The 129,849-nt window shown below is 49.3% G+C and overlaps 2 protein-coding genes across 4 annotated transcripts; one reads left to right on the forward strand and one right to left on the reverse strand.

Annotated features, from left to right (window-relative positions):
* The first annotated feature begins 37,833 nt into the window (after positions 1-37,833).
* Positions 37,834-116,255, forward strand: RHBDF2 (rhomboid 5 homolog 2). Of its 3 annotated transcripts, none has more exons than XM_032792827.1 (19): positions 37,834-37,923; positions 45,048-45,221; positions 90,522-90,680; positions 91,397-91,524; positions 96,123-96,315; positions 97,891-98,103; positions 99,690-99,818; positions 101,026-101,153; positions 101,456-101,659; positions 102,268-102,379; positions 103,390-103,464; positions 104,063-104,224; positions 105,768-105,874; positions 106,637-106,700; positions 107,026-107,120; positions 107,770-107,845; positions 108,530-108,630; positions 109,085-109,238; positions 112,677-116,255. In XM_032792827.1, the coding sequence occupies exons 3-19, from the start codon at positions 90,549-90,551 to the stop codon at positions 113,094-113,096; spliced, it is 2,493 nt and encodes an 830-aa protein (XP_032648718.1). In that variant the 5' UTR covers positions 37,834-37,923; positions 45,048-45,221; positions 90,522-90,548; the 3' UTR covers positions 113,097-116,255. The 3 variants fall into 3 exon arrangements, with proteins under 3 accessions (XP_032648718.1, XP_032648717.1, XP_032648719.1); XM_032792826.2 differs by lacking the exon at positions 37,834-37,923 and adding an exon at positions 38,972-39,056; XM_032792828.1 differs by lacking the exons at positions 37,834-37,923; positions 45,048-45,221 and adding an exon at positions 38,972-39,056.
* Positions 116,256-119,767: 3,512 nt separating this feature from the next.
* Positions 119,768-125,145, reverse strand: AANAT (aralkylamine N-acetyltransferase). The gene is made up of 3 exons (XM_032792973.2): positions 124,879-125,145; positions 121,994-122,148; positions 119,768-120,595 (listed from the first exon to the last, which is right to left on the reverse strand). The coding sequence occupies exons 1-3, from the start codon at positions 125,033-125,035 to the stop codon at positions 120,290-120,292; spliced, it is 618 nt and encodes a 205-aa protein (XP_032648864.1). The 5' UTR covers positions 125,036-125,145; the 3' UTR covers positions 119,768-120,289.
* Between the last annotated feature and the right edge of the window lie 4,704 nt (positions 125,146-129,849).

Here is a 129,849-nt window from a genome sequence, read left to right on the forward strand (position 1 = left end):
GCACTGCGCACACGAACGCTTGTGTTGGTGTCACGTATGTTGCTCAAGGGGGTGGAATATTCACACCACTGAGCGACACAAGTTTTGCCAACATAGGTGCAGTGTAGACACAGCCTTAGTAAGAAGCCCAAAAAGCAACACGCACACATTGCAGTCTTCCCAACCAAACACAGTATCAGCAGCCTCTGCGTTTGCACAGCCCAGAAGACCTTGAGTGTAAAAGGGGCAGGGCTGCAAATGAGTCTCTCCACAGGGTTTTCATTAGGCACTTTCAGGGGCATCCCTGCCTCTCTTGGCACTAATGGGGGTAAAGATTTTAAATCGGATTCTCTACCTTGTTCACTATCCAGATGTGGGGCCCATTCAAGGTCACCCCACTCTGAGCCTACCAGATAGGAAATGGATTCTGCCACGGGCTGAGTGCCTTGCCACTGAATTCTATTAAACAGAGCTGGTTGCTTTCTCCTTCCATTCTTTTCACCTACAATCATCTTTTTCCCTCTCTGCTGCCTAAGACACTGAGAACCGCACAAGACTCCTAGGATCGCCCAGGAAAGGAATGTGAGCTGACACAACGTCCAGACGCAGAGACCAGCCCCGGGGCCGGGGCCCAGTTAAAACAAGATAGAAATGGAAACGTTATGAAAAAGTGTCTTTACCCCTCACACACCCTTTTTGACCACTGGATTTTAGCCAGGGTTTGGGCTTATATAGACCACAGACCATTGCATCAGCCCCCAACTGGACTCTGCAGACTGGTGTGAACTAGCATTTGTGACACATTATAAATCACCTGGCCTCTTTACCCAGCCATTTCTGTAGCACCCAATCATCCCCACTCTCCTGGATTAGCCTCATTTTGCCACATATGGCTCTGCTTGCTGACAGCAGCACCAATAGGGAACACCCAGAACAGGGATCTTCAGACCTTTCAGGAAAGGTAGAGATTTAACAACCAGGAACGCAGAATACAGATTCGTCCAGGAAAGGAACAAAGGCTACTTTTACAGTCAAATAGCTAGAAGCTCACCAAATCTGATCCATCCCAGAGCGTTGGGGAAGTTAGAGCCGGATCTCAAACAATACTGGACCATGTCAGGTCATTAGGTCGGAAGCCCCAGGCGTGAGATGCTCTGGATTAATATCCCCTCTGGAGCTCAACTTTGTGACTCAAACCCATGCTTAGAATGAACACAGCCCCGTGAGTCATTTCGCTTGGTGCCTCTCTCATGGACAACGCAAAGCTGCAACCACTCTGCTTTGCAGCTCTTTCCTCCACAGCACACAGGCAGAACGGATACATGAAGAGATACCCTTCCAGACAGTATGTGTCTAACCATTAATGACCCTAGCAGAGGGTATTTCCTGGGGATAAATGACCAGTTGGATAGAAATGACCATCTGACCTGCCTACCCTTCTTTCCAGGTACTTGTCTGATCTCTGTCACTGGAGTATCTGAACCCCAGATGGTCATAAATCCCCAGTGCTAAGGCTGTTGTAAGATGAAAGGGATTTAAACAAACAAAAAAAAGCCCACAGGAACATGGATTTATAATTAGAGACAATGCAGGGTTGCTTGGAACGGAATGGGCTTGTTTTAAAGAATCATTACCTTGTATGTACAGCCAATCAGATTGTGCACAAACATCTCAACAGCTAACATCCGAATATCTATTCAGCTACTAGCCAGTTGTATGAACTTTAGGCAGGGCCCGCACTTCCATTTAGGCGACCTAGGCAGTTGCCTAGGGCACCAGGATTTGAGGGGGCGGCATTTTGCCACCCTCGGTGGTAATTCGGCGGCGGGGGGTCCTTCCGCGCTCCGGGTCTTAGGCGGCAATTCTGCAGCGGGCCCTTTACTCGCTCCGGGACCTGCCGTTGAAGTGCCCCGAAGACCGGGAGTGCAGAAGGACCCCCCCTGCCGCCAAATTGCCATCGACCGGGAACACGGACGGATCCCCATCTAGGGCACCAAAAACCCTGGCACCGCTCCTGACTTCAGGGACATGTTCCACCTGTCAGCTAAATTTGTAGCCGGGTCATTTCATAGCTCGGCCCATATTAATTACAAATGGGAAAAGAGTTGTTAATTCATTGAGGTTATTCCCCGGCAAGGACAAGGATAGGCATCTAACAGAGGGGATTTCAGATGTCTTCTACCTAGCCTCCAGGAGCATAGTGTGGGTTAATTCATTAATTTTTGCAAAGCCCTTTGCAATCCTTGCCTGGAAGGTGTTCGAGAAGCTGAATCCGCTATCAATTAGTTCATGTTATCCAAGTGTTGTGTAGACAGTGGACCAGATCCTCAGGTGGTGTAAATCAGCATAGAGTCACATACTTCTACGGGGCAATGCTGATTTACAGCTGCCCATTATGTGCTAGGCATTGTTACAGCCTGTGAGTAAGGTGAGTGAGTAAATATGCATGCTCAATCATTGTCTCTATGAGGGAATTACTTTCCCCCATCAGACCTTTTCTCTCCCTAAGACATAATGGACCAAATTCCCCCTTGGTGTAATTGGGTGCAACTCCACTGACTTTAATACAGTCAGGGTCACTTACTCCAAGGCTAGATCTGGGGCTAGGACTTTGGTCCTGACACAACTGCCACTGAAATCAACAGAAAGCCTAGTCAGTGGGAGTGAGATTAGCTATGAAAGGCCTGAAGGCTTGAGTGTGGAGGTTTCTGAATTCATTGCAAAAGTCTGGCATGGGAGACAGACACAGGCCACTAGCTTCAAGCGCCCACTCAGGCTGGGGGCCTCGGTTTCTTGGTGCCCAACGGGAGACACTCAGGGCTGATTTTCAAAAGTGCTGAGCACCTTCAACTCCAGCTGAAGTCAAGTTAGGCCTTAGTGTGTTTCGAGCTCCTCCCCGCCCCCAAGGAAACTGTGGCACCCAGAATTAGTGGACACTCAAAAATGTTGGTATTTTGTGTCCCGAGCGGATTGGCTGTAGAGTTTTGGAACTCAGAGCAGCAATCACACTAGAAAGACACAACACAACTTAGTGTATTTTTAAGATATATTTTTCTAAATACCATCCAGCTGTGCACAGCTGCTGTCCCTGAAGGATCCACCCAATAAGCCAAATCGCAGGCCAGTCAAATACATGCAAACAAAAACATGTTTATTTTTACCAGCTCTGTAGGAAGTAGAATGAATGAGGCTGTGCCAGAGAATAGACACAGATAAAGTCAACACCCCCTCTCCTCCCCCGAAACAGAACAGGGCTTGCTTAGATCAGGAAAATCTCAGCAGAGAAGAGACAAAACCAAGTTGAACGTTGGAAGGGAAATAATTCCTGAACAAGACAGGAATGAGAAATGCTGTGACGGAGAGCAGAAGGGAAGAACTGGTCTTGGCTCTGAGCATGGTTTTCTCTTGCATGCACAAACATATACACACACACAGCTGCTGCATGTTCCAGACAGCTCTGTTTCATATCCCAAATGGTCTCCTCTCACAACCATCCAAAATTCTGAAATGGAGATTCTCGGAAACTGGACTTCATTTATCTCCGGCTCCATCTTCCCCTGCCCAGTGGCTGTGCAGTACATTGCCTCTTGGCTTGTCTACAAGCCGCCTGTTACAGAGGCATGTTCCAAAGCAAATATTCGCTGAATATACTTTGATTTGAATTAATGATGAAGTTGCCTAAGCCCACATAGGCCCGGATTCTGCTACCCCTACTTATGACAAAGACTATCTCACTCAGATTAGTCCATAGAAATCCAGGAGGCTACTTGCTCAGTAAGGTACTATTCATTGTAAGGGTAGCCAACTTGGGATCTTACGGCCTGCTCCAAACCCCACAGAAGTCAACAGAAAGGATCCCATTGAACTTGGGGTCAGATCTACTTTGCATTCCTCTGCTGTCCCCCATCTGAGTCTTCCTGTCCCTTCACAGCAGGGCCGTATCTACCAGACCCAGGACACTACCTGTTCTTCTGGTATACCAGGTCTCTGGAGTCCTTCCCTTCCCCTCAAATCCTCACCACTACCCTCTGCTCCACTAATATTGCTTCACTAAATGCTCTTTAGTTCAACTTTAAAACCGCTGATTGGCACGACAAACTGTACCAGGGAGCAGATGCCTGGAAAGGATTAAAGGATCCCTGCCTTGGCTGGGCATATAGGGAAGAAGCAGCTGAGCCCCAGAGGGGAAGGGCGTGTGCGCTTTTCCCTTGGCTGGGGGAGGTAGGGAATCTTTAACCCTTTCCACATGGCTCCCTCACTTTCTCACAGTGGCCAAGGGTATAAAAAAGAAAAACACAGGGTATCAAGCACATGCCCGGCACATCGTTCACATTACATTTTGGGTTATATCCCCGTGTGTCCAATTGTCATATCTATCCATTTCTGGTTCAGTGGTGGGCTGTTCCACAGTGCAGTGCCATCTCAGCTGTCCCTTACATCTCAGCGATACAGTTTTCTGCCCCACTTTTCAGTGGAAAGGCTTCGATAATTCTTTGAAGAACAGTTTTCCTCATCTCCCTTCCTATTTAGTCTCATCTCTCCTCTCACGTCGGTTGCACAGCTGTTACTCCCTGTGCTTGCACTTCTGCCTTGGGCCTTCCGGTTCCCACCTCTAGCACAGCTCGGGTTCTGTATTTGGTAAGAGTCTACCACAGTTTGGCATGTTTTGCTGCAGGGGGATAGTCTTTCAGGATGAAGGATCTGTACAGGAGATGCTGCAGTGTAGGCAGTTACTCTTTTTAACCCGTTCTCCCGCTCCTCTGGAGTGGTTTGAGATTTGGGGCTGGCGGTTTAGACACTGTTCTAGGGTGGATGAGGTTCAGGCTCCTCTGAACTGACTTTGACACACTGAAAGTTTTTTCTTAGGACTCTGCAGTGCATGTAACCTTGACTCCATGGAGTGAGCATGCCCTGACTAACAAAACCCAGCACATGAGTGACACTGGTAGAGAGAGTGGCTGAGCAGTTTAACCCTCAGGTTTGAAACATCTCCCCTGCCTTGAAGAGAACTTTCCACCATGTGCACTGCTCAAGGTACACACACCAGCCACCTGTTCCGGGAGGGCTGTGTCCGTGATGGCCCTGTATATCCTAGCTCAATATAGGCAGTTCATGCTCCTTTTATCATCTCAAAACTGCCTGTCCCTCCTGCTGCACTGTACAAGCCCTGGCAATGGCCTTCAGTTCTTCTCCTTCATGAATCAGTGTTGTTATCAGAAAACTGAGCCACCAGCCTCATCCCTCATTCTGTGGTTATTGAAGAAAGAAGCTAGAGGAGCAGAGAATCCTTAACAGGGATGGGTTCTGCAGGATGAGAGCAATGATCAAACACAGATAGCCACCTATGGATGCCATATGTATTTGGTTGCAGCCTATATACATATATTTTTTATACTACAGAGGAGTTGCTGAATGAAAGCTAAATAGAATACCCTTCATGTGAACGTCAGCATTTACACATGCTTATGGGCGAGCACAGAGATATAGGAATATGTAATACCTGTGTAGCAGAAATATAAACACAAACATTGTGGTGACATTTTTAAACCTGCCGAAGCAATTTGGGTGCAAACAAGGGAGCAACCAGTGCCCACTGTAAAGGTGGTATCTCGCACAGGAAGTCCTGTCCACTCTGAATGGAGCCAATACCACCCATTCCTTTTGCACAGGCTGCCAAAGAACCTTCAGAGTGAGTCTAGCTCACTTCAGTACAAACTGGGGATCTGGACATAAAAGGTTTTGCAGCCTATGGTCTATCCCAGGATGAATGAAATTAGGTGCCAGGGTGGGGGGAATGCAGCATAGGAAGTGGACAAGGCAAAGGTCCCATCTACCCTGTCTTCCCACCCTATGAGATTTGCTTTTGAACACACACACACACGCACACACACACACACACTTCAGAGCCAGCTAAGACCAGAACACCAAATCCCTTAGGGATCTTACAAAAATCTCAGCCCTACTCTACAGGCTATATTCAAAGTCCAAAGCCTGCAGCTTACAATAGCAATATGGTTGCAGACTGTTACAGTAGAATCCTGCTGTAGTTCGGTTTTATTATTTTTGATAAAGGAGATCTTAGTTTCATTTAAATCTATGGTGGAGTTCCCATCGACTCAAATGGGACCTGAATTTGCCCTCCAGAGCATGTCCTCCCTACTCATTGCTGTAGAGAAGTTGTGCTGTTGTGTTGGTATCAGTGCAGGGATTGCCATGGTCAACACAGGCGATGTCAGAAAAAGGTTGGATGCTCAAAAGAGAGAGTGCAAAAAAGAAAAGAAAAAGAAGCTTGAACCAACTTTCAAAAGAAAGCGTGGGATAAATAAGCGTGGGTCTGAAATATTTAACAAACTGTAACAATACTGTTTTCCATAGCTAAAGTTGTCTGTTAGTATGTCCTTATCCGGTCCCACAGTGGCCCGCACTTGTGAATCAATTTGGTCGGACATAATTCTGTGTCTTCAGTGTTAAGAATACTATAATGGGTACTGTTCATGTGTGTGTTTTCGGAGCTCATGTGCTTTTTTTCTACATGCCGTTTAGTGTACTATGGATGTAATTTTTCTTTTTGTAGGTTTTTAGTATGTTTGTAACAGGACAAAATTGTGTAAACAAACTGAACTTGTACCTTCCATCGATAAACCAGTCAAACCCATTATCATCAGTCTCTTCCTGGTTTCTTTCATACCGGTGATAAATATAAGGTGGCTGCTAGATTTAAGGAGTCTTGGTCTAAATTTACCTAGCACAGCTGCCCTGTTGTGCTCCTCTCCAATCCTCAACCCTGCTAGTTCAGAATATAATACTGCAAGGCTCTGCCGCTCCTTCAGGTATCTTCATCCCTTGGCACCTTGTCCAGCTCCCATTGAAATAAATGAAAGTCATTAGCTCACTTCAATGGGAATTGAACCAGTCCCTTACAGCACGTCCCTTTTGGACGACTGAACCCCTTTTCAGGAGTCTGATTCACTTGCATACCCCAAGTGTCTCCTCACTTAAAAACTACTTGCTTACAAAATCAGATATAAGAAATACAAGTATCCCCACATTATTGACTCTCATTTTTACCATTACAAAATACATCAACTGGAATATAAATATTGTACTTACATTTCAGTGTATAATCTATAGAGCAGTATAAACAAGTCAGTGTCTGTATGAAATTTTAGTTTATACTGACTTCGCTGTTGTAAAACTAGGCAAATAGCTAGATGAGTTGAGGTACCCCCGGAAGACCTCCGCACACTCTCATTGCTACCAGGAGAAAGACTCGCCCCAGGCCACACGGCAAATCAGTGGCAGGGAAAGAATGAGAACCCAAGAGCTCCAGTATCTTAGGGCTTGTCTATGCTTGAAACACTAGAGCAGGTAGACACACATTACAGCGATGGGAGGGGTTTGCCCACAGCTGTCTTTAATCCACCTCCCCAAGAGGTGGTAGCTAGGTTGATGCAAGAATTCTTCTGTCAACCTAGTGCTGTCTGCACCAGAGCTTAGGTCAGTTTAACTACATCACTCAAGCAAGGTTGGACTTTTCCATTTCCCTGAGCAATGCAGCTGGGTCAACTTAACTTCTGAGTTTAGGTCTGGCCTTAGTCTGATAGATCACACTTCCTTTCCAATATCTGAAGCACACAAGCCCTATCCCAAACAATAGTCTAGCAGAGTGACCAAATGTGAGCTTTGGCTCAGTGTGGAGGCTAGGCTAACCTGTTCATTCCTATAGGGGCTTCCTCCCAGACAGGGTTAGAGACACCATGGTGGGGTGGCAGCATGGTGGAAGCTTGCACTGCGGTTGCATCGGCTCCATAGACAAAGATCGATTCAGTCTGTGGAGCTGATGGACTGGCACCAGCAGGGCATTTACTGAAATAAACTGTTGGGAAATTTGAAACAAAATGAAAGGCACCGGGATCAATGGCAGCCTGGAAAGCTGTGGGGTTAACATCCAAAGAACCCACCACTGCCCTACACAAGGTTTACACTAAGGTAACTTAATGGAGTTGCACCAGTTTGCTGTTGTAAGAGTGGAGAACCAAGCCCAGTTCCCAAAGTCACTAACCTACTACACCACAAGAAGAAGGATAACAGGAAGTGTGGGATGAGGAGGGTGTTAGGGACATTAGGGACTGCTGAGTGGGAAGTTATTTTTTCCTAAAGGACCCCTTATAGTATCATACCACAACCGTCCTTTTGTTCATTTCTAGAGCTAACATACAGGGCTCTCCCCAACACTCTCCTGCAAATAACGCCTGCCACCACTCAGCCTCCCACAAGTAACACACAGGCCCCTAATCTCCAGCCAGAGATAGAGGGCCCAAGCCAGGCACTCTACAATCATACCCTGAAACTAGACCAGTGCCCCTTCCTTTGCGTGCCAAACTGAGCTCTCCTTAATGAGATCTCCCCAGTGGCGAGGATAGGATCAACCTGCAGCCGCATTGTCCCCTCCCAGCTCAACCCTGCAGATGGGGCATGCTGTGGGTATAAGTGCAGGTTAAAGAGTGACAAGCAGGAAAAGGAGCACAGGGGAATACTAGGCTGCCACGTTACAGAGGCCTAGTAGCTGGAGTGCAGCCTAAATGCATAGCTGAATATCCTCCTTGCAGGCAAAAGCTTGGTGTACTTGAGTGCAAGTGAGGGAGAATGTAGGAGGCCTGGGACTTGCAACCCTGCCTTGGTGCAGAAGCGACACCAGGGGTTTAAACTTTCTTGGGCCCACACAGCACCTCTGGCAAGCAACAACTTTGCTCTCCCTGCCATGCATTGCGCAAGGACTGGGAGGGAAACCACTTGTTTCAACAGATCATGGGACCCTGTTGCCATGGGCATAATCTGCCCAAGGGCAATTTGAATGCATTCCGGAAGTAGTGACCTCAGTGGCCATGGTGGTGTTTGAGAGCCTGTAAAAGAAAAAGGGCACAGACTTCTCCTCTGCAGCCACAGTGCAGAACCTGTCTCTCGCTAGGCTGGTGGTGCATCCGTTCCTCCTGCCTGTGCCTGCATGGAGAGATGAGGCCACATGCCACTCAGCTCAGAGCTGCTAGGGCTACTTCCAAGTTCCATGCTTAATAGCCACCACCAGCTCAGTAAGCCCCAAAATCCAGTTCCAATGAATTCTGAGCCCTTCAGAGTTTGGTGCAGAAAGGGAGGCAGACTACCTTGCAGACTGTCAGTGAATTTCAGCTCCCTGCCTGGGTCCTAGTGCCTCCCCCCATCACGGATTCAAGAAAGACTATTGTGAAAAAGTGAAGGGAGGAAACTATACAGAGAGGAGAATAACAATGGGAACACAAGAGGGAAACATTTGCAAATGGAATGAGATTAAAAAAAAAAAAAAGACTGAGAAATAAGACAGAAAAAGATTTGGACCAGAGAGACCTTTCCCCCCACTGTAAAATTGGGAGAATAATCGCATTTGTTATTGTTTTATCACAGTCGCACCTGGAGGCCCTAGTGTGCCAGGCCCTGTGCAAACATGCAGGAAGAAATGGCCGTAAAGAGAGTCTTGTGTAGCCCCTCATTTGGAAAGCACTTGGGATGAAAACCCCGACAGAGGCAATTATTATTACTGGAACAGGCAAGCAACAATCTTCTTGAAAGTACTTGTGAGAGCTTGGAGTGGAGCTCTCCTCTTCCAGCAGAGAAATGCTCACTGCAGAGTCTTCAGACTAGGGCCCAATGGCTGGCAGCTCGGCCTCACCAGAACTCATCAGCAGGGGGTTTGCACATCCCCTAGTCCTGCGCAGCAACGCCTGTTTAGGTTGGGTCAATTTTCATGAACATATGTGCCATTCTCCAGGCCTACCCCTGACTTACAGTTAGTGGTTACAATCAACCACCTATTTCTTGCAAAATAACATCATATAGAGGCGATTTCTTGGTGTTCTCTGTGTGAAGGTGGCTCCTGACTTAATGGGCTATTCCAAAGAGTGGGGGGAAGGATGGCCTACTGGGCAGAGTGCTAGCCTGGTACTTTAGACCTGGGGTCAGCTTCCTGCTCCACTACACGCTTCCTTGGGCAAGTCATTGAGTCTCTCTGCGGCTCGGCAGATAGATAACTATTCCGCATCTGTTGTCACTGGAAAATGGACCCCCTGCATCATTGCTCAGAGAGTTCACCTAGCTGGAAGAATGGGCATGGGTTTGTAGTGAGCTGTGACCAATATTGTGGACAGCTTGCACGTTTCTCATTCCCACCACACTCTGTGGTTAGCCCACTGAGGCTATGTCTATACTGCAAAGAAAAATGCACAGTACCGAGGCTCAGATCCGGGGTCAGCTGGCTTGGGCTGGGGGGCTAAGGAGAACAGGATGGGCACTCTCACATGGGCTGTAGTGCAGGCACGGAGACTCTCCTCTCTCATCGGACATCAGAACCTGGGCTCCAGCCCAAGCAGGAACATCTACACCTACTTTTAGCCTCGCAGCCTGAGCCAACTGACCCAGGTGCTGAAATGCAGTGCCAGGGGGGTTTCTTTGCAGTCTAGACTTAACTGGAGACCCTTCAATTAGAACCCAGTGTCTTCTCTGCTCTAATGAGGAAGGACAATGCCAAGAGGAGGGATTCTGCTGCCAAAAGTGAATGGAAATAAGGCATTTTTTTAAACAGTGCGTAATTAACCATTAGAACAATTTACTGAGGGTCATGGTGGATTCTCCATCCCAGACCATTTAAAAAGCAAGATTGGATTTTTTCCCCCTAAAACACCTGTTCTAGGAATTATTTGGGGGAAGTTTGGCCTGTGTTATACAGGAGATCAGACTTGATGATCATGATGGTCCATTCTGGCCTTAGAATCCATAAATTTCAGCAACTTCTACCTAGCTTCTGTTTCCTCCTTCTCTACCCTTTTATTTCTGTATTTTTCCAGCTCTCTCTCTCTCTTTCTCTTCTCTACTATCATTTCCCTCTAAGGTCTTTATACTGCCGCCCATCACTGTAGTACTTGAGCTTCTGCCATGGTCCCCCTCCTTTTGTCTTTTCACCATTTCCCTTCTACCATGGCTTCTATCCTTTTCCTTCCAGCAGCACACAAGGACAGAGAGATGGACCAGTAACATCTGGTCCTTCCATTGGGACCCCTGGCAATGCCCTCAACTACTACTAATTTAGTGCTGAGCCCTGCACACGACAAAGACAGATGCTTCCCAAAGGAGGTTACAATCTAAGGCCCCAACTCAGGGAAGCCACCCGTTAAGGGAGCATGGACCAGAGCTGTGGTTTAAGAAGTGCTATCAGACTGACTCCAAGGCATGGCTATTGCATTCAGCCTTCCAGGCCTGATTCTGAGCCCTCGTACACTGGTGCAAGTTAGGAGTCGCTCTGAAAACACTGGAATTACACCAGTGTCAAACCAGCACCTGGGAGATCACAGCCAGGCCATCCGGTACCTTAAACGCTATGGCCAAGATTTTAAAAACTAAGTGTCTAAGTTAGGCTCCACAGTCCACACTGAATTGCCTAAATAAGATGCCCAATTTTCAATTGACTGCCGGGAGCGGGGAGGGGCAGGGAGATGCTAGGAGCTCTTTTGAAAGTCAGGCCACATGTTAGCTTCCAACATACAAACTTGGAGCCTAAATCTTAGCCTTCGGCTATGCACACCAGCAACAACCATCTGATAGTGTAGCAGGGACAGACACTAATTGGACCATTCTTTTAGACTAATATTTAAGCATGGAAAAGTGTGTTTGGCACATTGCAGAATGGAAGGAACCGACCAAAGCTCCTGATGTGAAGTTCTTATCGTGTGCCTGCAACAGGGGTCTTGGGCCAAACATCTTCCAATCACCAATGAGTGCCAGGAGTTTCAAGCCCCCATTATATTACAGTAGCACCTGGAGGTCTCAACAGAAGTTGTCAGCCCATTATGTTAGATGCTGCACAGATACAGCGAGAGACTGTCTCTGCCCAAAGAGCTTGCAATTCAAAAAGAGAAACAGAGGCTCAGAGAGGTGAAGAGATTTGGCCAAGGTCATCCAGCAAGTCAATGGCAGAGCTAGGAATAGAACCCAGATGGCTTAACTCCCAGTCTACCCCTTAGCCATTGGATCACATATCTGCAAGAGGTGGGATTTTTAGATGCTCTTAAGTCAGTTAGGAAAATGAGTCCTACTGACTTGAAAGACTTTTGAAAATCTCACCTGTTAGAGTTCACAACTTCTTTTCCTCCTCCAATTTACTCCCAGGCTGATCCAAGTCACCCCTTCTAACCACAATGGGGCAGAGCCTCAGCTGGCATAACTGATCATAGATCCAGCAATATAGCTGTGACAGTTTACAGCCTGCTGAGAATCTGTGCCTGTGCCCCATGTTTTTTTCATGGGAGGGACTCGCTCTGTATTAAGGGTGCAGGGATACCCCTTCACCCCACCTCCCTTGCAGTCCACCCAGTATAAGTGGGTGTCCATCCCATGTTGGCACATTATGCTAAGTTGAAATAGTGTCTGTTCGTGATACTTATTGTGTGTGAGGGGGAGAGGATAAATTCTTTTCTCCAGTGTCTTTCACTCTCCCTGTCAGCTGGCCCATTTTTTTAAACCATATCTCCCTATAGAAGTGTGGGCTCACCATCCCATGGCACAGCTCGTGGCTGGGCATGGTGTAGCAGCTCTTTTCTTTCTAGCAACCTCTGGTCCTGCAGCTGTATGCCCAGCTCTCCAGCCAGGTCACACGCCAGTCCCATTCTTCCCAAAGCAGCAAAGTCCAACAAACAAGAGTCCAAAGTCCTTATGCCAGGTCTTCACTGCTCAACTCTGGGCCCCTGGGTTTCTACACCCCTTTGTCCAGGGCTTTCAGTCCTCCACCTCCCCATCTCAGGGGCCTCATACCACCTTCCCCAGCGGCTGGTGGGGAACCCAGGTCCTCTCACCATACTGAGTTCACCAGACTCCTTGGAGTTTCCTCCCCACACTTCTTCCCCCCATTCACTTTTCTCAGGCCTTCTCTGTAGCCCCTTTCCAAGCTCCTCTAGTGAGCTATGCCTCCCAGGGCTTCCCCACAGTTCCGGCCCTGGGCCATGTTCCCAATCCATCACACCCCTCATGTCAGGGCAAGCAGGTCTACTGCCTAGGCCCTGGTGAGTCCTATCCCTCTCACACTCCAAGGTCACACACCTGCTCTTGGCTGCCTCGGTGAGCTGCTTCTCCCCCTTTATCTCACAGTCCCACATAAGCCATCTGCCCTGCAGGGTACGCCAGCCCTAACTAACTCTACCACAGCCTTCCCTATACTATCTCTTATATCACCTTCCTGTTCCCCCACTCTCTACTACCAACTGAGGGACTAGCAAGTTCTTCCCTCTCTGCCCACTCCTTCCTTTATAAAGGCCTACTCCCTTCCCAGCTGAGTCTGATCACCAATCATGCCTAACACCCTGGACCAGGTGCTGTCTGGCTTAATTGGGTTCTGGCTCCTGCTAATGCCTGGCTAATCAGGGTGGGGTTTGTACACCCCATCACATTCCCCTTCACTGGATTTTTTTCTCCTTCCCTCCCACTCAATAAACCCAGAGTCAATTCTTTAAACCTAGGATGCTCCACAGGGTTTGACACCAGCTGGGTTCCCCCAGCCAGAAGCCTAGCAAATAGGTATAGCTAGGTGGCTAGAATGAGATGGATCCGAACTTCTGCCTAAACCGTTCACACAGCTCTCACCGATTTGCCTGGCCTCCTTGTCCTATTAAAGTTATCATTAAGGTGCCTTTATTTTTCTTTTAGCTCTTATGGCTCTCAGCCGCACTGCCCTGAAAGGAGGCTGTAATATGACCCAAGGCAGGCTCTGGAGACAGGATAAATATATCACACCATGCTCAGACACTCAGCGAGTCATCTCCCACCCGGAGCAGCTTTCACTTCCAGAACTCAGAGGAGAATTTTTGACTCTCTCCTGCCCCAAAGGAGAACATGAATGGAAAAGTCCAGTTTAATGAATAGTTAAGACAAAGTCCTGGGCAGCTCTGCACCGATCCTCAACCCTTGCAGCTGTCCCAGTGCAAATTCCTCACACCAGTCTGCCATTGTGCCAGAATAGTTATCCAGCCAGCAACATGCCACTGCCCCTCTTAGGGTGACCAGATGCCCCAATGTTATAGGGACAGTCCTGATTTTTGGGTCTTTTTCTTATACAGGTTCCTATTACCCCCCCACCCCCGCCCCAGTTTTTCACATTCGCTGTCTGGTCACCTGACATCCAGTCCTGCACCCTGGTCATTGCGAATCAGAGCTGGTCCAGGCAAATCTAGCCCTCTCTGCAGTGTCCTTTATTTGGGATCTCGGCAAAGACCAAGAATCACTGTGCAAATTTCTTCTTCCCTCCACCCCAGTAGGTCAATGGAAGATCATTTGAAACAGCTAACATGCCAGCCAATACAAATGCAGATAGAATCAATATTTCATTATTAATGCAACATGGATAGATAAATCCTGCAACCTCAAAGGAACTCTATCCCCGTTTCTTCATCTCCTCCTTTATTTGCATTGGGCCAGGCCCCCCATGGTGCTAGGAGCTGTACAAACACAACAAAAAGACAGCCCCAGCCCCAAAGAGCGTACTTGCCTGATCTCTAGCCCTCATCGTTAATGGCATCATGCAGTGTTTTGGATGCTGATTAAATTCTACTACACTTTACGGGCCAGGGCCCTGATCCTCAAAAGTATTTAGGTGCCTAACTCCCATTGATTTCAGATGCCGAGCTGGCGTAAACTGAGACAAGTCAATCGATTTCATTGGAGCGGCACTGACTCACCCCAGCTGAGGATCTGGTCCTGTTTTCCCCCTCGGAGCTTTGCTAAAAAGAAAAGGAAAGAAAGAGAAATAAAAGGAAAGAAAGAGAAACCCTCCTAGCAATGATACTAACCAGGAATCCATCTCTTCCTTTCCCATTCCCTGCCTCCTCTTCATCTGTGCTGGGTGATATGGTTTATCTGAGCAGCACTTAATGTAAACTCTGTCAGTCCAGACTAAGATTAATTCTCTGGAGTTTGGCAGCAAAGAGATTAAATAACAAGGGAGAGAAAATACACATCTGAAATTGAAAAATTCTTCAGGGCTAATTTACAACCAGGTTCCTTTTCTCCTCCCACACTTTCAAATGCTAACACAGGAGAGGGGAGGAAAGGCAGGGAAGGAAACTGGAGGGTGTGGGGGGACGACTCTCTTTTGGTTGTACCCCCCAGTGACATGGGAAAACAGGGTAATGACCAGAACTTACACAGCACCAGGCTGCTGGTTTCACAGGCGAGACGAAGTGTGGAAAATTCCACTTCTCCTCTACGCACAAACTCTGTCAATGGTCCCACAGGGGCCATGGAATCTCTCACTATAATACATTCACCAGCTTGGAGCTCTCAGTTTGGCTTGAAGGATTGGAGTCCCCACCCTCAATTTATAGAAATATTCAGATTGCACCGTCTGGTTAGTAATAAATCCATCAGGCCCACTTGCCCCCAGTAAAGGAATTTATAACGCACTAAGGAACATATGGTCCATCTAATGGCTCGATTGGCTGGCTCCCTTGGCCTTGTCGTTTTGAATAGACAATGCTCTGTGCAGCCTGGGAGTTCAGTGTCACTCTCACTGGCACTGGTGTAAATCTGGACTAGCTCTGCTGCCGTCAGTGGAGTTACTCCAGATCTGTATTGATAAAATGCCAAGCAGAATCCAGCCCCCTGTCTATAACCGTGAACGGTTCCATTGGGCCGTCACAGAGGCCTGTTTCAGGGATACAGAGAGGGGAGAGTATTGGCTTTATTTAGGGCACAGATTGGGCCAAAACATAAATGCCACATCTGAGCACCCTCCGACTTTGAGCAATTGGGAATCCAGATAGAGCTGCCACCTCTGAGAGGCTGAAAAAAATAACCACTGGCTCCCCTACCTCCCTCCCACCAGCCTGACCCTTTTCTTCTGCTCCCAGGCACCCACCCCACAACCAGCCTGACCCTCCCCTTCCCCTCCCAGGTGCCCCCACTGCAACCAGCCTGACCCTCCTCTTCCCCTTCCATGCCCCCCCCACCAGCCTGACCCTCCTCTTCTCCTCCCGGGCACCCCGCTCCCAACCAGCCTGACCTCCTCTTCCCCTCCCAGGCACCCACCCCCCAACCAGCCTGACCCTCCCCTTCCCCTCCCAGGTGCCCCCCCTGCAACCAGCCTGACACTCCTCTTCCCCTCCCTTCCCCCTCTCACCAGCCTGACCCTCCTCTTCTCCTCCTGGGCACCCCCCTCCCCTTCCCGCAACCAGCCTGACCCTCCTCTTCTCCTCCCAGGCACCCCACCCTCTGCAATCAGCCTGACTCTCCTCTTCCCCTCCCAGGCACACACACTCCCCCAACCAGTCCGGCCCTCCCCTTCCTCTCCCAGTCACTCCCCCCCCCACCAGCCTGACCCTCCTCTTCCCCTCCCAGGTGCTCTCCTCCCCCTAGAATCAGTCTGACCCTCCTCTTCCCCTCCCAGGCGTGCCCCCAACCAGCCTGACCCTCCTCTTCCCCTCCCAGGCACATCCCCCCCCGCAACCAGCCTGACCCTCCTCTTCCCCTCCCAGGCGCCCCCCCACCATGAGCTGGGGAGTCAGGCTGCTGAACCCCTACACCATCCACTCCCCAACCCCAGTCCCCACTCTGTTGCCCTCCCCAATGCTGAGCTTCAGGTCCATCTTACTTTCCAGTGCCATGAGGAGCAGGAGTCTCAGACCCCATACTGGCGTGCTGAGGGCCTGGCACATGGAGCAGCACCCGGGTGCCATGCCAGCAGCTCTCCCAGGTGCCCAAGGACCTGCGTGCTGTAGCGGAAGCAGCCACTGGCACCCCTGTACATGCACACAGCAGTTGTTGCTAGTTGCAGCTTGCCAGGGTATTTTCACTAGTGTGAAGTGAAGAAAACCCCAGCACACTGCAACCAGCAACAGGAGAAAAAACAGCCAGATTGGTTTAAAACCACCCAGTTGGCAATCCTAGGCTCAGTCCTGGTTGGTGGCCCCTGAGATTGGGGGCCTTGTGCAAGCATACAAAGTGCACACTGGCTCATCCAGGCTGGACCGAGAGTCAGGATTCCTGACTCTGCCACTGACTAACTGCAGGACCTCGAGCAAGTCCTTTGTGGCCACATTTTCCAGAGCAGTCACTGCCTTTGGGTGCTTCCATGTATGGCTGCTGAAGTTGGACTTCAGAAAATGTTGGTCCCAGGGGGCTGTATTGTGCTCTGTCTAGCAGGAGGAAACCAAAGGCCCCGGATCTGAACATGCCCAGGCTTTGGGAAGTCCAGAACCAGATCCAGATTTTGCAGCTATTATAATGGGCCAAACCAAAACTCTGAGGAAAATCTAGATCTAAACTGTGCAGATTAGGACCATCTCTACCTAAGAGCCCACCCAGAGAGTGGGAGCTGGAATGAGCCACCTTGAACCAACTCTTGCCAAGCACAGGGTTAGCTACGGGATGGACACTGTCCACATGTTGGAGCAGTGCACTCTAGCAGTCCCCCAGCAGCAGGATCATCCTTGCAAGCAGAAGAGAAGTTGAGCTAGTTAGTGCTTTTCTGCTCCCCCATGGAGACAGATCTTCAGGACAGAAGATTTAGCCCTTATACTGGGAGGGAGGGGGATTACTAACAATATTTGAGGAGGAAATGAACTAGCAAAATGCCTATTCTGGTTTTTCAGGAGCCCCTGGTGGCAGCAGCAGCAGAGTGACAGAGCCTCCACTGCCAACCTGAAACACTGCTGTCCATGAAGGGCAGCTTGCATTGAACCATAACAGTGCCCAAGAGAACTGCATCTGTCTCATTTAAACTGATCATTCAGTATATGTATATTAGAACGTGGGAGAACTTCAGGGGATTCCTATAACCAGACCAACAATGTTGTACACATGTATCAGCATTTCCCTGACTACAGAGAGTCAATTTCAAATCACTTGTGCTGCAACTGGGAAAAAATAGCTTCCATTTCCTGATATGACCATTAGCAGAATGAGATCATCTGAGTAGCATGAGACCTTCTATAGTTCCTGAGAATTAAGACACCGTCTGCCCTGCAGCGTGCATTGCGTTGAATAAACACTGAGTTCTTTTAAAAAGAAATTCCAGCCTTGAAGAATGGAAAAGACCTTCAGATTTCAGAGCTCCTATCCTACAAATATTTACACAGATAAGTAACTTTATACCCATAAATATTCACATACAAAAAGTTATTCATGACCAGAGTTTTCAGGATCAAGATTGTGTATGCATGATCCATTCTAGCAATGTCCACATGATATAGCTGATCACAGCAAATCTGGCCTATATCTCAAATCTTAACGGTGGACCTAATTCTGCCTTTACTTAATTTCCAAGTCGATTTCTTTTATTTACACTGGATTAGCATAAAGCAGAGTCAGACCCAGATTTTTACATCATTTTCATGTTGTAATTCTTTTCCTTATCATCAGGATTGGAAGGATTTGACTTTTATCTCTAGTGGAACTCAAAAAGAAATTTTGATGTTTATTTCTAAAGCCTTTTCAAATGATTGACTAAAATGTTTGCATTAGTGGGAAATAAAGAAAAAATGTACTAGTTATTCAAAAAATTAATGACTTAGAAGCTCAGATTCAAAACAGATTCAGAAATAAAATCATGATCATATTCCATGATATTAATGTACTTATATTTTATTTTTAAGCAGAGTAGAATAGTGATTTTTTTAATGAACACAAACACTTATTAGTGTTTAAGCACTATTTAAAAATAATTAATTTTCCTTTTTTTATAAATTTTAGTTAGTAACTATACATATTATCTCTCTTCTTCTTCTATTTAGTCATTTATTGGTAGAAGGAAAGATTGACTCTACACAAAGAACAGCCATAAACTTTCAGGCTAAATTGCTTTTATTTTAGATTAAGGGAAACAAAAAAAGAAAGAACAAAAGTAAAGTTTCCCTGGGAGAGCACAGTGAGTACTTCTCTATAACAATCTGTACTAAAGTCTGAGAACGAAATGGCTGTTGTCTCTGCCTGCAGGCTGAGTTCTTAGATATTGTAAGATGCAGGACACAAAACAATGAAACATAGGCTACTTCTACACTAAGGGAGTAATTCCCAGCTCACATACACACATTTGCGCTAGCTCTCAGCAGTGTAGCTGCAGTAGCCCTGGCTGTGGCAGGGGTAGCATGGACTAGTCGCCCTGAATACAAACCCACACACATCCATAGGTAAGTACTGGGGGCAGCTAACCCACAATACCGTTTACACTCCTGTGGCTTCACTGCAATTTTAAGCATGCTCGCTCAATAAGAGCTAGTGCGAGTATGTCAGCTTGTGCTGTGAATCACACCCTGAGCTCTAAGTGTAGACGTCACCATTGCTTAGGGTGACCAGACAGCAAGTGTGAAAAATTGGGACGGGGGTGGGGGGTAATACGCGCCTATTAACACTAAGCCCCAAATATCAGGACTGTCCCTATAAAATAAGGACATCTGGTCACCCTACCATCGTTCCATAGCTACCAGCACCACACCATCTACTCAGCCAAACCTAATCCTTCCAGCCCTGTTCTAACCTGCATAATCCACAACTTGTCTGTCATTTGATTTGTCTTTCAAGTGTCACGTACAACTATGGGGTTGTATAAATAAAAAAGCCATAAATATTATTGTAACGTAACAGTATATTTTATAACAAAGGTGATTTTGGAACGTGTGTGATGCTTCATTTTGGGTATCATTCTCCTAATGAAAACACCCTCATCTTCACTGTCCTACATACTGGTGACCCCAACAGTACTTTTCCTCCCTGTATGATCAGTGTTTGCACCCAGTACGCTGTCTTGTGGTTTTATTTCATCTTCATACATTTGTTCCTTGTTATAAAGTGTCGCAGCCTTGTGTTTGTTGGTGTTCAATACAGCACAGACAATGCCAAGCATTTAAAAATCAGGAGTCTGACCCTGATCCACCAGAGTGGCAAAAAGTCACGAGATTTTAAAACATCATAAATGCTGGTTCTCTTTATTTGCATTCTGGCACATGGGATTTCATTTTGGTTTTGGTTTTGGGGTTTGTTTGAAGTTTTTTAACCTTTAAGGGTCCCCCTTTTAAGATTTCTTTGCAGCCGTGAGGGCTAGAAAGTTACTTTTTAAAAAATAAAAGCTCATAACAACATGACTCCAGCAGCTGGGATTTTACAAAAACCACCATATCTCATAAGATTCACAATGAATCACATGAGCTGACACCACTTGGAATGCCCAGGAACCACTATCACCCAGAGGGGGGAAGGGGAGGAATGTATAAGCAGGGCTTAACTCAGGCCAGATCCTTTGACTACAGGCCTGGCAGTCGGAGGGGACCCAGTACACTGCTGGGTTGGTAAGAAGCCAAAGGCCAGATTGTGGCCTTCACACACCAAAAACACTGAAGTCCAGGAGTCTATTGAGGGGCTGGGGTGTGGGGGAGCAATGCATTTTGGAAGCATATAGGGAGGGAGATGCTAAGATTTGGCAGATCTCGGTCCCATTTTGTATTAAACACCTTTTAACAGGGTGCTCTGCCTCTTAAAGTACTGGGGGGCAGCTGGGCTCTGACAGCCCTGTGCAATTATCAGACCCAGCTGGGAAGGGGTCAGTCAGGTGTTATCTAGAAAAGGGCTGAGAAGGCCCAGTTGGATGGGAGCTGCAGAAGGGAGAGTCGTGTGAAGTAGAGGGATGGGTTGGTCTGGGGAATAGTTTTGTTTTGTGTTACTTTTGATTTAATTAGTAACCTGGGCCCTGAGAAAAGGACATGAAAGAGCCTTTGGGCCTAGTGTCAGTCCTTCCTGGTCTAGGGAGAGGGCCAGTAGCCTACCCCCAAATTGCTAGGTAAAACATCCTCCCTCTATTGATCCTGATTTGGGGCTACAAACTGCCCTATTCTGTTGTCCTCTCCGAGATTAAGAATCCAGCCTGGTCTCTGCCATTTGAGCATGGGGGCCCCTTCAAAACCAAAGGGATTCTCATTAGCCCCCAGCGGCACAGCATCTATGACACACAGCTGTGATACCATCACATAGAGGGCAGCGTCACATGGACACATTAGCCAGTTCATGGGGGAACAGAACACTCCGGATGGAATGTCTTTTGTGATGGGCTAGCTGCTCTGAGACAGCTGTTCCTATCAGTGAGAAAATGACTGGCAAGTCACCTTTAAGAGGGTGAGAGCTGATGGTGATAAATATCATCTATTACAACAGGCTGGCACCTAAGCCATAGCCTAGACCAAGGAAAAGAGTATTGCAAAGGGCAGAAGCTGGTAATTCTGTGCTGTTTCTAATCAGCCCATACTAATTGCTATTCCTGATGTGCTGGGTGAAGGGGGAAATGCCTTGATTCGTCTGTGCTGATGCGACACCACTGCAAAGTGCCAGAAACGTAATTAATCCTCTGTTGACCCAGCTGGGTTTTGCTGCTGCCCCTCTCCCATCACCTTCATGCTGGTCCCAGAGAGACAGCCAGGCATAATCGGCTGTCAGAAGGGCACAGCACTGATTAGAGAGGGGAATCAAAGCTAAACAACAACAGAAGGATGTGGCTGAATGAAATCATTGCTGTCTCTAGCTGCCTACCCACATCAGGCATGCCTGGCTCAAGGGCACTGGCTTCTAAAGCCAAGGGGAAGATAGAAAGTGGTAAAGGAAAGGAACAGATCTAGATCTTAATTACAGCGACAGCTGAGTTCTGCTGTGCTCTTGTAACAAGACCCTTGCCCACCTTCAGCCATGTTTAGTCCACACAACAGCAAAAGCAATGAGGAGAATTCAGAGCCCCCCAGTGTCAGAACGTTCTCATGCCTGTTATTCCTGGAGCAAGGTCACAATTTTTCTGGTATTGAAATATTGATGAAAAAAATCAAATTTTGCCCCAAAAAAGGGAGGGAAATGCCAATCCCATTTTTGTTAACTTTCTTCTGTTTTTGACCAGCCATAGAACAAAGGGAAACATTCTGAATTTAGACATTTCAAATTTCAACAAAAAACAGGCATTTATTTTTAGACAAAATGTTCACTATTCCTTCCCCCTGCCCTGTGGTTTTTGATTGGCCCTAATTATTTAAATTAACCTTAACTCTGCCCCTTCAGAGCTTCCAGCCAACCTTTATTTATGAAGCTCTTGATATGGGCCAGAGACTCTGCCTTCACCTCAAAAGGGGCTCCAGATCCCAGTACTTTCCCCTATTATTCATGTCTAGAAACTTTCCCACACATACTCTCCTCCAATTGCCACCATAGCCGCTGTAACATAGGGCTGCTGCACCCCTGACTTGAAGTGGTTTCCATTATACACAGGGTTTACAGTTTGGTTCAATGTCTATCAGCACCCCCCACCCACACAATTATTCCAGCACCCCTAATTGCCACCCCAAGCTTCACCTTGCTCCTTCACTCAGGAATTATAATGGTATGTTTTTTTTCATTATTTGGTTCTATACAACATTGACCCACCTTCTGGCCAATACTGGGATGCTACAGGGTGGGTCTTTAATCCATGTCAGGAAGGGGATGGTGTGATGAACTAAAAAGTCTCCAAATACACTTATAGTCATGACTTTGGTCTTGAACCCCAATCTCAAACCTAGATTCTCTGGGTTGAGGAAGCAGCCTTGGCCATCACACCACACCAACTGATCAGAGAAATCATACCCTTGGACAGGCCATTATCCTGCATTCTACAACCTGCTTCCTGATTGGCTGGTGACCATATAGACAATTCATGCTTTCTTTCTGGCCTTGTATGAACAACAAGCCATTGCCTGCTGGCTGCTACTTGGACCTGGCTTGACCTGGCCTTGGTGCCCCACCCAACCCAACCAGCTGCTTTACTGTACCTTCCCCTTGGATTGGATCTGCTGGCTATCAGAACTTCTTGCATGAACTCCAACCACTGATATAGACTGTCCTTTGATCCACCTGACCCCTGGGTATTACACTTTGATTGAATGGGGTTCAGGGCATGACAGGTGGACAAGGACACAGGGTGCAATCTTCTACCCAAAGCAAAATTGTTACAAAGCTCAATATAAATCAGACCCCATCCAAGGCTATGCTCACAATGTTACATACACCTAGTGCTAACCCTGGAGTTGGGTTTGCAAAGGGGTGGTCAAACCTACGGTGACCCTAACCATCTAATGTATTTTAATAACTTCTGTCTCAGACTACACCCAGGACAACATCATGCTTAACATCATATTAGTTAAAATATGTAAGCTAACACATTTTCCAACATGACACATTTCCCAGTGTAGACATGGCTACTGTGACATTCACTCTGAAACAAATGTAGATTTTCAGGTTCATCCCAAACCCAGTCTAGCCATCTGCCCTGGAGCATTTACATAGAATGCTCTCAGCAAACCAGTCCAGGGGATGCCTCTCCAATCCCCAATGCTCACAGCCTATATACTGACCTAGCATAATCCTGTAGATGGAAGCTAGGATAATAAGCTTATGTTTGGCCACCAGTCTACATTCAGAACATGGCCAAGATCCAGCTTTCGGTTTCCATGAAATCTGATAGAATTATACCAGTGTGAATGAGAGCAAAACCTATGGTTCTTATGGGACCTCCATTATGGTAGTATCTGAGCACTGCACAACCTTTGCTGTATGTGTGCCCACAACCGCCCTGTGAGGTACAGCAGTGCTGTTACCCCCATTGTACAAATGGGGAACTGAAGGACTAAGGCCAGATCCTCTAAAGTGCTAGGTGCCTAACCCCTACTGAAATGAATGGGAGTTGGGTGCCTCGTCCTTTGAGGATCTGGGCCTGAGTGACTTGCCAAAGCAGCAAGAGCAGGGATGCGAACTTACTTCTCCTGGCTTTTAAGCTGCCACCTCGCCACTGGACCATCCTTCCTTTCTGACCCTGTTAGCCTGAATCCACCTCTTCCAACACTCAGTCCAGATATTCACAGCAACCCTCTGAATAGTGATTCTAAACCGATGGGTGGACCCCCAGATCCATGCAGAGTGGGAGGGGAAGAAAAGGCAAGAAAACTGAAGGCACTAGAGCCCCCAGCCCAGAGATAAGAGGGGTGGGGAGAGGCCCTTTGGAATGTATAAGACACTAGCAGCGAGGTGGAAGGCACATAACAGGGGGCTCCTGCCTTCGTTACATGCTTCCACCCAGGATGCACAGCAAGCTCAGTTTGACTGGGGATTTCGGCACATTGTCATGTCACTGGCGTCATGCTGATCATTGTCTCGGCAGATCGGCTGCACGCTTATATATTCCAGAAAGACCGCTGACACTTTCTCTGCACGCTTGTCTGCCTCTGAGGTCTGAAGAGCTGTGAGAGCCCCGAAGCATTCTCATTAGCCCCTTGATCACAATGTTTACCTGCAGCCATCTGTCAGGCAAAAATCAGATTTTTCATCTGAGGAAAGACAGCAGAGAAAGGAACCGCTGAAGTGCCCAGAGGCACTGCACATTATTTACACAGGGCACTTCTTCAAGTCCAGAGGGCTTTCCATCTCCCTCTCTCTCCTGCTTTCCCAGCCTTGCCTTGTGGGTGGAGGAGAACAGGGCTCCACCAATTTCATCATCACACTCCGCGCGCTGCCTGTTCCACGCTCTTTGCAGACACTAACTGATGGATACCCCCAGTGGGTATTAATCCGTCAGAGCTAGCCTCAGACATCATGTCATATTAGCCTTATTTTGCAGAGGTGGAAATGGAGGCTTGGAGAGCTGAAATGTCACAAGGACACAACGTGAGTCAATGGCAAAGCACTTGGTATTGATGTAGAGGGCTGGTGCCAGAACTAATCCCTTGCAGTGTCTGCATAGATTGGGTAGAGCTTTTCCAAATCCCCCTACGATGGAGTGGGACTCACCACTGTGGCGCCTCCTACTGGCTATCTTGGGAATTAGCTCTGCACCCTCTTCTGGTGCTGCCTTGCCCACCATCATCTCTGCTCCTGGACCTGTGTTGCCCCGAGGATCGCAGCATCCTCTTCAGGACACAGCCCTCCAGCTATGTCACACTCAGTTCTCTCCCCTTCTGGTGGAACTGCAGTCCACGGTCCAGCTACTTCCTTCAGTGGCAGCCACAGCCAATTGTCTGCTACTTCCTCAGTGAGGAAGTGAAGAGGTCCAGGACCTGCCCATTACTCCAGGTCCCGGCCCAGGGACCCTGTAGATGGCAGCCATGGGCTGTATCCCCTCCAACCTCTCTGTGCCTTTCTGTAGGCCACTTCCCTGCAGCCCCCAACACCTTCTTCACCCTTACCTTAAGGCTTCAGCCTGCCAGTCAGCAGCTAGCCAGGAGCTCTCTCTAGCTTCCCTGGTCCCTGCTGGCAGCATTGCTCTGTCCAGGGTGCTCGAACTCCTTCCTCCTACTAGGAGCCTGTGCTTCCCTCCTCAAGCTCCAGGCAGCTACTGAACTCTGCTCTGCCCTGCAGCCCTTCTTATATGAGCCTACTGGGCCATGACTAGCTACTTCTCTCAGCCCCTTTCTAATTGACTGCCTCCAGCACAGCCTCTCTTGGGCTGCTTTTAACCCCTTTTCTGCCAGTGACGTGCATCCACCCCATCACACCTCCACAAAGGACAGCAGAGAGCACTGGGCAGGTGAAAAAACAGCTTTTAAGGCTTGGGTGGAAGGGACAGCAGGAAGGGTCCTTTATTAGCAGAGACAACAAGACAGTCCAATCTGAATGGCCTCAAAGTTTAAGAGAGTTTGGCTCCAGGGCTCTGGTTTGTGCCCATTTCCGTTTTTTACACATAACTCATGGAAGGCTCCTATCCAGCAGTAAAGACTGGCCCCTCACCCTCCTGGGCAAGGAAATGTAGAGTCAAATGTTACTGGCCAAGAATGCTATGGACCCCAAAGGCAGATGGAGGGCAAGTCAGTTCCAAGCACTGCTCTGGATTGCTGTGCAGGATCTCAGGGGACAGTATGACTGATCCCAGCAGTGAGGCAATCCCCATACTCTGTAACTACTGTGATAGGTTGGCCTCTCTGCAGGAGCTGGCTGAGGAGCTGGTTCTCTGGCTGGAGGCAGCAAGGTTTGGTCTCTTGGTCAGCTACTGTGCTAACAATAAATGTTAGCTTAATCTCCACAGACTGGAGACCTCTTAAGCTATATGTCAGCTGAGAGACTGGTCCTGCACCAGGACAGAAGAGAGGTAACATCTCCAGTGTCCATAAGGTTGCTTGACCCAGGAAACACCTCCAGGGCTGAAGCCGAGGCGACTTTATTCACTGGGATCTCTCTTGGCTGTAACAGTGTCACAAAGTCAGCAACAGTTCTATGGTGTGAACTCCCCTCACTTGTATTATTCCTGCAGCAGCTGGAGCTGCCAGCCCCTGGCCTCAGCGCATGCATGTGTGTTCTCCCCGGTCCAGGTATCCCAGGGAACCAGGAAGAGGAGCCAGATGGCTGCATTCTCTTGTGCAGATAAGCTCAGGTACTGCATAATTAGTCACTGGGAACAGCAAGTCAATAACGAAGAGGGAGGAGGAAGTCCTCTCAAACGTCTTTGCCTCCTCCATGCCACCGTGAATTTGTTGGGCAGGGTGACCTGGATCTCCATGGAGATCACTTGTCACATTGCTATAATGCTCTGGCTTATTGTGATGCTTTGACATAACGTAGCCTTCTGCCAGCCCATTATTTATTAGTCCTACTGTGGTGCCTGAGAGCCCTCCTCAGAGACCAGGAACCCACGTGCTAGGGGCTGTGCAACCACTGAACAAAACGACAGTCCTCATGATGCAATGCAGCAGCATCTCAGCCTATCAACATGTCATCCTGGCACAGTATAACTTTGCAATACAATGACACTTCTTGACTAGGGCCCTAAAATGAAGTCCTGTGAGCACATGGGATCACCCTGTTACAAATGGGCTACCCTAGAACCATGGGATGGTATTTTTACCCATGGAGGAAGTCCCCTGAGTTCTTGCCAGCCCCATGTTCACTTTCCCCCCCTTTCCACAGATACAACCCCTTTCGCCCCAACAGATATTGCTTGACAGCTCCACCTGGGACCTTCAGAACTGATCAGTGTTGCTTTCATGATGGCCAGAGGCGTTGATATAGAGCAAGTTGCTCTGGTTAAGGGGCTCAGCTTGCCACCTCCTCAGCTGTCCCAGCTGTTAGTATCGCCAGAGCGTGGGGCTGGCTTTGAGACTTCAGCTAGAATGCCTCTGTCCCCCGTCTGCCCCAGGCCACCCACACAACCCTCCCCCCCAGGCACACACTCCTGCACGTCAGAAAAGGGCTCCTTTGGTGTTTGGAAGAGGAGTTGTTGCTGCGAATGGTTTCCGGTGACTTCCACCCATGGCCCCCTGACCACGTTCACATTCCCCTCTTTCCCCATTCGAGCTGACGGGAAGCAGTTGAGGTTTCTTGCTTTCCTGCTCACAACCCAAGAGCATAAACCCCTAGCCAGCCTGCATCAGAGAGACTCTGGCCAGGCCTTCTCCCAGACAACCAGCCCCCTTTGCCTGACCTTGCCAGCGCTATCTGCTGCCTCCCCTGTTCCTGCGAATGGGCCTTTCGGATTCCAGTCCTATGGGGGCAAGGCAGCCTCCTACGAGCAGGCCCTGGGGAGTCTATTTATAGCTTCAGCCTCTCACCAGGCAAATCATTTATACGGGAATAAAATCCAGCAAATCTAAACTATCATCCGGCAAAATGTGCCGAAGGTAGCGTGCTGCCTCCCAGCCCCCTGGCCTTTTCCTGTTTAACTAAATACTCCCAGAGTTCTTGCAAATGTTTATCTTTTGGGAAAGCAATAAAACAAAAAAAGCTCCCACCAGCCCGCTTTATTTTTAATGCTGTCTTTCCATGGAATGAGTGGGAGGATACAAATAATGGTTACCCAGAGAGATCTGTGGGTAGAAATGGCTAACAGTGAGTTGGGCCGGCCTTCCAGCCAAGAAGCGCTTGCTGAGCATCTCGACAGTCACCCGGGATGACGTGGCTGCTGATCCCCACAGCAAAGCTCTCAGGAGCTGAGGGACTTCTCAGGAGACCTCTCCAAGTGTGGACTTCCCCACCCCAGGAGATCAGGATGAACATGAGTCTTTCCAGTTTTAGGGCCTGGTGCAAGACCCATCCCCTTGCAAAGTTGTTACGGAGCTATAGAGGGTGCATCCAAACATTACAGTGAGAAGTGCATTCACATGAGATTGGATTGGGTTAGATCTATCCAGCTATCACCTAGAAGTCAGCCACCAAAATCAGCTCATTGAGGACAGCAAGTGGCTGAAGGGAAGGGTGAAAGCTGCAGGTGCTTTCCTTGAGCAGTATGTTTCTCTTGGTTCAGTAGAGAGGCCCTAGATACAACGGTAGCGTCTCTCAAACTGGGATATGCGGGCCCCACTAATCAAATCCTCTCACTCTCTCCCTCAACTGTTCAGCAGCATGCAGGAGGCACTGGGAGGAAAGGGGAGAAGCAGGAATGGGGTACATTTGGGGGAGGGGGAGGAAAGAGGCAGGGAAGAAGAGGGGCAAGGATGGAGCAGGGGCGGGAAGAGGTGGGGTGGGGGTGGGGCCTTGGGGGAAGGGGTGGAGTGGGAGGGTGGCATGTGGCTGAGTGGGCGGGCTTGGGGGGTCCATGAAAAAAATTAAATCAAAATAGAGCTCCTTGGGTGGCTAAAGTTGAAGAAGCGCTGTACTATGGGATGAATGGGGTTGAAATACAAGTAGATAAACACTGCGCTTGGTCGGTATTGTTATCCCCTTTTCATGGGTGGGGAAAATAAATCATGGAGAAGCTGAGGTGCTTGGGCCAGGACAGTGTCTGAGCCAGGATGAGAGCCCAGAGCGTCAGCTGGGATTCTGACCGCGGTTCCAAAACATCCCTGTGGAAACATGGGTCTGAAGATCAACTTTCCCGCTGAAATGCTGGTTGGATGCAAAAGCCCCCTCAGTTCCTCTGTTGCTGTGGTGGCAGCCCCTAGTCTTGGCTTCAGGATCCCGGGTGAGGGACTGGACAAACACAAAACTGAAAGGCGGCGTTTGCCCAAAAGAGCTTCCAGTCTAAGTAAAAGCCAAGAGACAACAGAGAAATGCAACAGATGGAGGGAAGAGCAAGGAAAGGCACATAGAAACGTAGGGTTGAAAGAGACTTCAAGGGGTGCTTACATCCAGCCCCCTGCACCGAGACAGGAACAAGTAATCCTAGACGATACAATACAGACCAGCATGCTAGGCAGAGATTACACAGTGACCTTCTGGGGTCAAAAAAACTGCAAATACATGCTCCAAAAATGGGCTGTTTTCTCCTAACCGGTTCTTACCCAGCTTCCTACTCCCAGCTGCCCCTTTGAAACCAATGGCCCTGTTCTCCAGCCTAGAGGAGTCATCAGTTGGGATTGACTTTTCCCTCTTGTGGGCAATCAAGGGGCATTTGACCAGCACGTTACACCAGAAAACCCCATTTGAGACTCTTGTGTCCCAGGGTAGGTGGATCAGGCCAAAACATCTGATTCTCAGAGGTGCTGAGCACTGACAGCTCCCACTGACCTCAGCTGGTGATGAAGGTACTCCAGACACCTGAAAATGAGGCCCAGTAAGACTGTTAGTGTAAGGTGGGCAGGGTGTGCCCTGAGCTGTGGACCTGGTTCAGAAACTACGAGAGAACATTGCAGCAGGAATAATGTGGTGACACACACAGGGGCAGCCAAGAGATTCACCGTTAACGCTGGCACGCATAGGCCCAGGGTAACACAAAGGCCAATGGCAGTAATTAAGGACAGACTATCACCAAAGCATGAGGACAGCGGGCACTAAATGGCAGCTAAGAACGGAGGGGGCCATGGAGCCTGAACGCCCCTGTTATCCCTCAGAGAGACCTTCTGCCCCACCGGGATAGGTAAATTATAGGATAGTGTGTGTGTAGGGGAGGAACTTGCTCTGACACTCCCGAGGGCTGTGCTTGTTCAGTGGACAATCAGCTGATTTCAGTCTTCAGGGCTCCCTGTTCACACTGAATTCACTTGAAAACAGAAGACGAACAGAATCTGAGGCAAGGAACTGGGATAATCAGTTTATTCCACTTCCTTGCACAATTTTAAATGATTTCAAAATCTTTTTGTCTCTGTTTTCCCCCTTCTTTTTTTATTAAGTGTTTATCTGAAAGGGTCTGCAACCACTGTAAGTGGTCTGGCCAAATGTCTGACTCTAAAGGTTTGTCTACACCTGGACATTTACCAAAATAACTACTCCTGAATAATTATAAGTGCAGACAAGCTCTAAAACAGGGGTGGACAAACTTTTTGGTCCGAGGGCCACATATGAGTATGGAAATTGTATGGCAGGCCATTAATGCTCATGTAATTGGGGGCTGGGGTGCAGGAGGCAGTAAGAGCTCTGGGGTGGGGCCACAAATGAAGAGTTCAGGATGTGGGAGGGGCTCCAGGGCAGGGCGGGAGGGTGTGTGTGGGGAGGGCTCCATCTGGGGGTGCGGGCTCTGGGATGGGGCTAGGGATGAGTGGTTGGAGGTGCAGGGGAGTGCTCTGGGCTGGGACCGAGGGGCTCAGGGAGCAGGAGGTGAATTAGTGATAGGGCAGGGGGTTGGGGTGCAGGAGGGGGTCGGGGTGCAGGCTCCGGGTGGTGCTTATCTCAAGCAGCTCCTGGAAGCAGCAGCATGTTCCCCTCTCCATCTCCTATGCAGAGGTGTGGCCAGGCAGTTCTGCACGCTGCCCAGTCCACAGGTGCCACGCCTGCAGCTCCCATTGGCCGCGGTTCCTGGCCAATGGGAGCTGTGGGGGTTGGCACTTGGGACGGGGGTAGTATGTAGAGTCCCCTGGCTGCCCCTGCCTGTAGGAGCCAGAGGGGGGACATGCTGCTGCTCCCAGGAGCCACGCGGAGCCATGGCACATGCGGAGCAGGGCAAGCCCCAGACCCCGCTCCCTGGCAGGAGCTCGAGGGCCGGATTAAAACATCTGAAGGGCCAAATGTGGCCCCCGGGCCATAGTTTGCCCACCTCTGCTCTAAAACCTGGCAATCTCACCTATCTCTGGTTGCTCCTAAGTCCTTTGGCAGGAGAAGACATTTTTGGATAAGAGACTGCAAGGTGGAGACACTCTGTAAAATATCAGACTTGCCACAGGCTGTATATCTAGGCTTTTGTATCACTTGTAGGCATTTATATCCCTATGATATAAGCCTTTGACATTGGCCCTACGTTCTGGGCCGCTCCATGATGCTGGAAATAATCTTTACTGCTACTCCAACCAAGAACCAAGGTAGGCTTAGTCTGCCCTCTGCTGTTCAAGGTGAGAACACTGGCAAAATGAGGAGAGAGAAATCCCACAGGTTATATATTACCTAGAAAGACATCAGGGCATGGAAAATACCTAGAAAGACATCAGGGCATGGATTTCCTGGGAACGGTAGCAGACACACGGGGTGGGGGTCGGGGTGGGGAATAAGGAGTCTTATTTTGTTACTATACAGCGACAGAGAGGGCACTGGAGATATGGGAATTCCAACAAACATTGTACACAGAGAATAAGCCCTAGGGATATGGGAAACTGCATAGATATTATAGAGAGCAGGGGACAAGATATCAGATGGTGTCCTGGGGTGTCCTGCAGATGGTGCATAGCATTAAGAACAGATGCCAGGACTCTATGGGCATGGGAAATCACTCAGCAGCTATACAAGGATAAAGCCAATATACGAGATGTGCGAGGACTTCTAAAGGCTGAGTACGAGGATGGTGAAGGCTATATGCATTACTCCTGCATCTTTGGACCTATCGTACATCATGCTGCTTTGTGCTCTGAGCCTCCCAGATCTGAGGGCCAGGTCTGGACTTGGATGGGAGACTTCCCAGCAATTCCTTCTTGATAAAGGGAACGGTCGACTGGTGACACACTTTCTTCTAGGTCAGTTGTGAACCTTCTCCCTGGGCTGCTGTTAGTGGTTCTGAGCTGCCATGTCTCATTGACTGCACTATCAGACATTTGATCATGAAAGATGCCACAGCACTTTCCATAATACAAGGGGTATGAACTGTATGCTAGCCCTCGTGTCCTGGCTGAAGTCCATTGAAACTAATTACATGCCGCTGACCTAAATTCCCTCTCTTGGTTAACTGGATTCTTCACTTGTGGTCCTAAGGAAGTGTTCTGTAATGTTGCAGGGCATTGTTAAACACGGGCTGCATTGTAGAGGTGGAGTCACTGTGTCGTTGTGCATTCTCTCTCCAGAGCCAAGTACGTTACTCATGCCCTTTGGATTAACAACATGACTTTCATGGGATGAGAACAACATGAAGAGAATACAATAAAAGTAGAAGTGAAGCTAGACCATCTTACCAGTTGCAACCACCCTCCTCCCTTCTTACCACAAGCCTCCAAAGGCAGCTGTGCATCTGCTATCTATCAAGTCTTTTGAACTTGGCCCTCCCAGAATGCTGCAGAGCCAGACCTCAAAAGTGCAGGCACCAAATATTTAAAGCTCCAGTTGCTCCATTCAAGTGTTGGAGGAGCCTTAGGATGAAAGGCGCTAGCTTAATGTGAAATGATGAGGGTGCTACAATACCAGTAGGTACCATATGTCTGTGTTTAACCAATTAATACTCTTAAGGACAGTGGCTAATAATATGAACACCAAGGCCCACAGTTTTCAAAAGTGTCCATTAATTTTAGGTGTCCATTCAGAGACACCCAAGACCACATTTCTGAGGGGCCGCTGAGGATCAATAGTTCCCATAAACTGCAGTGGGAGCTGTCAATGCTGGACACCTCTAAACGATAAGCAGATTGGACCCCCCCAAAACAGAGAGGCCCAAAATCAGTAGCCACCTTTGAAAATTTGCCTGAGCTGGGGTTAGAATTTCAGAGTTCCTGGTTCCTGGGCCTGTGCTCAGCCAACAAGCTTTGTTCCACCTGTGCTCCTTGTGGGGCCTTGATCTGGTCTCATAATCACGTCCGTAGTAATGACTCTCATAATCCAGAAAAGGAAATCTGGCCCATTGCTACAGGAATGTGTGCTACAGGTTTATGTTTTTAATCAGACTCTGGCAGAACAAAGGTTAAAGCTTGAAGAGAAACTTAGTGGGATGGTTAAAATTATCCCTTAGATGTGTGAGATTGTGGTGCCCATCTCAGAGTTCAGGCAAATAGCTACCATCCTTCCTCCATGTCACCTTTATTTAAAACTCTGTATCGGTGCTGGCATGAAACACTCTTTTTTTGAACCCCAGGAATTGAAGAATCGTCAGTGAACTAAGTCTTAACTAATCACAGAATCTGTGCAGGGTGGTACAGGGACTGCATTACCTAGCACTCCCAGTAGATGGTGACACTTTCTTATAATTGGATCATAGGCCATCAGAAGAAACACTTGCCAGAGATGTTCAGACAGTAAGTTTTGCTCTCAGCAACCCTCCCTCCCAGGCAGGATGATCCTCTGCCTCCTATGGCCAGCCATGGCTCAGGAATATTTATCTACCTAGGTTCTAACACCACGTCCCTCAGCGTGGTGGTATCTAAACATCTGTGGTGTCCCCTGTATGTGTCGTTCATTCAAATATGTTGCTGACTTCTGAGCAACCCTAGCTTTCCTGTCCAGCCCTGGGAATCAGAGCAATAGAGCATCCTGGAAAGGCTTGGCAAATGGGGCACCTACATTTAGAAGGTGGGAGCCTTTTTCCCCTTCCTGAGAGGGAAAATCCCTAATCAACCCCTTCTGAACAGATGTCCCGATAAAACAGAGCATCTTCTTTCCCGTAGGATCAACTGCAGCACGAGGAGTGCTCAAAAACCTATAAAATCCCATAAAAACCTGATATGAAACTGCAGCAGGCAGGGTGAGCATGGAATAGTGCTGGATTTTATCTCTCTCCTAAAATCACCCATTCATTACTCATTGAAGAGGGACCTGAACCAAAACTTCCCCACCTCCACAACACCCTCAAGCCTTGGGGGAGTTTCAGAGCCCATGTGACCTTTGCAGCACAGCCCCCTCTCTACTCCGAGTGCTCATGGTAGGAACATAGGACCTGCCACAGTGGATGAGGCCAACCATCCAGTGGGTCAGGTCTCCTGACTCCAACAGCCAGTTCCAGATGCCTCAGAGGTAGGTGGGAGAACCCTATAATGGACAATGACACAATAGCCTGCCTCCACAGTAGTTCCTTCCCCAAGCAGTTAGTGGTTGGGTTCTATCTTGACAGGAGGGTTTCAGTCCCAACTAGTGTAACTGTGGATATTATTATTCACTGGAATCTCCTTCTCCAGGATATCTAGTGGCAGTGAGTCCCACTGGTTAAATCCACGGTGGGCAATCGAGTGGATTTTTTAGAATGATGGTGCAGTCACCCCCACTCAGATTAAAGCTCTTCCGCTGTACATCCTGCGTATAGGGCTCTTTGTGTTTTCCCAGCATCTATTTTCTGATCAGCTTAGCCGCAATTACTTTGGCCTGCAGCCCAGCTGACACTTTATGGATCTTCGATCTAACTACGTTGCTGCAAAGGGGTGTTTTCAGATACTCGACAGCCCTTTCCCATTGCACTGCTAGGTGCACTAACCACTCCACGGTAGCCACATAATTAGCACTCAGGCACCTCAATGCAGCGTGATTATGACTTTGGCTGGGTATTTATCATGCTTCTTTATTGCCCAGCCCCTATCACACTCAGGACTTGCACAGCCCTACTATAGCTCCCCATTAGCTCCCTGCTTTCCTGCTGCAAATGGGCACCAGGCTGAACACCCTTCTCCCCAGCCTCTGGGAAAGGTCTGTTTAGATCTAAGCCTTGTGCCTACCCCTGTGGTGGACCCTGCAGTGTCTCGAACAGTAAAAAAGAGACAGGACTCAACCAGAATGAATGTAAAGGAGATTCTTTACTGAGGATGCCGCAGACAACCCATCCCTTTGGCTCCCCAGCTCCCAGCCTGTGCTGTCACAAAGGGCCTCCCTAAGCCTTGTTCACACTCAGCGGTCACATGAAGAATGACTGTTCCCACCACAGGCTGGTCTGAGCACTCCCACACATGGGGAAAGGCTGCACTTAGTCTTCGCAGCTCAGGCCTACAATACCCACCTGCAGATCGTTTTGTATCCCAGTCTGCAGCTCTGTCTAGTGTGGCTTATTATACAGTCAGTGGCTGGAGGACATGCCGTGTAGGGATCTGTTCCCCCCGCACTTGGTTATGAATGGAGAGAATACTGTACACTTGAACCGCATTGCTTTCAGTGTCAGGATTTCACTGCTCAGTTTCACAGCCCAACAGGGCTGGGTTACAGCGCTTCCCAGTTACGAGAATATGAGCAGCAAGAACAGGATCTTTGCATCTACCTTTCCCCAGGGCCAGCTCTAGGCACCAGCACTCCAAGCATGTGCTTGGAGCAGCACTTTCCAAGGGGCAGCATTCTATCTCTTTTTTTTTTTTTTTGCTTGGGGCAGCAAAAAGCCGGGAGCTGGCCCTGGCCAGAGCCCTGCTGCTGGAGAGCCAGAGCATTGTCCCTTGGAGCCAAGCCCGGGCTGCGGTGGCGAGAGGGGCTCCCAGAGCGTGTGAGGAGCCGGGGAGGGAGGGAAGCGGGGCCTGGGATGTAGGGAGGGAGATGGGGTCCTGCTGCTGCCAGTGTTGCTGCTCTGAGTCTCCCCAGGGCAGCGTGGCATTTTCCCGCCCAAGTGGGCTGTGCAGGGTGCCGCTGGGCTGGGCAGGGGGCGTGGATCCCAGTTCGTGCGCTGATGGGGCGAGTGGCTGGGAAGCCCAAGCTGCCAGGGAGCTGTCCCCTCCTGCCCCTGGACCCAGCCCGCCGTGCACCTCCCCCGCCTCAGCCATGTGCTGCTTGCCCTGGGCCCCCACAGCACCAGGGGCGGGGACAGGCAGAGCCCGGCTCTGAGCGGGGCAGCCGGGTGACCCCCATAGCTCGGGCACCTGGGGGGTCAGTGTCCATCCTCTCAGCTCTGCCTGCACAGAGCTAGGGAAGCAGCTGTCAGCACCTGGCCCTCTTAGCCCTTGCACCTCCCATCCCGCACATAGCCTCTTCACTTGTACCTCCCTCCATCACTCCTTCACCACACCCCTTCACCTGCACCTCTCCCCTTGTACCCTCCTCCAGCCCTCTCCTCCCGCACCTCCCCCTTCCCCTGCACCTCTTCTCCCGCAACCCACCTGATACCCCATCTCCTCCTTCACCCTCCTCCATGAGTACATCACACCCCACTTCTCTGTGTAGAGCCCCCAAGCATTCCCACACCCGCTCCTCTGCCTGAACCCTCTTTACTAGATCCCCATCCCTTTCCAGGTACAAGATTTGAGGGTTAGTCCTTATGCCTTCCATGTGCATTTAGAGCACTAAAGATGGGTTGTGATGGACGGGGGGGCGGGGGGCGAGATTTATACTTAAGTGAAATAAAAATAGGAGAAACGGTTTGATCCCCACCACAAGTGTAAACGGGGACTGCTGTGGTGAACAAGGAGGTCACGTTGGGGGGTGGGAGCCCAGGGCTGGAGCAGCAGGGGGTGCAGGTGGGAGAGAACACCGGTGTCGGGGGAGCCCAGGGCTGGAGTGGGGGGCAGCCAAAAATTTTTTTGCTTGGGGCAGCAAAAAACCTAGAGTTGGCCCTGCCTCTCACCCCAATAACCACTCTGATCAGGAGAGTGACCCAGAGACCCCTTGGTTCCCTGCATGGTCCCATTATGATTAGAAGTCTAGATGAAGCCTAACTGTGTCTTGTAACTGGGCTAAAGCTTCAGACAACCCCAGTTACAGTACGCCCCATTTACACTATAGCTTTTAACCACTTTGTTACCAAGTCCCCCTGACTCAGGTATAATGGCATAACAGACTTAGCCTAAGGGCTTGTCTACACAGGGAACGTGACTATCATAGCTATAGTGGAATAACTATAGACATTACAAGCACTAAGAGGGGAAGTGGAGTTGGTCCTCCATGGCCCATTTGACCCACAGCCTCCCTGCTGAGACTGCTTAGCGAATGTAGACCATCAAACTTGTTCCACACTGCCCCTTGAATGGCCCCGCTGACAAGCTATGACTGATCTGGGCTGAATGAACCTCAGTTTCAGGGCCTACAGCTGGTCCTGTGGTTACGGCACTGATGCAGGACCCAGAAGACCTGTGTTCAGTTCGTAGGTGTAACCTCCCTCAGTTCACCATCTGTAAAAAGGGGAAATAATCCTTTGTCAGTTGTGTCTAATTAAACTGTACGTGCTTTGGGGGAGGGACAGCACAGTGAAGTCCTGATCTTGGCCAGGGCCTTAAGGCACAGCTATAAGTAAAACAATTATATCACGGTCTAAGGCCAAGGGGCAAACTGTGGCATGGGGTCAATTATTTACAACAAGTTGTACTGCAAAACTGGGAAACAATTCCTCAAATCAAAGAGAGCCACAAGTAAAACCTATACATGGATCTTAACTTGACAATAGAAGATTTCTGCTAGAAACCAGCTTCATCTTGAGAAGCTGAATCAGCTTAAATTTAGGATTAAAAATGCTCCAAAAAAACAAAACAAAACCAACCAAACCCCAAAACCATAAGCCTGTGTGCCATACACAGAATATTTCCTACTCTTTAATTTATCCTCTTCCTTAAGCCATTTTTGCAAGAGCAAACACTAATTACTCTATACTCCAGCTCCGAGAGTAAACTTGGCTCCAGTATCTGAGGCTGATTTTGGAAGAAGTGCCACCTTACAAAGGAACAAAGCCCTGAATGCAATCACACGTTGTACGATGACACTCCATGTGGCTCTGCATTAGCTGCCACTGAACATGCCTGGACATGAGCAGCTATTCAATACGCCCCACCCTACCCTGTCTCTGGTATTCACTTCCAGTGTCCCCAGCCCACAGCATCAACACTGCACTCTGTTCTATGAAACAGCAAACCTCAACAGGTGTCCTTTCCCATAAGGCAGTACCATGGGACGTTCCTAAGAGAGGGTGAAAGCCACATAAAGGTCTTGAAGATGCAGACAGAGGTAACGGGGTAAAATAATACTTAGCTCTTTTATTGGCAGTTCTAGCATTAACCAAGTCATCCTCAGGACAGCCAGGCAAGGCGAGTACACAGCACATCAGAATGTATTCCGTGAATGCTAATGCTGACCACTTAAAACACAGAGGCAAGATAAGAAAAATGTATTTCCTGGGGCTGGAGAGTTACTGGCTCCTTGGAGCCATGGATAGACACTACAGAGGGGGTGTGTGTATTCATGATTCCCTCTGCCTTTTGTCCTTACAAATAACACTGCCCACTTATGATACTCTTCGTATTTCCAAAGCCCTGTACAAACATTAGCTAATTAAGCCTAATTATACTCTGGTGAGGTAGAACATAAGGATTATTATCCCCTTTCACGGGATCGACATTAGTGACAGAAACAAATGAATAATAAACGCATCCCACTCTCAGTGCAGGATTATTCCTGTGGATTTGCTTAGTCCAGTTCCAACTTTCAGTAACACAGCCCCCAGGCTCAGGCTCCCTCGGGAAGCGCTGATCCCACTTCCAGATTTAAATCTCTTCCCGATCAGGAAAGGTTTCCGAGAATTCACTCTAAAATTCCCATTTCTTAACTTCACTCCTTGCTTGTAATTACTAGCCTCCTACTGACAAAGGGGGGCAAAGAGAGGCTACGCCCCAGCCCCTCTTGGGGCACCTAACTCCCACCCCGCGGATTGCTGGGAGCAGAGCCCGAGCCAAAGAGAGAACCGCTCCCGTGGGGGAGACAGACATCGCCACAGTGTTTTCTGTGCCTAGCGAACCGGCTGTTCCCAGACAGGGGCCGCCTCCCTCCATGCTAAGGGCTGGGCGCGGCCCTGGAATGGGCGGAGGGGACCTGCCTGGGGACTAGTGGTGCCGCTGCGTGGGTCTGTCTGTGGGGAGAGGAAGAGACTTTCTCCACCCCACGTGCCTCTTACCTGCCGTCCCTTAACAGCCAATGTCCCGCCCGCCCCAATTAGTCTGGCCACGCCTCCCCCAGCGCAGCCCCGCCCCGTTCCCATTAGCCCCACCCACCCCCCAGGTAGAGGAAGGGAGGGTGGCGAGTTCCGCCTAGTTTCTCCTTTAGCCGGCCCGAGGGACGGGACGGATCCTGTGCGGGGCACGGAGGTGAGTTGGGTTCCGCTGCCTCTGAGGCTGCCGAGGAAGGGTCACGGGGGAAGCGGGGGGGCAGGCGCCGGGGGGTTGTAAGGGGCAGTTGTGGTGAATGGGGCAGGAAGAGGCAGTGAATGTAAGGGGCAGCTAAGGGGATTGCAGGGGGGTAGAGGAGGGCAGGGAAGGGGGCAGGGAGAGGCAGTGAATGTAAGGGGCAGCTAAGGGGATTGCAGGGGGGTAGAGAAGGGCAGGGAAGGGGGCAGGGAGAGGCAGTGAATGTAAGGGGCAGCTAAGGGGGTAGAGGAGGGCAGGGAAGGGGGCAGGGAGAGGCGGCGAATGCAAGGGGTAGCTGTGGGGCAATACGGCCTGCAAGGGGGCAGGGAGAGAGGGAGTTGCAAGGGGGAGCGGCGGGGCAGGCGGAGGGGGAGTTTCCGAGGGGGCGGGACGCGGGCAGAGTCCAGGCTCGCGGCACGTTGTCTGGAGCTGTTTTGTAACTGAGCCCAGGCGCGCTGCTTCTTTCCTTGTTCGAATGTCCCCGGCGCGGCGCTTCCCTTCCCTGGGCCGCTCGCTCCGGGGCCTGCTGGGCTGCGCCTTCCGCTTCCCCCCGGCTGGCTACGCGGGGGCTCTGGGGCCGCAGCTGTCAGCGTTAATCCAGGGCCCCAAACACCCGCCTCCCCTGCTGCTCAGAGAAGGGGCGAGGCTGCCTCGTGCTGCCCCTCCCGGGAGGGTGGCTCTCTGGTCAGTAGTGTCTGGTGCCAGTGAGCTCTCTGTGCGTGTGTTCATCAGCGAGGGACCGTCCCCCATCCCGCTAATAACCAGCGCTAGTTTCAGCTGCCCAGTGGGTCCCTGCCTCTGGGGCTGGCTTTCCCCTCCGCCTTTTCGCCCTACCGAAACCGGCTTTTGGAGTAGGTGGATTTACTTCTTTCGTAGTGACTCCATGCCTCTTCAGCCCCCGCCCCCCCCGCCTCCTGCAGCAGGCTCTCAAATGAGGCTGTGAAGTGTGATCTTTCGGTGGAATAGCTCTTACTGGTGTCTTAATGTGTTACAGATAAGTGTAACATTTAAAGTTTAAAGGCACACAGTACAGTAGTTGCTGTGTAACTCTGAGGGTGAAGGGGGGCTCTTTTCTCTGATGCTTGTGATACTGACTTTTCAAAGACTCTGCCTGCTTTATTGTAAATAACTTCTTCTAAAGCCTGCTACAAACATTAAGCAATTTCTGAGTAGTCAGGGACTTCCTTCTTGTTTAGAAGGCTGCCCCTTCAGTATGCTGATGCTAAACTTCTGAAACTTTAAAATGAGCTTTTAAGAATCAACAGTCGCTTTAGTTCAGGGCCTTAGGCTTGGATATGTCTACACTACAGAGACTATTCCAGTAGAGCAATGTCAGCATGTCTATACTAGCATAGTGTAGATGCAGCCTACAGCAACAGAAGGAGTTTTTCTGTGGGTGTAGAAATGTCACCTCCCTGAATGAAGTTAGCTACCTTAACAAAAGCACTTTTTAAGTCAACTTAGCTGCATCTACCTCGGGGGTCAGGTCACCATAGCTACATTGATAAGGGATGTGGGTTTTTTTTGTTTGTTTGTTTTTCCACACCCCTGACTGGCCCAGCTATATCAATCTAACTATTAAGGGTAGACCGAGCCTTGAAATGGCAGTTTTCTCACATCCACCTTGCCCTGGTGTAAATGGCTATACATAGTGCAGGGGCAATGGGGGCAGGGTACCATGTCTTTTAAAATGTCAAGCACCTTTTTAATCTCCCCATTTCTTACCAACTCATGTGGGAAGGAGCATTTTGGGCCACATGCACAAGTTTGTTTTGGAGATTTTTGAGTTAAACTGGCAACTTCCTCCCCCCCCTCCCCCATGGGGGGAAGGAGATGCCAATGATTATATGGTTTGTGCTCGCACTGCAAGTGCCTAATAAGAGAATTTAATCTAGTTTATCTCTAGTATATGGTTGGGTAAAAATTTTTTTCTCAGCAAGGGTTGCATTAGACCAGAGGTTCTCAAACTGTGGTCTCTGGACGACCAGTGGTCCACAAGCTCCAGTCAAGTGGTCCATGGATAGTTCCCTCTAAGGTGCACACCTGGGCGGCTGTACACAAGAGAATGAAGGGCCACACACCTAATTAGTGGAGCCACGCAGGTGTGGCTCCACTAATTAGGTGCCTGGACCCTGGAGAAGATGCACACATAAGGTGAGATGGTGGCCTTGGGGGGGAATAGAGGGTAGGTGGGAGGGGGCAGTGGGTGAGAAGAAGAGGGCTGGGATTTGGGATGTGCAGGGCTGCAGGGGCCAGAGATAGAGATGACTTTACCAGCTCCAGGGCTGCAACTGCTGGGGAGAGACCCCTACTCCTTCCCAGCCTCAGTTCTGTAGTTGCTGTTGCAGGGGAGACACCACCCCCTCCTCCTTCCCAGTCTGCTTTTATTTGTAGGACAAAAAAAGTTTAAGGTTTTTTATATAGTGCTTTTATCCAAAGTGCTTTACAATAGTTAGCTAATGCTACAAGCAACATTTGGAAAGATCATTAAGTGGTCTGCCGAGACCCTTGGCAATTTTCAAGTGGTCTGTGGGGGGAGGGAGGGGAGTTTGAGAACCACTGTGTTAGACAATATCAGAAGGGTAGCCGTGTTAGTCTGGATCTGTAAAAGTGGCAAAGAGTCCTGTGGCACCTTATAGACTAACAAACGTATTGGAGCATCAGCTTTCGTGGATGAGTACCCGTTTTCCTCGGATGTGTTAGATAATAGCACCCTTCTGATGCTTCTCCAGTATTCAAATGAGGTTTAAAATGGTACAGATGCTTAAATGGGTTTTCCTTATTTGTAGTGTCACACCTCAGTAAAACAGCTTCCCTAGCTGCAGACTTAGTTTTAATTGAAAGCTATTTTTGACACTTGTATTTTCTGCCTGCTTCTCTTCCCGCTTCCTCTCAGCCTTCTCAATGCTGCATTGAGTAAACTGGGCGCAGCTTTTCTGTAAGGCTGGGTTTTACATGAATGCTATTGCCTAACAAAAAGACACACACAGTTACATTAGTCAGCACTTTCCTGGGCCATGCAAAGCAATTGAATCATCAGTGACAATTGGGGAAGGATCTGGAAAACTGGCTAGAGAGAAACACATGATACTGCGAATGGAGTTCCCATTTAAAGGGAAGAAATTGAGAGAACCTCTATTATCCAACTCTGTTTCCTTTCTTAGCAATACTGGTGCCAGACTTAAGAAATGTTACTGGTTTATTTGGATGGGATGAGCAGACTCTTCTGGTCCTGGATGTAAACCGGTGCTGACCTGCCAAGCTACAAATCTAGCATTGTTTTGGCTGCACGAACTGCACTTGATAAAATGTCTCTGCAGACATATTTCCTTTCCCTTTCTGCTAGATTATAGTGGGGGCTAATAGCTTAAAACTTATTTCTGTTTGGGGTTTTCAAGCTTTCACATGGGCTCTTAATTCTGAAGCCTGTTGGGAGCAAATCCCTCTGTCTTGGGGGAAAAACTAAAACAAATAATGTAGCTGCCACTTTGATGCAGCCACAGGGGAGGGAAAGAGGCTGGGTGTTCTCTTCCTCACTGTGAATTTTGTCATCTCCCCTCCCTTCCCATTAGAATAAAGTTGGAAGGCTGACCTTTAGCCACCCACAGCTTCCTACATGCCTTTGTGCTGTAATGGTCACTTCTCATGGGGATTTCCAAAATGAGCTAATGGACACATGCTGCTGTTCTAGGCTTGCAGAACCCTGTGAGTACAGAAGGACATTTCCCATCTGTTTGGACTGTCCCTGTAATTCCCCTCTAATCTGATAGGTGAAGAGCAATCTTGTCTTGGTTGCATGAATGCTACCCTGATGTCAGCAGCAAGATGACTGCAGTGCTTTGCCCTCTCAAAGCCTTTTGTGTGTCCATGAAGTCTAGGCTTTCTCTAAGCAGGGCTACCACTAAAGTCCTGTGTAGCACTGTGTGAAGTAATGCGTGAAGGGCCCCATTCACCTCTTCCCACAGCTGTTCCCTGTTCTTTTGTGCGATCTCTGGTGATGCACTAAGCAAGTTCGGGGCTTAGAATTGTCCCTAGTGGTTGGTTGTCTAAGACTGTCATGAAGTTTCAGCCTTAAAGTTCTTTCCAGAATTGGCAAGTTTGTGCCTTTGTCAAATACACATTGCTTCTAACCTTGGGTAAACCTCTTGTTGCTGATCCTTCACTGCACATGCTGTGTTGCTGTTGCCAATTAATCTTCCATCAACTACAATGGAACATTAGTATCAACTGTCCCTGTGCTTCCTCAGCTCAGCAAGTGGCTCCTCCCTGGCCGTTCCTGAAATATACACTAGAATACAGTTGGCTAAAGGAATGGTGTTAGCACGATGGAGTCTGTATTCCAGTAGATGAGGATTTTTGTCCTGATGTAGCTGTGCAAACCCTTAGCATAGATGTGCTGCGTGTGTGTGTGGTGTGACTTACACCAGGGTAGATTCCACCCATTCCCACTGGGAGTTTGTGCTAGTATAGTTGTATTGGTGGAAAATCTATGCTAGAGACAAGCCCTACCCTGCCTGACCCCCACATGCACTTCCCCACATTGTGAAGACTATATAGTGCAGAGTGGCTGTGCAAAGCAGCAGTATATATCAGTCTGTGCTTTCACTGCAACCACTCTTACATTGAAAAGGGTATAGCTAAGGTGGCTGGACCTAAATCTAGACTTGGGAGGTTTGTTTAGCCATGCCATTCTGCGTGCTGTGCTGCCCCTCAGCTCTGACTTGTGGGTCAGCAGAGTTCTGCAATGTGAAAATGGTGGGAGGAAAAAAAGGTAAGTCGGGAGGTGACAAAGTTTGCCGATGACACAAAATAGTTAAGTCCAAAGAAGACTGCAAAGAGTTACAAAAGGTGACTGGGCAACAAAATGGCAGATGAAATTCAATATTGATAAATGCAAAGTAGTGCACATTGGAAAACATAATCCCAACTCTATGTACAAAATGATGGGATCTAAATTAGCTATTGCCACTCAAAAAAGAGATCTTGGAATCATTGTGGATAGTTCTCTGAAGACATCAGCTCAGTGGGCAGCTGCAGTCAAAAAAGCAAACAGAATATTAGGAACCATTAGAAAAGAGAGAACAGAAAATATCATAATGCTGTAATATAAATAGCATAATGCTGTGAATACTATGTGTGGTTCTAATCACCCCATCTTAAAAAAAGATATATTGAAAATGGAAAAAGATATGGAAGCTGCTCTATGAGGAGTAATTACAAAGATTGGGACTTTTCAGCTTGGAAAAGAGACGACTATGGGGGGGATGTGACAGAGGTCCATAAAATCATGACTGGCGTGGAGAAAGTAAATAAGGAAATGTTATTTACCCCTGCGTATAGCACAACCCCATGGGTCACTCAATGAAATTAATAGGCAACAGGTTTAAAATAAACACGAGGAAGTACTTTTTCACACAATGCACAGTCAGCCTGTGGAACTCTTTGCCAGGGCATGTTGAGGAGGCCAAAACTATAAGTGGGTTCAAAAAAGAACTAGCTAAGTTCATGGCGAATAGGTCCATCAATGGCTGTTAGCCAGGCTGGTCAGGACACAACCCCATGTTCAGCTTACTAACCTTAACAGTTTCTGTATTAACCATTAGTCATCTATAGATTCGGACTGACTCTGTGCCTTAATGCAAGATCTTGTAGTTACTGACCTGGGGCTCTGTATATGGAGAGAAGAGGAAAAGAATTAGACTCTAATCTAGACTCTGAATCCCACAACATGAAATGTTTTATTTTTGTTTCTTAAGGCTGCCTCTTGCTATGACTTTTTTTTTTAAATTGCTTTGGAAACAAGTAATTGGGTTAGTATGATCTTATTTAAAATCTCCCGCTTCTAATAACCAGCTACTCAGACACTGTAAATTTACTGTTGATTGATGATACAGACTCAAGTGCTGCTCTGCAGAAGTCAGCCTCTCACAATGTGCATGTTTGTGTTCCTAGTTTTCTGATACTGCTCCTCACTTTAACATACAATGACCTGCTCTTCCAGTCATTGGCTTCTTCTAAGCAGGTTTTTCTGCTCGCGAGTGATGTGAATAAATTTTGACCAGGGATTAGACTGAGTTCACCTAAACTCGATACATTTGTGACTGCCAGGAATCCAAGGTTGTTCAGGTAGGAGGGGTTTTTTTAATGGCTTTGCTTTCTCTGCAACAACTGAGGGTGTTGCAAATGCTTAAAGCTGTGCTAGAGGTGCATTTAATGGGAAAACAGAGGACTTCAAATGGAGCCTGGTTTGTGAAAAGGGAGCAATTATTTAATATTAAAATGTAATTACTCTGTGTGCACAGGGATCATAAACGCTTTTACTTAATTAAAAGCTTTTCAGCTCATCACCAATGAGCCTCTGCTTCCCTGCGAGGTCAGTGTAGTGTTCACTTCATATGACACTAAATCTGTGCCTCTCTGAGAGGTATTGGACCAATTATTCTTGTAAATAAGAATCCAGGGCTCTAGGGGGACTTGCTAGCTTCCTGCTCGCTGTTGTGTTGTGGGAGCATTATGGTGCTTTGGGTAACAATTTGCTATCCTCTATCATTCTAGTGAGTGCAGAAGGCATCCTCCTTTTTAAAACACCCTTTTCCTCTTTCTGTAAATAGCACACTAACACCTGGTTTTCTGTCCTCTGACTTAATTTCTCATTTAGTCACTATCACTTTAAAATATATGCAGGGAAGGGGAGGAAAGAGCTAGCTCACTATTTTCCCTAGAGTATTACCAGCAAGAGCTACATCTGGGACTGAGAAAAAGGATGTCAGACTTAATCCCTGTGCAAGCTGCTTTTTGTGATATAAGGAAGCTTTGTTTAGTGGTTGGACCATGACACTGCCAACCAGGACTCCTGATTATATTCCTGGCTGCCTCTCTTGCTATATGGCCTTGGGCAAGTCCTTTAGGCTCAGATAATCAGAGCTATCTCCCATTGAAGTCTCTTGGAATTAGACACCTCAGGTTCTGGGCTTTAACCTCTCTGTATATCAGGCCTGCTTGATCCTTAATATAGGAGTGTTTCACACTCCTGGTGTGAATGTGCTGTATGGATGTAAAAAGTGAGTTGCAGTGGTGAGGCTCACCTCCGCTCTTAAGGTGGTACAGTGCATCTACACTAGGGGTTTGCACCAATGCACCCCTCTTCCCTGCCCCCCTCCGCCCCCAAAAATATCTGCAGTGTAGACAAGGCATTGGCCTTTCCTGGTGCAAAGTGAGGATGTTGGTTTGGTTGTTTTTTTTTTTTTTTAACCCAATTGGTAGGTGCGTTGTGAGGCTTGCTGTCCATAAAGCACTCTCAGATCTTCAGATAAAATGTACTATACAAGCACAACGTATCATAATGTTTGCTGCTGGATCCGTGCCTTGTACCTCAGCAAAACCTCAGTGCATTTCTATACTTTCCTTTTTCTTGATTCCAGCAGGCTGCTGTTCTGTTCAGCCCATATGTTCCTTTCTCTCTTTAATCCATGGTTGAGGGTGTGGAGCAATCTCCTTTGAGTGAATCCATTGGAAAACAGTTGTAGAGCTCTCTTCTTTGTAGCTTGTTTGGTTTTAGGGCAGGATGGGAGTGATGGGAGGATATTCCACAGTCTGTGACCTTGTGAGGACTGTGTGTGTGTGTTGCACTTGTCAGAATTAAACTGGGCTCCTTGGGGATGGGGCCTGACTCAGTGAGTGTTTGTAAAGCATTTTGTTACCTCGCTAAACAGAAAAAGCTGTGGGGGAGCCTGCACCCTTTTATGGAGAGAGATTTCGGCTCTGAAGTCTGGAACTCGGGGCAATGCTCAAGGTGCTTAGATCAGGGGTTTTGGTTCCAGATAGACCCATCTAACTCTAGGCACTTCTGGATGATGTCTCCCTAGGGTCAGACTATGTCCTGTGTCAAGCGTCTGTGTGCCCAGAGGGCTTTAGCCCATGGAGAGGAGGGACCAGTGGTATCTCTGCCTTTCAGCTTTCCCCGGTCTCTACAGACCGCCCTCGGGGAGCGGGAGGGACTGTTGAGTAGGTGTTGTAGGGGCAGGGTGGGATGGATGCAGTGCCCTTCCGCCATGGGTGTGCACGCATACACTGCTCTGTGGGCAATCCACAGGAAGGTTGGAAGAGCAGAAGCCCCCTTCTAAGAGGGGTTCCAGGGACATTTGCTGCTGGAAGAGTCCCTGGCAGTGGGGGCAGGGAGCCCAGGTGCTGAGCCAATGGTTGTCTGCCTGCATGGGTCTCTCCTAATTGTAGACCCAACCTGTGAGAAGGATGCTTTCCCAAGAGAATTCAGAGGGCCCTACACAGCATGGGGGCACTCTTCTCATGGGGCTCATCTGACCCATAGAACAGCTGGAGTCTGGCACAGACCTGGTTTACTCTGCCTGTTCCAAGTTCTGGCTTTTTGGGTAGCTCAGGCTCTGAAGTTGCAAACTGGCAGCATCTGTGAATGCAGCATTCGTTCCCCTGGGCAGCATGTTGGGTGGATGAATGCCTCGGTGGGAAGGCTGGATTATAGTTTTCAAATTGCTTCTTGGTTTATGAAGCTTTTCTCCATTGCAAAAGGATGTTGTTGGGTGGTTTTTTCTTTAAACCTTCAGTGAGGGACTGAGCAGAACACAGTTCAGATGGAAATAGTAAGACAAGCTTGGCAAGCGTCTCTCCCCTGGGGCTGTCAAAAGGCTCTCTTCCTAGCACACAGATGGCTGGAGCAGAGACCTTTATCTTGGCTGCACTAATGCTCTGGGAAACTGTGCTGCTCACTAAAATGATGCTTGTGGAGAGGAGGGGAATGGCACCTTGCCAGCATGCAGGCAGATAGCAAGTGTCTGTACAGAATTACATATGCTGCTTTTCTTCACATCTACCTTCTAGCTGGACGCAGTAGCCTGCTTGTGCCAAAACCTGCTAAAAGAATAGCATAGAGAGCAACGCAATGGAAAGAAGACCTAGTGAACACCCTTTCCATGCATGAGCTGCTGTACGTCAAATCTCACTGTAAAATAGCGCTAAGCTGGAAGCAGGCGTAATGTGTAAGCTGTTCCAACCCAGTTCTATCCTGAGCTCCACTGCCCCTATGTTCTCCACTGAGTGTTGGCTGTGTCTACACAAGGTATTGGTACCTTGTTCTAGCCCCTTCCTTCCCCTCCAGGCTGCATGTGAACTTGATGCAGCTAAATATTCCACCCATGTTTTCTTGCTGGGCTGTAAATGTTTCCCTGGGGTGTTTGCCACCCAAACGTTGCAGCACTGTGCTAATGTATGAGAGCCACACCATGAGACTGTTGTCGTTGGCAGATGGAATAAACAGAGAGAAGTCAATTACATATTTAAATCTTTAATGTCAATGATCCTGTTAGTGATGACTTTTAACCAAACTGCCTTCCATAAATGTCACAATTTTCCCTCTGAATCCTGTGTGTTCAAGTGGCTCAGGTGAGAAGTGGTTCCTCGATCTCATGTCTGTGTTCCTAGTGGCTATCTGTTACCCATCTTGTGGTGATTTTTACTGTCATGATAGTACCAGATGGGCGTTGCCGAGGAGAGGAGATGGGATTAGGCAGGTCAGGGACTGGGCGCCAGGTCGGGAAAACACATGCGTGAGACCCCAATGATTTAAGCATCTGCTGAAGTGCTGTTGTCAGTAGGGATGCTCTCCTGTTGGCCAGCTGAAGGCAAAAAGCTTGCCTATTGCCTGCCTGTGGTATCCATGGACCAGTGCTACTTAATTCTATGATTTTTTTAAAGCTTTACTGTATGTATATGTTTGCTAGGGAGTGATGGGTGCCCGTAACACAGGTTAAGAACTCCTTACCCTTCCTGATGCCCTTCACATGGCTTTCAGACATGTTCTACCTTTATCTGAATGGGAGAATTGTTAGAAAAAGCATGATGAGAAATTGGCTTAGTCTATATGGCTTAGCATGTTGCTTATTCTCCAGCAGAGGGGCCTGGTGTGAAGCTGTCATGCAGCCAGCCAATTATTAGATGTGCAGTATACGCTGGCTCCAACTGATCCACACAGGTAGACCCCCTCTGCATCAGTACCGAGCTCTATGGATGACTGCACTGGAGTAGTAGGTAGGGTGCAGGACTGGGACTTGTGACACCTGGGTTCAATTACTGACTCTGCCACTTGCCTGCTTGGGTGACCCTGGGCAAATCACTGCCCAGCTCTTTGCCTCAGTTTTCCCATCTGTCATACTGACCTCCTTTTTGTGCACTGAGCAATATGGATGGAAGGGCTATATGACAGCTAAGTTGGGGCTGTTTGCATGGGGCATTGTTATGGTCCCTCCTGTTCTGCTGATGACCCTCTTGGCTCAAATGAAAAAATACAGGCAGGGGCCAGGACTTTCAAACAGCAAGTGGGGTGTTCTGGGCAGTCTGAAAATCCAGAGAGTTATGTAGAGGGAGGTTTTCAAAGGTACAAATGGGGAATTATGCAGTTACTTGCTTATGCACCTAACTCCTGGCATGGAATTTCAAAAATGATGGCCCTAAAATATTTCAGATTATTTGGAAAAATATACAAGGTGATGCAGCAAATCAGAGAGCTCAGTTTTAACCTACAGTGTGATGAGGCACAGTGCAGTGGAAGTGATTTGGTTTTTCTCATCAGGGTGATGCTTGCTTGGAAGAGGATGGCTTGGTTACGGGGACAACAATTTTGTGGCTGATAAGTCTCCAGTTTTCAAAGCAGGAATCTGGGGACGTTTTCGAAGGCTCCAGCAGGAAGGTGCCTTCTTGCCTGAAGTTAAAGCATCACTTTGGAACTGCAGAATTGGCTCCTTCTGCCTTTACATTTATGCAGACTTGGTTTCTTCGTGGTACAGGGACCACTGCAAATCTTGAGGGGTCATTGAACTGTCTCGTTAATGTGTTGTAATTTCACTTACTAGCTGGTTTGACAGCCTCTCTGAGAGCTGGAAGCCACAGTGCTAGCTTGTTTGCCTCCGTTCCTGGGAAGCTGAAACAAATCATGTGCTGGCAGGTCATCTGCTTAGGGACAGGAAGCTGGGTGGCTAGAGATGCCTCAGTGTGTAAACTGGGCTTCCCTAAAAGCTGGATAGTCAGGTGCAACACAGCACACATCTACATGCTGACTGAGTGACCCCTGCCTTAGCATGGCTAAGCTGTCTGGAAGGAGGCTGATCAGCTCCAGGCTTGTGTTGTGATTGTGTCAACAGGAGCAGTCTCTGCCAGGTGTGCTTGTACTACGCAGCGCTGTTCAGACGCAAGCAGCACACCCACAGAGTTCCCAGCCAGTGTGTGTAACTTTCCAGAGTGGGCACTTCTCTGGCAAGCACAATAGGTGAATCTGAAAACTTCCTTGCACATTCATGTGCTGTCTCATGGCTTGGAAAAGCCCTGTGGTGACCTCTCTGATCTCATAGCTTGTGAATCAGTCTGGAGGCTGGAACTTAGTGTTTTGTTTGCCCTGATGCAGTGGGTTACAGTCAATCCTAAAAGCTCTGTAAGTAGGGGATGTAGAAACTTGACTTGTTCATAGCAAGGGTGGTTTCTTCCCACTCAGTGGATTTTTGTCATGTTTTAAAAGACACCATTGAAGAGTGGGTTTTTGTTTTTTCCCTCCCCTCCCCCTCTTTATAACAGCAGCATAAGTGCTTGAGGTTGACATGTTTCTTAACAGCATAGTTTGATGCCCGGGGGGAGGAAGGACCCTGGGCTGGCAGTGAGGTTCTGCAGCATGCCCTAATTAGCAGTTCTCACCTCAATAACGTGCAAATCTTTTGATTCTTGCAAAGACACCAAAGCCAGCAGTCTGGCCCCACATCTCAAAGCTTTAATAGCAGACTCTTGTGGCAAGGCTCTGGCTTGCTGGGTGACTTTGGGCTAGTCTCTTTCCTTCCCTGTACCTCCATGCCCCATCTACAAAAGGGGAATAATGATGCTGATCTCTTTGCTAAAGTGCTTTGAGATCGCTGATGAAAAGCACTGGGGTTTCCTTTTATTAGCAGCACATTTGCAAAGCTCTCTACAGACTAAGTGTCATGAGAGCTGGTTCTGCCAATGATTTTACCAGTATGTGACCTTGGGCAAGTCACTGAGGCCACAGGTTTCAAAAGTGGACATTGATCTTTGGGTGGCTCCATTTCTGGGTTCCTGCAAAAATCACCGAGCTGGTGTTCCCTCTCTTTGGGTGACTTCCCTGCCAGGGCTGTATTGCGTTCCGCGTCAGGAGAGATCAGTCTGATGAGAGGTTGTCAGCAGGGAGGCTCAGTGTCTGGGTCACTTATTACGACTGATGCAGATGTACATGTGTGTGTCAGTGTTCCATTAGCATCTTCTTTGCTTTGAAAGGGGCTCAATTGAACTCTAAAACACTAGCTGAAGCCCTGCACCTGTTTCAACCTCCTGCGTACTGTGGTTTCAAGTAACGCTTGAAATGCTAACTCTTCTCTAGTCTGTAGTCAGTATTCCCTGTTAGTTGTGTGGCACACGCTAACGGAAGAGATGTTAACAAAGAGAAGAATGTGGTTGCCAGATGTCGCATGTTGGCAGAGGGAATCTGATCCAACACCTGATATACTTTAAACTCTGTAATTTCCCCGGGTTTCAGCCCGATGTTGCTCCTTTTAGCTTATTTGTGGCTTAGGTCTTTTCCCGCTGAAGGGTGCCCTTGTGAATAGGGCGCTGACTTGGGACTCAGGTGATCTGAGTTCTAGACCTAATTTTGCCCTGCACTACTTTTGTGACATTGGGCAAATAGCTCTAATGCTCTTGTGTCAGTTCCCCATTTCTGCGAACTGGTGTGTACTAAAACTCCCTACAACCAACACAGTTTTATTGGTATCAAGGTGCTCTCTGCCTGTGCAACCTATTTCTGTACAGGAAGGGGAATAACTATACCAGTATAAGACACATGTTTAGTGGTATAACTGTGTCTGCACTCGGGCTTTTACCAATGTAACCATGTAGGTAAAAAATCAGCTCTAACCAAATAGTTCTACACATGCAGTTTGTATTGCTATACCAGTCCAAACAATGGAGAGGTGGTCAGAAGCTACAGTGATTGCACTGTGGAGTACCCTAGGTGTAATATGCTTTCTTGGACTCTTGAATTTATTAATCTCAGTGAAGGCTGGATTGAGCCATTTTTCAGAAATAGAATCAGAAATATACATATTTGGTGTTCCAGGCACTTGTGTCTCCAAAGGAATTGGCTGTTTACCTCCAGGCTGGCATCTTTCCTTCCTCATGGTACTTAGTGCTCCGATGGCCTGGCTTACAGAGGTGCTGAGTGCCCATGACTGTGGAACCAATGGGAGCTCGGCACTTCAGGCTCCCTACCTCCTTCCCTCTTCAAGAGGTTCCCAAGTTCCATGCCTGTCAATGACCCAGTGAGGTGGGTACATGTTACCCACATGTTACAGTTGGGGAGACAACTGCCCAAAGCCACATGCACTGAGCTATTGGGAGCCCATGACATCCAACCCTGCGATCGCTCCTCTAAACCATGCTGCTTTTCTGTTTAGATGCAGCCTCATGTTCTGGGCAGCCCCTTTGGTTGTGTCTTTGGTGCGGTTAGCCTGGGCTAGCCTAGCCCTGGTGAGCATCCCCGTTGCAAAGCACTACCCATGACAGATCCAGTAACTGCATCCACAGTGGTGCTGTCCTAACGTGTGCTGGGGAGGATGTCTGGTGGGGTATCCTGTGGCTCTTAGAGGTGCATTAACCCAGGCTGCTCTATAAATTTGTTCTCCGGGTGCTCTTGCTTAGCATGGAGCTGTTGCTTGTGTCATTGACATGAAATATTGTTCTCAGGTCACTAACTTCCAAAGGGAGGGACTCAATACTACAGGCATTCTGAAGGCAAAAGCATTTGGCAGTAAGACTGTCTAATGAGACTGCCATGAAGGAATTCAGTCTGCAAGCCACAAAGTGTCGTAGTGATCAATAGCGCACCCAGCTGATGGCTCTACCTCTCCATTTCTTTCCTGTCCACTAAACAAAGAGGTCACTTTGGGTACATTCCTCCCAAATTCCTGGTCTTAGTGATATCACTGCACACTCGGCTAGAAGTGGACACCAGCTTTCTGGTAAACTGGCAGCATGGAGGCAGTTTTCTTGGACTACATCTCTGCTCAAATGCTGTGTACATGCAGCAGAACTGGGGCAGGCAAACCTGGGTTCGAATGTAGTGCGGCAGTTTGGAAGGGTTAGACAAAGGGCTGGCCCTAGTGGAATTCTGGGATAGCATTGGAGGACTAACAGCACCCAGGATTGGTAAGCCTGCTTGTTCTCGCGGCAAACTAGGCAGATTGAAAACCTTGGCTCAGCCTGTGTTGCTAGTCAGGTGTAAACCGCTCTCAGGTCCGAGTCAGAAGTTTTTCTGTGTGGACAAAAGGGGGATTAGGGGCAACAGCTGGGCTAGAGACCAGACTCACTGCAACACAGACCTTTTGATGGGCTTTTTGTTACGAGGCTGCTGGCTGATGGAAAGCTGCTGCCCTTTGACAGTCAAGTCGGTTACACTGGCTAACATGAACCAAATGCAATCAGCCATACACTGTAGTGCGAGAGCCTGGTAGCTGGTTGAGGTAGTTACCGCTTACCTACCCATCTTCTCGAGTAACTAATTTGCTTTATGGTGCCACACTACAGTGTCCACACTCCTGTGACTTCTTTTCTTTTCATTGCCCTCTGTTTCTAAAGCCTGTGTGGTTGTCCCCAGCTGTAGCTGATGTTGGATATGCATGTGTAACAAATTGACTGGCTGCATTGGCTCTGTGGTTTTGTGACTTAAAACCTGGCTTTGTTCCTAAGGTGCTGAAACAGATTCTTGTCTTGGGAAGCTCAGTTGCGAGTGGAATTGGTTACTCTTCCCTACCAAGCTCCTGAATCCACCCAGCCCTGGGCAGTGGCCTGCATAGAACTGCTCAATTCCATCACTGGCTCTCTAGTGCTGACTTCTAGCAGATTCTCCCGTAGGTAGTTAGATTTGTCGCATCCCATTACTTTCATTACATTTCTCCACCTGCAATAGTGCTGAACAGTGGCCACTTCAATGGGCAAGCTGGCCTCCCTCTAAGGTGCCTTCCATTTCAACACATCATATGGTCGCTCGAGTAGAGGAGCAGTGGCCAGGGATTTACTTTGGATTATCCCTTTAATTTGCTGGTCATCAGGAACAGTCAGAGTGACCTTTCTTGTAAGCATTGGCCTAAAAGTTGTGTAATGCATTGCATGCAGCTCTAGCTAATTTGCCATAGTTACAGCTACATTTACTATGGCTATTCTCTCACATGAGATGAGCTTTTCATACTGAGGCATCTGACTTCTAAGTATGGGCTAGAAGCGGAAGCCTTGCTAGAGGCTGCACTTGAAGAAGTGTGGCTTGGATGAGCAATTACCAAAGCTGGGAATGAAAGCATGCAGGCATGTACGCGGCAAACTGCCTCTTATGAATCAGCCTGTAACTGGGGCCAACTAACCAGACGTCTGATGTGCTTTTTGATTTTTCTACCATTTCTTTGGAGGCTCACTGTGTCCAGATTTCTTGAGTGCTGCTGGGAGCAAGTTAATGAGGGTTTTATAAATATTCCAGGTTCCTGAAATTGGGTCTGAAACTAGCTTGTTCTAGTTCAATTTGATGAAATTTCCCTTTAAAAATGCATGGGCCTTATGTGTAATGAATATGGTCCAAGTGCTGTATGCCGGCCTCTGTCACATGCAGCAGCAGCAGCAACAACAACAAGGAGTTTTTTTCCTACTGGTTGAGCCCGTAGAACAGTGGTCCCCAACGCGGTGCCTGCGGGTGCCATGGCACCCACAGGGGCATCTTAAGGCGCCCGCGTCCTGGCCCCTGGGAGAGCACCCGCCGAAATGCCGCCGAATTTCAGCGGCATTTCGGCGGGGACGCCTCTTGCTGACGCCGCTTGCCATCGACAAGTGATGTCATCGAGAGGCGTCACCCCCGAATTTTGGTGGGGACACCTCTCGATGACATCGCTTGTCAACAGCAAGTGGCATCATCGAGAGGCGTCACCACCAAAATGCCGCTGAAATTCAGCAGCATTTTGGTGGGTGCTCCACCACCGCAGTGGTCCTTTGGCTGGCGCCCGCCAGCCAAAAAGGTTGGGGACCACTGATGTAGAAGGCTCCCAGTTCTGGGAATTGGGGTCTGAACCGGACGCTGCTCCTAGGCTTTGGAATGGAGAGATCCCAGAAGCTGGCAGCAGTTTAACCCTTTGATCTTGGGCGTTGAATTCCTAGCAGGTGTTGCTGGGAATTGAGCTGCATCTGGTACAAAGGCGTGATTTTAAATGAAAGGGGAGGCTGAGACTACTGCTCTCTGAGGGGAGAATGGGAGGGCTGGAGCAGTTCACACTTGGGGACTCTGGTGTACATCAGTGCTGGTCGGGAGAAGGCTTGGCTGCTGTTTTAGGTGTGAATAGCAACCGAGATTCTTGTATGGAGACTGTCGGGGACACTGTAAAACCCCTTGATCGTTCCAATGGTAAACTTGACCAGAGTGTATGGGATTTCCGTGCCAAGCTGCAGGCAATCTCTTGTTCCATTTGTAATGTACAGCACCAGCGTGTCAGCCCCTGCTCCTAACAACTCCCAGACTGGTTTGGCTTATGTTCCTTCATCATATGAATGAGCTGGACATTGGAAGAGAGACTGCCTCCCATGAGTGCCTTAGGGTGGCATCCTTTAAAGCGAGACCCAAGGAGCATGGGGACCAAATAGAGAAGTGTCTCTTCTCCCTTCTCTCCCCTGCTTGTTACACAGAAATCTGGAGTGAGTGAAGCAGGGTCTCCAGACTTGAGCTGGGAATTCGCCCTCCGTAAGGGTCTATGGAAGGGGCAGCATCAAAGTCCAAGAGAGTCCTGGGTGGTCTGTGTGGCCCACAAAGACCTTTCTACTTCTCACCCTCTTTCCCTCCTGTCCAGGATGACTCACCGTGAGGTGCGTGTGAGAGACTCAATGGGGTCTTTACCTCTCATCTTTCTTTGGATCATATGGGCCAAGTGGAGTTCAGCCAGATCAGTCCTAGACCTTCCTAGAAAGCCCAGTTTCTGCAGGGAGTGGTGATTGCCCTGCAGCAGGAGACGCTGGTCTGTCTGGTCTGGCGTTGAACCTGTGCCCATTGTGAAGGGTGGGGATGCCTCCCAGGTGAAACCTAAAGTCCTATGTTCTTGCAGCCAGTAGGATGCTCCCTCTTCTGACCTGGTTACAGCAGACGTGGTTGGAGGCTGCTGTGTGGACACTCCTTTCTGGCTCTCAGCCATGGCTAAACTTGGCATGTGCCTCTGCGTTTTCCAAGCTGACTAAACAGGTTTGTATCGGTGCCTTCTGGGAAAACCTGAGCAGCTGTTCCACAGTGCATCAGCAAGGGGTTGTGTGCATGTTGGGCACTCTGCATAGCCCAGCTGTCTCCTTTTCAGGGTAACTGCACCTGTGCTTCTCTCCCGGAGCACTGACCGGCGGATTGCCTGCAGTTACAAGTTACCATCCAGCTCCTAAGCAAGCACATTTATTCTTAAGGTAAAAGCATTGCAGAGAAGGCATTGAAAAAAAATAAAATAACCTACACACATGCTAAAAAGCTTACCAGAGATCAACATAGGGCTATGGCAAGGGTCAGTTCTTCAAACCCTACAACTGGGTTTTCCCTGTGGATACAAGTTCATATCAGCTATTAGATCAGGAGCCAGAGTCAGTTCAGGCTTGGGCTGTTTATCCAAAGTCTTTTCTCTGTTTGGTCTCTGGAGAATCCAGTTTGAGGCAGGATACATGAGCGTCCCCAGCAGGGGATAGCTCTCTGCAGGTGTTCTAGCCTGAGTGACTTGTTCAGTCATCCCCAGCTGTTTTTTCACTTCCGGGAGCGGCTGTGGGTACCCCTCCTGTGGCAGAGTGCACACAATCCCTGGCACACACTGCTGCCGAAACCATCCAGACACTTGATACAATATGGTCACTGCAGGAAGCTGCCCTGTCTGTCTCACTGGCCGTAATAAAGCAATGGACTCTAGGAGTGTCCTACCAGCAAAATCAGCCCCTGCTTGTAATGAGCTTGGCACAAGCATGTTCCAGGTTAGGCATCTGGCAGGGTGAGAATCTGTTACTTGCTGTGACTACTAACCGTTTTGTATGCAGACACAAACTCCATTTTGAGCTAGCCATGTCACTGAGGTTGTGACCCCAGAAAACACTTGAGCACATGTCAGTGCTTTTCAAGGCCAAGGCCTAAGTAGGGCTGCCAAACCTAATCACACAAACCCACGCACCGTTGCTCCATCCCTTCCCTAAGGTCTTGCCCCACTCACTCTCCCCCACTCTCACTCACTTTCAGAGGGTTGGAGTGTGGGAGGGAGTGAGGGTGCAAGCTCTGGCCATGTGGCACTTACCTTGGGTGGCTACCGGGTGGTGGCACAGCAGGGCTGTGGCAGGCTCCCTGCCTGCCCTGGCCATGTGCCACTCCCAGAATGGGCCGGCACATCCTTGCAGCCCCCTGGGGGGAAGTCTTCATGTGCTACTGGCCCCGCAGCGCCCCATGGTTGCAGTTCATGGCCAATGGGAGCTGTGGGGGCAGCGTGCAGAGACCCCCTGCACCTCCCAGGGGCTACAGGAATGTGCCAGCCGCTTCCAGGAGCAGCATGGAACCAGGGCAGGCAAGGAGCCTGCCTTAGCCCCACTGTGCTGCCAGACTTTTAACACTTAATTTCCCAGTTTGGCTTCAGTAGCTTCCAGGAGACTTCTGGTGAAACCAGGAGGGTTGGCAACCCTAGACCAAAGTGGTTAGTCTTGGCTTAGAAACTGCTGTGTGGATGAAGCTGAAGGCCAAAGTTCTAGCACTTCTGGTTGCTAGCATATGATGACCTGAGGTTTGCTGGTTTAGACACAGACTTAGCGACTAACTCTCCTGGCTTCATTCTACATAGAGGAGGTGCCTGCTGCTGGCATGCACCTTCCTCCCCCCCCCCCCCCCCCCGATTCTTCCTTTTCTGCCCTGAAGTGTGCTATAGCATTGCTGCGTGCTGCTCAGTAGCTGCATAGGCCAGACTCTGAGCTGGCTGCATTTCAGTGGTGGGATGTAAACCCTAAATCTAGTGTGTAAAGTGCCTGGGTGATATTCCAGAATGCATGGCCAACATAGATCTAAACCCTACAACCTCCCCACTTGCTGCTAGCCATGGCCATGCCGTGTTGGGAACAGCTCTGGCTTACCCTGAGCAGACCGTTCATTTGATCCTGCCAGGATGGGACAGAGCCGTTTGCACTTTTCCCTTTCACAAATCTGTGGGATCAGATTCCAGGGGAGATGAGCCAGCCGCGGGGCTGCATTTTGCAGGTCACTTCTGTGATGGCCTTGCACCAGAACAGCTCAGGATTCTTCTCCTGTTCCCTGCTCTCTACAGCCCTCACTGTCCCACTTCCTATTCCACAGGCACAGGTGCTTCCCCGTTAGCCCCCTTGGGACCCTGTTCTGCTACAAAACATTAAACAAAGACACTTCCTCTCCACCAAGAAACAGCAATCCTGATATTTTTCTATCCGCTTCTGCTCCAAGGCCTGCAACGGCGTGGCAAACCAGCCTCCTCTCCCCTCTGAGGTGGTCCTATGTTGGTGGGGAGACTGAGGCATGGACAGTGACTTGCCCAGTTCCATGGACCGAACCAGCAGGAAACCCTAGTCTTCCTGACTCCTCCCCACCCTAACAACTGGGCCATGTATTATTAAGATTGAGTTTTGGTGAGCTTTGGCCACTCTGCTTTCCCCTCCCCAATGCCCCCTCTGCCACACGGAGAAGAGCAATTCCACTAGGAGTTTGTGTGGCAGCTGGGGCTGGGGAGGCAGAGCCTGAAAGGGGAAAACTGGGAGAACAAAACCACGTATCCCCTCCCCAAAACGTCCCCATGTCCTGGAGAGAGGACAAGGCTGTGGCTGGAGGGAAGGAGCACCACTAGCACTATGCTCCCTTCTAGTACATGACTTGGCTCATCCTCTGATACAGCCAACACTGAATGTAGCCTGATGCAATGCAAACATCTGCCCTGTGCTCTGCAATTCCCCCTCCAAGGAATCTACGCTTGGTGAGGCCAGTGTGTCATGTGCAGAAGGGCTCTTGGTCCTGCCGTGCCTGGAGATTCTGGGGGGTGAGGAAGGCTGGGATGTCAGCGGCTGCAGCCCCCGATCCCTTCTCCATCCCTGCCCCTTGCTCGCTGTGTACCAGGGTGATGGATGTTCAGGTGTGGAGCTCCAACAGAGCTATATGGTATTTTTCCATTAGTGGATTCCCTTCCACGTGCCTTTGTGCAGCTGGTAACATCCTGGCTACATGCAGTGCTAAAGTGCCCATCACCGTGGTATCTGGGCAGTCTGGTAAGCATTACTGATTGAGCCCAGATACCAGCCTCTTCCATGTGCAAGTTCCAGTCTTGCATTCATTTCTTGCTGGTTGGATACCAAGAAATGGAACAAACCTGCCCCTTGGGAGGTATCGAGCTTAGGAGTATCCCAACTCCACGGGAATGTCTGCTGAAGACTTGGCATTGCTGCCCTCAGTGGGGATGCCAGATTCTTGCGGCATTATTTTTGTGCCAGGCAACGTAACCCTTTTACACAGAAAGTAGCAAGCAGAGAATAGCCTCTTTGCAACACAGCTCCCTCTCTTGAGTTGTTTCCTGCCACACCCTTTCCAGGAAAACTTCCCCACAGGTCATTAACACTGTCAAGCCCCAGCATGCAGTAGACTCTTATCTGAACTCTTGTTTTGGTTTCTGTGCTTTCCTCCCACCCTTGTTCTAGGGTTTTTTTTTTAAACAGTTGCTTACCAGATAACAGTCCTTCTCCAATGAGGACTGAGTGCAGGGGAAGGTGCCTCTGCTACTGAATCCTGTGTGGGAGTCAACAAAACTAAGTTCAAAGTTTGCTCCTCTGTCCCCCTCCTCAAGAAAACAAAACTTAAAAGACAACCACACATCCCACGCCTCTCCTACTCAGGCAATGATCTCACTGCCTTTTCCTGTGAATAGAGACAATGCAGTGTGGATTGCTACAGAGCATCCCTGTCCAGCAGGAATCGGCCAACATCTGTCCCTCCAGACTCGGCTCCAGTACCACAGGTGTTTGGAACAGAGGGATGGGATTGCTTTGAGAGGGACTCTTCCTTCCAGCTCTCATTAGAGTGAGGCTGGAAACAGCTATCCTGTCCTGGGAAAGCTTTCAAGTTTTGGAAGAATTGTTCTGTCCTGAACTGGGACAAAATGTCAAATTTTCACACCCCAGCAGTTCAAAAACATGTTTGTTCGTGTCAGTCAAAACATGTACAAGAAAAGATTGAAATCAAAGCTAACTTTATTATAATTAGCTTAAATCTTGTTACAAAACGTCATTTTGGACTAAAAAGAATGTTTGTTCATTTAGGAAATGTTTTGATATGGGACATGACCATTTTGAAACTTTTTTGACATGAGTCAGTTTTGACAAAAATTTTCCTGCAAACGGTTTTGGTTGCTGATGAATTGGCATTTTCTCACCCCCAGAAAGACTCGTGGAAAAACTCCCAACCAGCTTAGTTCTGACCTAGTGTGTTTCTCCCCCAACTGTCCCCATGGTGGTGTGCTGATGGAGGTGCAACCTGGCCCAGTGTACCCCCTGCTGATGGAGACTGAGGGATTTTGCTTTTAATTGCCTCTGAATCACTTAAAAATCCAGTGGTCTGTTTCCTTGGAGGAGGAGAGCTAACTCCAGAGTCCTGCACTCTTCCTCCTGAAATTCTCCCCTGTGGTATCAGTTGCATTCAGTATTCCTCTCTGCTTCAGATCCTAAATTATAGTACAATAGCACACTGCACTGAACAGCTGGTATGGTTGACCCCAGATGTAGCTGCATTTCAGAAAGGGACGATGCAAGTTGTGCATCTCAGCACATTGCTGAAGCTTTATCAATGTTTTGGATTGATGTTGAGTTTAATAGAATTATCCAGCTCTTTTGCGAGCCAGACGGAAGCTCTGGTCTAGTGTCTATTTACAGTACCTGGGAGCAGGACAGAATTCCTGAGAGGTGCTGAGCCCTGGCCATGCCCACTGAGATCAGTGCAGGCTTTGGTTGCTCAGTGCCTCTCTGGATCTGAAGAGGTATTCACTAGGGGGGTTGAGCTGTTCACTAAAGCAGACTATTGACGCCATGTGGTATTTTGTGGCAATTAAAGAGAGGCTTTTTCTTACATGCAGTATGCCAGATGCTCAGCAACACTGATGGTGAATATAAAGCCGGGTTTTCTGAATGTGAGCAGTCGGAGGTTTGCAGAACCTCAGCACCTGTGAATGTCCCCATCCCTGGGAAAGAAGCTGTTTGACAGTAATTCCTAAGTGACCCTGTGGTAGCTGTCCCGCTTCTCCTGACAGGCCAGTTCCTCCTGAAATAGAAAAATGAGAACAAGTCTCAAATACTACCAGAAGAAAAACCAGACAGTGCATGTGGGAGCCCAGGGATCATTAGCACTGATCTAGAACAGGGAAGGCAGATGGCTGACACAGCAGAATGGGTTCTGCAAGCCAGACCCTGGTGCCCTGGGAACAAAAGCTTTTTGAAAGCAGGCCTGCAATTGACTTTTCTTTGGGTATAGTGAAAAGCCACATAAAATAGCAGCCTGGCACTTACCCAGTGCCACCCTAACTAACTCTGGTCCCCTATACCACCCTCCCACAGAGGTAGGCAGGGATCACTCCCATTTTACAGATGGGGAAACTGAAGCAGAGAGAGTCATTTGCCACGGTCACACAGTGACAAATGGTAGAGTTCAGGGCCTTGTCCTTCACCCCTTAGCGCATGTGGCCTCCTGCCCTGAATTAAAATGCTAATAGATTTTGGAAAGGGCATAAAACCTTCTGCTTCTGGGCTTAAAACAATCTCTAGCTTTGGGGGTTTGCAATGAGCTTCATTGAAAGGGGGAGATTATCCCACTTGCTGCTTGTAGGGTTTCTTGCACATTACTTTGCATCTGGTACCAGCCACTGTCAGACAGTATACAGGACTAGGTGTGCATGGGGTCTGATCTAGTCTGACAGTTCTTGTGTTCCTGATCCCCCCTAACGCCTTCCGCAGCGTCCACAGGCCCCCTCATGTCCAGCTCCGCCCCCACAGGATCTGTTTAAAAGCAGGCGCACTCAGCTTTCTAACCAAATGTAATTTTGGGAAGACCCATTTAAAATGCTCTAAGACCTGGATGATGGTCTGCTTGGAAAGCATTTCAGCCTCTTGCATTTGGCAAATGCGAGGCTGCCCCTCAACAGCATCTCTGATGGTGCAAGAGTCCCCTCTCACACTTTACTGCAGCCTTAAGGATATTCACAGCTTCCAGGATGTCCCAGATCTTTTTGCTTTCGAGCCAGCGTGGAGCACAGTGGCTTGGAAAGACTGCTCAGAGCTGATCTCTGAGCACTCACTGCAGCAATTGACAGTGCTGGGAAACAGTCCCAATAGCCTAATCACAGTTCTGTGGAAACTCTTGCTGCAACTTAAACCCACTCCTCTTCCATGAACTTCTTTTTTCAAAAGGATCCTTTTATTCCTAGCCAAAGGGCAACACATGCCTGGGGCTGGAGTGAGGATCCTGCTTGTCATCTCTCCTCTGTCTAAAAAAGTGAGACTGGTGCACATGGCTGGCCCTACACATAGTTACTTGGTTTTCCATCCCTCTACTCTGTGTTGCTTTCTTGGTCGGGATGCAAACCCAATAATATGGAAACTGAACTTTCCAACCTGGGCTGCATGGTTGGCTTGTGAAAGCAGGTACAACAAGTTGGCTCCTTCCTAATCAGCACCCCATCTGGGAGGAGCTGTTCTGCTGCCAAGGCTCGGTGCATAGGGTGAGTTCAGGATGCAGCTGCAGTTATGGTGGAGTTAATCTCCCTGCACCTGCCCGGTGATGTGTCCAGTCGGGTTCTCTCATGAAGGCTACTCCAGCGTCATCGCTGGTGGCTGCAGGGGGGTACATGCTGCTCTCCAACCCAACCCAAAACTCCAGGAGTGACCCCAGTTTCAGTGGGGTTCAGTTGATGGACACCTGGAGGGAGCACAGTCTCCCCGGAGGCCTTTCATGGAGCAGTGAACTGCTGTCCCTGTGCCCAGAAGTTTCTGTTGCTAGAGAGACTTGTTTGCCTCAGTCAAGGGTGACTTGACTTTTGTCTTTATTCCTTTGAGGTTATTCTAGTTTGAATCAAATCCCCATGTGCACCTCCCTCTGCCACAAGGTGAATCAGAGCTTGGGAACATGGGTTGGTCTCAGTTTTACTGGTTCCTGAGCTGCTAGGGGCAGAGGTGTTGGGTAATCTACTCAGTTGCTTCCTCTGCTAGGGAAGGTTGGACTGATCTGCAAGCAACAGGTCAGTCAAGGGTTCAACCAATAGCTGTCTTCTGTGCTTGGAGTGGCCCTGGGGAAATGCTTAACCAAACTGTCAAAGCCCACACCTCTACCTGGGCTAGACCATGGGGCTGTCCTACTCTGGCCTGGCCTGGACAGCTAAAATATATTGCATCCTCGCTGGACTACAGTGGAATTTAAATTCACTGGTAACTCAAGCTGCAAGGCCTGTGTAGATGGATAATATCCCCTGCCACCACATCATAAAGTAAAAAACCATTAAAACAGGAAACCTTGGAGACCAGGACCCACCTCACTCTCTTGATTTAATCTCTTAAGGCTTCCTGGTTTAGTGAAAGCTTGAGCATAATCTCTTTCTTTTCCCCCCCATCTTCCCCAGGACTGCTCCCTCCTCATTAAACTTGGTTCTGCTGTTCCCAATTCAAATGCTCTTTCGTTTTCTGAGCCATACCTTTTACCTCGTTCTCTGCTCATCTGTTTAATGACCTTGCTCTGGAGGGGCATCGCAGCTTCCCGCTGTGTAGATTCCTTTGGTCAAGTGACTGGCGTTTGCCAGTTATTTTTGTAGCACGTTTACCAGTCTGGAAGGGAAGACTGGCGAGATCACTAGCCGGCCTTCGTGGTCTGTATGCAAAGCAGAGCCAGCCAAAGTGTGTGTGTGGGAGGGGGGGTGTCAATATGGGGAGGGGAACAGCATTCTTAAAGAACCATCCAGTTTGCACAGCTACTAATTGTTCCTTCCCCCGGCGTGACACACAGAGGAAATGCACTCAGTCTAGGGAGTTGAGCTCCTTGGGATGCTGAATTACAGGCTGGCTGCAGTGACACTGGGGTTAATCTTGACATGTCTGTCTTGTGTTTTCTGCACTGCCTTTGTATGGTCTCTTCTGACCACTTCACTGTGCAGAAGGGAGTCTGCTGATACTGGATCTTGCAAGTCAGGGACCTAAAGAGCATGGCTTGAGCCAAGCACAATGCAGTAGTTTCTGTGAAAGCTTCCTCCTCCCCGCCCCAGCACTCTGCCATGCATTTCTAGTTTCATCCACATCACTTCCTTCTGTTCCAGGCTTGGGCCTCCACTTATTTGAGTCAGTCACTTATGTGGTAGGAACTGTGTAATTTACACCATGCTCCTACGAGGGACTTTGCTAAGACATCACAGAGCAGGGCCAGTTTACAACTTACACCAGCTGAGGATTTACCCCCACATCTTTGCTCTTGATCCATAGCGAGATTTGAACCTGCGTTTTCGAGAGTGGCTACTGCACTACCCCCTTGGGCCACATGTTGCTGTACTAGTCTCTGGAAATAGTTGCAGGAGGTTAGTAGCTAGAGGGGTTACTTTATTCTGTGACTCAGGGTATGTCTACACAGCAAGAAAAGGGGTGTTCACTGCTATTTGAACCTGGGTTAGCTAACAGGAGAGAAAACATGGCAGCTTGGCTTAGTGGCTCAAAATCAGCCCCAGGCTCCCCTGTAGGCTTTAACTCAAACAGCTAAGTACTCAAAAAGCTGAGTTCCTGTGCCTTCACTGCTATTTTAACTAGTTTGCTAATGTGAGTTAGTTAAGCCGAGTTAAGAACGGACCCCTTTTTTTGCAGTGTGGACATACCCTTGGTCTTCCTTGCATCAGCCCTGGACAGTGCTACCCTCCCTTGCTCTCAGGATACAAAGGGGCAGGTATCAACAGTCTTCAGAGCCGTATCTTGCCTAGGAACTGCCCCTCCATGGAAGAGAGAAACCTTTGTTTAAAGGAGACTGGGGGCTGTTAGGTTGAACTCTGTAATGTATCCCTATCCCCAAATGGGGAAACAGAGGAATATGAGGAGTCAATGCTCATCTGAAGGGAGTGGTGAAAAACTGTAGTCAGTTGATTTTGGTTGGTTTTGATGGTGGTTTGGTCTGTTTAATACCAACACTCTGAGAGCCCAGGGCTATAAGGTCCAGATCCAGGCCCTGATTGTGAGAACCCTGGGCGTGTGGGACCTCCACAAAGAGCCAGTGCTGAGAGCGTGCAAAGTCGGTAGATGTTACGCCCAGCTCATGAGACAGCTCATGGTGTCCGACACCATCAGGTGGTCCAGAGACATCTACACGGAGCACGTCACAGGACATCATCAGTACCAGGTCGAGTAATCGAGAACTCCGGTCAGGGAAATAACTCACTTCCTTCCTTCCCTGACAAACCAAGGGACGCATCCCACCTATGTACTTATTCACTACACCAATACTGACATGGACTCTACATTCCATGGGTGGCATACACAAGATCACTTATCCACTGATGTTTTAAAAACTCCTGCACCCCAATCTGGGTCTATGCTGGTTATGTACTATGTCTGTATCTTGTGACTGATGCTTGTAATCCCTCATAACCCAAGCCTGACCCCAGATGTACCTTCCTTCTTAACTTGTGTAAATTTGATTTTAAACATTAACTTTAATTTTTAAATATTTCACATCAACCAGGTTCACTGCTAAAAGCTAGTAAGAATACAGTACCGTACCATACCAGTCTCTGGGAAGCTGTCTCATGCAGCATTATGTTCACCTTACATAGAAGGGGTGCTCTCAAAGTTACACACTTCAGGAGCATCTCTAGGGTGACTTTTACCAGTTACAAAACTTTTTATCCCTCACCAAAAATCAGTTAGTTTGTCCCAGTTCATTAACTTATTCTGTTCCTTCCGTATCTTTGTTTAGGACAGTAGTATTCTAAATACAGTGAAGGTACCTTCCTAACTTGTACTAAGACCCAGAATGAATGTCTTGATTTTTGACAAGTTTCCTATCTGTTTATGCCAAGTGCTGAGTGGTACTACTGCAGGGTATTGTGGGATGTATCTTAGCATGAGTGAACAGAACTCTGGGAGAAAACATAGGGCAATTCAGCCCTTATCACTGCCAGATAGTCGTATAATGGGTGTATATGAAGCTAATGTGTTGGCTAACAGCAATAAAGGGACTGTTGCTGTATTCAGTAAGAGGGACGTGCACAGGAAGTGGTCACAACATGACACCCCGTAATCCGGGATGCAGCCAGCTGGGATCTGAAATGGATGAGGGAGCAATACTGATGCCTGCAAAGGAATCTTTTGTTAGGGTGGGGTGAGACTGTCCCCTCCATGCCCCCTCACTTCTTATCTGCCTCATGAGGGGCTGATCTCGCCTATTGTTCCCCAGATACTGCGTTGTGGGGAACCGAGCCTTTGTGAAAGGGAGACAGATAAAAAGGAGGCTGGGTCTGCGAGATTAGCAGGAACATCTTGTGCAATGGTGGCAAAGAGCTGAGTTGGTGTCAGCAGTGTGCACTTGCTTCCTGTCTCAGTTCTTCCCACCAGCTGCCCTACTGACAGTATGTTCATCCTGCTGTTTGCTCTCACTGCTGCATGTCACTGACGGGATTAAAAGGCCTCATGGCACTTTATCAGTAGCGTCCAGTTGGATTTCTACAGAAACGAAACCTCCTTATTTCCATTCTGCAGCCCTGCTTCCCTCTTGGCTTATTGTGTTGTGCATGAAAACTAGGGGGTCAACTCATAATCCAGAATTTGATGGCCTAATACTTCATGACTGATCATGAAAATGGGGAAATGGTAGAGCTGAGTTACTAACTCAGGATACTCATCTGACAAATATAGCTTCTTCCGCTCATTGACCAGTGACTGGCAAGTCATTCTCGCCTCCATTATTCAGTGTAGCTTTTTTGGATTTGTTACTTGATCAGACCAAAATGCAGCTGCTTGGTCACTGAGTTAGAGCTGGGTGACAGAATTTTGGGGATAAGCAGACTTGCTGGAAAATGCGTTTTTGGGGAGGGTACCAAATCTATTTGTGAATTTGGGTTGAATTCGGTGAATAGTTTCAGCTTGAGGGGGGGAATCAAATGTTGAAACATTTTGTTCTGACGCTTTCTAAATGATCCTTTTTGACGTTTTGTCTCAATTGGACACTTTTTGAAACTAAATATGTTTTGAATTAACACTTGAAACATTTTGTTTGACCAACACAATTTTTGTGGTCTCTCAATTCAGCCACTAGACTGAAAAATGAGTTTGCTCAGTTCTTCTGTGAATTCAAAAATTCTGTGATTACCTGTGTACGTGGCTCTGCACTGAAGTCCACAAACATTTGCCTTTAAAACCAGGTTGCACCTATGCCTGTACAAAGTGAATGCAAGGGATCGCTGAAGCCCACCCTAAGCAAATTCATTTAAAAATATAACTAACTTTGAGTGGAAAATGTCTGGCTGCATTCACCCAACTCTAGCAGATCTCAGTGACGAGCACAGAGATACTGCACTGGATTTATTTCAACAGGTTTCCAATCCCTGGGCATAATTCTGCCCCTTGGAAGTCACTGGCTTCAACAAAAGCAGATACCGAATCATTATCTCCAAACTAAAATTGCGGAGTGGAAAGTCAGAATGAAACACTTTGCTTTTTTCTGGAGAAGAGTGAGGCTGCGTTTGGATAAGGGTCCTTTCCACTGGGTAGCTTGGATTGGGACACTGGGCAAAACATTTTTGAAAGTGTCTAAAGGCCAGTCTTATAAAGGTATTTAGGTTTTCAAAAGCCCCTAGGTGCCTATACCTGATTTATTTCAATGGGTGTCAGTGCCTAGATGCTCTGGGCACCTGACCATTACCTTGTCCCCCATTTTCAAAAGTGATTTAGGAGCCAAAAATCTTTCTGGTATTTTTGGAGCCCCGACCCATCGTCTTTAGTTGATGGTGTGGGGTTTTCAAATCTTGTGGTGGTGGTGCAGGATTGAGGCGATTTTGCAGAAACACCCCTTGTATTGTAAGTGGGGTTCAGTGCCATCCAAACCTGCTGCGTTGGGATTATCTAACTCTGATGGTCTCCACTCTCCCCTTCATTCAGCTCCATCCAACTGAGGTTTAATTAACACAGAGATTTTCTATTTTATCTGCTTTCTAAGTGTTAGTGTCTCACATGATCATCTTCCTGGTGACTGGATGGAGTGTTGGGTCAGTGTACAAAGCACAGCCCTTCAGGGGGATCTGGTTTAGAGCAGAAGTGAAATTAGTCTGATGGCTTTAATCTAATTCCTGGCGGTTTTAACCTAATTCCTGTTGGCGGTTTTATCTCCGTCACAGAAACCCGGGCACATATGAGTCTGCTCATGTGACGAATTCTCCATAGGATTGCAGGAGCAGCGTTGGCAGAACTGCGAGGGTGGGAATTTATGCAGTATCCATGTGACACAGGGGTTTGTTTCAACTGCCGTCAATTTCAGTGAGGAATTGAATTGCACCATAAAATTTTGCTTTAGCTAGTGCTATTGGCCAATCACCTTCCTTCATCATCTCTCCCCTCGAACACTGTTTTATAGGCATTTAGGGCTTCACCCAGAGCTCTCTAGGCATTAACGTCTATAACTTAAACATAATAAAACTTAACAGCATCATGTCCCCAGTAGCTGGGGATAAAGTCTAGTTCTGAACTTGGGGGTGGGGGAGAGAGGGAGCAAGGGAAGAGGCTTTTGACTTTCCTAACTACTCATCAAAATCTCACTTCTACAGCATTGCTGCAAATAAATAAATCCAAGTTATAAAATTAAAAAACCAAGCAGAACTATCTGAACCATTAAAACACACGTCACTGCTCGAGTAACTCTGCAGTCTTGACCCTTTGTCTATCCTCTTCATTCCTGTTTAAGTTGTACCATTGCTTCCCTTTCTAGTCCTGCTTCTCAAGGCGACCCACAAACAAATAAGAAAATTGAGCTTGTTCCCTTTTTGTGGCTGCTTTTATGATGGATAAAGCTCCCAGAAGTTCTTTTCCTGCTTTTTTTTTCTTTTTCACTGGCAATTCAGGACTTTTTTTTTTTCAGTGTAGCATGCTTGTGGGTACTGTAAAATGTTAGTGTAGTAAATGTTACAGACTTTTATGAGCTGTCTACAGATGGCATTTAATTATGGACTCTTAGCCACTCTTAGAGGTATATTTAGACAGGGGTAATGGTTAATCAATTCCTAGAGTCCAGTGGGTCAATAGGCTGCTTTCTAACCATGGCTTGTAATAACCTAGAACACCTTCCAACCCTCTGTGCTTAAACAATCTGTAAAGCACAGTACATGTCTGTAACATGCTAATGACATTGATTAATCATTTATAAACCATTGGTAGATGTGCCCTTAACATAGAGTGACCAGATTCTGTGCCTGATTAAAAACAGAATAAACAAACCTTTCGCTTATTTGAATTTGGAGGTGGTTTATTTCCTGGTCTCTAACTTCCTCGAGGTCTCAGTTTAGTGTATTTGTGTAACGGATCTCAACAGGACACAATTAATGTCACAGGCAGTAAGATAGAAAGAGCTACTTTTTACCTGCCGCAGAGAGAAGCGGGAGAGGTTGGCTGCACTTTGCCATTTGTGAATTAAAATAGCTCTTCTGTTGGCCCTGGAGCTAAGCCCATGTTCACTGTGCCATGGAGAAAATGGCCTGCTGCACCTTAAATTGTAAGTGGTACAGCCCCATGCTGCGGAGCTCTCTGTAGGAAGCATGCATGTGAGTTTACACAACTAGCCTATTGGCAGACATTAATGCTGGTGGAAACCCAGGTGCAGCCCCCTTTATTCAAGATGTCTTTCTTCGCTGGAGAACAGCTTTGGTCACAGTGTTCTGCCTTCGGAGGGTGGCTACAGAGTCTCCTGCCCTGTGGATTTGGAGGTGGTTATAAATTCTACTTCTCTGCAATACAAGGCTCCATCTCAGGCTGACAGCACCTGATTGTTCCTAGTAATGAGGTGGATTGTCAGCCAGGGACTAGATCCTCTCCTCCTACTCTCACTTGGGCTGAACCATTCAGCCCTGCCTGCCCCAGTAGCCCAGCTCTGTTCAGCTCTTGCTGGGATGGCATCGGTGTAGCCTTGGTATAGCAGGGTGTGTCACTTGTGATGTCCTTTTCCTCCAGCCCCTTGTTCTTGGAAGTGCTGTCTTGGGTTGGCGTGTCAGTGATCCAGGATGGATTTGTGGATTTTAAGGCCAGAAGGGATCATCTAGTCTGGCCTTATGAATAGCCAGGCCGTTAAATTTCACCCTGTTACCCCAGCAGTGAGCCCATTACCTTGTTTGCCTAAAGCATACCCGCCAGAAAGGCAGCCAGCCTTGGTCTAAAGCAGGAGCAGGCAACCTATGGCACGTGTGCCAAAGGCGGCACGTGAACTGCTTTTCAGTGGCACTCACACTGCCTAGGTCCTGGCCACCAGTCCGGGGGCCTCTGTGTTTTTAATTCATTTAAAATGAAGTTTCTTAAACATTTTAAAAACCTTATTTACTTTACGTACAATAGTTTAGTTACATAATATAGACTTATAGAAAGACATTAAAAGTATTACTGGCACACGAAACCTTAAATTAGAGTGAATAAATGAAGACTCGGCACAGCACTTCTGAAAGGTTGCCGACCCCTGGTCTAAAGCCTTTCAAAGGTGGACCATCCATCACTTCCCTGGGTAGCTTGTTCCAACCCTCCCTGTTAAAACTTAAGGCCTTCTTTCTAACCTCAATTGGTCTCATTTTAATTTCCAGCCTTTGGTTCTTGTTGTGTCTCGCTCCACTCAAGCAAAGAGCCTGTTAGTACCCAGTACTTCCTCCTGTGGAGGACGGTTATCTGCTAACCCTGTCACCTCTCTCCTTTTGATAAGCTGAAAAGATTGAGCTTGTTAAGTCTCTTGCTGTAAGACGTTTTCTCCAGCCTTCAACTCACTTTTGTGGCCCTCTTCTGCATCACGCCTCATCCTTCTTAGAATGTGGACACCCGAACGGGGCTGGGGGTTCTGGTATCGGTCTCACTGGTGCTGTATACAGATGTCAAATCCTATTCCTGCTCCGTTTTTATATACCCGGGATCATATTGGCTCCCCTTGCCACAGCATGGCACCAGGAGTTCATGTTGGGCTGCTCATCCACTGTGACCCCTAAATCCTTTTCAGTCCCCACTTGCCAGGACACCATTCCCATCCTGCTGGGCATACCTGAGGTTCTTGTTGCCAGACGTGCCCTTGCCTGTGGCCGTATTGAAACATTTGGCTTGAGTGCACACGCTTCCCCCGTGATCCAGATCTGTATGACTGCCACGTCGTCCTCATTATTTACCACTCTGCCAATCTGTATCTCCTCTGCAAATCAACTAAGAGCTTTGAGCTTGGTGTGCCTGCCCTGATGGCCTGGTGGTTTTGAGAGGAGTGTGCTGGGGATGTCTTGAATCCACAACTAAATTCTCTTGCTACCAGCTTTAGTGGACAGTCCTCATCTGTACCAGTCCTAGCCTGCTGACTTCTATTCAGCACTCTGCCCGTTTGCACCCAGTTCCTGAGGGTTGGAGCAGTTGGGCTTCACTGTGTGGTGAGAGCCAAAATAGTGGAGTTATACTCGACACTTCCCGGCCAACAAAGAAGCTCACGGGCAGAGGCAACCCTGGGTGTTTTGTTGCTCAAGGCAGAAAACATTTTCGGACCCTCCTCCCCAAATGGCCAAGCCAAAAAAAACAACAAAAAAACAAAACCCCACCCTAAACCTGATTTGGGGCCCCCAGGAGTTGGGGCTCAGGTGCCTGCCCTCATCACCTGCCCCTAAGCTGGTCCAGGTCAGAGTAGAGAAGACACGAGTACCAGTCACACATGAGGGAGAGGCACCAGTAAGGAGATGCTTCCCCGTGGGAGTGTATCGCTGGGGGCAGATTCTAGGGCCAGCTCAGCCACCCCTTTGGCCATATTCAAGCTGATCAAAGAGCAGTTTTCTTGCTAGTGAGATTTTTATACCCTTTGAGCGCTGCGCTGCATAACGCTGGCAGCTCCACAGTGTGGGTGAGCATAGCATGCCTCTGACACCTGAAACCAGACTGGCACGACACTGATCAAGTCACTCTCCCTCCCTGGCTTCCCTCCACACCACGGAGGCTTGCTCAGCACCTCTGCCGTTGGCTGAGAGAAAAGGTCAATCACCCCACGCTCTGGTTTCCCTTTCACCTTACCTCTCCTGATGCCTGCTTGCCCTCTGGCTGCACAGGTGCAGTGTTGGCAGGCTGTTAGCACGTGTGTGACACTTCTGCTGTTTCAGGGCTTTTACTGCATTTCTAGGGAGGGCAAGTGTCAATAACCATACTCGCTTCTCTGGCATGTGCATGGGGCGTGCGCCTTCTCTTGCATTTAGAGAGGCATCCTGAGCCTGGGGCCGTTCGCGAGCTAACTCCATGGGCTTCAGTGGATCAGAACCAGCACTGAATATGGCCCACGCTTGCTTCTGTTCCCAAGCTTGCTGCCACTTGGTTAAGAGGGCAGTTTGTTTTCATCACTATTCAAGATCTGGGTTTCTTTTGGCATTGAATCAGTGGAGCCCTCCGTGGATGCAAACTTGTTATCCACATCTGATCTGCAGCCATGGTCCGTGGTATGCACAGCTTTGCAGGGCTCTGTGACTAGGTATGTTACAGCTAGGGGGACTGGCTGCTTTGGGGGAATCTGCTAAAGAGCATTTTGCCAGTTCAAAACCAGCTGCGCCAGTGTGTGAAATGGCTCACTCTGGATGGCTGCCTGCGGTAACCACGATACACGGGGCTGGTCTCAGGCAAGATCCTAGGGGGCAGGAATTGGCGTTGAATTGCCAGTGTCACTGGCAGCTACAGCAGAGAGGCAGAGGAGGGAATGGACATGGAGACTCGACTGCTTGCTCTCTGGGCGAAGGGATTGCCGGGTCAGAGCAGAGGCATGCTAGGGGCTGGACTCAGTGTGCTGCTGACTAGGACTGCAGGCTCCAGGGGTCTGTCACCAGCACTGAACTCCTTTTACTTGTCTCTACGTAGCCTGATCTTGGAGTTCTGGCTAATGAGCCAGGCTCAAAAGAACTGGCTAAACCATGTGAGGGGAGGGGAGGGGGGGGTCTTGGTTTTCCAATGTTTCATCTCCAATTATAAATTAGCATCCTTCCAATCTATCCTGTTGTGAGTTGGTGTGAGGGAGGGGAGAGATGCATGAAACCAGTTGGAGCTTTCAGATGACAGTCGGAAGCTGGGTGTTTGCGTGTCTTGTGAACAGCCCTTGCCCTACTCAGCAGGAGCTGTGACAGCGTGCCAGGCCCTGGAGTTTTAAGAGTCTCAGTAGGCATGCTTAGAGTGTGCACTTTCTACCACATGGCTAAGCAGTGATTTAAAAATAACTTCTCAGAATTTCCTAGGTGAAGTCCCTGGTATTGCCTCTTCGCTGGTGTGTAGACAATGTAATCCTAGCTGCTGCTGTTGGTGCACAAATGTCACTCAGCGCTGTCGTGGCTACTTGGGAAGCTTTGGGGGAATAGTCATTAAAATATTTTAGACCTTAACTGTGTATTTATGGATATTCCCACAACAGCCCTGCAGAAACTGTCTCCCCCTCTCTCAAATTCAGAATGAGATTAGTTAGGCCTTTTGAAACTACAAACCGGTAACCCCTGAAACATGCTTTGCCCAGGGTGCTGTGTGACTGAAGGTGCAGGAGCTCTTCAGGTGAGCTAAGCCAACTGCAGGTGCAAAGTCCTTTCACACTTAGATTTTTCTTCCGTTCTGACTGGATGGTTTCCAATGTGACCGCTGCAGCCTTGCCCCCATGGAGCTGGGCATGGCTTCCCCAGCAGGCTCTCTGGCCTGTGTGGTGTGTGTTTTTGCTTATAGCCACTTGCTTCAAGAGCTGATCCCAGCAGCTCTGAATATCTGTTGCTAGCCGTGCAGAGGGCAGTCAAGTGAAAACAGGATTTGCCACCACTACAGCTTGGCAGGTTAAACTGAGCACTTGAGGGTGCAAAACGGGCAATTCGGGCCTAACTTCAGCAGGCAGCACAGTGTGACCCTGCTTTATAATCCGTCTCTGAGATCCTTCTATTTTCACTCTTCCGTCTGAGCGCCGAGGTTTGACTCTGGAGTCCCAGTTGTGTTGTGGTCACCTCTCCATTGCTGTAGCATCTGGGTTGGTGAATTGCATGTGCAGAAACGCATTACTGGGGCCCTGTTTGATGCCTGGCATTGGATGGGGAAGTGCAAGAAGGGCATTGAGTCTCCAATGAATTAACAATGTTGTAAGGCCCTTTGAAATCCTCCAATGGGAAGTGCCATTAAAGTGCAAAGCCGTGTGTGTGTCTCATTCCGTAGGAGGGGGATTTTTTGGCAAGCTCAAAATTCCCCACACCTCATGTTGCTGCCCTGTGCAATCTCCATTGGTCCTGTTGCTAAAACTGCCCTGATCTCTCTACCCCAGGATGCAGCTTGGGTTGGATTTGGTTTGCTGCTTGTTTTACTTTGGAGTTGCTGAGTTTTCATTCACTCCCAGGCACCAGGGATCGTGACTGGCTGCAGCTGGCATCCTCTCACTTGTTTGCTCTCTGCCCTGTTTGGGGAAAACAAAGTATCTCTCTCTGGCTCACTAGTGGAGAGGAACTTTCCATCCAGGGCTTAGAATATACTGTGCTGCCTGGAATCCTTCCAAGCAAGCAGTTATTAACTGAGGAGTAAGCTGGTTGCATGGCTACCCCGTTCCCTACTCTGCTCTCTGGCATCTCTGCAGTGGGGAGTGTCAGATGTAAGGGAGGATTGTTGTGTCTGGCAGAAGTCAATTAAAGGGACTTTTGTCACATTAATGTAAAAGTTAAAACAAAAAGTATCTAAAGGGAGTAAAGTCTGACTGCGGTGCCAGACAAGAACCAGTACGTCCAGGAAGCAAGGGAGAATGGGGCTTTGTATTTCTGATGATGGGACAGGCACTCAGTGTAGGTTTCAAATCCCAGTTTGCGAGGCTGTAGACTATTCCTTCCCATGCTCTGCAAATGAGCCCTGATTAGGGTGACCAGACAGCAAATGGAAGTGGGGGGTAATAGGAGCCTATATAAGAGAGACCCAAAAATCAGGACTGTCCCTATAAAATTGGGACATCTGGTCACCCGAGCCCTGATCTAACTTGATTCTGCCTTCAAAGGGCTGGGAGAAATGCACACCATTTATTACAATATTTTCTTGGTGTAACATACATGAACATGGGGGGGTGTAACATACATACCTTTCCACAACCTTCTGCATAACATCAAAGGTACTCCACTGCATCATAGACCCTACACTGCTAAACAAAAGGTTAGTTCCCCTGGTCATGTTGCCGTGATGCAACAAGTACTAGTGACTACAGTAGCAGGAGCATCCGAGTCCTGGCCCGGCTGCTGTCACACAGCAAGTGGCTATAGCTTGGAGCCTGACTGCCATGAACTTATACATAGCAGCCATAGCTTTGTTCCAGTTTCAGGCTCTGGCTGGGCAGCACTAGTGCTCTTGGATGAGATGTGGCTCGCAGTATTCTAGCCAGATTGGTTGAGATGTGAGGGAGTCCAGTGCCTGGATTAGAACCCAAATCCTCCCATCTCTCCCCCCCACCCCTTTTTGCTGTCACTTCTAAACCACGCAATTTCCTCTCTGGTATCTGAGCCACTCAGGGCAGGACCAGGCTGTCAAAGTGGGTAAATCTCCTTGGCATGTGCTACTTGGGATAAGTCTTGCAGAACAGCAAACGCTGGGAGAATACGTCCTGCAGTCACCAGGACATGCAAATCTAGCAGGTGCCGTGGAACCGGAAAAGTCAGTTCAGTGCTATTGTGAGGCAATCCTGGAGAAAGCAAGTGCAGAACGCTCTGTGCATGTTGTGAAAAGGGACGGCTAGTAGCTGTGGGAAAAACAGTGTTCCCCTAGGGTAATGCTGGCCTTATTAAGGTCTGTGCAGTGTAGGAGCCCTGCACCAGGCAGGTGCGGTTCAGTCACTGTTCATACAGCATACATCTAAGCAGTCCTCTGTGCTTGACTGCTTAGTTGTTGTCCTTTAAGGTAACACCTAGAGGCCCCAACTGAGATCAGGACCCTTCTGTGCTAGACACTGCATGAACCCCTGTTAAGAGACAGGCCCTGTGTCCAGAGAGCTGACCATCTCAATGGTGCTGGGGCGGGGAGGATGGATGTGTGCCCATGGGGAGCTGAAGCTCAGAGGCTAAGTTTTGCCCGAGGTCTCACTGGACTGTCAGTGCTCGGAACTGAATTTGGATCACCTAAGCCCGAGATTGCCGCTTTAACCATACGACCACCTTCCCTCTTCCTTCAACAGCCCTGGGGGATGAGTTCTAAGCACTCAGCAAGGTAGTGCTCTGTAAATGCTAGATAAAGTCATCACAGGCATGTCTCGGGCTGCTTGCACTCCTACATCACTTCGGGAATCTGAGATTTCCCCCAAGTCCTGTGGATCTTGTTCCATCCTAGTGCTACGTAGCTGCCCTTGTGCCCATTGTTATGGCACCACTCTGACCCATTCCCTTGCTAACGGGAGTCTCTTGGGGCTCGGACATCTGGGGAAGCCATTGGCCAGTTGCTGCCCATGGCAGGACTGGTGCTGCAGCACAGCACAGTCCTTCGAGGAAGATCAAGTGTTTTCTGCAGCATTGCCCTAGTTTCTTCGTTGCTGAATCACTGCATCTCCCAGACAAAGTGAGAGGGGGTCATGCTGTAGTCTGGAGCTGCCCTCGGGCGATGGACAGAAGAGTAGGAGGGAAGCAGAGCACGAGTCCACACTGACGAGACACTCCACGTGGGATTCTGGCCCTCTTAGGAGGGAAGGACGCCAGTGTGGGAAGTGGAGTTCCTGCCAACGTGTTGTAACAAAGCCGGGAGATCAGACCAAACAGTGGTGGCTGCTCCATGATGCAACTGAGTCACTGGGGAGACTTCCCTGGTAGTGCTGGGGCTGGTGGTTACTACTTTGCTCTTGCCTTCTGCAGAAGGTTGGGGGTCCCTTCCCATTGTGTGTTGCCAAAGGGGCATCAGCCTTGCTTTCCCTTAAAGGAGAACTGCGCTGTTCTGGCCCAGCCTGACATCTCCAAGCTCACCCGGCACCAGGACTGCAGTTCCAGGGCTTGCTCTGTTTCCTGAGGCCGAGGCCAGGGCCAGGGCCAGCCCTCCTGCTGGGGAGTGACCTTAAGTGTAGGAGCCCATTGAAAGGGATAAACAGCTTGTGTGAATATTGGCTTTCCGGAGGCGAGCTTCTCTGGGTAGATGGTGGTTTGCCTTGCCCAGGCACTGAAATGAAAGAGATTGTACAAAGACCTTTCCCCATTCTCTGCAGGTGCATCCATAATCCCCAGCCGTGTGCAAAGGGTCAGAAGTGTCTAACTCCCACAGGAGCACTGGAAACCCCAAAGAAGGCAGAGCTGTGGGTCCTCCCCAGCTCCTGGTTCACACTCTTCAAGGGGGTGTGGTGTCCTGGGGCATTCTGTCTGCTTAGCACAATGCAGCTGGGCATTGCCATCCGGTGCAGAGCCCCTTCACTCCTTCCAGTGCTCTGCAGCATAAAACCTCAGCATTTTAGGCTGGAATAGGAACACTTTAACCATTTGATTGTTAGGATTAAGCAGAAAATAGCATGCCAGCAGCCCTCAGACCTTACAGGGCACGTTTAACTGTTGCATGGTGACATTGAGAGCTTTTCCCTGTGGCTCAGCCAGTATCCAGCATAGGTCTCTTTGCATGGGATGAAAGCAGCAGCAGGGTATCTCCTGTAAGTGTAGGGAGCTTGATTTGCCTATAGTCATGAGTCAGGATGGTCCATTTCCTGTCCAGGCTGTTTACCTGATCAGATGAACTCCAGATGGTGCCTCAAGCAAGATCTTGGACTGGACTAATTGCATTTACGATGGCAAATGCATTGTCTGTAGCCTGCCAAATCTCCCACTTAATGGATTTGTGGTAGCTGCCCTCTTCAGAGTCCAGATGAGATGATTCCATTTTAGAATGGAAACCTTGCTCATCAATCATCTGTGGGAGCAATTGGCATTCCCTGGGATTGGACTGAATATGTCACTGCAGCATTTTGGAGTTGCATCTGCCTCTGTTTCCTTTCTTTCAGCCAGGACTGCCAAGCCCTGTTGGTAAGGTAAACGAGGAGAATGGAACGGGTTTCAAACAAGGGGTCTGAGAAATCAGTTGCTGAAGCGCTCAGGCCTATTTATTAAAATCCTTAAGCTGGAGGTGACGCATTCTTCTCCTGGTATTTATGGTCTTGTCTGCTGTGAGATGGGAACTGCGTGCATTTGGCTAAATAGCCGAAGGGCCACTTCCCCAACAGCTCAGCATCCAGCTGCTCCCATTGTTCCCAAGCCTGATTCTGGCCTAAAATGTTTCACTGCAGCCAACATGTGTGAACCTAACCTGAAATCTATTGCCCTAAAGCAGGGCTTGGTGACCCCCACAAACCTAGCCACGGTGGGAGTGGTCGAGCCATGGTACAGCCTAACGCTGGCTGGCTGGGCACTGTGGTACAAAGGACATCCCCAACCCTGCACGCGGCCTTTCCTTTACCAGCCGAGATGCAAACCTCCCGTGGTGCTTTCAGTGAGTTTAATTGTCCTTTTCTGAGCCTTCTGTTCAGAGCAGTGTGCTGTGCTGGCTGCCCTGGGGAACTAAGTCAGTTGTATCATTCAGAGGTCTGTGGTGCACCTCTGGTATGGTGCGTGTGGCTTCCATTACCAATGAGCACCTAGCCATGTTAATGATTGTGATCCTCACACCACTCCTGGGCGGGTGGGAAATGCTGCCGTTTTGCACATGAGACTTAGAGACCCACTCACCCAAAGACACCCGAGAAGAGGCAGGAATTGAACCCACGTCTCCTGAGTCCTAGGCTAGTGCTCTGACTGCTGCTGCATCCTGCCTCTCTGCTAAGCATTAAAATGTATTCACCAAATGGCCTCTTTCTTCACATGCAATTGACCGTCCTAGATAGGACAGTCCTTCACTCTGACAGACCTTGGGAGACAGGCCAGTCCGCGCTTACAGACAGCCCCCCAACGTGAAGCAAATACTCACCAGCAACTACACAACAAAAACACCAACCCAGGAACCAAACCCCAGTGCCAGCTCTGTCCACATATCTAGTCAAAGGACACCATCATAGGACCTAACCACCTCAGCCACACCATCCGGGGCTCATTCACCTGCACATCTACCATCATGTACTAGCAATGCCCCTCTGCCTTATACATTGGCCAGACCGGACAGTCTCTACGCAAAAGAATAAATGGACACAAATCAGACATCAGGAATTGTAACATTCAAAAATCAGTAGGAGAGCACTTCAGTCTCCCTGGACACTCAATAAAAATCTTAAGTGGCCATTTTTCAGCAAAAAACCCTTCAAAAACAGACTTCAATGAGAACCTGCAGAACTGGAATTAATATGCAAACTGGACACCATCAAATTAGGCCTGAATAAAGACTGGGATTGGTTGGGTCACTACAAAAAGTAATTTTCCCTCTGATATTCACCCCTTCTTGTCAACTGTTGGAAATGGGGTATATCCACCCTGATTGAATTGGCCTCGTTAGCACTGGACCCTTCATTTGGTAAGACGACTCCCATCTTCTCATGTGCTGTATATTTATACCTGCCTACTGTATTTTTCACTCTGTGCATCTAATGAAGTGGGTTATAGCCCACAAAAGCTTATGCCCAAATAAATGTTAGTCTCTCAGGTGCGACAAGTACTCCTTGTTGTTCATCCTAGATAGCTTTCTCTTGCTCTGCTTCCTGCTGGTGAGAACCACAGACTTCCCCCAGGCCAGCGGTGGTAGGCAGGGCTCTGGTTATATTGATCAGTCAGTACAGCATAACTTACAGTCCTGCTTGTGTGTGCACTCCTCTCCCTGAGAGCTGTCACAGCACATCTGGTGTCGGAGCCAAGGCTTGTGCACGGAGAACACACAGGGATGCTGCTGCCCCCTGGTGGTCAAATTTATTCTCACTAGGTGTCTTGAGATAAGTTCCATAGTTGAATGATTTAGCTCCATGTTTTTTTGTCAGGGGGCCATGAGCAGGTTTCAGGGGGTCTGCCCAGCAGGACCAGTGTTAGACTTTCTGCCCTGGCTGCAGTGAGTCTAAGCCCAGCCGTGCAGGGCTGAAGCCTGGGGCCCTGAGCAACTTAACTTCACGTGGGGCCCCAGGCAATTTCCCTGCTTGCTACCCCCTAACACTGGCCCTGGCTTTTATATGCAGAAAAAAGTTGTGGCACAGGTGGGCTGTGGAGGTTTTATAGCATGGTGGGGGACCCTCAGAAATAAAAAGGTTGAGAACCCCTGATCTAGATGATGATGGTTTATAGTGCTGGTAACTTACTGTGTTTTATGGCCTGCTTTTTTTTGGAATGGGTTGTGTCTTGGGAGGACAGTCCTATAGCTCATGCACAGGATTTGGAGTCAGGGACTCAGCAGAGCTGGGACCAGAAATCCACCGAGTTACTGTGATCTTTAGGAAGACTCTCTTAACCTTTTCTGTGCTTGTCTTTCCACAGCTGTAAAAATAACCCCCGCCTCACAAGGGGGCAGTGAGTTCTTTCGTTCAGAAAGTGGCTGGAGGGCCAGGGGTGAAAAGCAGCGGAGAAGGGCAAAGGAATAGATACTCAAGGGAGAAATGGCCGAATCTTGCTTAAAGCAGGATTTATATATTCTCCGCGTACCCTTTACAAATGGGATGGGGTGTGAAGAGTGCTTTGTTCCAGCATGCAGAGGCCTGGCTCTCTAGGGTTCACTAGAAAGTTTTTGTAAGAGAAATGGCTTCAGGCCAATTGCTAAAAAGATTCCACTTAGTCTAACATCTCTGGGGTGAGAGTGTGGGGTAAGAGAAGGGTGAAAAGTTGAGGCTCTGTTTTCAGAGAGCATCTGTCCCTGCGGTGGCTTCTTACCCTCAGTTAATTTATAACTTCCTCCAGATCTTGTAGTCTAGATGCTCTCCAAGCCCTAGGGCTTGGGGAAGCTCCCAAATGTTTGTGCCCTGGAACAAACCTTTAGGGGAGTCTCCAGGCTGGTCTTTACAAGCACATTAACGGCCTTGAGTTAAACAGCAATCGTTAACTCCTGAGTGTAAAACCCAAGTCTGTGTAGACAAGTCCAGAGAGAATTCGGTCTCACTCCAGGGTAGGTAGAGTTTTCTATGTATTGAAGTGCATAGGGGGGAGGGATGATGGTGGTGATATCCAGCTGCTACAGCAATGAGTGCATTAGAAGTACAAGTAGCGTCTCCCGGGAAGGTTCGTGTAGTGCATGCCCTGCTACGGGGCTTAGGAAAAGACTCCACTTTAGGCTCAGGCTAGCATGAGAGCCAATACGCCATTTCGAAGGTAGGACACCCATTTGGAGCTGCGGGCCTAGAGCGTGGCTCAGAGTGAGGGCTCCAAGATTGTCTGGACAGCTGTGGGGCCTCATCAGGAAGCAGCCAGGAGCACCATTGCTGCAAATCGGATTGCAGACTCTGAGGCTGCCCTCTCCTATCTCCCTTCATCCCTTGGTTTCCCCAAGGCTCTGAGGCTGGGAGGGGCAGGGGTAGAGATTGCGTGGAATCTTTATCACGTGGACAGGTCCCCCAGGGGTTGTATCCGTGCAGTACTACGGGCCAAGGCTGAAGAACATGCAAAGACTCCAGAATCTATGAGTCGGTCATTGCCAGACATGTGGTGACTTCCGCAGCTTTCCCATGCTGCACTGGGGTCTCAGGCACTCTGCTTCCCCAGGAACCCAACGTAGTGTTGGCCAAAGGCCGCCTTCTTCATAAGGCACTGAACACAGATGCATTAGCAAATCTACGTACGTGTGGTTCTCAACCCTCCCTAGAACTACTCAGGTGGAGGTGCTTGTGGCCAAGAGTCTTGGGGGTGATGGCACTACCTGAGCCTGCAAGCACTAAGGAGCAACTGGTTTATGTAGGCGTGTCGCTGTGCTGGCACGGTGCCCTGGTGCTGAGTCTGTGGGGCCAGAGGCTGCTGGGCATGTCTGAGTGAGGCAGTTGCGATGCTTCTTGGACTTGCTACGTCTCTCTGGTTCCAAAGACTTATAGGCATCCTCCCCCTGGATTTATCCAAGTTTCTCCCTTTGCTTTTAGAGGCAGCAAGGAAACAAGGAGGGGAGGATTGGTTGATTTCCCTCAGGATGCAAAGGCCAGGTACTTGGTGCATCTTGGGTGCCTCTGTCCTTAGTGCTAAGAGACAATAAAACCAGGTGCTTCCTGACTGGCAGTCGCTCTTTCTCTTGGTCACTTGCATCCTGTTGTTCCATAGCAGTGCAGCCTTTGGTGCTGCACGGTCCTCCCCTCTCAGCACTGTTTGATCAGTCGATGCCCCACTCTTGCTTGGCCAGCTGCCTTCCTGCTTCCTCTTTGCACTGCACTATGACCTTGCTCAGAATCTGACCCTGCTGTTGTGAAATTCTCTCCAGCTCGCTGCCCTGGGTTTTGCTGCCTGCAGGCTAACTTTCCCCACGCGGCATGCTGACCTCTAAGGAACCCAAACTGCTTTAACAATACCTAGCATGTCTAAAGTGCCTCTAATATAGTGATCTCCAAGCCCTTCCCAATGAAATGGCTCTTACGAACCCTCTAAGCTAGAGGAGAGCTGTTACTTCAGTGGTGAAATGCAGCAGGTATTCAATAACAGAGTGCTCTGCATGTTCCCCACTCCCTGTGCACATCAGTCATTCCCAGTGCACAGTTACTGTGTGGCAGTTCAGGACAGGAAGTGAAGAATGCCATTAATGACTGAGAATGCAGGAGGGTAGCACATTCTTTGGAATTTGGCCACGGTGCTGGGTTTGCATCCTTGCACTTGCAGAAAGTGTTTTGGACTCTTCCACGACCACAGTCACTCGGGACAGAGCGCAAAGTAGAGGCCCTAATGAGATCAATGTCTTAGTGTGTCGGGACATTGGAGCAGCACTAAGGGAATGCCAGCTGCTGGATTGCTAGCGAGTGGGTGCTGCCTGGGGGCTCCTGACCTAGCCCTGCTTATGCTGTGAGTGCAGAGCAGAGCCCCACTGGAGCTTGTTGATGCTTTAGCAATGTAGACATTTCTGCGGGTGCAGAAGGGGTTCCTCTCATTTCAGACTGAATGAGTTACCAATGGGCAACAGAATGGGCACCCTTGTTGGCATCCGGGCACCAAGCAGCTGCTCTGTCTAGGAAGCAAACTGAGGTGCTTGCAGAGGGCAGGGGGTGGGGACTACAGAAGTGTGGGTAGAGTAACTTCCCAAGCAGGCAGGCTCAGCGGGGGAAGCTGGGCCCATTGGCATTGCATCAGGAACAGAGTAGTGCAGACTAGTGCTGAGTAACCCTAGATCCATTGCATGTGCCCCGACAAGAACCAGGCTAGCCGTTGATTGGGCTGGTTCAAAGCAGATTCTGCAGCGTCCTCCCTGGATTAGTCTTTCTAATCAGGAGTCAAAAATCCCATGCGTGTCCATTTTCATGATATGGAACAGTGCTGCTGTAGCACTACTGGGCGTCTCCAGGCACCTCACAGGCACTAATAAATTCAGCAGCGTCACAGCTCTATCAGGTGGATATTTATCCCTGTTTTACAATTGGGGAAACTGAGGCACTGAATGAGGACGTGACTTGTGAAAGGTCAGAGGGCATCGGAGAACCAGTGTTGCCTGATTCCCATTCTCATGCTCCAACCTGTTGTCTCTTCTTCCACCGGAGTCCGTTCACATGGCTCAATGACCTTCCTCATTCCAGTATAGGCTGTATGTGGGGCGAGCGAGTTGTTTTTGCGAAAGCCCTTATGGAGCCAGAAGGTGGCCTAGTTTCTAGAGGGTGTGTTGCGTTGTCTCTCACAAGGTGGCAGCAGAGTCCGTAACATGGTAGCAAACAGGACAGCTCAGCATCTCTAAGAGCAGTGCTGCCCAGGGCTCTTCTGTTCCTGGCTGGCTGTTTGGCGGATGCGGCGAGGGAGTTACTGAGTAGCTTTGGTGGTGGAGGCTACGCTAATTGGGCCAAGCGTTACCGCCGCCTCCTCTTAGAGTCCTGGGCTCAAGTGTGCACGTGGGACTCAAACGTGGCTCAGAGCGGTGAAGGTTTGCATCTCTTCCAGGTGCTGCATAATTTCCTAATAGGATCCATGCAATTATTTTTCTCTACTAAAATATCTGCAGTGCTATTCTCTTTGCCAGGCTTTTAGTTTTAGAAACACAATAGAGATGTTTCAGCTCGAAGTATTAGTCGCCCCCGTTAAGCCTCTGCTCCCCGCATGAAATGCCTGCCAAGCATTTTGGTTTTGGATGGCCTGAGCCACATTTCAGGGTGGCACGTTGGAAGCTCAGAGCTCCAGGGTTTCTCCTTCTCACGTGCTTCTGGTGTTCATCTTGATGCTGTTGCTGAACAGCAGGAGATGGATGGAAATAACGTTTTGCAAAATATTTCCCACTCTGAATAGAAGACCCAGCTTGGGATTGCGTTTTACATGAAATGAGGTGTCAGGCCCTGGTGCCTTTACCCCTCTTGGGGTGGGATTCTGCAGTTTTCCCACTCTGACACTGGGCCTGGGGCTACAGTACCCAGCTGTGTATCAGCTGCTGTTAGTCAGCCAATCTGGCTGGGTTTAGCTCCTGCGATTCTTCCCTCTGAGTCTGTGACCAACCATGTACACGGTGATCAAAGAGCTTAAACAACCGCATTGTTTTAACAGTAGGAACAATGCATTTAGAGAGAGAGGGTTTTAAAAGAGCCTTATGTGACTGTCTGTCTGACCTAATGCCCCAGCACCCCGCGGTGGTGACCTGGGCAGGGCTAGCTTCTTTAGACACCCTCAGCATGTTCGTGTGCTGTCTGGTTCCCCTGGACAGTCGACCCTCCCCTCTCAAGAAGGTTCCTGTTCCTACCTGCCGGAGTCCTTTTGATCTCCTTTGCTCTGGACCTTTTCCTGTTCTGATTCAAACCAGGTTTGTAGGTTGGCTGGAGAGGAGGCAAAAATCTCCGAAGCTGGGAAACCTGGCATTTTCCCTTAACTCTCATGACTGCAGAGGGGTCATTTGTCTTCCAGACTCTCAGACGTCAAGGTCAGAAGGGACCATCATGATGATCTAGTCTGACCTCCTGCACATTGCAAGCCACAGAACCTCACCCATTCACTCTCCAATCGTTAGCCTGGTGTAGTCACACAGAAAACCTCTCAGTATCCCCGTGAACATACAGTATTCATGCGTGACTATAGAGTAGCTTCATAGCTCAAACCTTCCTGGAAAACAGCTATTTTTAGCCCTTGTGGTTGCAAAGAAGCTTGAGAGCACGACTCTTAAAGGCTCAAAACTCACAAGATTGAGTAAAACATCTCACTGTTTTGAAGTCAGTAATTTTGGGGCTGTTATTTATGGTGGTGGTTTTTGGCTGAGGGATGTGACTCGTTATGTCTGAACTCCTGGGGTTGTCTGTGCTGCAATAGACCCCACCCACCACTCTCATGATAACATTAGCATCCAGTGTGGCAGAGGATGGGGCTGGGGGAGGAAAGGAATTTGTGAAGATCTAGGACTTCCAGCCTGTTTCCAAAGCAAGCTTGACCTTTGTGGCTTGTGGTGTGGGGGAGAGCTAATGGGAGCTGGGGTTAGATTTGCATCCCTGGAGGTGAACAGCCCTTTAATATTTAACACCATTATAAGTGCTGGAGGCGAGCGGGGCTTGAGGTGGAGGTTGACAGCTTGTGACCCCCATGTAATGACCTCGTGACCCCCTAAGGAGTCCTGACCTCTAATTTGAAAATCCCTGTGCTAAGGCCAGATCTATATTATAGACCTATATCCATCTAAATACATCCCCCACCCCAAGCAATGTAGTTACACCACTGACCTAACCCCCCCATGTAGGCAGCACTCTGTCCATGGGGGAGAGTCTCCTGCCCACAGAGCTCCCGCCTCTGTGCCAGTGTAGCGCAGCAGGTGAAGACCAGCCCTGACTAATGGAAGCCATTTCTGGTGGTCCTGTGCTGGTTGGTAGCTCTTACTCAGCACTTTCATCATTAGTCTTAAAGCGCTTTCACGAGAGAGGGTAAAAATCATCCCTATTTCAGAGAGGGGGGAAACAGGCACGCTGGGGAAGCGACTTGCCCAAGGCTGGGTACTTGGCAGAGATGGTAACAGAACCCTCCTAGGATACCCCAAGCAGTGCCTTTTCCTTTGGACCATGCTGCCCGTTCTCCTTCAAATCCTAATTCGTGCAAACCAATGTACTGAAGACTTTGATCAGAGGGTCTTAATTTTTAAAACTCTTACAGTAACTGGGCTAATGTAGTTCAAAGGCACCCAATCAGCAGAGCGTCCCTGCATTTGTAGCTCTGAGCATGGGGTTTGCAAGAGGTCAGGATGGGGGCAACACACAATGGATTTATTGGCTTTTAATTTGGTCTCTTGTCCCCACCTTCCAGCTCCAACACTATTTTCTCTTCTCACTCCTCGCCCTCCCTCTGGCTCCCAAATCCCAGTGCTAGAACCTTGTCCATAAACACACAAGCTAAACTCCACCCTGCTGACACAACCCAGGATGCTGCCAGGCAGGAACAGAGCAGGTTCAGAACCTCCCTTTTCACTACAGGGTCCCCACTAGCACCACTCTAGCTGTAAAGAGAGAGCAAGTGGATTTTTAACCCTTGCCATTCCTGCTTCAGCTCGTGCTGGGCTTAGCCTGCCTGACCTAAATAGTTATATAAGGAGGTGAGGAGACCACTTAAAAGCTGTACTGCAAATCCGGCTGACCCACTGCCCCCAGCTAGTTCCTCCAGGGCATGTTTCCTTGCTTGGACTGAAGAGCCAAGGAAAGTCCCTTGTTATGACAGCTTACAGCCTGCCTGGCTGGGAGCTCTCATGCACCTATGGCAGTGGGCTCACCACAGCTCTCCGACCTGGCTGCTATTATTAACTATGCATGGATATGTCTGTAAGGCTGGGATTATGAGTCTATTGTGTTGGCATCAAGGGAGCCTAGAGGAGCCTTGCATCCATCACACTTGCCTGGGTATCCCCATCGAGTGGCACTGCACCAGTACACGCTGGGAGCAGTGGAGAATCCGCCCCATAGACTAGAAGATTTTGCTCTAAAGCATAGAATCCACATGCAGAAGAACTCAATAGGGTACGGCTGTTCTAGTGCTCCATTGCTCACAAATTGGTGCAACAACTCAGATGGAGCTGGCACAATCTCCTGGGAGTGGAATTCACTTCCCTTCCATTTCTCCGGGCTCAAAAAAGAGCTAATGGGGATGATGTCACTTTTCTGGCCTGTTGTACCAGGTTCAGTGAGGGGAGTTCTGAAGCAATGTCAGCTGGATGCTGAGTGTGCTCCCACACGTCAAAGGCTGAACCGCAGTGGGACCAGGCCAGAGCAGGGAAGGAGTGCTCTTGTGGGCCAGGCTTTCTCTGCTAGTGAGAACAATGAGCCAGCTGGCAATGTAGCGGCAGCAAGCTTGGAAACACCTGGCTCATGCAGAAGTCAGCGAAGGCAAAATGTCTGGTCTCTAATGATCTGCTTTCAAGGCTACTGAACAGAGTTAGGATATTTTTTGGAGGGGCGGGAGAGGAGAGAGAAAAATGAGGGGCTGGTAGCACTGACTCCAGTGTGACTAATGCCATGTGTTCAAAAATAGTAAATCAGGCCCTCCAAAATCATGAGATTTGTGGGGAGGGAGGAATAAAACACAAACTTGTCATCTCTTGTCTTTTTTGAATTTTTATCCTTTGGGCTCATGCTTGGGTCACGTTTTCAAGTTTTTCTCTGCAGCCAGCAGGGCTAGAAACTGTTTTTATGAATGCAGAGAATTCACAGTAATCCTGTGACTCCAGGAGCTGGGGCTTTAATTAAATCATCAAATGCCATGGGACTCCAAGAGATGGTAACGCTGTAATGCATCTCTGCCGGTGCTCCTGAGTCCTACCCAGGGCATCCTCTGCTCACCTGGTCTCTGCCTACAAGTTGTTCAAATGAAGCAAAAGTGGGCCAGTCCCAAATGAAGGCTCCGTGTCTACTAGGCGTGTGGAGGAAACTGTCTAGCTCATTTCAGTCCATGTGAGGGTTTGTGTGAGGTGCATGCAGCCCTTTTTCTTGCATGTGTTTGAGTTCCAGGTCCATAGTGTTGCTCAAAGTTCATTTTAATCCTAGAGATTTTGCTACCAAACTTCCCACTCACTGCTCTTCCTGGTGCTGCTCACTTCTTAAAGTTTCCCCCCCCTGCAGTGGGAGCGTTGGCTGGTTGGTGAGTGGCCTAAATAGCTGCATATGTGCTTGTTGCTCTAGGGCACAAAGAGGAGATGTTGGCCCCAGCCCCTAAGAAGCAGCTTCCAATCTAAATGGACACCCCCAGCACTGCACTAGATGGGACGGGGAGCAGGGAAGTGCTATTCCATAAGTGCAGTAAAGGCTTATAGATTACGGCCAGGAGGGACCATTACATCCTAGGTCAGCCTGTGCTTGTTACTAGCTGCCCCAAAGTCTGCCCCCATCCTGTGTTTCAAAAGCAAGAGCCACTAACTGCAGAACTGTAAGTGCTTCTGTCATGTTGCCTTCAGAGAACAGTCTCTGCAGAGGGAAACACTCTTGTCTCCCCAGACCGAACCTGAAGAGAGCTGGAGGGGACGGCACCGACCCCAGCAAATGGGGAGTTGTGCCATCCCTGTGTTCGTAGCGAATGGGCTGCCTGGTACAATGCTGTCTACTCGGCCACCACTCCAGTGTAGTATGCACACCTCGGCTCTCCTCCTTGGGACTTCCTGAAGATGCTCTCCTGGCTGCTTTTGCTGTAGGGTTAGAGTCCCGTTCCATGAGCGTCTACACACTTAACAGGCGTGGAACAGGCTTAAATGGTAGCAGAAGCGATGGCTGGCTAAATCTTGCAGTGGTGTAGGGGTTTCTTTCCTGCCCACCCTTCCTTCCTCTCTTTTCCCCCTTCCCCCACAGTTTGAGAAGGGCAGATGAGTGACCTTGACCAGCCAGTTTGCTGAGGCTTCTGTTGAGCTGGGAAGAACTTCTACTGTGCACACCACACACAACATGCACCCAGTGCTGGGCTGGGTGATTTTAGCTAGACTGGGGCAGGAGAGACCATAATGCATCATGTTCTTTCACACTAGGTTGCTCCAGATAGAACCGTGATGTAACCATTCTCACACTCCTATCCTGACTGATTAGTCAACAGGCCTTTAAATACCTTACAAACCAGAGATGGCCAAGACTTCTGATTATCCACTCCCTTTCCCTGGTTCATTCTCTACAGGACACTTTCTGGTGGGAAATCTTTCTTTCAATGTCTGGAGAGTCCCACTGCTTCCATGGGGAGATGATTCCAGAATGGAAATAGGTCTCGTGGTCTGAAAATGTTTCTGCTATTCAGCTTTAGTTTCCTTTCTTGGTTTCGTCTCTTTCCACTGAGCTCAGAGCAACTGCCTAACCTGGGGGGTCATAGTTCTGGACCCATGCCAGGTTAGTTCTTTGAAAACTGGACGTCTGCTTGAGTGGGCATGACTTCCGATGGCTTTCCTGCTGCTGTGGTCAAGCTGCATGTACTGTAATCTGCGCGTAGCTGTCAGTTCCCATTGCCAGCCATGTCTCTAACTCCACAAGCACCTTGGGCTGGAGGCAAACCTCTTCAAAGCCTTTGTCTTTGCTATGTTGAGCTGCACCGTCCAACCCTTCTGGGCAGCATTGCAAGTCAAAGCATTTGATAGGACTAGTGGTGGGAGGTTTGCTGCATGGTTACGATAAAGAATGGCTTAGAGCAGGGGAGTAGCAGGTGGGAATCTTGGTTTTTGTTCCTGTCTCTGCCATTGAATTACTGCGTTGGGCAAGTCCGCTTGCTTTTCCCCGTCTGTTACATGGGGATAATGGTGCACGAGTCAGACGTGTTGTGATCTTTAGGTAGCACTTGAGGATCCTTGCATGGAAGTCACTGTAGGAGTGTGAAATGTTGATCTCTAGCAGCATATGGCTGAGGAGCAGGGGCTCCCACTGGCCCTTTGGGAAGTAGTTAAAGGAAAGGATTCTGCATGTCTCTGCTTGTGACAAGCACTTAAAGAACTGACATTCCTCCAGGGGGTCTCCGCAGCGCACAAAGCCATTAGCGGTTATCTGCGATAAATCCATGAAATGGCCGTTACCTTGCCTTCCCCCTAGAGAGGAGGCTGATCAACCTCCTCCCCTGTGCAATCAGCAGTGTGGGCCAAGAAATCTAGGGCCTAACTTTTCTCCCCTCTCCTCTCCTCCCCCTTTAGCCTGAGTAACTCCTCCTCCTGTTTGAGATGTCATCCAGCAATAAGAATGGGGGCAGCCGGTCGAGCACCAGCAGCAGCCGCTTGCAGAGCAAGAAGCCCCCTGACCTCTCCATCACCATTCCACCAGTGGAGCTACAGGAGGAAAGCAACCCAAAAGTGGTAAGAGGGGGATCCCCGATTTCCCAATGCCGGTTAGTTCCCAGTGACCCGGGAGGGTGCGTTGGGGAAGCAGGGGGTTTCTTTGTAGCAGTGGTAAGGTACTAGGGAATGCTGCTCCTCTGGGAGCATGGTCGAGCCCCGTTCCCCAGCCCAGCACCCATCTCCTGTCCCATTCTGCTGCTTGGTTAGAGCCCATGCAACTCTGAGCCCTGAATGCTGCCATTTTCCAGGCTGCTTCCCAACTCGCTGCTCAGGATGATAATGTGCATTGACGGTCCATCTCCAAGGGATTAGTTATTCCCCCATTAGCTGCCCATTATGAAATGGCTTTACGGGGCTCCCTCCCCACAGCATTGCTCTTCATCCCTTCAGCCAAGGGTTGGGCGCAGGAGCTGTCTAAGGGGCCCAGGATGCGCCAAAGGGTAGGCAGATGGGGTACAGGGGGGACTCAGTTTTGCAATTGGAGTTCTTGAAGCTGCTCCTTGCTTCCCTATGCCAGCAGCACATCTGAACATGGGACCCCTCTGTCAAGCTCTTAATTTAAGGTCAAACATAAGGTGAGCCCTGCAAGAACCCAAACGTGTAGGTCAGTCTCTTGGCTGACAGGCTCTGTTCCCCTCTGCCTCCCTTAACAGTGGGTTGTGGGGAATCCCAGCTATACACAGAAGTGTTCCCGTCCCCTAGCTCTGCTCCTAATGGCTTGGCTCCTCTTCCAGCCTCTGAAAAACCCAGTGTATCAAAAGAGCGTGAGCCTACAGGAGCCCAGAGGGAAAAGGGATGAGAACACGCTGGAGAGACATCCCGGCTTCCACAGACAGACCTCCCTGTCCCAGAGCATCCGCAAGTAAGGAGCATGCAGCACGGGGTGTTACGGCACCCTGTGTCGGACACTGCAGCACCTGGTGCTAGGCTGTGGGGAGAGGAGTTGAACAGATTTGGCTCCCTGCTTTTCTGGTCTTGTTCCTGGCTGCAGATGACACGCTGCGGAACCAGGCGTGGAGGTCGAAGCTGCGTGTGTTAGAATCAAGAAGCTGAAATAAGTTGACCAGGTCCCATGTTGGGTTTTCATCTGTTTGTGTGTTGCCTGGCTGTTTGCTGTTCCAGGAACAATACCAGTCTCCTCAGTTAGAATTCAAACTCATGCTTTTCACAGATCAGTGCCAAAAAGCAAGAGGATGTTTCTCTGTGGTATTTACGTGGGGCTTTCACAGATGCATTCACGTGTGCTTCTGTTTCAGCACCAACCTAACAAGCCTGGTCCCAGTGCGGTGCACGTACCAGCAATTGTTGCCAAGAGGTCTGAATTTCTGGTATCCCCTGCTATTGCAGGCTGGGTCCCTCCAGAGCAGAGGCTGCTAACTGAGCTAAACTCTGGCAGGCTTCTGTGGGTGAAGTGGCTGGGCTGGGATCAAAGAACTCTCTTCCCTTGTAGTATGAACGGTTTGAACGTCGCATGTGCCTTGTGTGTTCTTAGACCCTGAATGCCATGTCTACGCTGCCATTGGGGGTGTGATTGCACCGCAGGGAGGCACATTGGTGCGAGCAGTCATCTAACTAGCATGGCTAAAAGTAACTGTGAAAATGTGGGGCTGCAGGCTCCAGCCAGGTTAGAAAAGCTCCTCAGACATACTTGCTTTGCTAACCAAGTTCAGGGTCTGTACTGCTGCATCTTCACTGCTATTTTTAGCGTTCTAACATTAAAGCTAGCACGGATGCGCCTGCCTGAGGCTGTCTGCGTACAAACCACAGTCAATGCACACGCCTGCTGCAGTTTGCATGTTGCTGAGGCATGCATGTCCTTGGCTGCTTGTGCTTGGTGCTCACCAGGAGTGCGTGTCCATGTAAAGTCTGGTGCCAGCGTGCCATGCACCATCGTCCAGTTCAGTGCCTTTTGGGCCACTTTTGCAATGTTTTATGGATAGTAAGGATTCACCCAGATCTCCGGGGAGCCAGGGGTCAAGTTCCCAGCGTGCAACTCTCTGCGTCCCGTAAGACCATCCATTTCCCATCATTTTTGTGCCTTTTTTTAACAAAATCCCACAATCCACTCCATGCTTTTCAGGCTCTGGCAGAAGCCTGGAAACCATAGAGTTCTGCGCTGTTCTTGTGAACGTGGCAAATACAGGATATACAACTCCTCTGATTTTTGCAGACCTTCAGGAAGTACCCCAACAACCAGGGACATGAGGCTGTCTCAGAAGGCAGTTGGCTGGTGGACGTAGCAAGAAACAATTCAGGGTTGCTTGCCATGTTCGTGAAACGAGCACTGAGTGTTGGGATCACATCGTAATGCAGGTTTGGAGCGACGAGTGGTAGCAGCAGAACCTTGGGAGGTGAGAAGCCATCTTCCTGGATTTGTGTGCAGAGCTTGTTCCACCCCCCGGCACAGGGACCCCAGAATGAGAGCTGCATTGACAGTGGAGAAACCAGCAGCAATCACCCTCTGGAAGTTTGCAATGGGAAAGCATTTTGGCATTGGGAAATTCCCAGTGGGGATCACTCATGAAAGTGTATCGCGCCATGAAGTGTATCCTGTTATGCAGGAGTGAGACTCTTGGCAACGTGCAGGGGCTGCTGGCAGATGAATTTGCAGTAATGGGGTTCCTGAGCTGCAGTGGGGTGATGGACAGCAGTCGTATCCCTATTTTGGCACCAGCCCACCTTGCTACAGAGTACAGCAACAGAAATGGCTACTTTTCCAGGATGATGCAAACATTGGTCGATCACCAGGGACGCTTCACCAATATCCTTGTGGGTTGATCAGGGAAGGTGCATGATGCTCACCTCTTTAAGAACACAGGACTTTCCCAAAAGCTGCAGGCAGGGGTGTTCTTTCCTAACTGGCGGGAGTTGAAATGCCAGTAGTGATTCTGCGTGACACAACCTATCCGTTTTGTTCCCATGGCTTGTGAAGCTGTACACCAAGGGCTTACTGTCTGAGAAGACCCATGATGTCCTGGTGCATTTCCTGCTCCTTGTCCTTCTGGGACTACTCCCTTGCCTTTTTCCTGTCCTCTGTCTCTATGCCATTGGTCACGCTGGCTCTCCAGCCCCCTTTGTTCACGGGCGGATGTAGCATTGACTTGTAGGATCTCACAGAACATGTCCTCTTCTTTCTTCTCCACAAGGCCAGGCATTCTACGTGTGTGGATGGGTCCCCCTCAGTGCCACCAGGTCAAAATAGACCAATGTATCATTACATTTCCGGCCCCACAGAAAGGGAATAACCAACGTCAAAACTCCCTCCCCTTATTCCCATAAATCCTTTTAATGAGAAATGCCCAGTGATGGTTATGCTGTGGAGCACCTCAGCTCAGCACCGCCCCAGCCACAGTGAGTACGGCCTGTAGAGGTGAGGAGTTGAATTTTCTGTTTCACGAAGCTACAGAATTTGAGCCTCTGTTCAGCATGGGTCTGAGTACAGGGCAAGGGCAGTATATATTGGCACTGGCTTTCACAGGCAGTGGTGGTTTTTGTCTGATATTTCACTTGGAAGGGGCACAACAGACCAGTGAGCCCAGTTGCTGTTGGCATCCCAAAGCTGTCTGAGCCCATATGCCTCTGGCCTGTTTCAGTGGTGCTAGCTGAACTCCTCCCAGACTGACCTGGGAAAGCGTCCTGCGGCCATGCCTAGAAACGTTAGGGAGAGGACTGCCTCCCTGACCACTTCATCGCGATCTCTCCAAACTGCTCCTATCCTCCCCTCCCACCTAACCCAGCAGAGGAATGAAAAGCAGCTGCCTGCTCTTCTCTGCCTGTTGTACTGCTACCTCTTCTCATACAACGAAAAGTCGATAACTTTTTGGTGTGGGCCGGGCACCAACTTTAATTTAAATGTAGTAAGGAAACATGCATGCGCACGGTTCCCCAAGCTCCTTTCCCCTTCATCTGCAGGCTCATCCATGCTCACATGGACTGGCTAGTCTCCAGCAGAATATTCAACAGGTCCTAGCTAGCAGCATGGCTGGAGTCCCCTGCTGTGTTGTCTTTTCCCCTCTCCCCCCCATGACAGGGATCTCCATCTCAGGCTCCTCGGAGGCATCAGCAGTGTTCTGGGAGGAGCTGGTGGGATCTCTGGTGAGCAAGGCATGCGACTTATTGTAAAAGCATCAGATCTCCGGTGCTGCACCAGCTTGACTGTTACCCTCTCAGCCTTGTGGTATCGCTGGCAAAGTTTCTTCACTTTCTCATAGTCCTGCTGCTGATCCCTGTCTGCATCAGAACTCTTCGCCTGCATCCCCCGTGTCATCTGCTTGTAGATGTCGACGTTTCTGTGACTGGTCCAAAGTTCTACCTGCACAGCTTCTTCTCCCCACAGGCCCAGGAGATCCTGTCTACTCCAGGCACAGTAGCTCATGTGCGTGGAGTTGGAATGATCATCTGGACAGCTGCACACTGTGAGATGAAGTGAGACTTTTCTGTACTATTTTTACGAAGCCCGTGTGTGCCTCAGTTTCCCCTATATGCTGTGGTGTTACCTGGTATGGGGAAAAGGAGTGTTTGCTCTCAGGGCAGGCTCTCAGACATGGGTATTAATGTTGCGTGCCTGGCTGAGCTTGAAATGTGCCATTTAAAAAAAAGGACTGGCTGAGACTGACCTCCCATGAATGGAGGATACAAGAAGGATGGCAAATCCAGTCACCCAGGGGATTGATACCTAGCCACCAAGGACGCAGCAGGAGGCAGATTTCCCCACCTCTCTTCAGGGAAGCTGAGCAACATTCCCCAGCTGGAGAACAAAGGACTGGAGAGGGGTGAGGTGAGGGGCTAAGAGCTGGCTGCTGGAAGGAGTCAGGGCTCGCATCTGGAAACAGACCAGAGCCTGAACAATAGCGTTCACCCAGCTTGGCCGGAATCTGGGCTAACCAGTGTGGCCTATGCTTAACCTTCCTTTGTCTGTGCTACTCTAAGGACTTCACTGTGCTGCAGTTGACTAATAAACTCAACTGTTTTTTGATAGATGTGTGTGTCTGTCTGTCTGTCACTGGAAATGCTTGCGGGGGTGCATTAAAATCTGCAGAGTGGACAAGTCTCTAGCTCTATGCCATTTGGGGGTGGGGGAGGACGGTGGTTTCACTGCATTGTCGTAATGGGGCACTTACATGAATCGGAGACAAATTTGAATGTAAACACGGGCATAAAGAGGTCACTGCAAAGCGATTTATGTCAACCTATTTCTATATTGTAGACCAGGCTCCAGGTGCAGTCACACACCCCAGATGCAGTGTGGACAATATCCGAAGTTGCTTACAGCTCTGGAGGTGGTGGTGATGGTGTCTGAGATGTGGATGGTGTAAAAGGTTCAGAAATGGTCTATTTTTGATACTGTTTTGCCCTCCAATTCTATATTTAAATGACTTGCTGTGTTCTCTGTCATGTGGAGGAATGTAAAGGCTGCTGTGCAGAGATAGGCACTGTTTCTCTAAACACTTGCTTCTGCAGCGGGACAGCCCAGTGGTTTGGTGTCAGCAGTGACTGGGAGGGAAAGCGGGAGCACTGGCAACGCAAGAGCCGGCAGCACTGCAGCATGCGATATGGCAAGCTCAAGGCCCCCTACCGAGACATGGAGCTACCCAGTCAGGAGGTGCCCTCCTTCCAAGGCATCGAGTCACCGAAGCCAGGCAAGATGCCCAAGGTAAAACTCTCAAGGGTGTGACGGGTTCCCCACACACATACACACCGGGGTGCCACCTGATGTACTGGGGTCCTACTGAGCCTGCCTGTTCCACCAGCCTGGGTTCCCTCATGCTGTCCTGCTGTGCCAGGCCCTCAAGCCACGTCTGGCACACACCCAGGTAGGGCCCCACCCTGCTGCAGAAAGAGGCACTGAGATCAGCACTGTGTGGGAAGACTCAGCTCAGGGATTGCCCAATACTCAAGTGCACAGCCCCTCTGGAGTGTAAATCCAAAATTGTATTGTCTTGTGCTGCGCAGAAATCTGTACAGCGTAAGCTCATGAAAATTGCCCCCTCCGTCAGTGTGGAGGAAGATATGCCCCCCCAGTTATGAATTGCACAAACTGGGTTTTAGAAAACAAAACCAGTTTATTAACTACAGTACAAAGGATAGATTTTAAGTGATTAGAAGAGATAGCAAACCAATCAAAGTCGATTACTGAGCAAATAAAGCAAACATGTAAACTAAGCTTAAGACACTAAAGAAATGGGCTACAAGTAGTAATTTCTCACCCTGAATGTTGGTTTAAGCAGGTTTCCGAGATTCTTGAAGACAAATGTCTTCTGCTTACAGCTTAGAATTCCAGATATTCCTTTCACAGACCAGACACCTTCTAGCCTGGGTCCAGCTCAGTCTTGGGTGTTTTTAGCAGTCATCTTGCGTAGGGATTCAGTGAAGAACTGACCCTGATTAACTCATTCCTTAGCCTTAAAAAGGATTTATATGTGGTGGGAATCCTTTGTTTCCCAGTTTGACCCCTACCCTCCACCAGTGGAAAAATACAGCAGTCCAAGATGGTGTCCAGTACCAGGTGACATGATCACATGACCCTTCAGTGTCAAAGCAGCGTCCCAGGAAGGCAGGAGATTAGCATCTTCAAAGATCTAGTGTTCTCCCTAATGGTTTGACTAACCAGCCAGACTGACTGCAAACGTTTTCTTGTAATTGATATAGTCAGCATTCCTAACTTCAGATACAGCAATGATACATGCATACAAATAGGACCATCACATTCAGTAAATCCATCATCTTTCCAATGAAATCTCACATGACTCATCTTGCATAAAACATATCTTAGTTATGCCATATTCATATCATAACAACAACTCTATGAAGAATATGGGGCGTAGTGCCACAAGGGGTTTCTCCTGTCTTAGCTCTCACTTTAAATGATTGAAATGGGGATTCCTAGTCTGAGCCTGCCTGCCTCTCTGGTCTGAGTGCAGGGGAGCAGGTGTCTTCAGATCAGACTGTTGGAGATAACTTCAGCAAAGGATTCCCAGAAATGCTGTCTGAGCATAGTGTAGCCCTGTTGGATAGGACCTAGTCTTATGGCTCAGGCAGTAGAAACTCAGACTTTTAGATCCAGAGGTTCTGGGTTCAGTCCTGGCAGAAAACCCACTCACAACAGGGTTCACTTGCGTAAGGTGTATCTTTGTGGCTCTCTTTTCTGTCTCTTACATTCATGTGCACACGGAGCTGAAAACTGAACCTAGTTCACTAACTTCTGCCTCTCTGTCCATGTGACTCTAAGATCGTAGACCCTTTAGCCAGAGGCCGTCCGTTCCGGCATCCGGATGAAGTCGATCGTCCTCGGACCCCTCACCCTATTCTACCACCCCAGACGCCTGGAGTCCTCTCCATGACATCCTTCACCAGCGTGCGGTCGGGCTACACCCGTTTGCCCCGTAGGAAGCGGGAGTCTGTCGCCCACATGAGCTTCAGGGCAGCTGCAGCTATCATCAAAGTGAGTTCCCCTTGTGAATGCATTCCCAGCTGAGCTGCTGCCTCGTGAACCTTCCTCAGAGGCTTATCCAGGGCACCCTTATGTCCTGTCACGTGTGTGTTCCCAAGATCTGAACTGGAGCCCTTTCTAAGGTTCTCCCAGGGCTCTGCAAATGCAGTTGTGGGGGAAAAAATGACACTTAATGCAAGACAACTTGCCATTGCAGTCTGGGACACTTTGCAGACCCCTAAATTTTTGTGGTTTTGATACTTTTGTAAAATGTTTTGGTTGGATAACATACGTAATGTCAATCAGCATATTGCAGTGCTTTATTTTAAGTGGAATTTTAGTAAAAAAGTTAAGTGATTTGAATGAACAGTGAACTGTTTAAGCAAATCATTGAATGGCAACCCTTAACATGTGGAGGTTTTTCTGATTTCATTGCAAACGTTGCATAAAAACCTAGTCATGGGTGGTGTCTGCTGGGGCCCGTTAGCAGGACTACTCTGTACTCTGTACTAGAGAATAACCTGGTTTCACAGGCTGTATGAACCAGATGTGGTTCACCTTGTAGACAGAGTTGATAGAAAATTTTCTCACAAAACAGTTTTCCATCAGATCATGCTGATTTGACAGAATCAAAACTTTATTGGAATGTATTGATTCCATCATTTCCTCATGAAAATGTCACGAAGACTGTTACAGTTTGAGAAGGCCAGAAGGTTTAGACTTTGAATATACTATTATAGTCAACCTCATAGGCACACAATGTTTTGTCACAAAAATTTGGAGATTTTGACCTTTTGGCCCAACTTGGGACAAAACCAGGTTACAGAATCTCTCTCAATTTTCTGCAGGATAGAAAGGCCAGCTTTTGATCATCTCTAACCATCGAGTTTGGCAACACTGGCGTTTGGAGCTATGTTTTAACAAGTTCATGTACATTAATCTGCAGCAAGGGAGGTTTAGGTCAGATGTTAGGAGGAAAACTTTCTAACTCTAAGGGCAGTTAAGCTCTGGAACAGGCTTCCAATGGAGGTTGTGAAATCACCGTCACTGGAGGTCTTCAAGAACAGGTTGGACAAACACCTGTCAGGGATGGTCTTGGTGCTGCTTCAGCACAGGTGGCTGGATCTGGTTACCCTGGGGCTCCATTCCAGCCTCACATTTTTCTGACTGATTTGTGAGTTCTGGTGTGGGCAGGACACACGTTTGTTGTGTTTTAGCTCGAGGCTGGAGCTTGATGGCTGCACTTGCCTTTTTACTGAGTGTTTTAATCTCTGATCCAGTCATGAAGGTGTTTTGTGTTGCTGGTGCCTAACTGGGATTCTGAGGCATGTTATGGAACCATCATCGCTTATGTACTGCTGGGTGCTGGCAGCGGTGCATGCAACACTCTGCAAACCTCCCCAACAGAGATCTGAAAAGCTGGCAGCTTCCTTCTTTGGGAAATGTGTGTGCAGATTCCCAGCCATGCAGGTTGATCCACTTGACGTTCAGCCCCAAAACTGCCTCCTGGTCCCCCGCTATAGTTTGGTCCATCTTTACTAGTCCATCTTTACTAGTGCATTTAATCACCCAGTGTTTTGCCTTTTCCTCCATGAAAGGGACGTTCAGTTTTGGAGCCCTCGGCATCGAAACACAGAGGCAACAAGCGGAGCTTCCTGTATCCCAGCATCCTGGATGAGGACACGGTGGATGCTGCAGATACGCTGGACTCCTCATTCTTCAGTAAGGCAAGCATGGTTCCATGATATCCTAGCTTCACCCCCTCTCCCCAGCAGCTTTTCATTGGGGCTGAGGCACCGGGTCTTGGAGCCCCTGGGGCTGGTGATGTGAGACCCTGGGCTGGCTCTGCTGAGACTCTAATCTGTGCATGTTGATGGAAACTGGGGCTTCACTTCCATAGCTGTGATATTTTGATTTAAACCCCTTGTACATTTCCCCTCTCTTTCTTCCTCCCCCCCACCCCTTTATTTTAAATCTTTCTGACACTGGTGCGTGGAATCCCAGGCTGATATCTTACAGGTTCCGTGCCCCAGAGAGCTTTTACTGCTTAGGACATTGACCCTGATCTATCGCCCAACACCGAATAATTCCCCCGCCCTCCCAATCTCACCCTGTTAAACTTGTTACTTTTCACCGTTTCGGGGGAGTGGCAGGGGTTGCTTAATATGCTGGGAGGGAGTTCAGTTTTGACTAGCAGGGGGACCAGAGGCGACAGTCTCTGTTTGCAAACAAAGGGGGAAATACACTTTAATTATTGTCAATGATTTCTCCCTACGTACATCCTATCCCACAGCAGCAACACTCAGCCACATCTACGCCGTGGGGACTAGAGCAGCGTAGCTCTGGCGTTGTAGCTATGCTGGCTCAACCTTGTCACGCAGACACCTCTCAGAGAATTCCTCCAGCAGCCTAGCCACATCTGCACCATGGGCCAGCTCAGCATAGTTATGGCGCTCAGGGATCTAGACGTCCATACCCCTGGATGGTGTCGCGACGTCAACGTAAGCTTTAAATGTGGCCCAGACCTTCGGTCTGATTTAGATTGTGAGCTCTGCAAGGCTGGGTCTCTTTGTACAGCACCTAGCACAAAGAAGCCTCCATCTCCACTGGTCCTTAGACACGATTGTAATAGAGCGTCTCCAGTGCTGCAGAACCCAGATATGCTGTAAGTTCTTCGGGCAAGGCAAAGCCGTGGTTTCTGTCCCATTTGTAAGACCCTGTTAGTGCTCAGTGAATCAAGGATCAGATACCACGATGCCGCACTAAGCATAAATCTCTCCATAGAATTAATGGTTGATCATCCCCCATCATCTCACAAGGCCCTGTCCTGAAGCCAGGTCTGAGCCAGAAGCAAGTCTGGTTGGAACACCATCTGGATCACTTCTCTGTCTGAGCTAGGCCATCACCCGCGTGTCTCTGCTGTGTCCCTCACAGATTGAGGCGCACGAGATGTATTCCATGCCGGACGACGTGTTCGAATCTCCACCCCTCTCAGCCGCGTACTTCCAAGGGCTTCCTCAGCTGGACGGTGCCCGATCCTCTGAGGTGGAGCAGCCTGTTGTGTGAGTGTGGCACAGCCCCAAACCAGAACCGATAGAGATTTGCCCAGTGCCCCTCAGACTTGACGTGCTGTCCTGGAGATTCTGTTCCTAGGTAGCTTCTGAGCTGGCCCATTGCACTGACTGGTGCTGGGGGCTGGAGCTGGGCTAGATATCCAGAAGGAACTTGGCCCCATCCCTTTCCCTGGCAACTCTTTTCACTCCTGGCAACACTGGCCATGCTGTGATGAGGCCATGCAGAAAGGGAGAAGAGGATTTAACTCCACGTCTTTGAAGGCAATTGAATGAAATGCTTCTTGCTGCAGGAAGGAAGATGTCGGGGTCTCGGTGTCAGCAGTCCCCAGCCCCAAGAGAGGCAAGCGGATCGCTTCCAAAGTGAAGCACTTTGCCTTTGACCGCAAGAAGCGATACTATGGGCTGGGGGTGGTGGGCAAGTGGCTGAACAGGACGTACCGCCGGAGCATCAGCAGCATGGTCCAGTCTCAGCTGGAGAACACAGACAGCCACAGGTGAGGGCCGGGCTCCAGCTGGATGGTGGGGAATGCAGTTATAATGGCCCAGACTGATACTGGATCCTAGTGCTGCCCTGTATGTAAATACTGGGCCTGGTTCTTGTTGTTGATTGGCATGGAGTTACTCCTCATTGACGCCAGGGGAGCGAGATCAGAATCAGGGCCTGACAGTCCAGCATGGCCCACGCTGAGTGGTTTCAAACATACACAGCGGAGGAGCTCTATTTGCTTACGTTCCAGTGCCTTGCGGGCCCCTCGTCTCAGCAGAGATCCTCCCAGACAAGGAGCTGCATTGGAGAGGGGGGTGGTCAGGGAAAGGGCTCCGATGACTTGACTTCCCTTTGAGTGATCATAGATGTAAAATATGCCTTGCACTGGGGTTGTGAAATGCTAACCAAGGCAATCCTAACAGCAGCTAGGCCAATGCGCTTCCTAACCTGACCTCTGTATCCTCGTCCTGAGCCCCTCCGACCCCTGCCCTGGCCTGCTGTGTCAGACGTGGGCATCTCCAGCCTGCTGGTTTAACGCGAGTGAAGGTTGGCAGGGACGGAACTGCTCAGTCTGTGAAGAGTGACCCTTGTTTGTGTTTCCCTTCCCCTCTCCAGGCCGTATTTCACCTATTGGCTCACCTTCGTCCATATCATCATCACCCTGCTGGTTATCTGCACGTACGGCATCGCGCCCATCGGGTTTGCCCAGCACGTGACGACGGAGTTAGTAAGTTCAGTCGATACTGGCTGTGCCCATTTTGGGGTCTTGGGGCTGTCTAGCCTATCGAGGTCCCTTGGGCTAATGACACCCCTGGCACTGCCTGTGTCTCTGGAGAATCCTGTCTCCAGTGCCAGGACTCCAGTAGCTGATTTAAAGCAAGTCTGTTGCCCCAGCTCTGCTGAATGCCAGAAAAATGGGGATTATCCCATGCAGGCTTAATTCTCCAGCGTCTCCCTATGTGTACGGTTAGCCGGGTGGCTCCCTTTCTCTCTTAGTACCCAGGCACTGAAAGGAAGGCAGGAATGAAGTTTCCTGAGAAGATGACCAACACTACTACTTTCCTGTAATCTATTTTCGCCTCTTAACCTCACAGCCCCTTGTTCAGTGGGAGGTAGCGCGTGTACAGACAGACTTTCTGTTTTAAATGGCCTCGAGTGAGGGGTTTACCATGTGTAGAGTCTCTGCGACTCCGTATCAAACGGGCTCAGTTCGTGAGCAACAGGAACGTCTTTCCCCCTCACTGATCACCCTGAAATCCAGCCTGGGATCTCTGTGCAAGAATGGGCCAGTGGATAAAGCACTGGACTGGGATTTGGGAGACATGAGTGAAATTCCCAGCCCTGCCACTGTCTTCCTGTGTGACCTTGGACAAGTTACCTGATCATCTGTTTCTCCTTCTGTAAAATGAGGTAGCACTGCCCTACCTCCGAGGGGTGCTGAGAGGCTACAATCTAATAATGATCATGAGGTGAGGCTGCATAAGTAGAAAGACTTGAAATGAAGCTGGTCTTCCCCTGCAGGCCAAGTTATTCTCTAAATTACACCTGGGCAACACAGTGAAAGTTCATGTGTGGTTAAGGACCTTCACTGTTCTGTGAGACAGAGAAGCCAGCCTGACTTGGATCCCAGGCTGAGTTTCAGGGCCGGCAGTTGGAAAACTCTGTCTTGTTAAACCTTGCCTCCATTTTGCTGTGAATTACACCATGTGACTTTTAAATGTTGTGCTCACTTGGCAGGTGCTGAGGAACAAAGGTGTTTATGAGAGTGTGAAATACATCCAGCAGGAGAACTTCTGGATTGGCCCGGGATCGGTAAGGGACATGTCTAGGTTGGGTTTTTTCCGTGTCCTCCTTTGTCCCGCAGGAGACAGAGGAATTTACACTTTGGTGCAGAGGGAAGGAGAAGCAAGGTTCTGATAGCTGCTGTCCAAACATCCCTTGCACACAGTTTTATCCAGCGGGTCAGGCCTGACTTGTTCCAGCCCTGTGCTGTTCAGTCTCTGGGCTCTCTCAACTCCCATCTGTGTTGCTGGTAACTTTTTGTGATGTGGCTCAGCCCACTAAGTGCTACAGACTGTGTGACTATTCTTGGGGTACCCTTGGCTGAGAGCCACCTTATTACCCCCTAGTCTTGCCTGGATGTTAGCTCCTCACCCCACCAGACTTTCAGTCACTCGAGTGCTCTCCTCGAGGCTATGCCAGCCCCATTTGCCTTGCAGGATAACAGCAGGTGCACCCGAGTCCCTAGGAAGCACTCCCCTGTGATATCCAGCCCCTGAAACTGGCTGCTCACAGAAATCCCAGATCCTCTGCCCCAAAGGTGCAGTGTACCCCAGTTTTCCCTTAAACCATCACTCCTGTATAACACACAGCACTTTAATGGCTTGCATCCAATTGTATTGCGTTTCAGATCGACCTGATCCACTTGGGAGCCAAGTTCTCCCCTTGCATCCGCAAGGACCAGCAGGTTGAGAAGCGCATCCAAAAAGAGAGGGAGCAGGAGCGTAACTCGGGCTGCTGCGTCCAAAACGACAACTCGGGCTGCATCCAGACTCAGCGGAAAGACTGTTCGGTGAGTGCACTAGGCTGCTTGTCACCCATGGGACCAGGAAACCTCCCAGAATCCTAAGGACAGCTGCGAGGCTAATGCAGACAGGGCTTTGGGGTGGGTACAGTGCGGGGGAGCGGGAAAACTGACTTCTTGCTGTGATTAAGTCAGGGAAGGAAGCAGGAAAGGTACCCGCTAGCAAGGAACCAAGACAGAGTGGTGAGGCAAGGTGGGGCTGACCTCTGGCCTTATCTCATGTACCATTTTAACTTATGAGTGAGTGTTAGGAATCAGGACCTCCCTTCTGAATTGCTCCACTTGCGTTTCCATCCATCTTTGTGCCTAATGCTCTCCGCAGGCTAAGACTATTAGGTATGAACAATCCAGGAAGCCTACTGTACTTACCTTACTCTTATGCTTCTGCGTATTAACACTGTAGAGACCATTAGACACAAAGATGGAAGGAAACGTAAGAGGAGCCCATCAGATGGGAAGTCCTGATTCAGTTCACACCATCTCAGGGACCCGATGAACCTGAAAGCTAAGAAACTAGACCCCTGCTTTATGCAGCTAGTGGGATATACACCGTATTGAATCACTTTCCATGATCACTGCAAGATTAATACCTGCCTACTATGTGGCATTTTAGATCCTCTAATCATGCTTCTAATTATTAACCCACATCACTTATTTCTTAATTCCTGCACCCATTCCTGTGATTGGTTTCTCTTTTCGTGGAATCTTCGATGTTAGCTGCACCAGACATGATGAGAGAGCTGCAGATGATCCTTCTGACCAACTCTGCACCTGGTACTGCTCTTCCTGGCTGCATGCTGCAGAGATGACTTTAAACATTGTGCACCTACCTGCATATTGGTGGCCTTACACAGCAACTGGCAGTGTGTGGGGCTCTGCTCATTTGGGTGTCATGTCACATTGCTAAGCCACCAGGGGAGGCAAATTCAGTTGCTCTTAAAGGATTTTTTCTTCAAGTTGGCCCACTCGATGGACAGCAGCTAATGTGCTAAGCAGACTTTTGTGTTAGGGTCAAACGCTGGCAACGGAGTCGTGAATGGCACATGCAAGAAATTAAACACAGTATCACTTCCATTTAAATAACAGGATTTATGACTAGGGGGTACTGCCACAGATTCCGAGACTTGTGCAATGCTTAGGGGTGATTTCTTGCATCTGATTTCTCACTCACTTTTTAGAGAACATCCTAAATAAAAACACATTGATATTTTTTTTAACTCAATTGTTTTTCCCAATGTAAGTCTCTTTAATGTTGTGATAGCTATCAGCTGCAGGGTAGGGAAAAAGGAATTAGGGGGAGCTTACCCAGAGGACAGGAAACATCTCTCTAAAATAGCCATCCAGGAGGCAATATGATGCCAGGATGGCTCTTCAGCCCAGGCGGGCGGAGTTTTGGTAGTACAGAGAGGATTGTGAGGTCTGACTGAATGGACCCACGTTCGAATGAGCTGGTTTGAACACATCAAATCCGTGTGTCTGTTTAACAACTAAAAAAACCCACTCTCCAAATTCCCGTTCTCTGGAACTGCAGGAGACGTTAGCTACTTTCACAAAGTGGCCAGACTCTAACTCCCCGACGATCCAGGGCAATTCCAGCGGGAAGCGAACGTCTGGGGCTGTGTGCCATCAGGACCCCAGGTATGGGCACCTCTCCCAGGAAAGTGGAGGGGACAGGACAGGATGGGTTGTTGGATGGACACAAGGGATTGGAGGCAGGCCGTGATATGTCTGCAGGGTGGCTTGGGAACCATATACCATGGGTGGAGGTGGGTGGGTCTTGGGTTCAGTATTTCCAGCCCTACTATAAAAGGGTTGTACTAAGGGAGGATGTTCATGCCCATGATACCTTGCATCTGAGGATCTCAGAGCACTTTTCCAAACACACGTGCTCTATTTTAAAGATAAGGAAAGAGAGACCGTTTTAACTGAAACAGTCTTGCCTGAGCGCACTCCGAAAGTTGGCATCAGCTAGAAGTAGAATCCAGAAGTCCTGACTGCCAGTCTTGTGCTGTAACCATGTCTGTTTGCTGTAATTAGTGGGATGAGGCAGAGGAGAGATGAATTTACCTATTGGATGTTTACATTTGTGTGCACGTCAGCAGGGCCTCTGGGCATGTGACACAGTACACCCAAGAGCACATTAAACTGTTAGGCAGTGCACAGTCCCCTTCCTTGTACTGCTGCAGTCAGCCGAGGCATGGTCCGTAGCAAAGTCTGACCCCCATAGACCAAAGAGAATGAACTGGGGACTCTGCACTGAGATAGGAGGAGAGAAAAGCTACCCAGACCCCTACAAGTGCCCGTCAAGGACTCTCAGTGAAATGCTCTGGGCTGTCAGAGGGTCCCAGACAAAGGCTGCACCAGCAGAACCCTTCCTCACTGATTGCTCCATCCCCACAGGACGTGCGAGGAGCCGGCCTCCACCTCACCTCACGTCTGGCCAGATGACATTACCAAGTGGCCGGTAAGGAGTCTCCAGGGAATATTTTGCTGTTTCCCTTCCCGTTCATTGCCAGAAATGCCCATAGCGTTCTGGGAAGGGCCTCCTGGCCTAAAAAGGCAGAGAACTAAAAGGCACTTGTTTTTCGGCCAAGCTGGGGAACCCCTGTGACCAGAGAGAGGCCAGCTTGGAGAGAGGAAGGCCCTGGATGTAGCATTCCCCAGCTTGCTGGGTTTGGGTGGTGGAACTCTCCCTTGCCCGCTGTCCATGAGCACTTGTGGACTCAGCTGCAGGGACCAGTATGTGCGTCTCTCCCATTCTCTAACCAGTTCTTCACTCTTCCTTTTAGATTTGCACCTATCAAGCCAAAAACAACCACACAGGCTTTTTGCACCTGGACTGTGAGATCAAAGGGAGACCGTGCTGTATTGGTACCAAAGGCAGGTAAGCTGCACCCATGCAGCTCCAGGCAGCATTCCTGATGCGACTGGACCTTGCCATGCCAGTGGCTAAGATCCCTATTCTGCTCATAGCATTAGTCTTGTGTTACACGGGTAAAGGAGAGGGGAGAGAGCCAAGGGCCAATCTGAGACAACCGCTCTGGACCCAGTGGGGTAAAGCTCATTCCCACTGGCTTTGCATGTCTGACTCTGTCGTCATCCCTCTGGGTACATGTAGAATGCCCATGTGCATGGAAACGGCTATTGGACTACCCTGCCCTTGGGAGGCCAGTGTTCTGGGGCTATGCCTTATCATATGAGGGTTTGCTTCTTCGGTTAACTTCCTTGGAATCGATGCTTCCTTCTGGGACATGCCCATTGTTTGCCAGTCATTGACTTAAGGCCCCTGTAGGTCTGCTGTGATAGGCAGGGAGCCCTTCTTGGGGAAAGGCAGAAAATGCCACAGTGCATTAAGCCGGGAGCTGAGACTTTCAGCCAAACCCTTTAAATGCAGCTAGACTAGACTGAACCTGGATAGACTCCTCCATCTTGGCCCTGTGCGGAGGGGAGAATAAAAAAGGATCTGGACTTAAAGAGTGCAGGGGAAGGGATCCCTGCATGAAGTGACCCCACCTTGTCCTCCTTTGCGCTAGCTGCGAGATCACCACGCGGGAATACTGTGAGTTCATGCATGGCTACTTCCACGAGGAGGCAACTCTCTGCTCGCAGGTGAGCCAAGCCTGGGGCTGCTGGGTTGGAGAAATGATGCACGGGGGCGGCCCTAACGCTCAGCCTGTGCTTCCCTGAGCTGAATGCTTTGAGCATTGGCCAATGGTCAGGCTGGCCATGTATCTCCATGAGACCACGAGGTGGGGGCCAGCTGTCTTGAAGAGCTGGGTCAGCAGACAGCTCGGTGGTGGCTGGGAATACAAAGGGGTAGATTCTTGGTGGTCCTAGGCAGAGCAATCCTAGGGACGAGGGCGTGCTCTGGGAATGACAAGAGCCTGAGCAATAAGGTAGCATCCGGCCCTGAAGTAGCCTGCAATGGTATCGCAGCACCTAGCAAGCAGGAAAATGCACTGCCTGGGGTATCCGCTTGGGCACCAGAGAAGCCCCCTTACCCTGTATCTCTGCTGGGCACCCACAGTGCCCTGGCATTTTGCCCCTTAACCTCTGGGAGTCCCGCTCGCCTCTGACCTGACCCGTTCATGGTGAGGTTTTCAGTGAATGTACCACGGGCAGGTTGAGGCTGCTTTGCTGGACCTGATCAATAGCCTGAGAACGTCCCTTGCAATGAGTCAGCTATCGCCTGTGGGTTTCCTCTCCAGCCTCCATTCTCCCTAAAAACTCTGAGATGTGGCTGTAAGTCAGAGCTGCTCATTTCACCCTGTGGTGCTTTCCCGTCTGTTTCAGGTCCATTGCTTGGATGATGTGTGTGGCCTCCTGCCCTTTCTGAACCCGGAAATCCCCGATCAGTTCTACAGACTCTGGCTGTCCCTCTTCCTTCATGCCGGGTAAGAAGCAGGGTGGGTGGGGGAGGGGATCCTCCAGTCTTCCAAGAGCCTCCGTTTGCAGCTTTGCCTCTGCCTCAGGCAAGCCCAGTGATGCTCATGCAATCAAACGAAGTGCCCTGGACCAGGGATGTGGCTAGCTGTTGGACAGTGACATGTCCATTGGTTGATCCACTGTCTTGTTACTCCCTGACATGACAGATGCTATAGGTAAAGGGTTAATGAAGAACAACATGAAACTGCATTTCCCCCATCCAGCCTCCAAGAATGAAAATGTGCCTGTCCCTGCACCCAAACGGTCCCCTAGCATCGTCCTGCAACCAGACTCCTCTGCTGGGACACTACTTGTAGGAAATGAGTTAGGTTTTGATTTAGATGAAGCCTGAGTAGCTTTAATCCCCACTGTGAATAGGTGCAGGGGGCTGCGGAGTAAGCATCTGTATGTATATTTCCATAGGATAGTTCACTGCCTGGTATCCGTGATCTTCCAGATGACAGTCCTCAGGGATTTGGAGAAGTTGGCAGGCTGGCATAGGATCTCAATCATCTTCATCCTCAGTGGCATCACTGGCAACCTGGCCAGTGCCATCTTCCTTCCATACCGGGCAGAGGTAAGAGTGCCCTGAGACTAGGGGGTGGGGTGTTTGCCATTGCCTCTCTTTAGCTTTGCTGGCTTTCAGGCACTCTGGCCATCCGAGGCGAAGACCAGAGAGGTGGGGCTGTGGAAGTACCCAGCCAGAGATCTAAGGCCTCGTGGAGGAGTGACCGTTAACAGTGTTGTTTACTGCGGCTGCAAGGTGCTGGTCTGACGTCCCTGGGGGCTGAAGCCCTCTAGTTGTCCACAGGCTCCAAGTGCACCAGCTGCCCCGCTCTGCCCTGCTGATTGTTCTCAGGCTGCCCCTTCTCTGGGGACCAGCTGTGAGGGTGAAAAGGCCAGGCCAGGCCTTGGCCTCCCTGCTCAGGCTATAAGTCTGAAGCACATGGAATAACATGGAGACCCAGCAGTGGCTTAATGTGCGGAAGCTGCCTGGTGGCTCTGCGTGGCAGGTCCCACGAACACTGGTTCATTCTGCCCTCCATACAGTGTGTGATGTGGGGCAGCTCTTGGGTTGGTGGCCTGAGCTCATTTAACATTCTCCCCCATGCGCATTCAGCCAGCAGCTGCTTTCCCTGGTACCCTTTACCCTTTCTGTGCCTGACGCTGCTTTCACACCATCCAGCAGTTCATGGAAGAGCTGAGAGGGCACCTCCATCGGTTGCTTACAACAGGCAACTTGGCCCCTGGGCTCCTGGCCCAGACCTGGAATGTGGGCTCGGTAGCCTGTGATGCAAAGGAAATGGATAACGGGATTAGCCACCGCAGCAGGGTGGAGAGAGCACGGAGAGAATTGGTGGTAGTGGCCCAGCTTTCTCCACTTCTTAAACCGATTGCTCTAGTTCCTGAGCTGAGAAGGGAGGTTTTGGAGGGATTAATAAGTGACCCCAGTCTGCACGGCAGCTGCGGCCTTTCATTCATTCTTCCTCCTCACTGCTTCCACCCCCCACTGCGTGACCTGGCGGGGGGGTCTCCCCACTGCACAGCCTTTTGCCTACTCAGAGGTACCTTCCCTGGAGCTGCCTGCCCATTCTGCCACAGGAAAGGGGTGATTATTGTTGAGATCAGGTAAAACCACCTTCAAACCCTTCCTTGGGTAAAGGGGAAAAGAGACAGCAGCATCCCTCTGAGCCATGTCCTGTATGCTGGGCTTTTACAGCCCAGTGAGAGGTGGGGGTGCTTGGCACCTCCAACTCTCGTCCTCAGCACCCAGTGCCCCAGTTCAGGATTGGGGCCTCACTGTGCTAGGTGCTGGAGGAGGCACTTACAGTTGGAGGATGATGGTTTTTAAGGATGCTCTGTAGCTATCTGCTTTGGCACTGACTTTCCAGGTGTAGCTGCCCCTCCAGAGTTTATTCTTTCTACTCTGTCGTGGCAGTCGGGAGTGGGGGGACTTCCTGAGCTCTGAGCATACATATGGGGACAGTTGCCAAGGTGTGAACACCTAGGGTTATAGCTTAGAACTGGTTCCTTTTTAAAATCGGAGTCGACATTGAGTGTAGACTAGTCCAAGGTGAGCAAAGGGCATATTTCAGCTAAACCACATCAATCTTAATCTTTCTGAAGACTCCTTGCTAGTGGGGATTGGGCCTTGATTAGAGAAATCAGTCATAATCCAGGAGTCCTAGGTACAGTAGCCTGATTAGAAAGACTGAAAACTTTATTGGACTGAGTTGTGGATGACCCATGTGTCCCCTTTACTTCCCTGATGCACTGGGGTTGCTGCCTGACTCTAATCCACTTGTCTCGTGCAGGGTTTGCACGTGCCACGCCGCTCCATGTACACGCACGTGAGCGTTCGTCCACCTTGCAGGTTTATGCACCAGGCAGATGGCTAATCTGTCAGCAGAATTCTGATGGGCTTTGCATTAGATCACACACACGTAATCCCTTTGATTGGGTCTTGGGGTGATTGATTGTTTGAGTTAGCCTGCGGGGCGGGATGGAGACCGAGCTTGCTGGGGGATGGCTGCTGAGTCACCAAAAGTATTGACTTCTCTGGAAACCAGAGTACTGAACTCTCCTTTTCTATGGCCACTTCCCAGCAGGTCTGAGCAGCCCCAGGCACCAGGGCTCTTATCCCAAGCTGCCAGTGGGAGCGTTAATTCTTCCTTCCCTGCCCTTGCTGTTCCTCTGCTTCACCTCTGTCACCCCTTCCCCTCTGGTGTGCAGAGAGTAGGGAGAGCACTGCTGGCCAGTCCACTTTTCTGGGTCTCCTCCTGTCTCACCCACCTGCACCAGTAACAGGTTCTGCCCTTGGATGAATCAGGAGCCAGAACAGAATCCAACTCACCCTCCCATGGCTGTTTGCTGCCTGTGATAAATTAGATGCGTCTTGGGAAAACTGATCGCTGTGCTAGCTGGATGCACCAAAAGCTGTAAGGAGCACCACTGGCTTGAGCTGGATATTTTTCTTTAACTTGGTGCCACTAGCTCAGGAATGGGCAGACTTCTTGGCCCAAGGGCCACATCTAGATGAGGAAATTGCATGCAGGGCCACGAATGTAGGTTGGGACGTGGTGTGCAGGAAGGGACTCGGACAGCAGGTTGGGGCACAGAAGAAGTGCAGGGTATATGGGGGGGCTCAGGGCAGGGGGCTGGGATGCAGAAGGAGTGCAGGGTGTGGCAGGGGGTTGGGGTGCAGGCTCTGGCCTGGCGCTGCTTACCTGGAGCAGCTCCGGGGTGGCAGCAGCACGCAGCGGGACTAAGACAGGCTCCCTGCCTGCCCTGGCCCTGCGCCGCTACCGGGAGCAGCCAGCACCACATCCCTGCGGGAGAGGAGGCAGAGGACTCTGCATGCTGCCCTTGGCTTTGGTTACCTCCCCCGAAGCTCCCATTGGCCACAGTTCTCCATTCCCGGCCAATGGGAGCTGTGGGGGGCAGGGCCTGGAGGCAAGGCCAGTGCATGGAGCCCTCTGCTCCCGCTCCCCCTCCCCCAGGGGCTGCAGGGATGTGGTGCTGGCCACTTCCAGCAGCAGCACAGGGCCTGTGGCACCACAGGGGTGGCAATCCCGTGGGCCAGACCCAAAGTCCTGACGGGCCGAATCTGGCCCACGGGCCGTAGTTTGCCCACCTCTGCTCTAGCAGTAAAGGAAAAGCAAGTGACGAGACAGAGCCAAAGCCACAAGGGAGCAGTTTATTACGGTCCCACCTCCTCAGGATTTAAACGAAGGACAGCACGTGTCAGAATAACTGAATGAGCCCTTTCCCGGGTTTACCTAGTCCCAGCCTTCTGTCTGCACACTAGCAGACAACACCTGGGAGTGGAAAGAGGCACCAAGAGAACAGTGACTTGCCCAAGGTGCTCCAGCAAGTCAGGACAGAGCAGGGACTAGAGCCCGGTTCTCCTGATTTCCTATGGTGCTCTAACCACTGGATCATGTTGCTTTTACTTCTGTAACTTAATTAAGTTTTGAGTGGGACCCACTGTAACTCCCATCTTTATCTCCCTCAGGTTGGCCCTGCTGGATCCCAGTTTGGCTTGCTGGCCTGCCTCTTTGTGGAACTCTTTCAAAGCTGGCAGATCCTAGAGAAGCCCTGGAAGGCTTTTCTGAACCTCTTTGGGATCGTCCTCTTTCTGTTTCTGTGCGGCCTCCTGCCTTGGATCGACAATATCGCCCACATCTTCGGCTTCCTCAGCGGCCTTCTGCTGTCCTTCGCCTTCCTCCCCTACATCACCTTTGGCACCGGGGACAAGTACCGCAAGCGGGCCATGATCATTGTCTCCCTGCTAGTCTTTGTGGGTCTCTTTGCCTCCCTGGTGATCTGGCTCTACGTCTACCCCATCAACTGGCACTGGATTGAGTATCTCACCTGCCTGCCCTTCACCAACAAGTTCTGTGAGAAATATGACCTGGATCAGGTTTTGCACTGACCCCACAGCCTGGAGATGGGGCAGGATGGGGCAGAAGTTTTAACATGGAAAGTTGGCAGCAGGTGGATTTTCTCAGTGACTGGGAAAGTGACTTCAGATCAGGGTGCAATGGAGAGGGGCGACATCGCTGTTAAGTGCCCCAATCCTCTTCTCAGCTGTCTAAAGCCAGGCAGGATGTTCACTCAGGGCTAGGCCACTGTCTGTCCCTTAGCACTGGTGCAGGGCATTGAGCAGGTGCTGTTATTTTGGGGACAAGGGGGGAGCTGCTCTGGTTGGTAACTGCTGGATGTGGGAAGGAGTGGAGCTGAACTGACCTGTTTGCATTTGGTCCGGCCAACATGGGACAGATCTGTCACCCCACATTGAAAAGCCATAATCCCCGGTCCAGCTGCTGGCCTGGGAGCCCAGCAGCCACTTCCCCTGGGAAAGACTTCAACCAAATTGGGAATGTGGGAGACTTTGGTGCTTTTGTTCCATGCTGGGGAAAGGCCTCCAGTGGCGGGCCGTGCTCTGAGGTGACGGCCCTGTGCAGGGACTTGTGTTGCCAATCAGCCCTCACCAGTACCTCTCCCTCTCACCCTCAGTGAATCCCTCCATGGTGAAACTGCTGGATCCTTCCTTAAGGGACTGAAGCCCCAAGAATGAGGTGTTTCAGGGCTTGCATTGAAAGTACCTGAATGACACCTGTTGAGCTCAGTCAGCAAAATCTGCCTTCCTCCCCCCCCACTGCATCTCTTTTAATGGTCTCCCTTTCCTGACCTGCACTGTACAGCCCTTCCCTCCTTGTGCCTAATGGCGTGAGACGGGGCTTCGCATCCTGTACCCAGTCCCATCTCAATGCCTTGCGGGTACTGTGAATCATACTGTGAAAATGAACCCCTTTTGCAGGGGGCACTTTTTATATGCCAATATTTCTTACCTCCATAAGGCTCCAGAGAAAAACACAAGTGATCAGCCGTAGCGCCTGAACCAAACACTCGCTGGTAAGAGTCCTCAAGGGATCGTTGGAAAGACCAGTCATTCCAGCAGCTCCATTCAGTGAATGCTGGTGCCCGGCTCAGAAGAAATTGACTAGTTTTAATGACGCTGCTCAGGCTGAAGCAGCGTCCGATTTCCAGTGTGGTGCATAAGGGTGAATTCTGCCCACTTCCTCCAGCTGAGCAGTGCTTTGCTGTGAAAATGGCTCTGTAGAAATCAGTCTGTTTGCATATTTAAGGTACCACTTCAGCCCAAGGAGGGGTGGTCGAATTGGACCCTCAGCAACACTTATTTTTTCAGTCCCAATCTTCATCATCAAAGTATCCCAAACTTTTTCTGTTTGCTCTTTAAAGTGGTCCAAGCCCCCCTTTTTTAAACCCATTGACGCTTGAGGATTACATGCAAGGAATAGGATTTTTGAGGCTGGAGGTTTGCTTTGTAAGCACGGAGGAGTAGACTGCACTGAAGCTGGACTTGCCTCCATCTGGCTTGCTACCGGGATCGGTGTGTTCCTAGCTAGGCTGACCAGGAAACTGTCCTAAAGATGAACTAGCAGAGTAACATGCTGCTGACAGTTCTGGGTCAGGACGCGTGCGTTTGCTGAGGAAGGCATAAGGAGGGGAGGGGGGCATGGATTAGTTAGCAACTGTTACCGCCCCATCTTGCTTCAGGCCCTTAGCTTCTGAATTCTCCTCATGATATGACTGTCAGAGGGTGATTCTCCACTTTTGCCACAGTATTACCTCTTTTAATGCACAAGGGGGGGAGGGGTTGATTTTGAGTGAAAGAGGAACTGTCGGCTCTCCCTTCAGTGTCCAAATCCTGATCAGAGAGAAATACCAAATCTTAATTTATTCTCTTCTAGGGCCCAAATACCATAACTATCCGGTTAATAAAAGCATGCCAGATACTATCCTATAAGGTCCCATGCTATGTTCCTGTATATTAACTAGGCCATTCGACTCTTTACGTTAACAAATAACCCAAAGTTTAATTTTCTTGTAACTAGGAGACTTTGGATCTCATGATAGAGAAAAATAACAATTAAACTTTTAAGCATGGTATTCGGACCACACAGAACTGAGCTTCTGAAGTTACACTGCTGCATTACTGGCTGAGATCTTGTTTTAAAGAAGCAAATTTAAGTTCTTTCTAAGTCCTCAATAAATTAAAATGATTCCATCCATGAACAGAAGTGGAAAGTGCGTCCTTTAACACAGACTTTGGAAGCTTTAACAGCATATTAATAATGGAAAGACAGAGGCATTCACCTTGGGGTCGCTAGTTCTGATACAGCCTGCAAAGGACCATGTTTATCTTCTGGCGTGTGGTGCTGCTGGCTTGCAGCCCTGTGGATATGTATCCACATCACGTGCACCTGCTCAGCAGGGAGGCGAAGGCTTGAATAATAGGTGGAGACCAAACTGCCATCTCCTGCACAGATGTGGGCTGGGGTTGGGTCAACAATAGAGGAAGCTTGCCCTGCTGCTGCCCATGCTATTCTTCCTCTCTGGCTAGGCAGGGATGTCAGTTAAAGTGTGAATAATCAATGCCTGGCGTTGCTCTCCTGAGCCCGATGGCATAGTGTGAGCCATGGCAGCATGCAGTGTTGGCACATGTTGCTCTAAGCACCCTGAAGGCTTCTCTGGCTTATGACCAGCCGTCTCTGTAAACAAAGCAGGGAGATGGGGCCCCTTGAGCTCATATGTTTCACAACGATCAAACAACTTCTCCCATCACACTTGTACATCTGGAGACCTCTCCCTGGGTTAGCAAAGGCGAATTGTGCTGGTGCCGGGCCACGTTGTGTTCCCAGCACACTTGGGCTGGGTGGGTGGCTACGTACAGTGGGTTTTTTTTTCATACTGCCTCCAGACCCACTCTTCCCGCCCCCCCCACATGCTATTTTATCCAAAAACTGGAGCTCTACCTTGTCATCACTGATGCTTTTAAGTACTCTTTCCTTTTAATACATTTGTCTGTGTTTAATGAGAAGCGCACAAAGCCCATTCTCCGGGATCAGTCACTACTACTGAATGGATGACACTAGGTAGGGGTAGTGACACTTGTTTTGTGACCAGTTGGGGGGAGGGAAGGTGGAATAAACAGAACCAGGGTTGACTCTAAAGCCAAAGCATAAATTAAATCATGGTGAAATACAAATTGTCTAACTCTTCTTAATTAGTCTGATTGTCATCTTAATTTGTGGCCCCTGAAGGGTCTTGGGTCAGTTTCCCTGTAGGAGAACCCACCACTGCTTCCTTGGCTCTTCTCCCAAATGCAGTCATTCTCACTGGGCAGGTGCCCTCATACCACTGCCCAGTAAAGACAGAACAACGTGGTCTCATTACGACTTGTGTAATTCCTATTGATGGTACTTAGCATCTGAGCACCTCCACTCTAACATGCCTGGGAGGTAGGGCCATGGGATTATCACCATTTCACAGGTGGGGGAACTGAGGCACAGTCAGTTGCACAAGGTCTCTAAGGAAATCTATGGTGGTGCAAGGAACTCAACCAAAGTCTTCAACGATTGTAAGCTAGTGCTCTATCCACTGGACGCTCCTTCCTCTCTAGTGTGCTAGACCAGCCTTCTGTGCACTTTATATATGGCTAATGCTGTATCCCAACCCAAAGCTTGCTGAAGTCTCTTCACTGGTGCTATATCAGACCCTATTTAATGGCACTTGGCACTCAAAGGTGACTATATCGTTTATTTCTCTAGTTGTGGGTTTCCTCACTGACTTGATCATCTGCAACCATCACTTACTGCTGTTTCAACAAAGTTTTGCTGTCTGTGAAACTTACTAAGCTACTGAATCCTGGCGCTTGGAGACAATCAAGGGCATTCCAGTGACAAACCCCATGAGATTTTCATGTGGTTTGTGTTGTTCCTGGACTCCAGTGGCATTTGCCATCCCAGAACTCAAGTCTGCCTCGTGTGGTGATAAATGGAGCTGCACTGCCCATTGCTCTGGCTAGTGCCAACAGCCTTTTCCTGCTGCTGCCATCTCCCCTTTCTCACATGAAGGCTTTAAATGCTGCCTGCTTTGACTGCCATTAGAATAGCAGTCCTTGGTGCTTCTGCACCCTTCACTGGAGCAGTCTTTTCCTGCAGTGGAAGCTGTCCCCTGTACTATTGGGATCAAGCAGTTGGCCAGTTTTTGTACTGCACAGAGAATCAGGCCTATGTCCTGTCTGAATTTCATGCTGGTGCAAGTTCGCATGCAGGCTCTGTGCTTGCTTCTTGGCCAAAGGTCCTGTTATGGGATTTTAAACAAGTGCCTTCATGCGGTAACAGACTGAGCGGCAGGAGCAGAGCTGCCCCTTAACACAGGCCTAGTCGGCTCTAGGAAAGGTTTGCCAACAAACTCTCCTAGTATTGACACTGCTTATACTGGCAACACATGCTTTTCTGATACCAGCTCCCCAAACAAAATATCCTGGCGAAAGGACTCTTGCTGGAGTAACTCCGTCCATTCTAGGGCTTTGGCTGGTCTAGAAACACACCACACTAGGGCTCTGGCTGGTCTCTACCTGATGTTACGATGACAGCAGCGTTTTCTAGCAGAGACCTGGGTGCAATTCCCCTGCTAAGGACAGAGGGTGGGTTAACTCCAGCCAGTGAGCAGGGTCTGGTGGGAGGGGCTGCAGCTGTGGAGCAGGAGTGGGGTGGATGGAAATCATGTCCTTCCTGCTTTAAATTCAAACTGCCCTGATGCCGAGAATACAATGGGCAGGCCTGGCCCAGGTGTGGGAGAGCCAGGGATGCTGGGAGCTGCTGGCAGCCTGCATGTGAAGTGTTGCTGTATGTGTGGTGTGCTGACAGCTGCCCAGTCATATGAGAGGGCTCTGTCCTTCCTTACAAGAAACGTTCCAGAAAGGTAGAGCTGCATTTCCTCCGTCCTGCACAAAACAGCTCTCCCCTCCCTTCTGCTGTAAATTCCTAGGATGCTTGTTGGGAAAGGATTGATTTCATTCAGAACAGGGCCACCCAGAGGATTCAGGGGGACTGGGGTCTTTGGGGGGTCCCCCTTCAGCGGTGGAGAGTCCTTCCGCTCCGGGACCCGCCGCAAAGTGTCCCGAAGACCCGCGGCAGGAGCCCCCTACCTCCGAATTACCGCTGAAGCAGAACTCGCCACCAAAGTGCCGGGTCTTTGGCGGTAATTCGGCAGGGGGGGGTCCTGCTGCCGAAGACCTGGAGTGGAAGAAGCTCTGGGGCCCCCAGAGTGAGTGAAGGGCCCCAAAAATCTCTTGTAGGGGCCTGGGGCACATTGCCCCGCTTGCCCCCCCCCCCCGGGCTGCCCTGATTCAGAAAAGATTTTTAAACCAAAGTCCAGGCAGGCGAAACTGACCTTGCTTTTCTTGCAAAGGGAGGCTAGGAAGGTGAGACAGGCTGGATATCTTTGGAAAGCAGATAGGGCTTCTGAAGACCTATGGAAAGGAAAGACAGCACAATTCTCTTGTCAATGACCACCTCCTAGGCTGCTTCAGAGGGCCAAACAAGGGAAGGCAGCAGACTTGAGAGTGAAGGGCTGTCATCCTGCAGTATAACTAACAGCTGGGGGCGGGGGAGAGGGGAGTTTCCTCTGTCCCTTTCACACTCAATCTTAGGGCCAAATGTTCCTTTGTGCCTCAGGCTGGATACTTCTAACCTTCCCTTAGCTTTTAGATTTAGCTAAAAGGGCCGGGGGAAGATGCTTTGTAGCCCACTGGCTTTTTGATGCAACTTCTCAAGTGTGTAGACCAAACTCTGCACCCTTCCCTTTGTCTACCACTGTTACAGGCTGTTGAATTGTGTTCCAAGAAAAAAACATGCGCACAAGAACCCAATTAAAAAACACAACAAATAAACCCTTTATTTGCTGATGAACGAAAGAACTGACAAACAAACAGCACAGGGTGTTCCCAGAGGCTTTCATATTTCCAGTGAACTAGGATGGCATGAGCTAGGAGCTCTGGTCTATACACAGCACTGGTCCGTGGGATGAGGGAGGGAGCTTGGGCTGATATACCCTCTTGTTCTTAAGGAATAAACCAAGTGGTGTTGCCATGTTCAGATTTTGCAAAACCATGTGTGATTGTCCGATCGATCTGATGGGAACGACTTTTCATCTGTGATTCTCTGGAGCCATTACAGCAGTGCTTTGGATTGCACTAGATAAAGACCACAGATATATCTTAAAGAGTCTGTTGAAAAAGCCACCCCCTTAATAACCATTTGAGGGTGAGAGTTGGTGGAAATGTCTATCCAGTGGTGTAGCCTCCTTGCTGGGCTCCTTAGAGCGCATTCAGTCCCATGTTCTATTTTGCTCTCCCGTAGGCCTTGAGCGTGCTGTGGTTTGGGGACAGTGTCTCCTACATTGAGTTGAAAGTTGGTGCCCTAGTGCGTCAGAGCAGGGGTAGTCATCACAGAGCCTACATTATTATGGGATTTCACACAGCTGTTGGTTGTCAACCTATAACAGCAGGAGGGCAAGGGAGGAAGGGGGAGACTTGCTGGAGCCTAGTGTAGTTGAATGTATCTCACATATGTACAGAACACGTGAGCACGGATTCCATTTAATACATCACAGCAGAACATGGCGGCGAGCAGCTAGCATGAGAAGGCGCGGACGGCTTTTCCCGGCAGAGAGGTGTCTGCCACATACCTGCCTCATGTTATTGGTCTTGGAGCACTTGACAAAGAGAACGAAAACAGAGAATCGATGGACCGATCCATGCAGTGCTGCTTCTCAAGCAATGTTTGGTTTTTTGACCCTCTATAATTGCATAACATGCTCTCAGAGCTTTATTACTCCCACTGCTGCTTTTAAAGCCAGGAGCTAAAGGGGAGGCCTTGGGCTAGCCAGAATTGACCTACCCCTGTCCTGGGGAAGTCAAACTCAACAGCTGTAGCCTTATGGAGCCTGCCTGTTGAGCTGTGGACCAGAGAAGAGGCAAGGGTACTTGTGGTTCTGCTGCCTTTCGCTCCATGTCTGTAAGCTCAATGGCTGGGTCAGTGCTAGGACCAGTTAAGAGGCAAGTGGACTGGGCCTGGAGCTACCAGTTAAAAGGCAGCCAGCTGGAATACCAGGCAGGCACAAAAGTCAGCAGGGAGCATGAATGCTGCTTGTAAGGAGAGCAGCTGCTGCTGCGCAGCTCTGTCTCCCTGTACGTGGTTGCCTGCCCCTAACATTGCCTGAGAAGCGTCGAAGCTGGGGGAAGGCGCCCTCTCAGCAGCCGCTGTTTCTGCGCATGAAGGCGTGGCCGCGCACAGGGTACTGCATCTCAACGAACGCCAGCGAGCCCACGGTGACCTCGCAGGGGCCCTGCACCTTGAAGCCGCACTTCTGGTAGAAGGGAATGAGGAAGTCCTCGCACATCAGCATGGCCCGCCGCACGTAGGGCAGGCAGCGGAGGTACTGCAGGTAGCGCCACATCAGGATGGAGCCCTTGCCCTGCTGGCGGAAGGTGCGGTGCACGGCCAGCGCGTGGATGTGCACGGTGGTGCCACCAGGCTTGTGCAGAGTCAGTGCATCCTGCCGGGGGTGGGGGAGAGACAGGAAAGCGTGTCAGCTGGTGGTTCGCTCACTGCCACAGTGCCCTCTAATTCTGTGTCGAGAGCACTCATTTGACTGGGCTACAGATGCAATGGGCCAGATCCTCAGCTGGTGTGAATGAGCAGCTTCCATGGGTGTAGGCAGATGCATACCAGCTGGGGCTCTCACCTGATCTACTGGAGGTGCTGTCCAAGTACAAAGTGCTTTGCAGACAGTAACCTAAGGTTCATGATACCCCTGCACTCTGAATAGATAAAGTTGTCCCCATTTCACAGAGGGGGAAAGTAGGCACAAAGCAGTTAGGACCTGATTGTTCAGTGTTGAGCTCCCAGTCCCCGCCTCCCCAATCTCCATCTCCAAATGACTATAATTGGAGCTGGAGCTGTTCAGCCCTTCCTGAAAATCAGGTCCTACATGACTTGCCCAGGGTGTCAGAGAGGCAATGACAGAGCTAGGCATATGCCCCAGGAGTCCAGCCACCTAGTTTCCTGCTCGAAGTGGTTAGAGGGTGCTCCTTCCCCTGCAAAGGCTTACAGAGCTCTGTTCAGTTTTAATTACTTGTAATTGTAAAGAGGGTTTTTTTTAATATTAAACCCATTTTAATACCAAAGCAATAACTCTCAGTTCTTTTACTCATTTTTATCCTATAGCAATTAATACTGTGAGAGCTCTTTCCAGGAGTGAACTCACTCCAGTTTGCTTGTAGAAATCGATTAGTTTGTAAAGTGCTTTGCAGAAGAGAGAGGCTGAATCAGCAGGAAGTGTATTTGTCCCTAGGAGAATGGCCCTGTTTATGCTGCAGTTAATCGTTTGATGGAGTTAACAGTGGGTTGAGTTTGGGTTTTCAGTAGTAGCCACATTATGAATGAAAGGTGCAGAGGGGGAATTTTTTCCCTCTCCGTTTCTAGTCTGTAAGGTGGCAGCCCCTTAGAACAAAAAAGCGGGGATTTGCATATGCAGGGAGCAATACAGAGCTTGTGTTACTCCGGCACTTAGCCAAAGCCCTGTTGCCCCAAGAGTTGTGGATGTCTCTGAAACGGAAAAGCCCTTTCGGCAGATAGGGCTGAACCATGGCTGCAAAGTTGGAGGGGACTGGTGAATGGAGCCTCCTCCACCCCCTTTGAAATAAATATAAAATGGGTGTCTTACAAACTGAACTAATTAGGTACCCGGAGCAGCCCCTGCCCCACTTCCCTGCACTTGGGTGCTCAGCTCAGCACCCGGGTCACATGCTCCCTTGGAGTAACCCCCAATAACCACTCATGTCTATGCACGTTGGACTCCACCCTCTTGTCTCAAAGCTCTGTTGTCCTCCTCTCCATCCCTAGCATGGAAAAGAAATGGAGACAAGATGCAGTAACAGGAGCTGGTTCTTACCTGGCTGAGTTTTTCCTGGTCCCAAAGGGAACCTATAATGAAAGCCACCAGCTGGCCTTCTTCAAACCAGCCAAGCGACAGCTCAGGGCACAAGTTCAGAAAGTGGCGGATCTCATCCAGGTGAAGGGGGCAGTCACCCGAAACGGAGATAAATGCTAGAGAAGAATAAAAACAAGGCAATGTCAAGAGGGAACAGCCTCTTGGAGCTACACTGCAGCCTCTCCAAGGCTGGGAGAGCCTCAGACTAATTTGATGATGGGCTGGGAATTGGAGCTTAATAAACATGAGGGGTGTGAAACAAAGCCCTGGATCCAGGTACTCCAGACTCTGGGAAAGTTTGTATCCAGATCTGAATTTTGTGGCTCAAGTCAATCTCTCCTTCCAGGAGAAGCCAGAAAGGACTGGGATTCCCCTTCTCATCCATACATCTTCTGTAAGTTACTTTCTTTTAGAAGTTGGGCATTTCACACTTGAGGAAGCAAAGCCCTCGGCTCTTCCGAGCAGGAAAACTGTCCTAGGAACCTGTGCCTGCTCTGTTCTCTGATCAGTACATCTCTGATCCGGAACATTGCTTTAAGGCTCGCTAGTTCACTGCACTCTCCCTGCGGGTTTTCGAAGTCACTCCAACAGCATTTAGCACTCCATTTAAACCCAGCCACAGATATTTATATAGTTTCAAAGTTCCTGCTAACTGATTTGGCAAACACTGGTTTTGAAATGTTATGATGATCTCTGCAGCTTGGGAATTGATCAATAAAACGGAAAGTTGGGGTGGGATCTACAAAGGGACTTGGATGTTGCAACACTGAACCTCCGGCACCTCGAAAATCACATGCACACCTGGCAATCCACAAAGCTGAGTTAAGGCACCGAGATTCCCTATATAATGAACGGAGAGAGACACATGCCCTAGACTGGGATCCAGCATGCTCAGAGCCAAGCTGCCGAACGTAGCCACTGGGCAATTCCGATGAGAGGAGTGTGTGCTAAGCCACACTCCTCTCGGACGTAGGAGTTCTACAGCTGTGAGGTAGGTGCCTCTCTCTACTGGTGATCCCTGAACAGCAACAGGGCTCCTGCCTCACCCCATACCAAGCAGCTGGAGGTCCCTACCTCTAGGGAGCGCTGTAACCACTGGGCTACAGAATCATTGTCTCTCTCTGGCCCAAGGCTGAGAGAATGATTCTGCAGTCCAGTTATACAGTGGGCAATATCATCACCATCGCCTCTTCCAGCCGGATTTTGAATGGGACTGGATCTGGGAGGCAGCCTCTGAGCACCCCTACTCGATTGGGTGCTGAATGGCTGTCTTCCCCTGGTTCATGAATTGCTCTGGAGCTTAGGCGGGACATACTTGGAGGAAGGCAGCAGTGCACATGCTTAGAGGCAGAAACACAGGTGTCTAGGGAATTTCTGCTCTGAAAACATAGGCCCTGAGTGAATTTAGGGAGTTTTGTGCATCACAGTGGAGCCAAAACTGGGATTTAGGTTCCTAAGTCTTGAATTTAGGTACCTCAGTATCTGTGGATCTGAGTCTTTGTGTTTAGGGTTTGAGAACGCGGGACACATATATTGCCTTCTGGTAAGAGCTGTGGTAGTGATCTCCCTCTGCTCTGGGCTCCTCCCAGCTTTGATTTCCAGGCCGGGTTCTCCATTGTCCTGTATCTCGTACAGTCATTACACCTGTGCAAAAGAGATCAGAATGGAAGTATTTACATCCACTTTGCTCTCCCTTTGCGCAGGTGTAAATGACACGATGGAGAATCTGGTCTTGTGGTCACTAGTAGAAACCCCTCCCTTCTACACAGCAGGTGGCAAGTTCTCATTAGTGGAACGTTACAGGCTTATGCTAGGATGGCTCTTGCCGTTGGCCGTTGCTGACTGTCACACAGAAATTACTCCCTCTCTTCTCGCAGGTTTGCTGGCATTCCTTTGAAACTTATAGCAAGAGGGAACAAAGGGCCAAACTCAGCCCAGAGCCGAGCAGTGATGCGGCCCATGGTTTGTAGGGCTTGCAGACCCAGAGAAATCTCATGAGAAGAACTAGGCTGGCTACAAACGCTCTCAGCTCCAATGAGCACTTGATCTGTAACTCTCTCTGGTTCAAACACTGAAAAATTGATTCTGACTAATCTGTTTGAATCCCAGCTGGCTTCAGTGTTCTGTGTCAGAAGCCCGCAGCTAGGAGGAAAAGGGTTATTTGTTCCCAGTGGAATCTGGTCCTACTGACCCTGCTATGGTGAAAAGCCCTTCCTAGGGCAGGATAAGAGGGCCAAGTGCTTTCTAATGTATCCCAAGGTGCATGCTGCTTTTCTTGCTGCAGGGAGCCTCTCTGGACAGTGGGGCTGGTATGTGAATAAATGTGACTCCAGTGTGGCTCTGTGGAGTCTAGGAATTTTGCTATTGACTCCAAAGAGACCAGGAACAGACCCTTAAGTGAGTTCCACCCTATAACACCTGGCTTCCTGCACACCTAAAGCTGCCTCCAGCTCTGATTCTCCCTCTCCTTGTGGGAAGAGGGCTGGCTTTATTGGGGGAAGGTGAGTTTTGAAATTGACTGACTGGGGCTTGTAGCAGATCTGACACTAAAGACGCTGGGGAAGCAGTAAACAAGTCACTCGTTCTCTCTTTCCATGTGTCTCTCCATTGCTATTTGGTTAGCTCTGTAAAGCACTTTGGGCCCCAGCCTCTAAGACAGATGCCACAATGACTCTTAGGGTGTTCCTGCCTGGGGCGCTCAGCCCTGGTCCCCCGCAGAAAGCGGGACATTTCTACTTGCACGCTAGCACCAGGTGCATTTCTGAATTAAGGCCTGGGGCAGCACTGTGGTTTCTTTGGCTGAGCAGGACTGAGGCAGATAGCTAGTGGGGAAGGAGAGCTCTTACCTTCTCTCTCAATCTCAAATACGCTGATTGCATCCTCAGGAGTGAGGCACCGGAACTCGCTGGCGGGAAGCGTGTGGCGGCGTTGGCGTCCAGGCGAGCTCCGCAGAGGCCTCTGGTGAATGGGCTTCAAGAAAGGCAAGGCGCTGATCACGGACATTCTCTGTTATTTCTGGTGTCCTCCGTAAACTTCTCCTCCGTTTGGCCACTGGTGTCGTCAGCGAGTCGCTATTTCAGTAAATCTTCTCCAGCGGGATCAGCCAACCAGCCAAAAATACCTGCTAAGCACCTACTGGATTAGGCAGCCTGCCTCCCTCGCTATATAAGCACAACATGTCCTGCATGAGCCTGCATGGCCACCCAGCCTGACAGCGCAAATGCGCCCGGGCTCTCAGACGTAATCACCACCACAATGCAAATGCAGGCAATGCGGCTCTGGCATGGGACAGGTCACAAAAAAAACCCCCACCTGCCAGGCAGCTAAAGCGTAGGAACAAAAGCCAGTCACCTGGCTGCTGAGGCGCTGAGCGCTAATGACAGAGCGGAGGGATGAGAAATGGCTTTTAGAGCCTGGGACCCAGCCAGCAGGGTTAAGTGGTGAGACGAGCGACGTTATGCGCTGACATGAGCAGGGGGAGGGAAGGTGGCTCTAAGGTCACCAAAAAGCTGGATCTGATGACTCAATAAAGCGCTTTTAGGGCCTGATCCTGCCTGGTGCTGTGTCTCTCCTGCTGAGTGTTGAGCACCCACAACTCTCTCTGGCTTGCGTTGGAGTTCAACACCTGGCAGGAGACCCTGAGCAGCTTGCAGGATCAGGCCCTTAATGCTGTCAAGCCAATCTTCTGCTTTCTGGGAAGCTCTTCTGGTAATCGTGTAATTAATGAGCTGAGTGGAGGGGCTCAGAGCCCAATGCTTTTTCCCCTTTGAGAAGAGGAGGAAGTGGGGTCAAGGCAGGGTGCGGGGGCGGGGGGGCATGACCCGCAATGTGAATGAACTCTGGAGGCACTTGGTCTGGGAGTGAACTTGAGGGTTTGGAGAGGGTGTTGCTGAAAGAAGGAACCTCCTTCAGCCCATCAGAAAAAACCTTTAGCAGGACAGAGCTCCTGCAAACAGCTCTTAGCCTCAGCAGCTACTGGTAGAAAAATTGCCTATCTGGAGTGTCCATGCCTGGATGAGAAGAGCCACCCCCAAGCAACTGCCTCTTCCTGGAAGCGTAGAGCTGGCATTCCCTTCTCTCTTCAGGCCCACACATTCTGATCCCTGCCCTCTCCTGCACAGTGCTACTGAGTGCCCTTTTGTGGGGCAGGTTTTCCCACCTGCTTCCAGACTGCCCCCAGCCACCTATGTGCTCCAGTCTGGGTTAGTTAAGATGGAGGAAATGCATTTCCTATGGTACAAATGAGCTGCAGATGGAGTGCATATAAAGGCATGGGCAAATGTCGTGTGTATGGGCAGAGAATACACAGGGAAGGAAACAGACAAGAGGTGACTGTAACTTGTCCAACATCTGGCCTGTATACTGTCTGTGTAAGCAGGTTTCCTGGGTAGATTGTGAGGGGCAAACGGAGTTCACAAGTGACTCCATTAGCGAGGGCAGGTTGAGATGCTGGCGTTAGGTCTGTGGCTTTCAGTTGCCAGAGATAAATGGCTGATGGGAAGCTTCAGCTTTTGCTCAGACTTTGGGAGAAACGCTGGAATTTATCTGCAGATGCTGTTTAGCACTGACTAATTATACAGCAGCGGCTAGGGGGCCTGCCATTGGAATGCACTGTGGGGTAGCAACAGATGAAAAATCTCCAGCCAATGTTCCTGTGGCTTTCTGGATTCTCTCCAAGCTCCTCAGAGTTTGCTCAGCTTTACAGATCCATTTATCTATCTACACAGATTTCTCTCGAGAGAGATTGCCGAGGTTCTCTAGCATATACACAGTAGACAATCTGGGCCAAATTCAGGAGTGAGCCTACACTGTTGTGATGTACATCTATTTCTAGCCCCTTCAGCAGATAACTTACACCAGCATCGACTCTGCTGTACTTTCTCTGGCTGTGTCTATACTAGGAAGAACCTGTGGTTTACAACCAGAGAGTTAATACGCTTTAGCTAAGATGGTGCAACATCCTAATGTAGGGAGGACAAGTTGTAGTATTTTAATGTAGCTGGTTGAGGTGAACCTTAGACACGTCTTTACTCCTCACCTTAGTTTCCCTGGCTGAGAGTCTAATCTGGATGCCACGGGGTGGGAAGAGAGGAGTGCAGCAGGAAATGCATCTAACCAGAGGGTATAAGTGGAGGTAGATATCCTAGATATCATGTAGATATCATAGATATCGGGCCTGGACGGGTAAATTCCTAGAATGGTTTTGCAAGGCAGCTTCAGTGAGAGGGCAAATGCTACGTGTGTGACTGAAATATGCAAGGAATAGCAGAGCAGTGAGTGCCCAGCTGGTGGGAGATTAGAAAGCACAGCACCTCTGGCCATAGGACCACAGGTGACAGTGTGGCAGGACCTCCCAGCAGTGTGCTGCTCCACTCAAAGAGGGGAGATTTTGAGAATATATTTAAAAGTAATTTCTGTTTCCTTCCAGAGATGAGGCCCTAAACTTAGTCCATCCAAACTCTGAGGAAGTTGGGAGCTGGCTTTAGACACAGATCTGAACTTTGCCGCTGGCCCCCAACCCTTTTTATGGGCTTGTAGTGTCCTTCCTAGAGAGGAGACAGGCCTTGGCAGTGGTGAATACAAAGGGAATTCTTTGTTGAGGCTGCTGAACTCAGATCTTGTGGTTATCTCTAGCTCCCAAGTGACTGAACACAGACAGTTCTGCCTGACTTATCAGGCAGGGTCTACTCTATATAGCCCAACCAAATCCCTAGTTTGAAATAGGGGTATGTGTGTGTGTGTCTCTGTGTGAGAGAGAGAGAGAGAGAACAAACCAGATCAGTAAAACTATTTGTCAGATCGTCGTACACTAGAGACAAATGTGCAGAAAGTTTGAGCAAATGTCTGATAAATCACTTCTCCCTCAGGCAGAGATCATAGGAAATATTTCCTGAGAGCTGACCCTGTGTAATGCACTTCTGTGCATTCTGAATTATTTGCCAGCTGAATATTATAACAGATTGCTACAACTGTAGTGATAAACATGAGACCAGGTCACTGACGATTATTGTTCGACAGGTGCTGGCCTCCCCTTCCGATTATAGGCTGTCAACAGAAATAACAAAACAAACAAAAGCTCTGCTGGCAGGCACAGTGCATCAAAAAGAGGACTGCATGGTGTTATTAGCCAAGTGCTGCTATTTTCTCTAGTTACGGTGATTTGCTATATTTACTATGCAGGGCCTGGGGTATCTGTGATGGTTTAATGCAGTCTCTCCCCAAATGTGCCAGCATCTGAGCTCTGGAAGCAAACTCTGACGACATGACATTCGTGTGTGCGTGCAGCGAGTGTGCTTTGCAGAGCGAAAGGAGAACTGGAGGAGAGATCCGATGAGAGAGCGATTAGGACATTAACTCTTAGATCCTGGAGGTCTTTTTAGACATGACAGGAGATTGCTTTGGGAAGCCTGCAGTGATACCCCTACCACCCTGACTGCTGTGAACAAAGGGTGAAATCCAAGCTCTCTGGAAATCAATGGCAAAACTCCCATGGACTTCAATGAGGCCAGAATTTCACCCTCTGAATTTATAGTAAGAGAACTGCAAAAATGTTCATGTGCCACTGTCCTTTGTCTAATAGTCACAACCATTTAACACTTGACCCAGGCTATGAACAGACAGACAATGTCTTCTCTAAGCACCCTAGATCTTTTAATTGTGCTTGTTTAAGCCAGGTGCCGTCAGATTTTATTTTAAAAATTCTTTAAAAACTCATTTTATTTCAATGTTCACATGATTAGCATTTTAGTTATTCTCCTGATCAGCTTGTGAGTTCAATCCTTGAGGGGGCCATTTAGGGACTGGGAGCAGGGGAACTTTTTTTTGTCAGGGACAGTGCTTGGTCCTGCTAGTGAAGGCAGGGGACTGGAGTCAATGACCTTTCAAGGTCCCTTCCACTTCTGAGATAGGTATATCTCTATCAGTGAGAGTTATTTTCTACGTATAAATGCAACTAATTTTTTAATGCCTCTGTACACGTCTTTAGGAGTTACTTCTATTCATCAAGATGTGAGCGTGTAATAAGGACTGAGGCTCTTTGTGCTAATTTAATTCACTCCAAAGATAATTTTAGAGATGGACATTTCATGTTCCTTTAGTGGATCATAGACTAAGGGTAAAATATAGCAATGGCCAAACTACTAGGATAGGTTACAATGCCTATGGTTTTAATAGTATTTGTAAGATTTACTATTGAATTTTATGGAGTCAATTGTATTGCTGATTGGATTAACCATTTATGGTGATTAAGGGTCCAATCAGATATATCCCAGAGGATGCCATAAGAGTTTCTTTAGATTGAGATATACACACCAATGGCTTCATCCTGTGAGGTGCTGAGCTCCTGTAGCAGGTTCTCAGCGCACCCCCAGATCAAGCCCTAGGAAAATACGTAAGTAAATGTATAAGGATAGATTGTCAACCACTTACTCACAGTAAGTAACACCTTATTCCATGAGTGGTCCCATTAACATCAGGATTTTTTGTAGAACAAGGACCTATTTAACGTGGGTAAAGGTTGCAAAATATGGCCCAACAAATCATTAATATTGTATTAGGCCAATTTTGCAGCAGTCTTAGGGACTATGGATGTGGGAATTCACTCCCTGTTAAAATCTCTCATATTTGTGTCATGATAAATTAATTTGTCAATTATTGGTCAGCTCATACAAGGAACCACTCCATCAGAAATCTTTCCAGCTGTTCTCTCCCCTGAACAGTAGAACCTCAGAGCTATGAACACTTAGGGAACGAAGGTGGTTCATAACTCTGAAATGTTCATAACTCCAAAAAAAAAATTGTTTGTTCTTTCAAGAGTT

Source organism: Chelonoidis abingdonii, chromosome 13, assembly GCF_003597395.2.
Source record: "Chelonoidis abingdonii isolate Lonesome George chromosome 13, CheloAbing_2.0, whole genome shotgun sequence".
In the NCBI taxonomy this organism is placed as follows: domain Eukaryota; kingdom Metazoa; phylum Chordata; order Testudines; family Testudinidae; genus Chelonoidis; species Chelonoidis abingdonii.

What these genes read in the sequence shown, in the direction of transcription:
- RHBDF2 (XM_032792827.1), top strand. Translation starts at nt 90,549, where the DNA reads ATGTCATCCAGCAATAAGAATGGGGGCAGCCGGTCGAGCACCAGCAGC. An exon ending in AGCCAGGCAAGATGCCCAAG is followed by an intron (nt 96,316 to 97,890) that starts GTAAAACTCTCA and finishes TGTGACTCTAAG; the next exon opens with ATCGTAGACCCTTTAGCCAG. An exon ending in TCCTTCCATACCGGGCAGAG is followed by an intron (nt 109,239 to 112,676) that starts GTAAGAGTGCCC and finishes TATCTCCCTCAG; the next exon opens with GTTGGCCCTGCTGGATCCCA.
- AANAT (XM_032792973.2), bottom strand. Translation starts at nt 125,035, where the DNA reads ATGTCCGTGATCAGCGCCTTGCCTTTCTTGAAGCCCATTCACCAGAGG. An exon ending in ATTTGAGATTGAGAGAGAAG is followed by an intron (nt 122,149 to 124,878) that starts GTAAGAGCTCTC and finishes ATTCTTCTCTAG; the next exon opens with CATTTATCTCCGTTTCGGGT. An exon ending in ACCAGGAAAAACTCAGCCAG is followed by an intron (nt 120,596 to 121,993) that starts GTAAGAACCAGC and finishes CACCCCCGGCAG; the next exon opens with GATGCACTGACTCTGCACAA.